At 40.3% G+C, this 144,179-nt stretch overlaps 2 protein-coding genes across 2 annotated transcripts in view; one reads left to right on the top strand and one right to left on the bottom strand.

The window, feature by feature from the left end:
• The window catches only part of FOXP2 (forkhead box P2), a 608,458-nt gene extending 585,219 nt beyond the window's left edge, over positions 1-23,239 (bottom strand). Inside the window, exon 1 of the mRNA XM_067564236.1 lies at positions 22,808-23,239. The gene's annotated coding sequence lies outside the window, so the exon portion shown is untranslated. The remainder of the gene's footprint in view (positions 1-22,807) is intronic.
• Positions 23,240-93,767: 70,528 nt separating this feature from the next.
• PPP1R3A (protein phosphatase 1 regulatory subunit 3A) lies at positions 93,768-133,629 on the top strand. The gene is made up of 4 exons (XM_067563965.1): positions 93,768-94,561; positions 127,257-127,312; positions 127,418-127,554; positions 129,771-133,629. The coding sequence occupies exons 1-4, from the start codon at positions 93,768-93,770 to the stop codon at positions 132,741-132,743; spliced, it is 3,960 nt and encodes a 1,319-aa protein (XP_067420066.1). The 3' UTR covers positions 132,744-133,629.
• The last annotated feature ends 10,550 nt before the right edge of the window (positions 133,630-144,179 follow it).

Here is a 144,179-nt window from a genome sequence, read left to right as displayed (position 1 = left end):
AATCCAAAAACTGTGGTTGGATACAATACATATGTTTTGGGAAGCATCCAATGCTAATCTAAATATTTCCAGTGATGGAGAACCCACCACAACCCTTGCTAAATTGTTCCAAAGGTTAGTTATCCTATTAAGAATGTACACCTTATTTCTAGTATAATCCTGTCCAGCTTCAACTGCCAGCCATTGGATCTTGTTATATTTTTGTTTGATAGATTGAAAAGAATGACTATCAAATTTCTGTTCTATATGTAGGAACGTATAAACAGTGATCAAACCACCCCCCAATCTCATCTTTGAAAAGTTAAATAGATTGAGCTCCTTGAATCAAATGACTATAGGACATGTTTTCCAATCTTTCAATCATTCTTATGGCTCTTCTTTTTTTCCCCAACAGCCTTCTTGAAGCGTGGATACCAGAATTGGACATAGTATTCCAGTGGCAGCCAAATATTTACCTTTTTATACATCCAAGGATCACACTTGCCCTTTTTGCCATGGTGTTTCATGGGAGCTCATGTTCAGCTGACTGTCTTCCATGACTCCCAAGGTTTTTTCAGAGCCACAGCTTGTCATGATAGGGTATCATATCCCATAAGTATGGTTTACGTTCTTTGTTTCTAGATGGATGACCCTATATTTGGCCATATCAAAATGCATATTGTTTGATTGCATGCTGCTTACCAAGTTATCAAAACAGCTCTATATTAGTGAATTACCCTCTTCCTTATTTATAACTCACCCAATTTTTGTGTTATTTAAAAAAATTATCAATAATGGTTTTATGTTCTCTTCCAGGTCATTGACAAATACATTAAGTAGCACAGAGCCAAGAACTGATCCACACAGAACTCCATTAAAAACACATCCCCTTCATGACTATCCCCTCCCCCACACAGATTTAGAATTACATTTTGAAACCTATCAGTTAGCTGGTTTTTAATCCATTTAACATGTACCATGTTGATTTTGCATCATTCTAGTATCAATCTAAATATTGGGTGGTGCCAAGTCAAATGAATTACACAGAAGTCTAGAAATATTGCATCAACACAATTAGCTTTATCAACCAACTTGTAATCTCATCAAAAATAGTATCAAGCAAGTGTGACAAGATCTATTTTCCATAAACCTTTGTTGATTCATATTAATTATATTACCCCCCTTAACTCTTTTTTAATCAAGCTATTATATTATTTTTCCTGACATCAATGTCAGAGTGATGTATTTACTCTGCATTTTATTTTTAAAAGATTCATATTAACACTGTACTTTCTACATAAGAACTGCCATACTGGGTCTGATCAATGGTCCATCTAGCCCGGTATCCTGTCTTCCAACAGTGGCCAAGGCAAGGTGCTTCAGACGGAATGAACAGAACAAGTAATCATCAAGTGACCCATCCTGTTGCCCATTTCCAGCTTCTGGCAAAGAGCAATCCCTGCCCATCCTGGCTAATAGCTATTGATGGACCTATCCTCCATGAACTCTAGTTCTTTTTTGAACTCTGTTATAGTCTTGGCCTTCACAATACCCTTTGTCAAGGAGTTCCACAGGTTGACTGTGTGTTGTGTGAAGAAATATTTCATTTTGTTTTAAACAAAACTAAGATTCTCAAATTGGAGCAAATATGAATGCAACATCCAAGATACTGAGAGATTAAAAGGTAACCCTTCTCCAAGAAAAACTTCAAATATGTCTGACTGTCCTTTCCCTCGTTACTTTTTCTTATCTTTTTCCAATTTAAAAAAAATCAAAAACTTTGAGTAGTCAAAAGGAACCAGCTGTGACGATCCCCCCCCCCCCCCCAAAAAAAAAAAAAAAAGCACCCCAAGAAAATCTTTTATCATCATATGATATGCTATTGCCAGGGATGAGCTATTTGGGCTGGATGAAATAGGAATTGGTGTAAACTCTCATCCATCTCTTAAAGCAAACCTTTAAGGCAGAGGTAGTCAACAGGCAGATCGCAAGCCAAATCCAGACAGCCAGATGCTTTTGAACGGACCACAAAATCTTTTTATTTACTTATTATTACCATTATTGTTTTTGCAGTGTGGAAAATGTTTCTCTGGAGTCTGGACCTTGACTATACCTTGACCAAGAAATTTGAACCTTGACAAAAGGTCCCTTTTTACTGGGGTTTGGCATTTTTTAAAATTCTAAAAATTCAATACACTCCGCTATGTCATTCTCATCCCTGAACTTTAATCACCATGTAGGAAGGTGCAGTGGCCTTCCTCAGAGCCTGGGCCCGAGGAAGGGCCGCAACGCCCAAAGCAGACACTGAAAGGGCCGGCAGCCCAGTCTGCCCAGCAACTGCGGAGCCAGCTAGTGATAGGCCCCACCGACCGACCAATCTGGCAACAGAGGGGCGGAGCCTCAGCCAGGGCTGGGAGTATAAAGAGCAGGCCCCACAGCTCAGTGAGGGACAGGCTGCTGCTGGAGGCAGACGTGTTGTTTTGCCAGTTGCAGCCAAAGCCTGAACCCAGCCAGGCCGCTGTTCCAAGCGAGCGCCTCCCAAAGCATAGGACCCAGGAACAGCCCAAGCGACAAAGCCTTAAGGGTTGGATAGGGCCTCTAGGCCCCCTAGAGTGGCCTAGGCCTACTGGCGACAAGGACTGGTCCTGGGCCCCAGTGACTGTACCGAGTCCCCTGAGCCTGAGGACTGGGAGATCCCCCCCCCCCGAGGCCAGACCCGACCTGGAAAAGCTGCCTCACGCTGAGCCTCCAAAGACGGGACAGGATCTGGAGGAGCTGCCTGAGGCTGAACCATCCCTCGAGCTCTGTGACCTGGAGGAGCTGCCTCTCACAGAGGAGCTCCCCGCCTTGCCGCCTGTGGACGAGGAGGGACTGATGGGTCTACCCCTGGCCGTGTACCCCAGCGACCCTGAGGACCCGGCGGACACAGGTACCTGGGGATACGGGGAGGAAGTGGCCCAGGGACAGCCATAGCCGTGGCTGAGAAAGGGGCAAGCCCCGTCGGTGTATTGCGGCAGGAGCCCCACCGACTGAGTGGCAACACCTTTGCCACTGCTAGGGACCTGGGCTGGGATGCAGTTGAGTCGGGTGGGCCTGCATTCTCCCCCCTTGTCCTCGCCATCCAGGGAGTGATTACGATACCCCGCTCTCCTGACCAGAGGACACTGCTTGCTCGCCCACCCTGCCTGAGGGCCGGGGCAATAGACTACCTGGCAGTCCACCCTGCCTGAGGGCTTGGACTGTGACTTATCCGGACGCTAACATCCCCCTTTTTTGGATGGTGCAGTGGCCTTCCTCAGGGCCTGGGCCCGAGGAAGGGCCACAACGACCAGGCTGGGCAAGAGCCCGTACTACATACCAAAATAAAAGTAAACTGGAAGCACGATCCCAACAACAGAGCCAGATGGATCCTCTGTAGACTATTCCTCTGCAAGAAAAAGGGTATTTCAAGATATGCCCCCATGCCCATACTATTAAAAATGTGTATATTTGTGGCATCTTCTCTGATTAGCTCACTCCCTGGTGAATTAAAATCTTGCATGCTACAGGATGGATGGAACACAAACTTAAAACTCAGAGCATTTTCCCCTAGCTAAAGGATACTTGAGTGGAGAATTGTGTGCGGTCTCTCCTCCAAAATCACAGGATGGCAAGAGTTTATCATATTTTCACAAGAGCTCCTGCAGCAGAGGCAAAAATTGTGCTGCTCACAATAAAATTTCCACGAGCTGGCACACTGTGTTCCTAGAGATTTGTTACTGTTTTGGTTTTTATTTAAGAAAATACTTTAACCATTATCAAGAGTCAACTTTAACTTTCTACACAAACATATACATACTGCCTACAGAAGAATTTAAATAAAAATTACAGTAGTTTGTATGAGATTACACTGAACTGCAAACAAAAATGGGAAAGCAATTAATCCACCTTGAGATAATAAAGGCGTTCGATCAATAATAATGCTTAAAACACATGATAATTTTGAAAGTTGTCACTAAAATGTTTTTTGATTCTCAGAACACAGAACTTTTGAGAAAGACTTGACAATTTGCTTAAACTGAAGTCCAAAGATAGAAACACAGCATTTGTGATTACTCTGTACACACATTTATGGCACCAGAATATTTTTTAGCCTGTGCAGATTGAGTAGAACTGCAATATCTACGTGAAGCCTCTCATACTTGTGAAAGGAGCAAGGCCTCTAATGAGGAAGGAAGGACTGCAATAATCAAATTAGACAGGTCAAAGGTGGGTCTCTCTAGAACAGTCTGATTTGCATTATAACTAGAGCGAACATCAGAGTTAAAACTCACCCTTCCAAAGCCTGCTAAATTTTTATTCAGTAAGTACAAAATACTTAGGAGATTCTCCAACAGGAAAGGCAAAATACAGAATTTTACTTATGTACAGAATATCTTTTTATGAGGTGGGTGGAAGAAATTTGGTCACAGCCATATTATTTGCTCTTTTACATAGGACCACACAATAAGATTTAGTCATTTGGAATAGGGAAATTTAACTCATGGAATTTTTAAAAAGCAGTCAAGAATTTCCCACTATAGATTAGAGATACTGACCTACCAGTTAGTTTTGTTTCTCCAAGTCCCTCCATGACAAGAAGGAACTTCTACAACAGTACTCAATGACAGAGAATGCATGGGCACCTAAAATATTTAATTAATCTAACAACAGAACCTACTTTCCCAAAGTGACATCTACATCAAGTCTGTAGATACATTAAAAGATAAAGGACTCCCAGGGGGCAGCTCACTTTTACTGGTCTAGAAGAGAACAGACGAACAGGAAGACACAGGGCTTACAAAATAAGACTTGATAAAAGGCAGAGCCTCTTTACCCTGGCAGCACAAGATTCCTAAATATATTTTACAGCTCAACAAAGCACAGAAAACTTAGAGGCTATTCAACCTTCATTGTGGCCCCAAAAACAAACTGGTCATTTGATTTTCTATCTTCTGGAACTTTCTTTAGCTAGCTAAGCAAAACACTCTTCACCCTGAATGTATAAAAGTGCTTCTTGGTCTGGGCAGAAAAAGAAATATACCAAATCCAAGCAGAAAAGGTAAAAGAATGCACCAGAAGGGAAATGAGGAAAAGGCTTAAATCAGTACCTCGTGCTGATACTACATCACGCAGAGATGAAACTTTGCATTAAAGAATTTAATTATCCTCCAGCACAGAACAGACAGATGAAAAGACTACTAGAAAGAATCCTTAAAGAGTGAGGAACCACAGTGAGAAACCTAAGAACTTCCTCAAAGATCAAAAGGGAGTAATTTAGATTTCAGCTATTTTTCAAACAAACAAACAAACAAACAAACATTCACATCACAGAGAAGCATTCCATGTTAGCCCATAAGACCCATATGTAGCAGCTTCTTGGTTCTTCAAGCAGTTGGTGTCCAGGTCTTTATTCAACACATCATGAAAGAATGTTAGGAATATCCCCTCTAAAATGATTTAATTGTATATCCTTTTATCAAGGCCTGAAGGAAGCCTAGATTCTAATATACAAATAACATAATAATCTTACATGTATGAAGCCATATGTGTTCAAGAACTGATGGCATACTGGGTCCTCCTTAAGGTGGTCCTGCCTGAGGGAAAGACGAAAAATTTGATCTAGGAGAAAAGCAGCAGTTGAAGAAACAAAAGTCCCTGTCAATCAACACTGGCTGTAAGGTTGCCCTGCCAGTAAGACAGTGTCTAGAACCAGGACCAAGAGACCCAGAAATTAAAGGAGAATACTTTATGCTTGAGTTGGAGACCATCAAGTCCAGCTACAGAGTTCCGATTTTTGGTCAAATCCAGAGGAACGCTGACCGATGCCTTTCCCATTCTATTGTCTCAATATGGCTCCAACTCAGTCAGAATGGTGGGGTTCTAAATTTCAGTTCCAAGTAGTTGGCCAAAACGAAATTTCTTTCCATCCAGACGATGATTCTCTGCCTTGATGACTCTCCACTGGGTTGTCACCAGGCCCCTACTACTTATGTCCCCTAACTGCTGATAATACTGCAGTAGTGGAGTTGTCCCAGTTGAAATGACGAACTGCATGCCAAATATCATGGCCTTTATTATGTTAATCACTGAGTCATAAACAGCCCTGTCCAAACTTGTGGTCCCATCCCAAAAGACATTTACCTATTGCAACTACTATCTGATCAGGAACTAAGAGAATAGTTTAAGGATGACTCTTGTCTAATTTTCTCATCCTGCAACTGCAAAGATAGCAGAGATAAATACAGGTTAGAGTATGGTAACCAATGGACGAAAAAAAGTTGGAGGACATTTATGGAACATGTTTACCTTGAAATAGCCACAAATTCCATCATCAATCCTGGTGCCTACACATATATCAGGATGTAAGAGAAGGTGGTTGGTTCAACGAGGTTATTTGTGCCCTCCATTTCATAAGCCAAGAGAAGTACTATGGCAGACCAAGTATCATAGCTCCAAGATAAACTAATTCATGAAACAGTGACAGATTTCTTGGCTCAGTTTATCCTGCAACCATGAAATTCTAGAAAGGACTATAACCTGCTGAACAGGCTCTCTTTAATTTCCTGCCTCAAAAAAATCATCTACATATGAGTAGATTGTGGGTAACCTTTCTGGACAGCTATGGCCATAACCACTATCACCACCAAATCCTTCAGGTGTGTTATCCAGCCAACTGACATAGCGCTTTTCTTGTTCCTCTCTATTATATTTGAAGTTCACCTTGGTAGCTACAAGAATGACAGTTGTCCTTCAACATGATGTAAAGCCACCTGTCAGGTCTTGGAAATAGTTTCTTGTCCAAAGTATAGTTATCTTTAACTAAAATGTCCTGGACACAGAAGTGAATCAGGAAAATTGCAGCCTGTCTGCCACAACTGGCCAGAATAGATTCCACATCCCTTTAGAGCTTTGGAAAATTGTCTCAGACTAAAAGTGTAGACTACTTGCTTAACTGATATGCTTAGACTATCCTTTTTGCAAAGGATAATTTTAGATGTACCCAACTCCATATCAGAAGTTAATTCAAATCAATAATGGTCACTTCAGGGTGAAGAGTTATCTTGAGAGGAAAGCACTTTGTCTACCTGAGGGAGATTGAAAAATTAGCCTCAATGGACAAGAGACCCTGATTTGAGCACTGCAGTAAGACTTGGATTGAGACCACTAATGTTTGGAAACATTTACCAGGTGAGAAGAACTACCTTTCAGTGAGTTGTCACCTTCTTAGTTTGACTAGGTTATTTTGAGAGAAAATGGCTGAGTCACCACAGGCCAGCAGGATATCCAAACCATTTAGAGCCATAATTTTCTCTGCATATTACAGACAAAAATCACCAGCAAAGGCAGGGATCATGAGAAAGACCTCTAAATGAAAAACATTATTGTAAGTGGTTTGCTCTGTCCTTTGTCCAATAAAGCCATGCCCCCTTCTATGACTGAGGGAATGCATCCAAAACAGTTCCCTTCTGAGGGCCTGTGACACTCTGCACCCCCATGTAACTTATGGTGTGATTGTGTATCATTCATGTTCACCCTTATAGTTAAATTATGTATTGTTTAATGCAAAGTATGTCATGTGAGATGTTTTTGGAATGCTCATGGTACTGAACATTATTGTCATAATGATATGTTTGTTGCAATGTCATTTGTATGGTTATGAGACTCTGATATGTTATATTCCCAAACATGTGTCTCATGGCTTGAGATGGAGACTTTTGCCTGGATCTAAGAGCAAAGAGGCAGTTCATGGCTCATTAAGGCATGCATGAAACAAACCAGCTCTTCCAGGAACAATGGACTAACCTAAGCGTTGATAAGGGAATGCTCACTGACTCAAGTGTAGGAAGCTATACAGGACATTGTCAGTCACCTGACCCTGAAAGACGGAGGCCGAGGCCCCAGAGGGGGGCAAAGGAACATGTTAAAAAGGAAAGATATTTTGCAATCTCTCTCTTCCATCTCCAACTATGAACAAGCAACTAAAGCATTGACCACAGGAGGAAAGTCTGGTTGGAGGCCAACCAACCAGCCTGCGGTGAGAATCATCTAAGACTAAGGTTGCTGAAAATGTTAAGCTTAGTTTAGAATGCAATTTGCCTTTTATTTATTTTTGATCAAATCTGACCTGCTTTCTTCTAACTTATAATTACTTAAAATCTTTCTGTAATTAATACATTTGTTTTATCTAAAGCAGTGTATGTGATTTGGGTTTGTGTAGAGACTTCATTTAGAATGACAAAGCTGGTGCATATCCATTTCTTTGATAAATTAACGAACTAATTATGAGCTTGCAGGGTTCAGGGGGCAGTAGTGAACATTGTAAAATGGTAGTTCCTAGGGTTGCATCTGGGACTGGGGATATTAGCTGGGGGTCATACCATTTCATAATCCCATGAGTGGCTGGCTAGAGGAACTCACTCACTGAATTAGGAGCAGCTTGCTTGCAGGATGCTGTGAGTGGGCTGACCCAGGAGTGGGGGTTCACACCGCAGAGCAAGTGCAAGATGGGCTCCAGGAGTAAGGGATTGGGTTGACAGCGATTCACTAGTCTAGATTGCAGAGGGGAATGTCACAGGGCCTAACTTAATTTAGTAGCTACTGGGCTTATACTAGGACTAATGTCGCAGACTAATGAGCTTAAAGTGCTTTCACCTAGTAAGCAGTAAATGCTGAACTGATGAGATCAAAGGAAGAGAGTTTGGGTCTATTTTTACTGTCCTCGAGAAAGCAATTTAATTTTATCAGTTTTCTTATGGCTCACCCTACTATAGTATCTGAGCACCTCATAATCGTTAAATGAATTTATCCTTACAACACTGAGACTGGGTGACTTAGCCAAAGGTACATAAGGAGTCTGCATCTGAGCCAGGAACTCTACCTAAACCTCCCAAGTTCCAGTCTAGCACCTTAACTAAAATACCATCCTTTCTCACAATGAGGGGAAAGGGCATAGTTTACCCCAGAAACCAAAATGCCTTTCACATAGCTGTTTGAAATAAAACTGGGACACATACTGAAACTGGAAGTTACTTTCAGGACTATCCTTGCCCACTGCAGAACAGAAACCCATCTTCTGAGCTTTTCCCAAATACAGCCTTCATGTGAGCATGAGCAGACAAATAAAACTAAACACTCCTCAGATCAAAGCACTTTATGCTAAAACTAGCTAAATTTGATTACCTACTCTACACCCTCCCCCACAAAAAAGGGTGTGAGGGGAGGAGGGAAAATTAACAAAGCAAAAAAAGCTAAACATAAAAGAACACCCTAGCCAGCAAGAAAAGCTTTTTCCATTGACTGACAAGAGAAAAACAGCTGTACAGTCAGGCTCCTAGATGATGAGTGAAAGTCCTTAGAGCTTAAGTTTTTTCTCTGAGCTCTCTAGGCTGGTAAGAACGTTTCGTCAATGAAGTCCCATATGGGCTGGTATTAAAGAGTAATAAAAAGTTCTTCAAATATACAGAGACTCTTTCACTCATGACAAACACTATGCATCATTCTAAATATCTGATAAACAAAATACGTAAATTCAATCTTAATGTAGACCTCAACAAATCCCACATTTTAGCAGGACAATGGAAGGAAGACAAACCTTTCCTCCACAGTGTGAACTAGGAATAACAAAATGTGCAATTTAGAATGGTCTATCTTTAAATCCGTTATACTGCTTTATCTAGAGATCTTCAAAAGTCACTATTGGTTCATACCCATCTTGTCAAGAACAGAACAAAAAAGATTTCTGGCAGTTTTTCAAAATTCTGCTTAAAATTTAAATTTTAGATTACTGTGTTTGAGTCCTATTGAAACGCAAAAAGAATTGTGGTTGCTCAGATAGTCATATCTGATGCCTCAGTTTTTAAATATATAAAAAATAGCAAAACTTTCTGGAAACAATGATTTCCATCCGGCACTGGCCTATTCATAAAAGTAATTGGAGAGAAAACCAGATCTTCTCAATATACAGTATTGCCTTAACAGACAAACACACAAAGCAGAGTGAGAACAAATTACATTCAGACACTACTACAAATAACTGTGGGATTTTAACATTACTCTGCTTGCTACGAGTACATAAAACTCGCTGCACAAAGGTTGCTTCTAACACATCTTCTAACTCCTATACACATTGAAAACACTTAATATAATGCACATTTTACTGCAGCACAAGAGAAGGTTAGCTCCCACGAATAACCTTACAAAGAAAGTATAGTATCAGTTAAATGGATTTTTAAGCAAGGTTCCAAGATCATATTAGGGAGCAATTTTAATCTACAATTTATCATTCAAGTCTTCATGAGGGAGTTAACACAAAGCCTTGCTGAGTCAAATCTATTATAAACCATAACAGGTTGGGGTCGTCCCTCGGCGTGGGCCCTGAGGGAGGCCACACTTCTTTGTAGTCTGTGGTAGGGGCAGTCCCTAGAGAGAAAGGCAGGGGTTCACATCAGTGTAGGTGTCCAGCCCTTCAGGCAAGGCAGGGCAGCCCGCACACTTAGAGACAGCAAACAGCTAGGGGCTGGCCTGCAATCAGGCAGCCCCTCAGGAGTAGGGTGACTGGATGTCCCGATTTCATAGGGACAATCCCGATATTTGGGGCTGTGTCTTATATAGGTGCCTATTACCTCCCACTCCTGTCCCGGTTTTTCACATTTGCTATCTAGTCACCGTACTCAGGAATCTAAGCCCAGGCCCTTTGATAGGGCGGGGCAGCAAGCACAGTTTTGGAGCTCAGGCCAGGGCAACCACCAACACAGTCTTGGTGCTCAGACAGCTGCCACCCCAGGGGTTGGCATCAGCAGCAGGGGAAAGAGTAGGGGGTCCCAGCCCAGGGCCCTCACAATGGCAGAGTGTTCTGCCACTGGGTCAGTGAGGCTCCAGCCAAAACGCGCTGACCGGAATTTGTGGGGGGAGGGAGGGAACATAGCCGAATTGCAGTCGGCCACCCCAGGGTTACTTCCTACTTTCCTTTCACAGCGTATTTGCAGTGAAGGGTTGTCCTCCATCTCCCCTGGGTACTCTGTGAGTGGCAGTGCCAGCAGCTCCTCAGTGTTCATCTAGTTGGGCAGCTCTGATGGGTCTAACCAGTCTGCGGGGCAGTTGGCATCTATTCTGTCTCTCCACTCCTGCAGTGGGCAAGGGACATCGTCCTCCTCCTCCAGCAGCTATCCCACAACTGAGCCACAGGGCCTGGCTTTTATACCTCCCCTTCCTGTCCCATTCCTGTGCTTCCGGCAGGCAGGTCCACCTGCCCACCAGGTGTTGTGGGTTGGCCCCTCAGCATTAGCCTCTGAGGTAGGCCCTGCCTCTTCATTGCACACCAAAACCCCTAAAGTACTTAAAATGCCACAAACAACAGAATCTTGTAGGGTTAAAGCTATTGCAGGGCTTGAAAAGTTGACCAGATACCTACTAGCCACAGAACTAGACCTGCCAGTCACAGGCAAATATGAAACATTCTGGGCACAAGAAAGGTCTATGGACAACAGCTCTAGTTCATCAGCTGCTGCATAGCTTCCCAGAGTAGCAGCAGAGCAAAACTTTAGTTTCACTGCTGCATACAGAGTACTGAACAGTAAAGGTGAAACTGGCCAGAGGCTCATTAATCTCATTCTGCTGCTGCAAATAAATATTACTTGCAGAGTGCTTTGTCTGAAAAATAAATCCTGAGGAAAACACCTTGCTGTGTAGTACTGGATTTTATTTTTTGGTCTGCTGCCGAAACATTTCAGAGCTGCATCAGTTTGAACTGCAACAAAAATATTGTGCAACTGCAGAATAGTTAGTTAGTTCTAATTATGGTAATGTTAGAGGTGATAGATGAAAGATCTTATATTTGAATAGTTTGTCCCAAATTCACACTGAAATTGGTTTAAATTCAAAGTAATTCTGCAACAAAAAATTCTGTATGCATAAAATGGTGCCCTATATAATGCTATTTTTCCCCTTCTGGTAATAATTTCCTCAATTACAAAGAAGCCATGAAGAGGTTAAGTCAATGGATATTGGAATATATTCATACAAACCACACTATAGTCATACAAACCACACTAAACAGTGCCATTAAATGAATCTGAGGTTTTGATTTCAGTTATTTTGACTCAGATAAAAACTTACGGGCACCAATGTAAGAACTCTGATAGAAATCTGAGTTACTGGATGCCTAACAAGATAGTCAAATGATGTTAAAGTAATATTCTAATATATATGTCTAGTTATTGGAGGTTTATTTTTAACTATGACTAACTTTGCTTTTCTTGCACTGAGTCACAACATATCTTTATTTAAAATGAGTATGTATAAGTACATTTTTAAAGAACTATCTGTACCGTATACCCTTGAATCTACACCACTGCAACTGATGTATCAAAATGCCCTGCTTGTTAATATTCACTGAGTGTGTACATGGAAGTAAAACCCTACAAGTATTAAAATACTATGAAAAAATACTTCTGAGTCCTCTGCAGGAGCTACATTTTGGAACCTGTGGTTTTCATTCCAACAATCACTAGCTAGAACTCCCAAAACATAAGTCTAAGATCCTATGTTTTAAGCAACAGTGAGAACACTTCTCACTTGACAAACCTTCCTTGCAGGTGTTTTAGGTTTATTATGTTTCAGGGGGAAGGGGGAAGTGTTTTTTTAAGAGGGCATCAAGAGCATGCTTGGTACAGGAAAATGTAAAGGGAGAAACAGACAGTCATCCAGAAACAACATTCTTTTGAATAAACATGGAACATTTTGAAAGGTCACCGTGATAGCGAATGACAAAGGACTTCAGCAAAAAGATAGTTTTTGAGTGTCAGCAGCATTCACTTATGACTTGATCCAAAACCCACTGAAGTAAATGGGAGTTTTTCCACCAACTTCAAAAGAGCTTTGGCTCAGGTTCTTATAGTCCTTTTAATATATGTGTGATAGAGCAAAATGAGGAGAGGGAACAAGTTAGATTTTGAAAGCTACCTTCCCTCTCATCCTAGGCATTTTTTTTTAAAGGGGGGGGGGGAAATCACAAAAACCATCTTTCAGTTTTTCAGGGTTGGAAGTTTCTGCTCAAGAGAATCCCACAGCTGAAACACTAGAAGCTTTTTAGGCTGTAACTGAACATTAACAGCACTTTCTTTACTACACTATGCACATCTCTAGGGAATGTTCGGCCCCACAGTCTGAAGTACACCAAACCCACATAAAAAAGTTGGAAGCCTCATCTACACCTGTCTTAGATCATGGAAAGGTGTAGGTCAGCATCCCCCAGCATGTGCACACACACACAAAATATTGGCAGAGTCCCAAATCCATGGTGGGGGCTCTAGACAGCAACCACAGACTCTCCTCTCTGGACAATTTCTCCCTACTAATTTTGTTATTTCTCCTAGCCCTCTGTATGTTTACTTTGAGGGCATGATCTGGGTCCCGATTATAAGAAATGCTAAACAAACATTTTAAAATAAACCACCTAGCAATTTTACAAAATGTATATTTGTACTCGTTTAAATTTATTTTATGTCCTTTCCTGGGCAGCATTAACAAAGAATTTTCAGGAGCAAGTCAGCTACCACTTTATCTGCTAAACAAATCTTTAACTGTTTCACAAGACATTAGCCACCTAAAACAGAGCTGAACAACAAATATTTCTCAGCTAATTTCTCTCTTAATAAAACTTCATTCCTTTTGCTAAGCAGGATTTGCAAGGATTTATGACACTTTCTGTAAAACTTCTTGTGTGTTCAGTATATCTTGCGAACTACTACAATGTACTTTAGCAGTTACTGTGTATTGAGCACATCATCACAATATTAAAAGTAATTTAAATTCATTCAGGATTGATAACAAATGAGTTTGAATGAATTTTCTGGGTGAAACATTTCATGATTTTTAGCTAAGTAACACCCTTCTATTTCTACACTGTTAGCACCCATGTACTCCGTTAATTGTTTTTCAGTTGACAGTTATCTTTACAATAAAGCTACCAGGACTCAATATCTTCTGTTCCATTTACTGTGTTATATACATGATAATCAGTATTTCTTTTCCTAATCGTATTCCCTCATTGAGTTTAAATATGTTGTTTTTACACAAAGATTATGAGAACTTATTGATACAAGAGAAGAACATAACACTTCATCAGCTATGCATATCTCTGCAGTCTCTGAATACCTGACTGCATTAGGTCTTTTGCACTTTCATTTTTAGGTCATGCGAATGCTGTAAGTACTGTAATGAAACCACAACCCTGTCTGTGCTTTCTCACACAGTAATGCCTTGAATCATAAATATTTCAATTACTTTTTTCTTAACTCTAAAAAGGTACTAGCTTGCATTTTCCATAAACTCTTTACTTTAATTTTACCTCTCTTTATCTTCAAAAGAACTCTGTATCTCTCAAGTCACCCCAGGAAATTGATATTTAGATGTGCAGTGAGAAAAAAAAAATCAATCCTCACTTCAGCTACTACTAAGTACCTTTCAAAAGGCACAAAGTCATTAATAAAATTTAAGTATTTAAGATATTAACTCAAAGGAGTCTAGCCACTAATTCATTGCTGTTATAAGTAGACAAGTCCAGTGAAGTCAACTGAGTTGTACCTGCTCATATCAATAGTGATTTTGGCACTCCCTTCATAAAATAAATATTTCATGCACATTATAGTTATACAAATAAATAATTATTTCCTCACTTAGAAGAAGTCATGGTCAGAATCTCTCTCATATGTAGTCACACATAAATTCTTAGATTAAAAAAAAGAAATCACACCACCTTTATTTCTTTTCTGTAGATCTGAAGTCTCTCTATTTTTTCATCAATATTTACCCACCTTCTTGCTTTGCTATCTTGTACCTTTGCTGGCTTTTAAACAATCCCATGTTTTTCTTGGTCCGTTTCCACACACTCCCCATCTCTTCCTTATTTTTGCCTTGTCACTTTCTCTTCCAAAGCCACATAGCTTCCCAAAAATAGTCATTTCCACTTTCCTCTGAATTATTCTTAAGTGTTAAAACTGAAGTTTCCAATTTAATTACCAAACAATGAAATATCTACTACATATTTTATTACAAATGTATTAAACACAACTTTTTTACTGTTTGAATCAAATTCCAGAAGAATGCAACAAGACTTCTAAACTTTAATGACAGTTGCAAAAAGAAAAAAATTGTTAGAAAACAAAACAAGACCAAAAAAATCATTGAAATTCAACTTTTTTTTAAAATAGCTAGAATGACTATTGACTGAATGACACAGATTAATGGGATATAGAGCATTTCACCTTTGAGGCACTGTTCTAATCACTCCTGATGTTGGATGGCTTCAAAATCATCATCTGACAGCTCCTTAGAAATTTACTGTTTATGAATTTTTTTGATAGCCCTTGGCCAGTTTTTCAGTAGTATCTCTCAGCCTCTGTACGCATACCTTGTTAGCAGTCTGTTAGTATGGAAACTGAACTATCTCCCTCACTCTTCCAGTTGATTCCACTTCAGAAGCACAGCAGTGTGGAAAGCTTGCACAGTCACTCACCTTCCTTCTATGGTTCGAGGCTGCTGCTATCATTCTGGTAAAATTCACATACACTATGTTGATTTTTAAAATAACAGTGATTAAGTACATATCTAGTAAGTGCATTTTTAAATATAGTAGACATTTTGTTTCAGATTACAATAAAGGATTCACTCTGCCTTAAAATGTTGTTTAAAGAATTGCCTATTTTGGGCCCAGTCCAGCAGAAAAATATCCACAACTTTTCACAGTATGCTAATCTTTTCAGAATGAATGCTAGCCCACTGAGTGCCCAGAAAAGATGGATAAACATTGCATACTGCAGTTCTGGAGCTGCCAGGGTTAGATAAGAGGAATTGGAGAAGAGAGGTGCTCACGGAAGCAAGTTCTTCATTTCCAACTCTTTGTTACTTCCTGTCCTGGGAATGTGAAATGCTAGCAGCCATGAAAAGTTACTCCAGAAATTACTGAATCCATTCAGCTCTGCCTCATCAAAAAGGCTAGACTATAGATTGGCTTTAAAAGTATAGTCTTAAATTAGAAGACTCTCCCAAACCCAACTGCAGGATCAGCATTGTCAGTCAAGAAGATCCCAGTATTTTCAGGCTATGCAACCCCAAAACTTCTTCAAATACTAAGGGGATGCACAAAGCATAAGTTGCTGAAGAACAGACTAATTTTCCCTAGTAATAGGGAACAGCCTCCAAAAATACTCAGTAGCTGTCTATCAGAAGTAGCACAAACTATATAGGGTCCTTGAAATTTAAATTACAGAATTGTCGAGAAAGCACACAGAAATAAAAATATCAACAATATATATATATATATACATATATATAAAAAATATACATAAAAAGATCAATCACAGTAAAAATGCTATAAAGTCATGTAAAATTTCAGTTAAAAATGTAAATATTTACTCAGGTAAATAGTCTTCCTTAAAAAATAAATAACCTTCATAGGGATCTGTGTCATTAATACTTATTACCGAAAGACTAGAAAAAGCCTCATTCACATCGTTCCACTCTTTCTAGTAAAATGATGCATATTATATAAAATCTGTGAAATTCTTATTTAAAAAAAATAAATCTTGAAATCAAAGATTTTCAGTGGTCTGAGGAAATCATTTTCATCACAACAAAATACAAGCAAAAATAATAAAAATTATCTCAAATTTACAATATAACATTTTAAAATATTTGTAAATAAGGTCCCAACATTATAACCAAAGTCATGATGCTGCAATGATTTATGCATGCACTTAATTTTATGCAATGTGAGTAGTCCCACTGATGTGAATAGGACTACCAATAGTGTATTAATTTAAGCAGGATCAGAGCCCAAACTACTTTTTATTTAAATATTATTGGCCTGATCTGCTGCAGTAACTCCACTGAAATCTATGGGCAGATTCACCCCATGGGCACAAAGGGGTGGGGGTAATGTCAATCTTCCTGTACTCAAGGGGACAGCAGTCCCAGAGAAAAGTAAAATTCATCTCTCCCTACCCGCAAGGAAGGGGTCTTTAAAAATCTGGTCAGAGCTGTAATTCAGGCCACTTTGGGGTCTATACCAGCTGGTCTCAGACTTTCAAGCAGTGAGGAATATGGGCAGTTTAAACTCCTGTGGCCCTGCTCCAGGTGGAGTTATTGCTGGTGACTCACCCAACTGGTTTTAGCCGATAATAAACTGAGCCCAACAGAGTTTGTAAAACCAATGTAAGAAAGAGTAAAATCAGATCCAAAATCTTAATAAGTTGTCTTCATGGAAAATTGCACTTCTTTATAAATCCCACTTTATAAACAAAACTGTATCCCTTTGGGATCATAAAATGTATTTTACTAAATGTAAGTGAAAATTAACAAAGTATACATATAATTTTAATTCTTCATCTTATTCTAGCTGGCTTCACATACAGAATCTGTTCCATTCAAGAGGGATCCATTGATATTATTGTTGATGCCTAAATGGCTTCTTGTGAAAAACCAATTATCCTGCACTAAAAGGAAATGCTATTTAACAACTTTAAAAAAATCTGTTGTCTCTCTTTTGCACGCACACACACACACAAAATCCACAATATTTAGAAGCACCACTCACATATTAAGTCACTATGTTCTAGAAACTCTGTCATGTCGGCTCACCTTCATTGCTCCTGAACTCTACAGGAAATTAATTAAAGGAGTTAGAAATGGTTAGCTATGCTGGTACAACTGCAGGTAAGCATTGTGCCATTAAATGGACTGAGTGTCCATACTCAAGGCACATTTAGAGTATGGTACACAGACTCCAAGGGAAACAGCTCTGGCTTCTACAGTAAGCTTTACCAACATATATACACGTTTGTGCACACATGCATACACATATGACACACTGTCTCTGTGTGTGAGTGAAGAGAAACCTCTCATGCTCTATCCTAATTATAGGAAAGGCACCATCACTGAAAATACCAGCATCAACAAAAAATATAAAAGTAATCGGTCTGTATGTACTTGTATACCCACTCCTGGAACCACTTTGCTATTTATTAAAAAAAGATTTCAAACAAAAATTGATACGATTTGTATGATATTTTAATTTAATCTGCTTTAGAACAGGAATTCAAAGCATTTTACTAAATGAATTCAAACATTGTCTAGTTTCACTACCACATCTGTACATAATTTGGTACCTACTGCTTAAATGTTATTTTGTAACATCAACCAAACTACATCTTGGTGAACCAAGAGATATCCTACCTATACCCTACAGAGTCAGGGACTGTTTTCACCTACTTCAGAGGTATGAGCACACAAGGGATTATCGCTGCCAATTTTACATCTGTTCTCTCCCCCTTCTGACTAAAAGAGTCCTGCACTTAAAATGCAGCCCTAACAAAAATGAAGAAAGGAGAGAAGCAAAAACTAATACAAATCTACATCAGTAAACATCTGTGTCTGATTGTAAAATCACATACAAAGTTTGTTCCATTCTAAGTGAAATATTACTAACCAAATGAGAATCTTTTTTTTTTAAGTGGCTATTATTAACTGATACCTTCTAATGCTACTGCTCTTTAACTTTTTTAGGTTGATGTAGCAGTTCTTAAAGTGTAAATTTAAAAAAAAAAATCTTAGAAATTCTAGTAAGAAAATAAGCACTTCCAACCTGCTAAGACTGAAAGACAAGGAAACCCCCCAAAATGAACCATCTTTTCATTAAGATATAGTTCTGGAATCTTTAAACTATACAAAATTAATAAAATTAGCATAAATAACTTTTTCTATAAATTCAGTCTCTCTCGTGTCAAGAGATAAACAAATAAATATTATTTAAAATAATAATATAGGAAAATATCAAGTCAAAATGGGACAGAGGAAATTTGGGTCAAATATTATGGGTGTCCCTTCTACGAAAGGATAGTTAAGAGGCATGCTGCAGTGATTAAGAAAAAATTAGATAATTGACATTATTTCTAGCACCATTGTCAAAGTTTAAAAAGAGTAATCAGTTTGAGTGTACCAAAAATTAGCAATCAATTTTTGCAATGGAGTTGATAGTATTTCTGAGTTTAACTGTGATTTATAATTTACTCCACTAACAATCATACCATGAATACGTCTTAGTACCCTGTCTCCTAAATCACTTTCAATTCACACAACTAAATGACCTCTTCATGATTTAACTCAGAGAGGAACAACATGAAGATTCGCATCACTCTTTCTGTTTCCCACCTCTACTAAGATTAAACTGCTCCGACATAAACCTGGTAAAAACTCTGAGGGGAAGGGACAAATTAATGCTTTGCATTTAACAAACATTAATTAATAATCCTCAGGCCTGTGATATAGATGGGTGCCATTATCCTAACTTTGCAGATGAGCAACAAAGAGAGGCTAAGTAACAGTCCCAAAGCCACACAGCAAGTCATTGACAGCACTGGGATGAGAACGCAGGAGTTCTTGGCTCTTGTCAGTCCGCTATACCAGAATGCCACTTGCCCATGGAATGTTGAATCAGATATATACTTCCTCAAAACGTGAACAGCTGTTTTTAGTTCCATTAAAATCAGTCCTGAAAACAAAACTGGCATACAGTAAATGTTGTGATTATAGTTTTATCAATTAACACCATACCATTTTTATAACCAATAAATCCATAATATAATTTATTTCAATGCATTTCAACTGTAGAAGTTCATTTAAACTGTGAGCAACAAATTATTATTTTATGTTCTAAAATTTTCAATCATATTTGAAGCATACGAAATCCGGAAGATGGATATATTTGTGCACCTTAACTCTAGCACAGTTAGACATAATATCATCCATTTATTAAATTAAAATACCTAGCACTTATGTAGCACTTTTAATCTTCCAAGCACTCTATAAACATTAACTTGGTTGGTGTTTAAAGGATCTCTGGTAATTTTATACAACTCTTCAAATAGAAGTGAGGCACAAAACTAAACTTTCTTCCTTAAATGATGCACACACCTTACCAAAACAAATCAAGATTTCTGGGACAAAATAAAGAACCACTGATGTTAAATGAAAAAAAACCCAAGTCTGTATCAAATGTGTCATTGGCCTGCAAGAGTTCAAGCTTCTTTTCCAGGTTAAAGCCTAACGTAATGTCAGGCCTCATTTCAAGCAACTATTTGGGCTGCTGAATATTACCATAATAGATTACAGCAGCAGTTTAGGCATCACTTTAGATGTTAATAAAGCACATATTGATTTGCATTCAGATTATTATACATATTTTGAAAGACACTTTATTTGAAGCCCTCTTCCCTTCCCACAAGTATTTACTGATTTGGGTAGTTAGCCAAATAATTTAAATGTAAAAAAATATCACACCATATTGTCATTTTGCATAACTGTTAAAAACAACAATATGCTACAAATAGTTTATGTTGCAATCTATGTAACTAATGTGATCAATTAAATGTAGACATCTAGTAGAGGCACATTTTTAAAAAATTCTCTTTAGACCACTGATTTGTAGCTTACTGGTATGGACTGAGTGCAGCATCAAAGAAGCCAGTTTAATTATTAACACTTATTTTCTTCATAGCAACATTACTGCCAACAATATCATTTCCTTGACAGATTTCATTTACTTGGTACAGAAAAACAAACAAACAAAAAAACCAGCAGCTAAATCTCTTAAAGTTTATTTTAATTTCATTTTTTTCACAAGCTAAGGTATGCAGTACACAACTTCCCAGCTTCAAAATTTTAATCAAGTTACAAAGGGCCTGATCCAAAGCCTATTAGTCAATCAAAAGACTCCCACTTACTTCAGTAAGCTTCAGATCAGGCCCCTAAGGAGAAAGGCAATGCAAGAAAACTTGCTTGGAAAGTGAGCCTCTCTGTTTAAACATATTTTTAAAAAGGCTCTTAAAGATGGACGTGCTTCCCAACTCTACATTATTGCATGTTCTGGCTTCTGTGGCTCAATTTGCAACCTCTTCTTCTAGACAGAATTGATACTGTAACTTTAAAGTAGTCAGTTTAGGCATGTTTTTAGAAAGAACACTTCACTGGTGTTCTTTCTCCTGTAGCTACTGCCATCTGTTATATATTTACCTCCCCATATACAACTATAACTCTCTCACACCCTGATCCAATTGTTATCTCTGACTTTTTCTCCTCAACAAAGTTCAATGGTGAAAGCTCAGCAATGATCATCAATGATGTAATCAAGGGCTACCCTTTTTAACTGGCTCAGAATTTCTGAAAGTGTGTCTGTTGAATCAGTTACTAGGAGCCTCACGCAAACTTAACAGATAAGCAGAGGAACAGAATAAAAATGTCTTGATTGTCTTTACCTTGACCGTTCAAGTTCAAATCTGTGGCAAAGGGACTGCTGCAGGTTTTAAACTAACGTAGATACTGAGCTATATTTTGCATTCTGTTTTTTCAGAAAGATCTCATCTCATCCATATCCTAGAAAGAATTTTTACTTGTGGTAAATCCCCAAAAAACTTGAGCAAAGGGAGTTAGCATTTGGTCTTTTCTTCCCCTTCCTGTCCTTACACTCAGAACTTTAAAAACAAAAGCCCAACATGCCTTAGAGCCATTTACCTACTAGATCTCACAGATCTCAGAATTAAACTTTCACAAGTTACTAGGTCTCTGACTACTTCTGAATTTCAAGGGTGAGTTTCAGGAGAATGCTCCCACAACAAACTATGAACTGTGCCTCAGGAATTTCAAAGCTCTAACATTATTATTTATTTATCTATTGTTTTAGGCTAACATGTTTTATTGTTGTTCAAGGTTAACGCTATCCGCCAAGCACGTTCAAAAGGCATTGGGAAGGTGGAGGAGGAAGACACCCAAGAGCGGCAGCGGTAACTGCTTGTGCAGGGAAGATCAGTGAGCTGCAATAATTCGCCCTGGCCAGAGAGGGTGGATGGCGAACACCTTCCTCAAAGCACTGCACGTGCAGATAATGGGAAGAGGGCTCAGTTCATAGTGCTGGATCTGGCTGAATGCAGGATCAATGTCAGAGCTGGTCCCTCCTCCCCCCTCTGCACGCTGCACCTATGGACAGAGACTGAAAGGAGTTTCTCTATCACACACACACAAACGTGACAAGTTTCTTTACTAGGATAGATACGCTTCCATAATTTCCCAAAAAACAAAAAGGAAAGGGAAGACCAACAAGTCCCCTTACTTTGAAATGTCACCACCCCAAAGCCTTCGCAGGATGAAAGGAGGATATTTCATTGTCTAAAGCATTTTCTTTATTGCCCATGCAAACTAAAAGTTGTGGGGTTTGTGCAAAGAAAACTCCAGCTTGCAACCAGCGCTTCTAAAATAAAGCTGAAGTTTGCTAGTCTGCAGCAGTATTTCCGAAGTACGAAACTAACTGAGGAGCACCAACTTGATCATTCAAACTTTTGTGTGCTTCAAACGATAAGTGCGATAGCCGGGAGGGCTACGGGGAACGGAGTAAACAGCTGAGGTGTCTGCATCGCACTTTTGAAACGCGTTCTCTGTATCATGAAGGCAAGATTTAAAAAACACGTTTCAAACTCAGAGTGCATGGAAACATACGCGCATACCAGGGAGTCCCGTCCCCCCATCTCACAATCTGCCCCCCACCACCATCCTTCGTTACAATTCTGAGAGGGACAAGTGGTGCCACAATGTTGCCACACGCCAAGAAGAAATCTGACACATGTCACATTTGTAGCTAGAGCTGCTGGAGCTAAACTTTCTTGCAGCAGCCAGAAAAGGAGGAGGGGGGAGGGAAGGAGAGAATGAAAGTAACAAGGAGACTTGGGGCAGCCGGGCTGGGGGGTGGGGGGACGAAACTTACCAAGAGAAGACACTGGGTAGAGCGTCCCGAGGAGCTGCCACGGAGAGAGGAGCTGCGCTAGCCCCCCTGCAAACACACACACGCACGAAGTCTTTTCAGGAGGAGCAGCGGCGGCGGCGGCTGCTGCCGAGACGCGCGAGCGGAGACACAGGAGGTGAGGGGAGGATTAGACTGCAACAACAAGCAGCAGCATCAATAAATGGGCTGGATATTCCTCCGCAGGCGGCGGCGCTGGGGCTCTAAGCCCCCGGGGGCAGGGGCAGCTGCGGCAGCCCCAGCGCAGTGTCTCGGGCTTTCTCGGAGGCTCGCGCTGTCTCTCGCGCGCGTCCTCCCCCCGTGTGTGTGTGCGCGTGGGTCTGGGTCTGTGCGGAGCGTGTGTGTGTTTTGCTGGGAATGCAAAAAAAAAAAAAAAAGTGCACCCACCGACTCCTCTTTGTGGAAAAGGGAGTGAGGAGGGAGCGTTCACATGATCGCGAAGTGGCCTGCACAGGAGTGGTAAGGGGGCGGGGGGAGGGGGTTTACAACAACACAAAAGTGCAGAGGGACCAGCTTGGCAGCGTCCCTGCTGCTGCTCTCCCTCCTTTCCTGCGCCTCCCTCCAGGGCAGGGAGACTCCCCGGCGCAGCAGGATCTTGTCCTGTAAAGAGTCCCGCTTGACGTCAAGTCCACCTGCTATGTCAACAAACCAGGGGAGAAGTTGTTTGCTCTCGTTTCTCCCAATCTCCTCCCACCCCCCGCTCCTCTCTGTTAGAGACAACGAGTTTAGCAGACTGGGAGGGAACAAAGCCCCGTGTTGTACGGACAGTGTCGGCAGCCCGCGTGCAAAGGGAGCAGGGGACTCCGGATGGGAAGGGCAAAGCGCCTCGAAGCGCTCCCGGGAAAGCGGGGCGGCTGGGTCACGAGTGTGTGTGGGGGGGCGGGAGGTTACACTAAACAGGATTTTGGCGGGATTAACCGCGCAGAGTTTAGGGACTTTGGGTGCAGCAGAGAACACTTGGCTTTGTCATGGCCGTGTAAACTCCGCGCTGCGGAACCCAGACTGGCTGCGAAGAAACGCACAGGCCCACCTCCAGCCTCATTTACGCGCATGCCCCTGCAAGTCCATAGGGTGCAACTGGGGAAGGTGACAGCCGAGCAGAGGGCTGCTCGCATGGCAGTGCCTCCCTTTCCTCTCCCTCTCCCCCAAAGCGGTGCAGCTCCATGCACCGCACGGAGTGCTGCGGCGGCGGGCTGCATGCTGCCGGCAGGTTGCTTGGGTGCCCCCTGGTTTTCCCCGCCCCCCAGCGCGGAGAGGGGGTGGAGGCAGCGGCAGCAGAAGTACCAGGGGAAAGCTCGCGGCGGCGCCTGAGACGGAGAGGCTGTAGCTCTCTGCCCTGAACTCTCCCAGCAAAGAGCAGCCCCGCTTCTCTCCTCACGCACAACGCCCTTTGCACTAGCAGCACGGCCGCAGTCGCTTTAATTTCCTCTCGCTCAGCAGCAGCAGCAGCAACCCCTCGCCCTCTAGCACCATTGCTGCTCCCCAGCCTGCGGGCTGATGTCCTAGGGCCACACTTTGGGATGTGGGGGGAAGTACCAACCATTTCATGGCCAGGTGCTGGGAAGCCCCCCGGGAGTATTCAATGGAAACCAGCTGCTAACTGTAACATTGCGGCTGGCAAGCTGCCGGTGTGCGTTGGATTCTGTATGAGCGCCGCAAAGCGTGTGTCCAGACCTTTCCCTGAGTCGGGACAGGCAGCAGCCGTTGCTATTTACACACCCTTTCCCTTTAAAATCAGCACCAGGCTCAGCCGAACTTCAAGCTTTTCCCGCTCTCTGTAAACACACAGCCCGGCTCCCACTGAAATCCTTTTAATTAATGAGCAACGAACAGGAGAGCACCAGAAAGTCTTCTAATCAGAAACAGGAGAAAATGATCCTACCCTGGGCCTCTAATGCTTAGACTTTTCTTCTGTTCTGTATCATTTGATCACGCACATTTAATGTTATGGAAGGGGTCCTGGAGAAACACCGACAATACATCCGAAATGGTGTGTGGCTTTTATTGAAACCCACCTAATCAAAGCGCCACAACCTCGACCTTCCACTTTTCATGTCATTTTGAATTAAAAAGGCTCTTCTGTATTCACTGAAGACCTGAATCAAAAGTGATTGTCACTCAGAATTAACATACACTGAATTAAAAAAAAAAAATTCGCTCGTTGGTGTACTGAACAAATTGAAAGATTAGCTGGTTGCCTAGCCGTGCACTGGGCTCATGAATTAATGTTGCACAGTACTCAGAAACTGACAGGTTTTTTTTAAGGGGAGATTTCTCGCCCACACTTCTGCTTGCCTTTCTCTTTCCCGCTTGCTTTTCAGTGAAACGGGGAGGAATGTGGCTATCGCAGGGGTGGAGTTAGGATAAACTTTTACATCTAGCTGAGGTTCCCGGAAAGAGGCTGGCTGAGGAGAGGGGGGGGGGGTAAGGGAATAAGCTCGCGAAAGAATCGCTCGCACTTCGACAAAGGCTGCAGTTCCGCGAGGTGTGATCGCTCCTGTCAGTGAAAGCTGCGAGTGCCAATAGTAAAACTTGCGTGCGCGGGTAACGTTGTGTGAGTGTGTGCAGAGCCGCAGGCAGCTCTTTCACTGCACTTTCTGCAAGTGCAGTTGGGGTAATTTGCAGCGTGTAGGTGAAGAAGCGGGATCAGATCTCTGCCGACCACCCCCTCCCCCTCCCCCTTCCGCTGCGCGTGTCTGAGAGAAAGGGAAAGGTGTAGACTACAGGTTCGGCTGGGAGCGGAGCCCCCTACGCCTCCGGTTCCTAACTCTCAGCCAATGGGGTTTGATCGGGTTCGAGAGGTGAAAGTTCAGCCCAAGGGCACACACGCGGCTCGCTCACTGCTATTGCCTGCCACTGCCAAAGGGAGAGGGTGCTTGTTGATGGGTGGCCATAAAACATATTTATTTGCTCCTTGCAACTCTTTGTCTTCTCCCCCCGCCCCTTAAGTGCGCGAGTTACCAGTGAACCCTGCGTGTTTTAGTTCACGCTAGTTTGTCAGTGGCAGCGTTGCGAGTAGCTTTACTTGCACGCGTTGTGATGCTAAGAGAGCCCACAACAAAGTTTCTATGAACAGCCGACTTCTGCAGCCCAGACAACAACACTCTCCGCACAAGGTGCAGCCAGACAGCTCTCGAGAGCCTTCCAACGAAATAATGCACAGGGCAGGAGAGCAGCAAACGTGCTCCTAGGATGCAGCCTGTGCGGGCTGAAAGGGCACAGGTCCAGCACCCTCCCCACGCCTCGGCCCCCCTACCCGGCCAAAGCCACCCAGGAGAAACACGGGCTTAGCAAAAGTTGATTTTGCCCGGGAAAGTCGGCCACCGAGCGTGTCCAAACACAGTGGCCGCGGAAAATGCCTCGCCCCAGGAACGTTTGAAAGAGGATCCACAAGGCAAACAAAAACAGGGGGAACGGCTCTGGCTGGCGCCTGGCCAGCGGTCAAGTTCGTTTCACGTGTTCCCTGCCAGCGCTTCTCGCGTGGAAGTCAACATCCCAAGTGAGAAAGCTGAGCGGATTGATCCCACGAAAAGGAAAGGGGGGAACAATCCGTGCGAGATACTGAGTGTCTCCTTCTACCCAGACCTGTCCCAAACCTCACTCCTTTGGAATGAGACCCCTCGTTTTGTATTAGTTCTAGGCGGCATTTACATTCTCTTCCCTAGGATGGATTGCGCTGTTCCAAGGTTTTAAATCTCACTCCTTCCAATTGTCACCGTCTGACAGCCTCTTTCTAGTGGGCAATAATACACGGGGGTACAATACAAGAACGCTCAGCTGCTTAAATTGTTTAGCATTATTAGTGTCTGAATGGCGTGCAAGTCTTTATAAAAAAAAACAGCGCTAAATATTGTGCAGTTTTTAAGCGGTGCGATTATGAAGGCTTTACAATTATAACTTGGTTTTCTAATGAAAAAGGCTAATACGTTTTATTTGTTCCTGTTTACGGTTTGAGATTTCATCTGCACAATTGCAGTGGATTTCTCGCTTCAAATAAACCACTTTCAAACGTCTTTCTTTCATTAATTTAATGTATTTTTCCTTGCAACTGGCAGATAATGGAAAATGACAATCTGATATTCACCTATGATTGTTTATAAAGGGAACACGAAAACAATAAACAGGCTGCTCTTCTAAATAGGTTTATTTTCTCCCCCACTCCGCCCATTGTTCCAGAAAGAGTTCGGGAAGAGGGAAAAAACAGTTTTTAACCGAAGTCAAATCAAGGAGAATCTATATTATCACATCAAAGCGAATGGAGAAGTTGCAAAATTGGTGGAGTTACACCACCATCTGTCGTTAAGCCTCGGGACTACAAAATTTAGAACCTATAATAAATCTTAATGAGAGCTGGCATTTTTTTTCCGCTTAGAAATTATGCACCATTTCAGGATCGGTTTTCCAGTATTGTTCATCTAACAGTTTGAATCTTAGATGCGAACATGTGTAGGTTCAAGATGCCTATTAAGAAGCATATGTTCATTGCCAGTTATCATTACTTCTTTCTGGAGGAAAAAAAAAAAAAAGAATATGTTCCACACGTGATGGCCTGCAAACAATGCCTTTCAAATCGGACAATTATCCAGATTTAGAGATATTTCATCTATCTAAGCCTATGGTAACTGCTTTTGTGAAAAAATGACAGCTCCAACTAGACTAGACATCAAGTGTGTGAATTAGTTCATCCCTCATGCAACCCCGATCCATGCTGTGCCTGGTTGAAGTATGTGTAAATCTGCTATATTCTAGGTGACTGTTCCAGTGTATGTATGTATGTAAAAACAAATATCTTGAAATAATACCTGAGAAGATACAGTAAGAGTAAAGGGTAGTAGAACCTGGACATAACACCAAGTGCTGAAAACCAGTGCTGTTAACACTGTATTGTAATATGAAACCAGTCAATGGTTTGATGCTGCCGAATATAGATGTCAACATACAGGTTCTCCATCAAGCTCCAGATCTTTTTAGGTCTGTCATTTAAGAACTTAATGACAGAGTTCCCATTTACCATAACTACTGGGGGAAAAAAAGTGTGTGTGGGGGGGGAGGCATAGTTCCTTTAGCATCCTATAGTGTATGGGGTATCTTGTAATTCAGAGGTATATTGCTACTCAAATGAGGGTAGAAGAGAACATTTGAGCAGAGGCCAAAGAAGTACTTAAAATGATTGTAAGTTTGATAATTTTCACTGGTTTTTTTTAATCACAGATCCTATTTTAAGGCAGATGAAAAATAGAAGTAGTGAGCCAAGAATGGTAATCTGTATCCAGAGCATGTTAATGGATAAAATAAAATCAACTGCAGAATTTAAGTTTGTGTTTCTCCAACTGTAGAAAGTCTCAGCTTAATACCATGTATTCAGGCTGACATTTTGCAGGTGTACATCATCCTTTTACTGTAATTAGTTTTAGCTACCTTCAGGGTGCTTTGGATATTTTTAAGTGAGTATGACAGTTTAATAGATTCATGTAAATGCTGTTTCCCAATCTAGTTACTTGACACACTGATAAAGTAAGTTTACCATATGTCTGGGATAAATGTTGATGCTAAGCATGATGGTTTCACTTTCAGCTTGACATCTCCAAAAGGAGTCAGCTTCATCTAAAGACTCCCACCTTTTGTGAAACATCTTGAGGGAGAGAAATGTTTTGAGCACCCCTTTGTCCACCACATTATTTCAGAACATTAGTAAATAATCATGATTTATACCTTCACCATAATCAATTGAGCTCTTTGGGGACGTATCAAAGGCAAAAGTTTCTGAATTGGCCAGAGAGATGCTTGACATTTCATTGACTGCAGGAGGTCCAGTGATATTTTCCTCTAGTTTGGCAGACAACTACAGGCCATGAGAAATGATAAATTATAGACCCTGTTGGTCTATGGCAAAAGTTGGATGTCTAACAATTAACTTTTTCAGTACTTGTAATTTTTTTAATTAAAGGTTTGTCTTAATATAATTTCATTTTGAGATAATAAAGGCAGCAGCAACCAAATTGCAAGTTAAATAATTAGGGTTGCTAGAAAACAAACAACAAGAAACCTGCACATGGATTCTTGATAGTTTGCTCAAAATTGTCATCAAGGATCAATGCTTTCACCTTTAGTCACCAAAATACAAAAAGGATGCTATCTGAAATAGTTCTACATTGGCAGAAGAATGGATTAATGTAAAACTTCTAATTCTAATTTCTGTGATTCTATTCCTAGATTTTATTGAGAGAGATAGCACAAGTCAGGTCCAAATTTTAAACTGCTGGATGAACAGGAAAAGCACAGAAATATGTACATGTGGAAATTAAATCTACAAAGGTTTCCAGATTTTTCCTCCTTTGTGTGGCCAAACTTTGACAAATAAGCCATTTTGGGATTTCAGGTAAGTGTCCTGGGCCACAAATGTTAGATAGACAAAGGCAGGAGAAGTTTGAAGGCTGCTAAACCTTTCAATGATTCCCACAATAAAGCCTAGGGCCATGCTACCACTAACATGTGCAAACTGAGTAGTTTTATGCACGAGTAGTCCATTGAATTCATGCCAAGTTAAGTGTTGACAGGATTGGGAACCTGGGGCACAACTACTTACAGGTATCACCAATGTATATGATGCACATGTAAATTTAGGGAGAAGGACTTCTGATGCCAAGGATGAGTTTTACATATTTTGAACTTCAGAGTTCGTTGGGTTTTTTTTTAAGAGGAGGGAGAAAAAAGGAAATGAACCCTGCACTTTCTTCCAGAATTATGGGGGTGGGATGGTAGTTGATAAAGAATATGCAATCTGAAATTATTTTAATGTTATTCTTCTTGTTCAGCCTCAATTTTTTTGGTCAGATATTTGCATTTTTTCACCTTGATTCAAGCTGCTTTTGTTGTTCTTCAAGCTTCATAACAGCAGAATTCACTTGTAGAAACTAGAAGAACTTCTCCACTGTGACTGATGGGAATCTCTGCTTCTGACAGAAAGAGTTCCCTCTCTCTTTTTCACCCACTGTTTTACTCTCTCTCCCCCACCTCTCCCAACACTTGTTTGCAGCTGCAATCTCTGCAGTAGTGACTTTACTATAGGCTGTGCTCCACCAGAAGGTGTTGCCTCCAGGAAAGCTGCTTCAGCACCATTCAAAGAGATGGGATAGGTGAGGGAGTAAATGAGCAGGCACCTGCAGGTTAAGGAAAGCTCATCAGACTATATTTTGGCCACCTGTAGAGCACAACTTCCTCTCATAGTGTGGAAATTCAGCTGCCAGAACTTTTTAAGGGTAGGGAGAGGAGTAGAAGGAAGCTTGACATTTAACTTTCATGAAAGATAATAGAGCTACTCCTTCACTTAATTGGGTTCAGCCCTAAACATGATTCCAACACTGATTTAAAATACTATCAAGGGAGTCTAAAAGTTATCTCCTTGTCCTTTTCTGTTAAAAAGGGAAGGCTTATATTTAGGGAAAATCATTTTGAAAGTGAACAGCAAGTGCAGAGATGTCAGAAAACTGCTTCACTTTAGGATATTGCACCATATACGTTGCCAGTACCTAGGCACAACATACCACATGAAGGATGAAAAATTAGATCCAGTATCATGGCCTCTGCCAGTTTTTTACAGCATTCCAGCCATTTTGGAGAAAAAAATTTTCCACCATCAGGACATAGTGGACTTAAGAAACAAACTACGCAGGGCACAGAAGTTAAACATACACCCACAAATACTTGTGTCAAGCTCATGAGTTTCAAAAGTAAACTGAAAAGAGACCATGAATGCAAATAACATGGTCAGACACACGAGTATTATACCAGTCAAACACTAAATAAACAAACCGTATTTTTGTAGAAGCTTTATGTAAGAGGGCTGCAGGGACTCAGTCACAGAATTTGTATCTTTAGAGAAATACCGGTTTTAGATTTGAATTACACACTTTTACACCCTCAGAGCAGAAATAACTTTTTTGGGAAATTCTAACATTGAAATACAGTCACACTCAGAGAAGTAACTGTTTGAATACTACCTTCTTACTCAACATATTGCTCACTGGATTTTTTGCAGTCAGTTTGTCTTTAAATATCAAAAACAGCTTTTTTTTTTTTTTTACTGTTATTACAGAGCCAAAACAGCTAAAAGGAGCCAGAGTGCAATTTTGCCTCACACATGATCAAGAAATTCAGAAGTTATAGCAAATTCTATATCATGTTAGTCATCACTCTATTGTTCAATGAGCAGTATATAGGAATAAGCAGCTTCAAAAAAATTCACACTTTCTAGGACAAATAGACAGACAATGCATAAAGAAAGCAGGTTCCATCTATAGTCTTAGAGTCCTACCAAAGCCAGGTGGCTGATGATTTTATATTTGATAATAAAAAGAAATGCTCCTTACTCACAGCAGCCTAGTTTTTGGGAATAGATTTCACTTATTTTCACACTGACAAACTACCCTTAGACACCAGCCACTTCTCCAAATCCTCTTTATAATACTCAGTTCCTACTTCCTCTCTTTGTCAATCACCACTCATTTGGCTACAGAGTACCATTTTCCCAAATGAGAATCTCCAGCTGAGGCTTGATCTATGATGTGCTAGAGTTTTAACTCTTTTCCTGCTCGAACAAAATGAACTGCTTTAACTCAGTCCAGGTATCTGATGCTTTCTTGCACAAGTTTTATACATCCTCTCACAATGCATTTATGAGAATTATTTATTCTTTCTTCCTAAAAATTTAGAAAACTATGGTAAAAATGTTAATGGTATAAGAGAATCAGCAGTTTTATAATCAAGAAAACAGTGCCTCTGTCCATGTTTGTCCCCTGGGCCAGCTTTTCAAAAGATGCCATCTCCTATTTAGGAACTAAAATAAGTGGCCAGATTTTCAAAAAATGCTCCGCATACCTTTTGAAAATTTGGCCTTTATTTAGGTGCCTAATAGGAACTGAACTGAAAGTCTGGTCCACAAAATGCATGCTGCATACTTAAAACTTTGCTTTTGAACTCTATTGAAAATCTAGCTCCACAGCTCCATTGCTGGGCAACAAGAATGCAAAAGAGCCTCTATTTTGTGCCTGTCCCAGCTGTTCACAGAATAAATGAAAAAGGAGTAAAGCTAGATCCTCAAAGGTACTTAGGTGCCTAAATTCCAGATTTAGATCTTCTCTACACTACAAAGATAAGTCAGTTGACTTACAGCCACTGCATTAATTACTGCGGTGGCTGAGGTCCACACTACCCTCCTTGGGTCAGCGTTGCACAGCCTCACCAGGCTCCTGGGCTTCCCGTGGGTTGCCCCCACTCCCACTCTCCATTCCCCACCGGGAGCTGGGGGAAGCCGTCCCAGGCTTGTCGTCCCCAGGGAGCAGGGTCCAGCCACCAGAGCTTCTCACTCACTCCCAGCTGGGAGCAGTCTCCAGCCACTCAGTTCCCCATTAGGGGGGGAGGTGGAAAGGGAGATGGCAGCTGGGGTCTTGCTGCCCAGCTTTCTTGTCAATTTCACAGCTTCAGCAGAGCTGTGAAATTGACATGAATGACAGCCAACAGCTGATGTAAGGAACACTGTGTCTACATTGACACAACAGCACCCGGACTACACCAACATCAGCTCTACTCCTCTCATTGAGGTGGTTTTATGATGTCGACATAGCAGGGGAGTTACGTCAGTGAGAGGAGCATTTCAGTGTGTATACCTGCACTGTTTTGTCTACAAAAGCCGAAACTCTGTAGTGTAGACCAGCCCTTAGGCACCTAAATTCCAGTTTTGGCTCCACTGTGATCCACAGAACTCTCACCAACACCTGTAGGTGCCTAACCTCGCTCAGCACCTACATTTTCAAAGTATAAATTCTCTCAGTTCCTATGTTTCTGCCTCTGGGTATATGCACAGCTGCCTTGTTCTAGTCATCTAGCTTGATTTACAAACCAGGGAAGATAGGTGTTCAGGCTCACTAAGTCATTTGCAGGGCTCAATCCAGTATGCATGCTCAGAGGCCCACTTACAGATTAGGTCCTATTCAAAATCTGTCTGGAGGACACGGGGTGCCCACCTTATAACTGTTAGTCCAGTGGTTTAAGCACTCAGCTGGATTGTGGGAGACCCACATTTTATTCCTCCCTTCAGCTTAAGCACGGGGCCCTCACCTCTCAGGGGAGTGCCTGAACCACTGAGCTATGGGATTTTCTGATATGGGGCTTCCTCTATCTCTCCTGTTGAAGCTGTTCCACTGTGGATAAATAATGAAAGTGTGTCTGGAGGAGGGGGATTAGACCCTGGGTCTCCCACCTCGGTGCCCTAGCCACCAGATAACAGAGTCATTGTCTCTCTCTCACTTTCTCTCTCTGACCCAATGACTGTTTAAGTATTTACACACAGTAAAACAGTTATCCCAGGCAAGTGCTCTAGCCACTGGGCTAAAAGTTATAAGGTGAACACCATCAATGCCTCCTTTTCTTCCAGCTGTTTTGTGTGTGAAGCGAGACAGCCATCTAACTCATTCCCTCAAGAAGTGGCTAGGTGCCTAAGCCACCTGACTCCAGGCAGTGGGTTCCCAGTCGTGGATTAATAAGCAGAGTTAGGCACCTCCCTGCAGCCTGGATTCAGGTGCCTATCTCTGAGGGGTCTTAGCATACACCCCTGTCATTGACATCTCCCATTGGCTATCTTAGGCAGCTCCCCACCTTGCATGCTGGCTTTTGCGGATCTCATTCTTAGATGCCTCTCTCTCCATTCATTGTGCAGGGAGCCTAAGTGCCTCACTCAGGCTTTGTGGATTGCAGAGTTATTCCTGTGATTTTCTAGGCATCTAAAAGCTAGGCGCCATGATGCTCCATGTTGCAACACTTTAGTCCCTTTGTGGATCCCATCCTATGTGTCCTTTGAAGAGAAAGGAAATACCCCACACTGCTCTCCTACTTCCCCACTGTCTGCAAACTTCTTATATACAGTCAGTTATTATATTTAATGTAACAGGGGAACTGGTGCCCCTTGTTGCAATGTTGTTTTAAGAGAGAGCATTCTCAGAGATGAACTGCCAGGTTATCCACTGACTTCAATGGGAGCAGGACTGGGCCTCAGAGGCAAGCTGTATCTGAAATCTGCAACAAGGCTTGGTTGGTTTCTGCAGTATGCTGAGTGGCATAGTTGAGATTCTAAGGTAGCTGCAGGTAAACTAAAAAATGGAAGACTTTAATGATTTCTTTAAAAAAAAAAGTAGAATATCCCTTATGTTTTTTATTATGATATTAACTTCAATTTATTTGCTGCTGATCTCAGTTTTTCTATGTGACAGAATTATTTTTATTGAAAATGCATAACTACAATGTAGAAATTGGGGGTGGTTTGAGTTTCGGACACTTATGAAAAGTGACGCTTTCTCAAAATGCCCAGAACTATGGGTGATCTCATTACCCTTCGGCCTTAGCAAAAAACGAGGCTTGCTGGAGCTAAACTAGGTGACATCTCCCTATCAACCCAACCAAACAACCTCCTCCAAAGCTCTACCAGGTTTTACTTTGCCTTGTACCCTCATCCCTGAAGCCCCTGCAAGAGCTTTCCTCTGCAGTATTCAGCACCTATCACTGAACACTCACAGAAATTACCAAATCCATTGTCTCCAAACAGACAGTATGCACACCAGCCTGCTACCTCAGTTGAGGAGTTGCACTTTAGTATTACAACACTGAGAAGAGCTTATAGTCAAGCCAAGAATAAGATTATTAATAGAGAACAGACATTTAAGAGATACTAGGCAAATATAATAGAAACAGACATGATTATAAAAAAACCCCATGCTTCTACAAAACTAAACTTCAGCAAATTAATCTTATCTAAAACAGTCCTTCATGTAAAACTTTTCTGTAGAGCTTGCTGGTATTCAGTCATACTAGGATCCAGATTTTCATGATTCCCCTATGCCCTACAGGGGGTTTTCTCAGTAAATGGATAAACACCATGGCTTTTCCCCATGTTCTTATAGTTGAGTACACCTTTGAAATGTATTCTTTGAAGTTCCTCTCCCACATTGTTGGTTCTTCAGGGTGTAGTTGCCATGCAGCCTATATTGATCTTCTGTTAATTTGCTTTTTCTGTTGCCTCAATATGCAAATATAACCTCCATTGTCTTTGGCTAACCCATCTTAATTTATATTAGAGACAGGAAGATAACTACTTCCCCTCCTGTCAGGAAGAAAACCTGTTTTCTCCTTTGTCTGGTTACAGACTTTAAAGTGTAACATCAGTAAGTAGTCATAATTCCTCCTATAAAGTTAATATGTACATTTCACAGTATTAATGACTAGTGTATTATGAATTTTAATTTGATACCTTACATAACATTCTCTATAGATATATGCCATAGCACAATGTGTTAGGTGCAGTGAGTTTGTTAGGCCTCATATGAGTTACTGTTACATGACAGTGAACCCTTTGCCAGGTGTCACTGTAGGGTTCCTTGGGCACATGAGGCCAGTGAAGTATTCTGCACAAAGAAAAGGATGAATCTTCTCTCCCTCTCCCTTGTGGTCAGACAGACATAGAATTGACTTTTACGTGTTGTGCAGGAGGCTTGAAGTTGTAGTTAACCACAACAGCAGCCCTAAAGAGCAACCAAATGCTGCCTCACTGTCCTACTCCAATATACCCACTACTGCATCTGACACTGATGGATAAGCAAATTGCTGTGGTAGGATTTTTCTCCTAAAATTATCAGCAATGAAACAGTTAACTCTAATAACAAAAGGGGTGTGTGTGAAAAGGAGGAACAAATGAGCACTCAATCAAGATGCTGAGAACAAGATTAATCAGGAAACCAAAGGATGTGAAGAGAAGAGAAGAAAATGTTTAATTGCCTATATAACAATTCTTGGAGCCAGGGTAACAAACAAGAGGAATTGGAATTGCTCATTTTTGAGCGTAGCTTCGACCTAGTTGGTATTACTGAAACCTGGTGGGAAGATTCACATAAAATCAATGGTTATAACCTATTTAGGAAGGCTTAAGCAGGTAAAAGGGGCGGGGGGCAGTGCCACTCTTTGTCAAAAATGGCATTACCTGTTTCTGAGTCGCTGACAATTCAGAAGTAAATGATCTTGAATTCTTATGGATCAATGTTTTAACAGATAAAGCACATGGTGGGGTTCATATGCCTGCTACAGATCACACTAGGGAACAGGAAGGGTAGTTTCTTAAGCACCTATATATATTCATGGGAAAAACGCTGCATTCTTATGGGGGACTTCAATCTAAGTGAAATATATTGGAGGTCTCATACTGCCAGTCCTCATAATTTCTAAATATTTTAAATGACAATTTCCTAACTCAAAAATTGTTGCATCCAACATGGGAGAATTCTATATTGGACTTCATCTTGACGGGTAAGGAGGATTGATCACAGAACTAAAAATAGTGGTATCTTAGGTACAAGTGATCATGACTTCATCACATTTGTTACGTGAAAACAGAATAAAGTCCAAACCAGTAACAGAAACCTTGGTTCTTTAACACGGAAAACAATTATGAGCCAAATCAAATGGGAGAAAGAATTTAATCTGAAAAATGTGAATGATAATTGGGAATTGTTCAAGAACATTTTACCAGATGCCCAAAAATCCCCAGTCCCACAACTGAGAAAGAAAGCACGCTGCTTAAAAAACAACAACTTGCCCTTGAGGGGAAATGAAAGCAGATATAAAAATATATAACAAAAGAAAGAAAGGGGAAGTTGATATTTATTAATATAAATTAGGAGCTCAGAATCATAGAAAAAGAGATAAGGAAAACAAAATGACACAAGAAGTCATCTATGGCCAGCAGAGTTAAGGACAATGAGAAGGAGCAGCAGTTAAGTATATTAGGAACAAAAGCAATCCCAACAATAATAATGGTCCGTTACTCAATGGAAGTGGTGGCATTCTCAATAATAATGCAGAAAAGGCAAAAATGTTCAATAAATATTTCTGTTTTATATTTGGGAAAAAGCCAGATAATGTTAACATGTTATATGATGAAAATGAAACACTTTCCATTTCAATAGTAACTCAGGATGATATTAAAGAGCAGGTGTTAAAGTTAGAATAAAAAAACAAACTCTTGCACCCAAGAGTTTCAAAAGAGCTGCCAGAAGAGCTCTCTGATCACCAATGTTACTTTACAAAAAATCTTGGTTCCAGAAAACTTGAAGAAAGCTAATGTAATGCCAATATTTAATAAGATTAAATGGGGAGACCTGAATTATAAACCTGCCAGCCTGGCATCGATCCCGGGCAAAATAATGAAAGGGCCAAGTATGGGAATGGGAATAGAAAGGCCAGTATGGGAACTGATTAATAAAGAATTTTGAGAGGGTAATATAATTAATGCCAATCAACATGGATGTATGGAAAATAGATTATTATTAATTATTTGTATGGTTGTATCACCTAGAAGCCCTAGTTATGGACCAGAACTCCATTTTGCTAGGTGCTGTACAAATACTGAACAAAAAAGACAGTCTATGCCCTAGAAAGCATACAATCTAGTATAAGAGAAGAGACAATAGATGGATACGGATGGGTGAGTAAAAGGAAACGATAAGACAATGTTGGACACCATGATAGACAGTGGTATCAGCACACCAGCAGCCTAAATGATGTTATGTTTTTGTAGCCATCACAGCAAAGGGGAGTTTTAAGGAGAAACTTCAAGGAAAATAATGAATGTTATTTCTGGGGAATACCTCCCAAGAGTGAGGGGCAGCATGTGAGAAAATATGAATGTGCTTGTTTGAAAATTTAACAAATGGACAATGAAGGCTGCATCATGGGCTAATCAGAAGCTTTTTGACCTTTTGACACTGAATGAGACATGACAAGTAGGGTGGGAATAGGCCATGAAAGGCCTTGAAATTGAAGACAAGTAGCTTATGTTTGATGTGATAGAGAAAAAGCAGCCAATAGAGGGATGCTAAGAGAGAGGTGACATGGACAAAGTGATGGGCTTGGAAACTGATCTTTGCAGTAGCATTCTGAATGGATACAAGTGGGGCAAGATTGCATTTATCAAGGCCAGTGAGAAGGGTGTTACAGTAATTGAGATGAGATTTAATGAGAGTCTGGGCAAGATTTTTAGCTGTGTGGATGGATAGGAAAGTCTGTATCTTAGAGATGTTATGCAGAAAGAATCTGCAAGACATAGACATAGACTGGATGTGAGGAGCTAGAGAGAAGCCCAAGCTGAAGATGGTGCTCTGGGTATAGGCCTGAGTAACAGGCTGGATGGTGGTGTTGTCCACAGTGATCAAGAAAGGAGGTAGCAGGGAAGGATCTAGGGCGTGGGGCATGGTGGATGAAAAGTTATGTTTTAGCCATGTTGTGCTTGAGCTGATGGCTATACATCCACAAGGAGATGTTAGAAAGGCGGGTCAAGATTTAGTTTGAACAGAAGGAGACAGGTCTGAAGTAGAGGTAGATTTGAAAGTCATCTGCATAGAGATGGAAGCTGAATTTGTGCTTATGGATGAGATTACCCAGAGATAAGGGGTGGAGGGAAAAGAGAATGGGACCAAGGACAGAGCCTTGTGAGCTGGAGATGGGATGAGGAGGATCCTCCAAGACATATTGAAGGAGCAATTAGAGAGGTAGGAGGAGAACCAGGAGAGAACAGAGTCAAGAAGCCAAGGGAGGACAAGGTTTCAGGAAGAAAGAGCATGGCCAACTGTGTCAAAGGCAGCTGACAGGTCAAGGAGGATGAGGCTAGAGGATGAGAATGGTTCTGAGATTTGGCTAAAAAAAGTCATTGGAGACTTTGGCAAGAGCATCTGTATTGGCGTGCAATGAGTGGAAGCCAGATTGGAGAGAGTGTACCATAGAATTGTAGGAGGAATTCCAGACAGCAACTGTAAACGGTGTGTTCATTAGCTTAGAGAGGAAAGGGAAATATGACAGTAGTTAGAGAGGCAGGCGGGGTTGAGGGTGTGTGCTTTTTTGTTATTTTTAAAAGGGATAGAAGAGATTAAAATATGTTTGTACCATGAGAGGAAAGACTCATAGGAGAGTGAGAGGTTAAGGAGAAGAGGAAGAGAAGAGATGTGAGCGAGCATGAAGGTGATCAAGAGTTGGGGCGGGATGAAGTCATTAGGATAAGTGAAGGGGTAAGAGGAGGAGAGCAGATGAGGAACTGCTGTGTCTGTGATTGGGAAGGTGGAGGAGAGAGGTATAGGAAGGGAAGGGAAAACAAGCAAAGGGGAGAGGGAAGTTCACTTTGTATTTCGTCAACTTTCTCTTGGAAGAAATCAGCAAGATCCTGTACAGAGAGAGACATGGAGGCACAAGGAAGGGAGGATTTCAGGAGTGGTGAAAAGGCAGCTGGGATTGCAGGCCTCATGTGCAATTAAGTTGGGGAAGCAGGTTAGTTTATATAGGAAGATGACATAACTGAATCGGGAGAGAACACATTTGTATTGGGAAATTCAGCCAGGTCACAGGATTTCTGTCTGAGTTGCTCTGCACCATGAGAGCAGGAATGGAGGAATTAGATATTGGGATGACCCAGCACTGGGCACTGGCAGGGCAGACCATGAGATGGGAAAGAAGGGCAAGACAGATAAGGATGGAGGAAAGTGAGGAACGGAGACACCCATATAGATTTTGTCAAATTTGCTTGATATCTTTTTTCCCAGGAAAAGGCAAGTTGGTTGATAAAGACAATAATGTTAATGCAATAACCCTAGACTTCTGTAAGGTGTTTGACTTGTTACCACACAGCATTTTGATTAAGAAACCAGAATGATAAAAAAATTAACATGGCACACATTTAATGGATTAAAACTTGACAGATCCCCTCTGCTTGATGTGAAGCAGGGATCTGAACATAAGTGGAAGACCTATTAGGTGAGTAATCTAACCACCAGACTGTAGAACAGGGGTAGCCAAATTTACTAACCCCTCCCGAGATCCTCCCCTCTGCTGGGCAGAATCCTTTAGCCTCACCACTCTACTGCAGGGCAGAAGCTCAGAGTTTTCCACTTCAGACTGGAAGAGTGCGAATGAGGGGTATAGGGGGCTCTGTGAGCTGCACTTTAACTATAAAAGAGCCTCATAAGGCTTACGAGCCATAATTTGGCCACCGCAGCTATAGAGTCCTGCTCATAATCTCTCTGGCTCAATGCATATTTAATTAAGTATTTCATACACAGGGGAACACCTTTCACATAGGAGATTGAGAGAGACCATCACCAGATTATGTGGCAAATTTAATGGAACAGACATAGGCCTACTTATAGAAAGTCCTCATCACATTCTTTGTAATGTTTTCCCTTTTTGACCCAAGCAGCTAGATAAATTTTGTGGCCCTGAGGTTATTCCATTTGGGAGTAGAAATTGATGATAGTTAGGTATTTCTTTTATGCAGCTTTGTTTATTTACAAATAATGTACAAAGTCCTGTGTCTCTGAATGCATCAGGAATAGTTCTTAGTTTATAGCCTCCAACCCTGTTTAGCCAACACCAGACCCAAAAACTCTCTCTTTAGCTTTTTTCCAGGGTTACATTGCTCACAGGCTGTATTGCTAGGCTTTCTTGATTTTGGCCTCTGCCTCTTTGTCTATTCTGTCTTGTCTGTCCTGAGTTTCCATGTGGTCTCTCTCTCTCTCACACACACACTCACTCCCCTACACTTGGTCACAATACCCAGCAGAAATTCTCCACCCACCTACATGGTGCTTTGGCCAGCCTCTATTAGGCTTTGTTTTAGGTGTGGCCCCTTAACTGTCCCTTATGACTGTTAAATTGAGGGCTCTTTCACACATCACTTTGAATTAGATTTTAACTCAACCTTTAGCAAGTTTTCACCCAGTCATTACATCCCCACCTGCTTTGCCCATCATCCTGATGAGGTCAGAAAAGGTGACATCCAATAAACCTTCCCAAACAGAAAGAAAAGAAATAATTTAACAAATTGCAAAAGGATTCAAACTTAACTATTTACAGCCGTCCAGTGTCTTTGCCAGGATAGTTTCATATCACCAACATAAAAGAATTTTATTCCCATTTATATGGCTTTGGGGATTTTCTTTCTATGGATTTTCTCCCAACCACAAGGGAGGGAGTCCTCTCAGTCAACCTCTGAGGAATACTACTGTTTCTATAGAATTTGCTGGCTGAGTAAGAATCGGCCCATTCTGTTCAAATTGGGGATTCATCTCTGTAACAACTTATCTAGCCTCAACTTCCACAGCCACATTTTCAGACTGAGGGGGCAGCCAGCCATGCTGAAGTCCTCTCCCCCTAACTGTAAGCATTAGCATCTGTGTGCAATATCAAAGAGGTTTTGAAACATAGGACAAGACAAGAACAGTCAGAAGAGCCTTTTTCAGCTCTGAAAATGCTAAATCACACCCTGCTATTTTTACTATTCACTGCCTGTCAAATACATTCAGCAGGCTAACTGGGATCCATTCCTGAGTCACATCCACAAGAAGTTAAGATTTCCCTAAGACCTTTGGTTTCAAAACTGATTTCAACCACTACTCAGCTCTTCTTGCTGGAAAGCGACCACAGTAGCTGTTACAATGGGTTCTGCCTCTAGGAGCAGAAAAGTTTGTTCACTGCAAACCAATTGCCTACAAACCATTTGTCTCACCTGGGCCATACCTTTAAAGGGAATTTCCAGAGACTCAATTTGGCATTGATTACACAGTTATTAGACATATTCCCATTATTGTTGCCTAAAGAGATCTAAACCAAAACTGTGGGCTGATCCTTGTACCTCCACCAAGCTGTGCTCCTTCAGCTTGGTGTTCTCCCATTTCCCAAACTGGGAGAGAAACTTACAGTTTATTGCTTGGCTTTCTTGATTTTTTCCTCTGACTCTCTCTCTCTCTCTGTTCTCCTCCGTCCTCAGCTTCCATGTGTTCCGTGTGTTCTGTCTCTCACACATAGACACCACATAGACACCACAATCACAATTCCACTAACTCATCTAGCATGATACTTAGATGTAGTATGAAAAAGATACTTGGTTTAAAGCTTAGGATGACTCAGTCTTGTAAGCATTTGTAACAGGGAACCCGCTCCACTCCTGCCTTTGTCTGCGCACACAAACCATTTGGACACTCTTTGCTTGTAAACAGCACATGTAGTTTATTGACAGTGTTCCCCATCACCTTTACGACATTCTGCAGCATCTTATTAACAACAGCATATAATCCTTAGCTCATAGGTCAAGGTCTAGATAATGCTTGGTCCTGCCATGAGTGCAGGGGACTGGACTAAATGACCTCGCAGGGTCCCTTCCAGTCCTACAATTTTATGATGCTATGATAGAAGAGGTGGACAATCTCTCTCTCGATACTAACTCGGGGAGTCTGGCTCTCTCCTCTTGGCACTTCCTTCCTGTGCCTTTCCTACTTTCTGGGCTAATGGGTTAAATTAGTCTTGCTGTTCTCCACAGCCCAGCCCCAAATCTATCTATTTGGCACAGCTATCACATCAGGTTTACCCCAGGCAACAAACTGGAATTGCAGTGACCAGGGTGCTAGTTCAGCTCTGTTGTCCAGCACTCTGTCACAGCATTCTTAATTTTTTTGTTGCAGCATAGCTGCTATTAACTAACCACTGGGCAGATGCAAGTAAGAAAGCTACTGAAGAGAACATGTTCCCAGCATATTACATTTACAAAAATGCTTATGTTAAATAACAGTCTCGATGTAAAATTCAGTGTTCAGCAGCCCACACAATATCTTACTTGAGGTGTGGTGGTGTTGATGGTTACATGTTTAACTTCGTTATCGCATAAATGTAGAATCATAGAAATGTAGAGCTGGAAGGGATCCCAAGAGGTCATTTAATCCATCTGCCGGTGCTGAGGCAGGATTAAGTCTGCCTAGACCATCTCAGATAGATGTTTATCTAACCGTCCTTAAAACCCTCCAATGACAGGGATTCCACAACCTCCCTAGGCAACCTGTTCCAGTGCTTAACTCTCCTTATAGTTAGAAAGCTTTTCCTAATATCTAACCTAAATCTCCCTTGCTGCAAAATGAGCTTATTACCTTCTTCCCTACCCTTAGTAGACATGGAGAGCAATTGATCACCATCCTATTCACATATTTGAAGACTGTTATCATTAGCCCCCTTAGCCTTCTCCTTTTTAGTCTAAGCAAGGACTATGAGAGGATGATGACATATTGGAGTAGAGGATAAAGAAGATGATTTTAGAAGCAGTGTCCTGGAGAAGGAGCAATGTAACAATCAGAGAGACTAGGGAGGAAGAGGTTGTAATAGTCAAGACGCGGTGAATTTGGAGGTCTTCTCTGGGTAAGAGGTAAGTAAGGATGGTCTTTTGTATAAAGCACACTGGAATTCAGGAAGCCTGTTTCTATTCTAGTTCTTTTCTGATCTAGCTTAATGTACCTAAAACAGGGAATAGTTTGAGAAGACAACTGAAATATTTAAGGTTCTGAAAGATATTTAAAAACTGTTCATCTTAGCTTTCTTATGTTTTCCCATGATACAACAACAAGGAGATACATGAAGAAATCAATGACAGGTTCATTTAAAACACAGAAAAGGCAATTCATCTTCACACTGCAAGTAGTCAAATCTGTGGAATTCACTACCAGAAGAGATTGTTGAATTAAATAGCTTGACTTTAAAAAGATTGAATAATTTTATGACCAATAATAACATTTAGAATTATGTTTGGCAAGGTAAGGGCAATCAAATATTTTGATTCTGGGTTTATGTTGTTCTCTGCAGGGGTAAGGAAGGATCTTTCCCTTCATATACAGAATTACATAATTTGCTATGTGAATTATGCTGTATTTCCCTTCTTCTTATAAAGCTTCAGCATTGGCCACTGCCAGGGGGAGAACACTGGACTTGATGGATCAAAGGTCCCATTTAGATCACAAATATTACGTTCCTTAGGTCTTGCCTGCACTTAAAACATTGCAGTGGCACAACTGGACTGTAGCACTTCAGTGTAGACACTACATTTGCCGATGGGAGCGGTTCTCCCATTGGCATACGTATCCACCTCCCTGAAAGATGGTAACTATGTCAATGGAAGAATGTTTCTATCTATCTAAGCATTGTGTACATGGAGACTTAGGTTGGCTTAACTACGCCGGTCAGAGGTGTGAATTTTTTATACTCCTGACCAACATAGTTAAACCAACCTAATTTTCTGAGGTAGACCAGCCCTAAGACTGATTGATACAAAGGCCTACAGAACACTATCTTACTACAATAAAAATGCTTGCAAAATTGATGGAATCAAATGAAATCCAATGTCAATATATATATATATCACTAAATAAGACTTTTAGAAGGTTGGGGATTTTTTAAATACAACCTCCAAAAAAATTCCAGGTATTCTACAGGAAGAGGTTTTTACAGTCATAATTAGTAATACTTGGTACTTCTATAGTGCCTTCCATCAAAGAATCTCAGTGTTTTACAAACATTCATGAGCTGTCTCTCAATGCTCCTGTGAAGCAGGTGAGCATTATTATTCCCATTATATAGTGGGGGAAATTAAGGAACAGAGAGATTAGCTAAAATCACAGAGGAATTGTGTGGTACAGCTGGGAATAAAACCTAAATCTCCTGACTCATAGTCCTGTTTTTTAACCACAAATCCATCCTTTCCAATTGGTGAGGCTATAAGTACCACCAACAGATGAAAATTTTCCTGCTCAGTCAGCCTTGAACCAATACAGGACATCATGTTTCTAAAAGTGCTGTCTTTCTAATGAAATGTAAAACCAAAATTCTGGCCATTCATCATCTGAAAACATTTTCATGATCCTTTTTGAAAAATAGAATGTTATTAATCCTTGTGTTGTGTCTAAATTTCAACTTGGGCAGTTACTTCCTGCCTACATAAAATCCCTGTATTTTAAAATTGATAATAATCTTCATATTCCTTCTAAAAACTGTTATGAAGGATTGCTATTACAGAATGGTTGTCAGATCATACACCTGGTAGTAAATAATCATTAGATGAATTTAGCGTTTTTGTGTGTTTATGTACTGAAAATGGCTCACACAGTTTTCTTATATTTTTTCCCCATGGAATAATGTTTGCAAATATTTTTTGATAGGCAGCATTGTCTAGTATATAGGGGAAGTCTTGAGACCTTGGTTCTATTCCTGGCTCTGTCACTGACAAGCTGTGTGAACTTGGACAAATCACTTCACCTCTCTAGATCTCTATTTCTCCTCACACCTTTTGTCTGACTAGCTAATTAGATTGTAATCTTTTTGGGGCAGGAACTGTCCCCATGTGTTTGTAATGTCTAGCATAATGGGATCCCACTTTTAATTTGGGCCTCTAGCCACTATTGTGATCCAAATATATAAATCTTGGTCTGCTCACGAGTAGTTCATTACATGTATCCAAAATTCAAAATCTGAGCTGTGTTGCTTAGTTTTGATTGTGCGACATAACAGGTGGTATGGTTTCTTTTCCCTGATTGGCAGAGTTAACTTTTAGGATCAGGTTTCTAGAACACTCACAATTTCCTTTCCAAGAATATTCTCTAACATTGCTTAAATTCCATTCACTATTTCCATGAACATTCAAGCAAGTATTCTTGGAAATATTTTAATGTATTTGACCTGCTCTGTTATTTTCCATTTCGGAGTTAGCAATATTTCAAATAGTGGACACTATATAACTGTACATTAAGGTCTAATTTTAAAAATGTCAATTAATAGGGAAACATTGCAAACAGTCACTAGGCTGTCTCTGTGCACTACTGCCTTAGGCCTGAATCCTGCAATCACTTATGCAAGTGTTTAAAATTAAGCGAGTATTATGAAAACCTATTAAATAGGACTAATCACATACTTAAAGTTAAGTGTTTGCAAGACTAGAGCCTTAGTCTGAACCTGGATTTCCTGCTTCTAGTAAAAACAGAAAGGTGTTATATGAAAGAGTGCTGTGCTTCTACAGCAAAAAGGTTTGCAATATTAAATGAACTAAATAGAAACCCAATAGCAATGTACCTGATATTTTAAGAAGGATTTGTTTGTTTTTAATTCTTTTGTAAAGATGACTTTACAGGAAAACACTATAGTCCTGGTGATGAACTACTGGTTTTAAAGGGGATATTAATAGAAGAGTGATCTTTCAGTGCAAGATTCCACTGTGCCAATATTGCTGTCCAACTCCAGGTAAACCAAATAATTGTTTTACCCTATTCTTAGATTATTTGGGGATTTCCTCCATTACAATCAATGTTCCTTGCAGTGCGTATGCTGCAGGTGGAGGATATGATACAGCTATAAGGATAATTTACACAGTTAAGCTTTAAAACTCAATTAAGATTATTAAACAACAAACAGATACAAATTGTGCTTACAGCAAGGGAATGTTACAGTTCGTTTCTTGACCAGGAGCCTCTTGCAGAAAAAATTAACATAAAGCAAGGTAGTTCAACAAGTCCCTGCATAATCCCAAGATTGTTTTGGTCATTGGCCCATTGGGCCTTCCATATGACCCAGGCCATAAGTCATATAATATTCTGCTTTTATAGCAAAAAAGTGTGAACTATCACCAGAGCAACCACTGACATCTCTTGGCCAATAAGACCCATCACCAGGCAGGCCAAAAATCCAGTGGGTTTTGGTAACATCCTCTGGTTTGGAATAAATACACTTATCTCCCAGCCTAGTCACCAGGGAGAGGCAGATTCCTTTCTTCCCATTTTCAGCCTACCATGGAAATCTAATAACTTTAGATTGTACTGAATGTGGCTGATCACTTACTGGTAGGGTTCTTGATATAGAGTATACTATGAAATACCCAACAGATTGCATTGGCTTCCAGTTCATTTTTGAATGGGATTCAAGATGGTGGTTTTGATCAATACACCTCTTTGTAGTTTGGGTCCTGGCTTCTTTTAACTGCAAACTGGCTTTTTCCTTGTACTGTTTTTGGTCAGCTGAGATCAGCTGAAGTGCTGAAGATGACTATATGCCTTGGTAATGGTGGGGAGGGTATTTTCAGTGATAGGCCCTTGGCTCTGGCATTCACTTCTCCCTTGATCCATGAGATTTCAAATTTGATGGCTTTCAGGACACATTGCAAAGTTTATCTATATAGTTAAGCTTTTTTTAATGGAGTGGATTAAGTGGGGTTTTCTTCTGTGGGCTGAGAGTTTTAGTATTGTTGATGTTTTGTAAATGTCATTGATTTTTGTATGTATTTTTATATATTTTTATTGTAAGCTGGCCTAGAGTTATGATAGACACACTATTATTATAATTCCTTATTAGTAGTATTACAATAACACCAGAGGCTCCAAGCTGGATGAGAGCTCAGCAGTGCTAGGCACTCTACTAAGTAAGAGACAAGAATATTTCACAAGCTAAGCAAGAGTTAGCACCTCCAAAGAGGCCTCTGATGTAGCAAGAAGTGGTGCTGGCTATTCAGTAAGTGTCACTTTTCCAGAGGGTCAAAACTGACCCAATGATTCAGGCCAGTGATGGAGCACTATGCTGCTGAACATGCAGTCTTTCAGATGAGATGTAAAACTGAGGTCCTATTGATCTGTGGTTACTAAAGACAGCAGTCCAGATTAATTTCAGAATCTATGCTGTCAGAAAGGGGTATAGACCTAATAAGACCCCTTCTAATGGAAAATTTTCCAGGATGGAGTAGAGTGGGGAGAAGAGGAGGAAGTTGTGGTAGCACAGCTACATTATGCTCACCTAAAATTTGCTCTATAGTTTCATTAGATATGGCATTTTCCTTACTTTCTTTTGTAAACGGTTGCATTCATTATGAAAGAGCTGTCATATTCCATCCTAGCAAAAGTTTCATTTCTGAGCACATTGTGGCATTTAGCTCCTAGCCCATGTTGGGGGCAGTATGGAACACTCTGCCGTAGAAGGTAGCATAGTCCCTCAGCATTTTCTCTGGGATGCAGGAGAATCATACACACTGCACCATAACTTTTGATGGAGCATCATGTTTGCCTCTCTGCATCTGACCAACTGTGCAGGCTATTTTATTTTTTATAATTTATTTTTAGGTTTAAAATAATAAAGACGTCTATCCAAGGCTCTAGGCACCTTAACGTAGTTGTACAAGAAATACAATTAAATTGCAGCAGCATTAAAACCAACGGTTCCTCAGAAACTCAGTCTGCCAGCCACCAAATCCTTTCATCCAGGAAGCATACACTCAAACCCTGCAAACAGATGTCTTTTTCAGCAAGTGCAGAAAATCACCAAATTCGGGCCATTATGGAGGAAGGGGAGTAGGAGCATGGCTCTGCCTTCTTCCAACTCTCTTCTCTTTCCCTTTGGGAGACTTCATGCCTCTAAGGGAGCGTGAAGGAAGCCATCTCTGCTCCCCCTGGATGCAAAGTCTGCTGCTGTCCTGGGTCATTGTATGAGTTGCACAAGTGTTGAGGAAGGTTCTTTGCACCCTGCTAACCCCAACACACATGCAAAAGCTAGGGACAATCTGGTCCATTGTTTGTAAACATAATATAGTATATTATTATAACTTGTCTGAGATTTGTGCAACTAAAATCCTTAGCAACTTAACAATTACAATTTAGGATTTAATAATAGAGGTAATAAGAGTTTGGGGGATTTGCATGATATCTGAAAGCTTAACTACATTGATTTAGTAAATGCAATCTTTGAATGAAATCTTGAAATCACTATCAATAGCTGACAACTCAGTTCCTCATAAGAGGGAAGTGAAAGTGAGTGTACAGCATGGCATAGGATCAAGCATCAAACTCTTACAGTGGTATTTTTGGATATAGTTATAAAAAAGTCAAACATACAAGTATATGGAATTATACCCGGTACCTGGATGGACTGGTGAAGAGACTAATGCCTATTAGCAATAATGAGAGAAAGGAAGAGATCCCTGAAAAATCCTACCAAGTACAGATAAGGTTTGATTCTCCTTTGACTTACACCACTATAAATCAGGATTAAATCCACTGAAGTCCATGGAGCTACCCCATTTAAATCTGCTGTAAAAGAGAGGAGAATTAGTCCCAAACTTTGGTGGATAGCTTATTAGACAAGATAGCAATGGCAGTTCTCTCTGTATTAGATATCAAAAGTCATGGACAGGATAACAGTTATCAGTATGACTTCTTACTGAGTTTCTGTCAAACTAAAAAAAAGGTGCAAAACCTTTCAAAGTCCTGAATCCTGTAGAATGTGCAACTGACAGAAAAATATATAGCAAATTTGTATGTATTGTGTCTAAATTTAGGTTTCTGAGATGGTGTATTTAATGTTATTTAGCTGGGATGAACTTACCTAGGAGCTGTAAAATATGTTTGTGCTGTTTAGGTCCAATGAAACAGATTCTTACAGCTTTTTTAAAAAGGCATTGGCAATCTTCAGGGAAAGTTCAGTGTAAAGTGTATACTGACAGATTATTTGAACTGATGTCAAAAATATTTAGTGTCCTGAGAATTTTAAAAAACCATTAATTATGGCAATTTTTCTTATGAAATGTAGTGCCTGTTAAGACTGCTAGATTGACAAAATTGCAGACTCAGTTTATCTGTTAATGCACACAACAGATGTAGCCCAAGAAGTGCCAGAGCAGGTTTTCTAACAGTGCTCACATATGTGCCTCAACCTTGATCCTGAGTGACCACTTTTCAGGGATTTCAGAGTCAGAGGGTAGTTCACTCTCCATGCTCATTATATTCCTTGGATTAAAGACACTACATAAAGTAAAGTAAGTGTAAAATGTTATCATCATTAAATCCTTTACTGAGTCTACCAACCAGGATGCCAATTAGTGCCAAGTGTGATAGTAGGTTGTGTGCTGAGGAACACCTGTCTTTCAGGAACGGGACTGACAACATCAAATTATTTCAGATAGGCTACTGAAGAGCTGTCAGAGGGCAAATAGTTTTGGTCACATCCAATCTGTTCCAGATTTGAACTGGTGACAGATGTAAAGTTCCATATCGCAATACCAATCCCCTGGGCCATATATTCCCCTCCCTAAATACAGCTGATATTGTTGTCTCCAGATGGCAACACTCTCATCTCTTGGCCTACTCTAGATTATAAAACTTTATCCTTAAAGTCTAATGAAAACAAACTGTGGAATGAGTGGGCAATTTGGTCCTATGTGTAAAATTGCACTTGGATTGTCATTTTTGAGACAGGTGGGTAGGATTTTCTTAAATGGTTTTTGTCTCCCTTATTTCTGCCTTAGGTGTCTTTCTTTCCTTCATGGATTCTAACTCACAAAAAGATAATTTAGTTTAAAAAAGTAACAAAAACTTGTATGACACACACTGATGAGAGCTTATATCTAGAGCTGATCGAAAATGTTTCAAAACTTTTTTTCCATTGAAAAATGCCATTTTACTGAAAGAGAAATGTTTTGCAAAAACTTACTAGTTTTGACAAACTTTATTGAGATGATTGTGACAGATATGGCACTTTCCTGGACAAACCTTACTGTTTTAACTTCAACAATCTTGAATTAAATGTAAGTATTTTAGATGCTCATTGTTTTAAAAATACAAATATGGGATTATGTTTATGTAGTATTGTGGGACTGTATGTAACTTGTCTAGGAGACATGACTAATATAAACCTTGGGAAGCATTATGAGCTTCAAAGGACTCCTTTAAACAATGGCCTAAGACAAGAATGAACTGTTGGTTGAGTAGTTTTCCTAGGAAATACTTGGGAGGAGGGGAATGCAAATACCCACCTTTGGACCTGATCTTTTGAAATTCCTCCTTGAGGAAGGGGCCTTTGTCTGGTGAATTGCTTGTTCCCAGGATCAAAAGGTCCAAATAGTCCATGTCATGACCCACATGGCTAGAATGTGGGCCTGCATGGCTCATGGGAGCAGCTTCATGCGAATCCTCCACATGGCAGCTTACTGACTACCAGCAGCCCATGAAGCCAACTTCAGTGTGATGCTTCAGTCCTGAGGGCCGATTGGCAGTCTCAGAGTGGCTGATTGGCCTGCTGGTCCTACTTAAGCCAGCAGCAAGAACAGGAGGCTGCCTGAACAACTGGGCTCCACTCTACTCCGGGTTGTGTACCTTGTGCTTCCTGCTTCCACTCACCCTTCCCCAGCTTGACTTCCTGGCATCTTGAATTGTCTTGATTCTTGGCATCTGACTTGTGGTTCCCAGCCTCCAGTTCTTCTCTTTCCAAAGTTGCCATTGATGCTCTGGTATCCTGACCTGGCCTGACTCTGGTTCCTGCCTTATGGTTCTGATCCCCAGTTTGTCTCCTGCTTCTTAATTTCCAAGTATCCTGGCCCAGCTGACTCTCGTGACTGTGGACTCTGGTTTGGACTATGAGATCTGGCCACCCACGATCCAGCCATGACAGCTTTTTCAGACCACAGTTACCCTGCAGCACTGAGGCCAGTGTGAGAAGGATGGATCCAGGAGCACCACCGTGACTGCCAGAAGCATGAGATTCATCTGAAGGATAAGATTCACGTTTCACTTCTAGCTGGATAATCAAGCACTGCAAGCCCAAATTGCATAGCTGACTTCAGTCAATGAGTGGCTACAGGAGCAAGCAAGACAGCTCAGTACTGAGAATACTGTGCTGCAAACACAGCCTGTAGCATCTTGTCCTGAATAAGGACTGGTGATATTCTTGTCCAAACAGCTGGTTCCAGGGCTTTATGAACCAATGCCACCTTGTGTTACTGATGCATCCCCAAATCTTTGCCTCAGATCAGGCCACAGTGGTCCTGGTAATTAGCCTGCTGACAGAAGACATGTAAGACTAGAACTATCCCCTGCTGGAAGGCCATAGCTTGGTGCTGTCTAAATGGAATGCCTTTCTCCAATCAATGTCAACCGTCTTTGATGATCTGCATTGAGCTCAAATGGTCACCCTAAGGGGAATCCAGCAGGGGCAACACAGAGTGGCCTTCTATGCAGTATGCTTCTACCGCCTCACAGTGGATAGAGTAGAACAAAGCAGCAGAGTTCTAACAGTTTTGATGAGACTTGCCTGAAGAAATCAAAGATGAACTGGCCTGTATATGGGCCTAGACACACTGGTGAACAGGACAATCTATCTTCATAGATAATTGGCTGCAAAATGAGGGGAGGAATAAAGAGGTTCCCTGCAGTTCTGCTACCCAAGTACTGTGACCTTAGCTTCTGTATTGCTCAACAAACACACACAAGCCTATCTGTCTTGTTAGCGACTCACACCGAAAGAAAATGAATGGTGCCATCAATACCATTGATGCTTGTACTGAGGTGTACCTGGCCTCATTATCTTGGCCTGCCCAGCACTAATGCTGATGAGTTCAAGGAAACAAGCCAGCCAAGACACGGTAGGGGGAACCAGCTTGGGCCTTCGGAGAAGAGAATTTCCCTATACCCTTGTCCTTACTGAGATACAAGGCTATGCCTGACATGATTGAAATTATTGATGGCTCTCTGCAGTCTTCAGGTCCAGTTGTGGAAGGGAGTGTCCCCTGGAGGCTGTTATTCATGGACTTAGAGAAATAATACAATTTGGCATGATCCACTCCCCTCATTTTCCCCTGATCCTTGGCATCTCCTGGCTGACTTTTCATGACCCCTTGTGAGGGGGTGTACAAACCCCATACTGGGCAACAAGGGGTTAAGGGATTATTTTGGGCCCAACCAGCCCCACAATCTGGTGGAGGAATTAAAAGACAGGGAAACAGCTCATTTGGTAGCAGACCTGGAAAAGAACAGACCTGCAGGCCACAGTTCCAGCAGCGCAGAGCAGAGGGAAGGCTGAAGAATCTAACATAACTGACCCAAAGGGCCCTCCTGTGGGACGGGAGTACCCACCCCAGAAACAATCAGAGAAGGAAGTATTCCCCTCTCCCCCACATGTGGGCCCTGGACATTGGTAATCTCTGTTTATATTCATAGTTTGGACTACCCCAGTAGGGGAAAGCCTTGGACTGAGCTGGCCCAGGGGCTAGGGAGGAAGATAGGAAGGGTCCAGCGAGGGCAGCCTTAAACAGCTTTGGTTGCCAGACCACTGGTAGGTCCAAAGGGCCCTGGATTGGAGGCTGGTAGAGTGGGAGGGCCTGGGATCCCCTACCAAAAACCACACTGTTGGTCATGGGTTGTGGCCCTGACCACTAGGCCATGCTTCCTGACCAACCCCCAAGTGAGGACCATTACACCTTTGATTCTCAGGCAAGAGCAGAAGATCACTTTCCCATCCAAATTCTGCTGTCAGCATGGCCAGGGACAGTGGACATTAAACTCAGTCCCAAGAAGGTTCAAGTAGGTGTAGTTACCCCCATTAAAACATCCACTGGGGGAGCTATGAAACTTCCCCCAAAGTACCACAACTACACTGATTTTTTGACAAGAAGAATGAATAAAACCTCCCCCCACATTGGGACTACAACTGCCCCCTAGAACTTCAGCCAGGGGTGAAGATACCATTTGGGCTGATATATGTAATGTCAGAGCCTGAGCTGGTGGTATTCCAAGGATATCTCCAAGGAACCTGGCCCAGGGGTTCATCTGCAAGTTGAGTTCTCCAGCCAGTGCCCGGGTCCTTTTCATAAAAAAGGACAGCAGTCTCCATGTCTGTGTCAATTTCCGAGCCCTAAATCAGATAACAATCTGGAACTGTTACCACCACCCTGATTCCTGAGTTGTTGGAGTGGGTGGTGGCTGCCTGCATATTCATTAAACTTTACGTTCATGCAGCTTACAATCTCATCTGTTTCTGAGAGGGAGAGGAAAGGAAGACCACCGTTCGGCCCTGCTATGGCCATTCTGAATATTTGTTATGCCATTTGGACTGATTAATGCCCCAGCAACATTCCAACATTTCATTAATAATGTGCTACAAGACCGGCTGGACCAGTTTGTGATGGTATACTTTAATATATTGATCTTCTCATATGATCTGGACCAACACATCACTCTCATCTGCACAGTCTTGGAGAGACCACGATAACACGGTCTCTATGTTAAACTTGAGAACTGCACATTCAATCAGACTTCAACCAAGTCTCTGTGTTTCATCCTCTCCATGGAAGGAATCAAAATGGATCTGTGCAAGGTCCAGGCTGTGTGCGACTGGACAATCTCCCACAATGTGCGTGACCTTCAACTTCCTTTATACTTCACAAACTTCTACTGCAGGTTTATTTAAAACTTTTCAAAAGAAGCTGATCCCTCACTGACTTACTCAAGAAAAACTCCCATTCCATTAGTCGCCCAAGTCCTAGCATGCATTTGAGCAGTTGAAGCTTGCCTTCACCACCCCTCCGATATTGGCCCACCCAGACATGACATAAGCTTTCATTGTGGAAGCTGACACCTCTAGTACAGTGATCAGGGCAGTCCTCTGAAGCAAATATTGCACCCTATCACCTACTGCTTGAGGAAACTCACCCCTGCTGAGCAAAAGTATGACCTCTTGGACAAAGAGCCTTTGAAGAATGGCATTATCTGGTCCACGTGTTTACCAGTCATAAGAACCTAGAGTAGCTGATAAGTTCCAAGGCCCTAAACAAACGACAGTTCTGGTGTGCCCCATTCTTCTCCCACTTCAACTTTACCTTGACCTATCACTCTGGAACCAGAAATGGCAAGACTGACATCTTGTCCCGAAAATATAGCTCCAGCCCATGAGAACCCAATCTGGACTCAGCCCACATTCTCAAGTCCTATAACTTCCTTAATGCAACTTGCTGTCAGGACCTGCTTGCACTTATGTGCTTTGCCTCTGTCTCCAGAATTCCATCCAATGGTTTTCACGGTTACCCTATGCAGAGTTCTCATACAATAATTGGACTACACATCCACAGACCACAGCCCCTTCTTTATCAACAATGGGAGCCACCCATGATTTTACTCAGAACTACTCACATCCTCCCCCACCCATCTGCCTCGGATCTAGTACAACATATCCCATCACATCCAAGAGCAGATGGAGGGACACCTTGAAACGACAAAGGAGGATTACAAGAGGCATGCAGACAAGCATAGAAAACCGGGCCCCGCCTACTCTGTAGGACAAAAATCATGGCTTTAAACAGAACACCTCTGTATGGACAGACCCTCTCAGAAACTAGATTATCAATTCCTTGCCTTGTTCTGGATTTGGTAACAAATCAACCTTCTAGCTCTGGTTCCCTCAATCCCTTAAGGTATTTCTACACTGCAGTGTAAACCCAGGGTTAGTGGGACTTCAGTCAGCTGACCCTGGATTGAGCCAAAGGGGCTTGTTTTCATTTTTATTGGAGTTGATTGGAGATTCTTGGGATAGAGAGGACAAAGGAAGTTTGACTGTGGGATTGTAGGATACTTTTGGTGGACTCCCAGGACCTGAGTCAGGGGGACTGCATCTACCCTGCAAAGCAATAGGGCTCAAACCCTGCATCCCAGCTTGATTTGAGCTCAGACCTTCCTCCCCTGCATGGTCCTAGGATCTTGGGTCTGAGCCTCAGTCTGACAGATTTTGTATACAGATGGAAGTAGAGTTTGGGCTTAAGCTTGAGTCTGAGTCCAGGTTTGCATTGCAGTGTAGACATTCCCATAGAGTCTACTCTTTTTTCCATGTCTCACTACTAAAACCATACATCAAGAACACATTTCCTCATAGAGTCCAATTACCGCACCCACCAGTGTAAGTACAGGGTCAAGAAGAATACATTATTCACAAAGTTCTTGACTCTAAGATCAAGAGGAGAAAATTATGGTAAATGATTGATTGGAAAGGTTACAACACAGAGGAATGCACTTGGGAGTCAGCTGAAAATGTTCACACTCCCACCCTGGTGCAGGCCTTCCACAAGAGCCACCCCAAGAAGCCTAAATCCACTTCACATAGAGGGCACCCCTAGGAAAGGGGGCGATGTCATGACCCAGGAGTCTCAAACCCAGGCTCATAAGGTTCAGCCATGCTCCAACTTTCCACCTGGCAGCCTACTACTGTTATCTTACCTGGAACCCACGGAGCCCAACCCTATTTTGAGGCTCCACCCTGAGGGCCAATTCGCAGAGTCCCAGAGTGGCTGATTGGCCTGCTGGCCCTAATGAAGCCAAAAGCAGGAACAGGAAGCTGTCTGAATAAATGGGCTTCACTGTGCTCTGGACTGTGTGCCTGGTGCTTCTCACTCTGCTTCCCTGGCTTGATCTCCTGGCATTCCAAACTAGCTTGATTCCTGTTATCTGACTTGTCGTTCTGACCTCCAGTTTGTCTCCTGCCTCTGACCCTCTGTTATCCTGACCCAGCCTGACTCTGGTTCCTGACTCACGGTTCTGATCTCCAATTTGTCTCCTGCTTCTGACCTCCCAGTATCCTGACCCAGTGCTCCTTGACTCCTGTCTCATGACTGTGGATTGTGGCTTCAACTACTAGATTGGCTGCCCATGACTTGTCTGTCAAAGAGTAACTCACAGGTTCATGTGTGTTCTTGTTCTGAGCAAAAAGAATTATGAATTTGTAATCACAGCAAAAGCCCTGTGTGGGGTTTGAATGACTGTTCATTTGCCAGAGCCCTCGTTAGAGTCAGGGTGATGTCTGGTAAGCTTATTATCATGTGTGTAGGCTCTTTATTGTTTTAGTATGTCTTCTCTGTAATGCTTTCAGTTTAAGAATAAATGTGCTTGCTTAGAACTGTGTGGTAATGTAATTGTGGCAATACACTGTTTACCATCTCTAAGTAAGAAAGGCAAAGAAAGCTGGCTGAGGCAGTCTGACTTTGCTGGGGAATTCGCAGTGTAGACAGGAAGCTGTGCAGCCTGGAAATACCCTGGTCAGGAAGGAGAGAGAGAGATATGTGTCTTTACCCAAGAGAGGTGATGGATGGGGAGTTGGAAGCCTGAGAGTGGGCAATCTTGGTAGACCAGAGAGGGGAAATCCAGGTGCATTTGCCCTGAACTGTGACAAAGGTTTCTGAGATCCAGGATGAGAGAGTGAGAGAGAGAGTGAGTGAGCACATAGTGGTTAGGACGCTCACTTTGGATGTGAGCAACCCAGCTTCAACTCACTGCTCTGTCTGATACAGGGACTTCTATCTATCTCCGACATCCCATGCAAATGTCCTAACTACCTGTCTATTTGCTATTTTGTGATGGGTCTCTTGCTTAGTTTTCACAAATAATTTCAAAAGGTCTCATTTTCACTTCACATTTTCATGAAGACAAATTTCAAACCTCAAATTTTGTTGTGAAACAGATTTGTTATTTTCTGGCCAAACCTATGTATACCTCTCTGAAAACTTGTATGAAATATATGTGCCACTGTAATTCATCTTTCCAGTACCTGCAGATCAAAAACTACTCTTATTAACAGAGACCCAGGGTGTCCATCTAGATCTCTGCTACAGACAGAAACCATTCTAATTGAGAAAGTAGCTTGTTTTATAGAAGGATTAAGAACTTGCTCAATAATAAGGAAGGTGCAGACCATATAACAGATTGAAGAAAGAGGTGGATCTAGGAGCTATGGAAAGAATGGGAAGAGAGTTGGAAGATGGAGAGAGAAAAGATTTCTGTTTGATATAAAAGAAACTTTAAGACTATTGTATCATCTTTTCTGGTGGTTTTCTGAGATTTGACCTGATGTACCCTGCAATTAGTTGGAATAGGGAGAGGGAGAGGGAAAGGGTGGAGTGAAGAATATTCTATCTCATATGGTGGGAGTGTCAGATTGTCAAACTATGCTTAGAACTATGCTTAGAACACACATTTTTCAGTGTGTCAGTTTTCACAATGGAGAGAGGTAAACAGCATGGTCCCTCAAGAATCTATACTGGTACCTCTACTGTTCAGTTTTTCACACAATGCACAATTAACCTGTGGAATTCATTTCCATGGGATGTTATAATGGCCAAAAGTATAATTGGGGTTAAAAAAAGAACTAGGTAAGTTCCTGGAGGATCAATGGCTACTACACAAGATGTCAGGGATGCAACATCATGCTCCAGGTGACCCTAAACCTCTGACTTCCAGAAGTCGGGAGTGGAAGAAAGAGGTGGATCACTCCAAAATTGCCCTTTTCTGTACATTCTCCCTGAAATTTTGGTATTGCCACTGTTGGAGACAGGATACTGGGCTAGATGGATAATTGGTCTGACCCAGCATGACAGCTCTTATGTTCTTAGGGTAAATAGAAATGGTCAAAAAATTTGGACAATTTTTCGTTGAAATTCAAAACTTCTGGTCACATAGAAGGCCAGTGAGAAACTGAGTTAATGTGTGTAGAAATGTTCTCTGGGTATTGTTTAGTGAAGGATTGTGTCTATAAGCAGAAGCACCTGGAGAAGAGGCAGAGAGAAAGCAATGGAAAAGCCAAGGAGTCAGCAAGAGAAGCACTTGTAGTGTGATCCTGAAAGTCAAGAGACATTTTTGAGCTGAGTGCTGGCTGGAAAAAGGCTTGGAACTGTGCGCCAAGAAATTGCCTCCTGTTTGTTTCCTACTGTGTTCAGGGAAACATGACTGTTTACATTCTTTGTAAATACACAGGATTGAATCAAAGGAATACCTGACACCATCATTACTTTCTCCCCCTAATGGAAATAATCTGCAATGCTCTGAATATTAGCTAACCACTGAGGTCAAAAGTATAACAATACCATGGCAAAATTTAAGTCCCATTACTATACTGAGGCTCTGTGCACACAGAAAGGTCCACATGGATCCAATTGGAGGTCCTGGGCCTTAGATACCAGGATGATGAGTGCAGTGTAAATGTTTACACACAGGTCACATGGCTTTTTGAAAACACTTTGCTCACTTTGTACATTGCCTTAGTTGCAAAGCCAAGGAAGAAGATAAGTAATGCTCACAGGGGATTTTCTCTTGAATCTCATTTTATATTCTTTATTTTTCTTTTTAGTAGGACCAGTTGATTCTTATTACTATATGCCAAGAACAACAACTTAAGTTGGCAGTGAGGAGTTGAAAAGGTACAAGACAAACAGAGAATCACAGAATCATAGAAATATAGGGCTAGAAGTGACCTTGAGATGCCAACAATTCCATGCCCTGTGCAGGGCCAATTCCTGCTAGATCATCCCTGACAAATGCTTGTTCAACTTGATCTTAAAAACTGCCAATGATGTGGATTCCACAATCTTCATTGGAAAACTATTCTGCAGCTTACCTACCTTCATAGTTAAAAAGTTGTTCTGAATAGCTGACCTAAATCTCCCTTGCTGCAGATTAAGACCATTAATTTTTCTCCTACCTTAGTGGACATGGAGAACAATTGATCACAGTCCTTTTTAAAATAGCCCTTAACATATTTGAAGACTTATCAGGTTTTCTCTCAGTCTTCTTTTCTCAAGACTAAACATGCACAGTTTTTTAATCTTTTTCTCATCAGTCAGGTTTTCTAAACCTTTTATCATTTCTGTTGCTCTCCTCTGGACTCGCTCCAATTTGTCCACATCTTTCCTGATGTGTCGTGTCCAGAATGGGAAACAGTACTCCAACTAAGGCCTCACCAGTGTACAGTGGGACAATTACCTCCCATGTCTTACATACAACACTCCTACTAATACACACCAGAACAATATTAGCCTTTTCGCAACTGCTTAGCATTGTTGACTCATTAAATTTGTGATCAACTGTTATTACCAGAGAAATCCAGTCTCCATTTTGCTTTCCTTAATCTTTATTCTGAATAAACAAAAGTCATTCCGCCCTGAGATGAATGAGGCAGACCCTGAGCATGCTCATTAAGAATTTAGGATTTCTAAAATGGTGTCCTGGTTAAGAGCCAAGTATGTGTGTGTGGATTAGCAGAACCACAGCTCTGAGATAAATGACAACAGTTATTGCATATGCAAGCTTGGTAGCTACTGAGCATGTGCAGTAAGGAGTGACAGAGAGGTCAGTTGGCGGAGCAACTAGCTGGTCAGAACCCACTCATACTGGTCACCACTTGTTTTAAAGGTCAGAGCTGTCAATCAAAATTTTGAGGTAAAGATTAGGACTGAGCATGTGGAGTGAGGTTATTGCTTCTAAGAATAGAAGGGTATATAAAGAGAGCAACAATGTAGTATAAAGGGCCAGCTGGCAGCAATAGTTTCAGAGTCTGGAGTCTGCATCTGAGAAAGAGGAGACATTCAGGAAGAGCTGGGAAGTCAGCAAGAGAAGACAAAGAAAAACTACTGCAGAGAGAGAGAAGAAAACTGGAGTGGAGCAGAGCTGATTGACCAGGAGCTGAACAGCTGCAGCAATGTTTTTTAAAAAGAAACATCAAGGGACTTACAGAGTAAGCTTAATATTCTTGGTGCTGTCTGCAAGTTTTATAACCATAACCACCACTCTAGTATCCTTGTCATTAATGAAAATATTGAATAGTACCGGACTCAAGACTGACTCCTGGGGGACGCCACTAGATATGCCTTCCCAGTTTGACAGCAATCCATAAATAACTACCCTTTGAGTATGGGTTTTCAACCATTTGTGCACCCACTTTATAGTAATTTCATCTAGACTACATATCCCTAGTTTGCTTATGAGAATGTCATGTGGTACTGTGTCAAATGCCTTACTAAAATCAAGATATATCATGTCTTCTCTTTCCCTCCTTCTGCTAGGCCAGTAACTCTGTCAAACACTGACAATCAGAACACTGAAATTTAAGAAATAGAACTGGATATGGAATACCCGCATTCTAGCATTGGTTACTGACTACACTCCACAATATGACAGGGTCTCCACTATTTTTTACTGTTAGATTTAAGACGCCACCTGATGTTTTCCCAAAATAAATTTGAAACGTATATTATTATTATTTTATTATTTTCATTTATAATTAAGCCTTAATCTATGATGTGTGGCAGAGTTTATGTATGTGTTTGTACTGATAGCTTGATTATTAGTATATATAACTTTGTGGCATGCGTCTATGTTTATATTCCAGCACTCCTTAAATACATATATTAGTGCTATATATTTCAAGTATATATTTTCAGTATATATTACTGTATATGGGAAATGATAGTAGGCTGAGTACAGAAGCTTTCCTTCCTTTAGTAAATGGAAGCCATTAATCTCACATAGCACTATCATTCCCAAGAAAAAATCATCAGAGCTTTACATTTAGATTAGCCAAAATTAATATATTTTAGAGCATTTTATACTCTTGTATGATTAAAATCATCCCTTGCTAGCTTAGATCTTTGCCTTTTTAGTTTTAAATAGGCCTATATTGCAGGTAAAATGTAAGTGAACCCTCTGTATTTGGCACTCTGTATATCTACTAAGCTTTTGAGCCACAGAAAGTTTATGACTAATGGCTATTTGGTGCCACCTAGTGGTTAATGGATTGTTAGAACTGGTTTAATTGTAGCCATGTCAGTTTTAAGGACATTTTCAACATTTAATTACTCCATTTCAAACTAACCACAGTTACATAAGACTATGTATTTTTTGGGAAGAAGGCTAAAAAAATAAAATGAAAACAAAGCCCTCTTTGGGATTCAACAACATTATTTAACAAGAGTTAGCTTGACCTACAAAATCCTTTGTTTTATATGCAACTTTGAAAGAGGAACTGTTTTTAACTGTTTGCCAGAAGAAAGGCTTTTTGGCTTGCTAGTGATTGGGTTTGGGATCTAAAGATAGGGCTGAACAGTGGTAGGGTCAAGTGCATCCCTAGGACTATGTACTGCTCAGTCTGCAGAAGGCACATTCATTAATATCAATGGGCTTTCCCTATGCAGACTGAGGACAATCTATGTTTCATAGGAAGCAGAGTCTTAGTGGTGGAGATTGTTTGTATTAAAGGATGTATTTTTAACAGTCCAACTCTCAGTATTAACAAGTTTTGGGTACATAATATACTGTGAATGTCACCAAAAACTTGTCTAAAAAATGTTAATAGGTCCAGAGCCAGGAAGAAATTCCAGGCTAAATTGTGACTCCCAGAGCTATAACTGCATTGTGGGAGGAAAGAAGTGCACCACTTGAGCAGCATTAGCTGGAAGCAATGGACCACATTCAGAGATGTTTAAGATGGTGTTAGTTAAACTATTTAACAGTCAGTTGCATTCCCTTATGACTACTTAGATCCACTCCAAGGGAGTGTGTTACTGCAAGAGGGGTTTACCTCACCTTAAACATCACCTCTGAATTACATCCACTATGTCTACAGAGATCGGAGGCAAGCATAATGACTTTAAGAGGCACTGGGGAAACATACTCACCACCAGTCCTTTTTAGTAATCATGTTTATTGTAGTAGTGCCTAAGGGCCAACCAAGAATGGTGCCCCACTGTGCTAGGTACTGTACAAACACAATAGTAGACAGTCCCTGCCCTGAGGATCTTAAAACTTAAATAGTCAAGATACAGGGACAGGGTGAGGGAAAGGGTGTAACATGCAAGGAGAGTGAACACTACGATGGTAGCAAACATAGTTTGTTTTCATGTTGTGGGGTATTTTTTTTTAGTAGGGTTAGTTAGTAAGGGATGAGCTAAATGGAAAGAAAAGTACAGGAGAGGGAACACTGAAGAGAAGTAGGGTGTGGGGGACAGAACAGGGGAAAAGAAGGTAAGTCCTTCCTATACTTGTACAGAAAGAATAGCTTGAAATTCATAGTTACATGAAGCCATCTATTTATTTTCAGGACAAGGCCATATCCCAGTTCCTCTCCTTCATCCCCTCTGTGGCAATGAGTGTCCCAGCAGCACGATTGAACTCTTTTTTGCATTTGAGTGTAGACAGTCCTCATTATGGCTTCTTTCTCTGTGCAGGATTGGTAAGGAAGCATGAAGCTCCTGCACCCTCTCTCTTTACTTGTGCATCTACTCATGGGCAGTTGTCATTTGGCCCTTAGAATTGCATGTTAGAGTTCAGATTTACGTTGCTGGAAATTGTTTTTTCAGTGCTGAACATTTGCAAGTGCTCTTCAGTGGTTAGCTATTTAGAATATAAAATGTTTCTCTGGACTGTTAAAGTTTTAAAGTTATTTTTGCAAGTGAATGTTTAGAATTTGTTCTTAAGCTGCAATTTCTCTTTCAGCTTACGATATTTTTAGAGATGTTCTAAACTTCAGAAAACTCTTCAGTGAAATATTTGAGGCTAAGTCCTGTAGTGCTTACTCAGCCAAAACTTCCACTTGTGCAAGGCCTATACCCTTCCGGTGAAATCTTTGCCCCACTGCAGTCAGTGACAAAATTCCATTTGATTTCAATAGGGTCAGGATTTCATCCTTTGTCTCTGGGTTGTATAGAACTGCTCTAGAAAAGAAGTAAAACATTTTTATTTACAATTACTTTGCTTCATGTTTGAAGGAAAAAAGTATTGTTTAAAATGTCATGACTAATTTTTAGAACACTGCAGCAATCTGGGCATAAAATCCACTGATTTTAAAATCTATTCTTATACATTATTCTGACATATAGATCTGTTTTGGGGTTGGAAAAAATATCATCTTTATGTATTACTCTGAAGCTGGGGGAAAAGGTTAATATACAGCAGCCCCAGGGCAATATACTGCCTCCGTCTATATGTAAATCTCCCACTCTTATGCACATAGTTCTACTTATTCACATTTAGCTCTCCTGTCTGGAAAAAGAACACTTCATAATTAAAAGACTTTAAATGCTGAAAACTTCATGAGATAAATTACATAAACAGTATAGTTCCTCCAAGTGAAAAATGCAGATCTATGGTAATTTGGAATCCAACAACTACCCATCCTGAATATCTGAACACCTCCACACTGCTTAGAGTTGACATTAGCAGAGTCCCTCACTGCTATTCAGTAAGAGCTCACTCACAGAGAAGGTATATTAAAAAAATCAATTGAGAAATCAATACATCTTACCCAAGTTATCAGAAGTGCTGCAGATGCTTAAGTTGCTAAATAGCATTTGATTCAAATAAAATATATCTCACATCCTTTGTATTAAAGGGAGAGTTGGTTTAGATTTTTCCCCCTCATATTGATTAGCATTTTGCACTCTGGCACCAATTTATACAGGGTTTCAATGTATTTTGAACCTAAATTGTTAGGTTTATTTTTTTTTAAGTTCAGCAAATCATCTCAACAATCATGGGAAATCAAGCCATATAAAATGCTTTTTAGTTTTATTTCCCAAATAGTGGTATAAAAACCTAATATAATGAAGGGCTATGGGAGAGATCTCTAGAAATACTTTGAAAAAGCAACAGTCAGTGAAGTAGAAAAATAAGGGAACAAAGACTGGATTTCATAATAAACTGTTTCTGATAGATTTAATCTCTAGATATTACATTGATATTTTATGTGCATAAAAATTACATTTCATGGGAACACTAAGGGGTAAATTAACAGTGCATTGTATAGAGATTAGAGATGCAAATGCCACAAATGGTAATAGGTGCATTGAAAATGAACCCCTAAATCATCATGTAGTTAACACTTTGGCAAAACAGGAGTGCCAATAAAGTATTTTAAGACCCAATTTTACTATGTAGGAAAATACGTATCTTTCAGTAAGTCTGTTGGGTAATGCTGTTGTCAAATTCTCTCATCAGAGCATTAGTCTTTGAACCCTTAATGCAAGACTAATAAGTACAAATTTTTTTTTTTATAAAAGAGTCAGTTTTTGAAGTAAATATGTAAAAACCAAGGGATAGTTTGCTTTACAGACTGCTCAGAGGATTCAGAACCGCGCTCCCTGTAGGTATAGAATTATAGAAGATTAAGTTTGAAAGTGACCTCAGGAGGTCATCTAGTCCAACCCCCTGCTCAAAGCAGGACCAACACCAACTAAATCATCCCAGCCAGGACTTTGTCAAGCAGCACCATAAAAACTTCTCAGGATGGAGATTCCATCACCTCCCTAGGTAACCCATTCCAGTGCTTCACCACCCTCCTAGTGAAAAAGTTCTTCCTAATATCTAACCTAGACCTCCCCCATTGGAACTTGAGACCATTGCTCCTTGTTCTGCAGTCTGCCACCACTGAAAACAGCCTAGCTCCATCCTCTTTGGAACCCTGCTTCAGGTAGTTGAAGGCTGCTATCAAATCCCCCGCTCACTCTTATCTTCTGTAGACTAAACAAGCCTAGTTCCCTCAGCCTTTCCTCATAAGTCATGTGCTCCAGACCCTTAATGATTTTACTGCCCTCCTCTGGACTCTCTCCAACTTGTCCACATCATTTCTGTTGTGGGGGTCCCAAAACTGGTCACAATACTCTAGATGTGTCTTCACCAGTGCCGAATAGAGGGGAATAATCACGATCTGCTGGCAATGCTCCTACTAATGCAGCCCAGTATGCCGTTAGCCTTCTTGGCAACAAAGACGCACTGTCAAGAGGAAAAGAGGAGCACGGCACCTAGTAGGTTCCTCCAGTACTTGCACCAGGAAGTTATCCCCAACACTCTCCAAAAACTTCCTGGATTGTCTGTGCAATGCTGTATTGCTCTCCCAGCAAGTGTCAGGCTGATTGAAGTCCCCCATGAGAATCAGGGCCTGTGATCTGGAAACTTCTATTAGTTGTCTGAAGAAAGCCTCATTTACCTCATCCTCCTGGTCTGGTGATCTATAGCAGACGCCCACCACGACATCACCCTTGTTGCTCTCTCCTCTAAACTTAACCCAGAGACTCTCACAGGCTTTTCTCTAGTTTCATACTGGAGCTCTGAGCAATCATACTGCTGTCTTATGTTCAGTGCAACTCCATCTTTTCTCCCCTGCCTGTACTTCCTGAACAGTTTATACCCATCCATGACAGTGCTCCAGTCATGTGAGTTACCCCACCAAGTCTCTGTTATTCCAATCACATCATAGTTCCTTTATTGTGCCAGGACTTCCAGTTCTTTGTGCTTGTTTCCCAGACTTCTTGTGTTTGTGTACAGGCACCTAAGATAACTAGTCAATTGCCCTACTTTCTCAGTATGAATCAGGAGGCCTCCCCTGTTGCACCCTCCTCCTTGTGCTTCCACCTGTTATCCCGCTTCCCCACTTACCTCTGGGCTTAGGTCTCCATCACCCAGCAAGCCTAGTTTAAAGCCCTCCTCACTAGGTTAGCAAGCCTGTCTGCAAAGATGCTCTTCCCTCTTTTCATTAGGTGGATCTCATCTCTTCCTAGCAATCCTTCTTCTTGGAACAACATCCCATGGTCAAAGAATCCAAAGCTCACTCTCTGATACCAATTCAATGGCTCCTATCTGGGCCTTTTTCTTCAACAGGGAGGATGGACGAGAACACCACTTTCGCCTCAAACTCCTTTATCCTTCTTCCCAGAGCCACATAGTCTGCAATGATCTGCTCAAGGTCACTACTGGCAGTATCATTGGTATCCATGTGGAGAATTAATCCTGTTTAGTCAATAGTAACTGAAAATTGTTGATAGCTTTCTGGAAGCCACCTTATATGAAGTGATAGAGGTTTCTGTTTAGTTCCTACTGGTCAATATCCGTAGTTGAAATCCCATCAACAAAATTTACATGAGTTATAACCCTTGTTGGCAGATCTAGCAGAGTGGCCAAGATATGAATGGGTGTGGAGACTGAAGTCATACAATTCTGTAGGTTTATTGGCAAGATATTATAGGAAAGCTTGCACTGCCACTGTCTTTTCTGTGGATATAAAGAGAACTTTTATTTACAGAGTTGCTAATTTAGTAGCTTTCAGAAGAACTAAAAGGCAACGTTTAAAGGCAAAGTTTTGTGCTGCTAGTCAAAAAAACTTGTAATTTCTCATTTCTTCCCTTTAATCTTTGCCACCTTAACCTACTATTTAGATCACAGTATGAACTCACCACAACATCCACTGGCCATTCTAGGCAATAGTTCTGTTTTCATCTTCCAAATAAGAGAATTCTATTGATGTACAATTAGCAAAATTAACTTTTCTAAGCTGATTTTTCCCCTATATACATCAAACTGCCATTCTAGGGACAATTTATTGGTCTGACATGTCAGTGCTTGTTAATGTATTGCCTGCTTTTGTTAGTAATGATAGCATAACCAATTGTGTTTATACAATCTAAAGACTAAGAGCAGGGACTTTGCTTTTTTCAGCACCCTCTGAATCAGACGATCACATCCTAAATGATAGATTTTGTGTGGTTGCTAGAGAGCAAGCATTGGTGGGCTTTTGTTTCTGTACTTGCAGCTTTGTTGTAGTTTTTACTTCCGCCCTGGTATTTTTCCCAGCTAATCTTTTTTGATGAGTTTCATGGCAATTTGCTTACAGAACATCTAAAAGTGTACAAACATCCAATGATTCCGGATGGAATTTGTCTCATTGCAGACTATGGATTTCTAAAATGGATATGAATTTTTTTGATCCTTTAAGAGAATAGCATATATTAAAATAAACAAGACCTGGTCTCCCCTGTCTTGCATAGTCATTTACTGCAGTGTAAAATGGCTATAAAACTACCAATCTGTTCCACTTTGCATTTTGCTGTGACGCTGGGAATTCCTTTCCCTGAGCTGACAAAGAGCTCTGTGTGGTTTGAAAGCTTGTCTCTCTGACCAACAGAGGTTGGTTCAACAAAAGGTATTACACTCACCTGCCTTGTCTCTCCAAGTCAGAATGATAGTGTTTTGCCCCCACTTTTTACTCACATCATATAAATGCAAGAGATTACTCAAGGAGCAAAACAGTGGAAAATCAGGCCCACAGAGTACAATGCACGTTATAGGCTATTTCTCCTAAAACAGGCAGCCTTCAGTAATTCGGTGCTTCAGCAAAGCACTTAAGCATATGCTTTATGGATGAAAGTAGTTTAATTGACTTTAATACACCTTTTCACATGCTTAAAGTTAAGCAGGTGCTAAAATGCTTTCCTCGAGTAGGGCCTTGGTGTGCTGAAGAAGGACTACCAAGATTTCACAGTCAAACTTAATAGAACCATCACAAATAGGTATGATCCAAAGTCCATTGACTTCCATGGGCTTTGGATCAGGCCCCTAGAGTAAACTATTCATAATGAAAGAATTGGCAGACAGAGCCCACTTTTTTAAATCATAGACTACTCATGACCAAACTGAATTTTTCCCTGAATTTGTTTATTATTTGTAACTTTTCAGAGAAGAGTAAACAATATTGCCAATTCCAAGCATTCAAAAATCATGAGTGAGGCCCAAAAAATTCATGATCTTGGCTTAAAAATAATACATTTTGTGTACTTTTTGTTTATCTGGTGTTTTTTGAGCCTGTAGACTGAACTTGAGTCACATTTTCAACATTTTTTCTGCAACCATAAAGGCTAGAAATTTATTTTTTTTTATAAAAATAAATGGTAAGATTCTTACAAAGGCACATTAATCCAGCAGCTGGGGCTTTAAGAAGGACCAAATATCATGTGACTTTCAATAAAAATAAATCAAAATAAGAATACACTGTCTATACAAATACATTTCATCTCCCAAATTGTTTGAGAATTTTGTTATTTTGTTATTTGTTATGGCCAACACAGAATTTATTAAAATGAAGTCATTTGCCAGCAAATGGCTTTTAAGAAAGCTTTTACAAAACCAGTTATGTTTTTTCCAAAGGTTTCAGTTTTCAGACATTTTGATAAAAACTAAACAAAAACTGACCTGTTTGTTTTTCATCTTCATTTCAATCTCTATTTTTGTTCTCGTTTTCTTAATTTCCAGTTACTACAGTGTTGCTAACGCCAAATCTTAAAAAATCATGAGTCAGTTCCCCCAAAAATGATAAGATTATAAAAAAATAATAATAAAAAAAATCTGTTGTCTTCTGATTGTCAAAACCTCTAATATGTGATCGAGGTCACTGTCACACATTGATTCTAATTTACTTTGCTTCTCCAAAATCCATACCTGCCTACCTCTTGGGACAAAAAGCCAGTGGATCTTTAATATGCATAAAATGGCAGACATTTACATCAAGTGCTGCCTGGTAATGCAGAGCTTCCAGCTTCTCCCTAAGCCCCAAAATGCTAATTAAGTTTGTACCACCTCCCCTCCCCCATGACCCACATCAATTATGCACCCTACATCCACTCCAGCATCACATGAACTCTGCCCACTCAGTCCTACATATGCCTCTTCCCCCGCCCCGCATCCAACATCTCTGTTCTTTCTTCACCTTCTAGGATTGGGCAGTGACCAGCACCAGAAGCTCTTTAGGTTTGGGCCAGGGGCCAGCTCCAGCAGGAGTCCTCTTTACTCCTTTCCAGACTGGTAGTAATGGAGGAGAAGGGAGCATAGAAGAGTTAAGTCTTTCATGAAAAGCGATGCTTCTCTTTTTCCAAGAAGGTGGAGGGGTGGGGAAGCCAGCCAATCAGAGGTGCTTTTCTCCTTGGCAGGCCTGGAAATGGCATGAAGGCTGTAGCTGTTTACATCATTTGGCCCTGCAGCAGGGCAGCATTGTGTTACTCAACAGAAAAATCACAAGAGTTGGCAGCACTGCTGTTATACGGTGGCTCAGAGTGACCCCTTTTTTTGTTTATTTGATTTTTGGCAGTTATTTTTTGTGGGTGTTTTTTTGTATGGCCAATCTTGATTTGTCAGCTCAGTCACTTGGTGGGATTTTTTCAGAATGGAAAATCCAGTACCTCTAAATATCAGGCTGCTTTTTTTAGGTGCCTAAGTTTAAGTTTGAAAATGTTAGTTTCAATTCACAGAACCAGCATGCAGGAGACCCTGACCATCACAGTTTTAGAGAGGCAGTCTGTTCTGGAACATTTTATGACATAATCACTCAAGTCATTAACCATGACAACATGCCTTCTTCCCAGTGTCTTTTCTTAAGCACAATATTTACTGTAGACAACATAAAAAATATCCCTCTCCATTTTCACGTAAATTGGCCTTTGTCATTCGTAAGATATCCTGTGGCAGGAAGGCAATGCAATATCTTGTTTCAAACTCATCTGTTTTGTGGATCTACACTAGATCTGCACTTGCCACACTAGTGCCAAACAGAATCATTTATCTTTAGTATCTAGTGTGCTATTTGTCTCTTGTATCATACCATACAGGTATGTTCTTCCTTTTAGGAAAGAAGGCAGTTTAAGTCATAAAGGAAGCCTAGATCGTGTAAGTCCAATGCTGAGTTAGTTATATCCCCAGATATTTTGCCTCCCACAACTCCTTTATAATCATCATCATCATCATCATCATCTGTTACTGCTGCCCTAGGTAGAATTGAGTGAAGTGTGCCCCAGTGGCCTGACCACAGGACTAGCAGCTAAGAATTCACTCCTGGATTCTAATCTGATTTCAGACACTAACTTCTCCTGTGACCAGCCTTGGGTAATTTACTCAACCTCTTCATATCTGTTTCACCATTTGTCAAAAGGGAATACTATTTACATGAATAAAGGGCCAGTTATGACCTAGCCCTTGTGTGGAGGGGCTTGGTGGAAGTGAGAGAACAAGAATTTCCCCTCCCTATAGATCCCCCCATGTGGTATTCAGTGATCACTCAAAGCCAAGGAGTCTGTTTCATTCTGTATCTGAGTTCCAGCTGATTAGTATAGCTTAACAATGGATTCTAATTGGCTCTTTCCAGAGCTCTTAAAGGTACAGTTCACTACACCGCTGGGCCAGGATCAGCTGCTGTCTCTGTGCATAATTCTAGCGCTACCAGGGGCACAAGCCACCTCAAATAACTTCCAAGGAAGGGCAGACAGAGCCAGTATCCCTACCACACTCTGCAATAGTCAATAGATCTGGCTGGGTATGGAGAAAGGAGCTGCAACGTGTTCTCCCCTGCATTTGTTACAGGCAAGTATTGTTATACATTGACAAAGGATAGAGAATCAGTCTGTTTCAATAAAAGAGAAATAGATGATGAAATAACACACCAGCATCTCCCTTAAAAAAGGGAACTAAATGCAAATAAAAACAAGGGATTAAATGGAGTCCAACAAAGCATTAAAAGCTTCTGAAATGTGAAAGTTAATAAGTCTGCTGGAAATATATAAATAGTGTCCTTTATAATTAAGATCTAGCCTAGTCAAAATGAAGCAAAAGGTGTATTAGAGATAGTGTAGAAAGCCTGCACTGAGAATCATCAGTACCTAGAACAGAAAAAGCTTCTAGTTTCGCTAAAACAAGGCAAGTGAGGCTGCATTATTTCTGCATTGTATCCTTCCAGCACACAGCCTTGGAAAGGGTAGTGAGGGGGTGTGTGAAAAGCCCCTGGAGCTGGCCTTCCAGCCTGGAAGGGACACTGCTGGAGCCATTCCAGCCCTGAGGAGGATGCGGGGGTGGAGGTGGAGAACTCCAGGAGGAATAAAAATGAGTGGTTGAACTGAGAGGTTGGGGGCTGAGGTGGCTGAACTGAATGGGGCGTGGTTAGTGGGCAGGGAACAAGCCGATGTGGGGATGAAAGGTACTTCAGCAGGGCCCAAAAATCACCTTACCCAGTAAATTTGGGAGAGTCACATACATATACGCAATGGGGATGGGCAGGGGGAATTCAAACATCAAAAGACAGACCAAAAACAACAGTATGGTCTATTTAAAAAAAAACACCTCATGATTTTTGGGCAAATTTCATTATTTTTGATCTCTTGTGATGGGCAATACTGAATGCTAGGGGCTCCCATATATGCCAGGTTCTGCTTTTCTGACTCTGTAATTGACAGGATCACAGCATGCCCCTTGGCCTTCTCCATACTAAGAATGATCAGTTTGGAAATGTTGCTGAAACTATGTAAATTCTGGGATACAGGAAGGGAAATTATTCTGCTGACCTCCGGGACATATATCCCACTCCCCGGTATGAAAATTACCCATAATGCAGCAGGCCTGAGCATAGTTCCAGAAACCCTGGGATACCTAAGCATATGGAAGTTGATGCAGCACAATGCAATGTGGGCACATGGCAGAAATGTGAGGTAGTTTATACAATCACAACAGTGTGAACACAGAGTAAGCTACACCAGTTTAATTACATCCATGTATGTAAAGCTAGTGGAACTCTGTAATGGAGACAATCCCTCAGTATTGCTGGACATAGCACAGAATGACTGGACTGTCCTCCCTCTCATGGGTTGTCCTCTTGCCCTTTCGCTGTAGGCTGGAAGTTAGGGAGACAGACGGAGGGATCCCTGTGGCTAAAAATTGGGATTGATATCCCACTGGTCTCCTTCCCAATAATTATGGCCATGACTACTGGCACAGAGAAAGAAACTTCCGCTGTGCTGACGGAATGCAAGTGCCCAGTATACTCTTCTAGAAAAAAAAAGCATTGTTAGCCTCTTTCTCAGGATAATTTGATTCTCTATAGACAGAATGAAAGGAACCAGGTGAGTGTCTTGAATAGAACCTCAGAATTTAGGACTCAGAACATGGCACGCCAAGGTGTGTGTTAAGATCAGCTCACATATCAAGTCTGTCTCTAGCCATGCTGAGTGAACTTGTCAGTGCTCGGCATCTTCTGATGTCAATCAGGCAGACGAAGCTAACTATCAGCCATGAGTGAGCTCAGAATAAAGATCTGGTGGCGATTTGGAGTGGCCAAGCCTTCTCCTATCCATTTGGGAGGACAGAAGAAGTAATCTTTGAAGATCTGGCAGATGTGGGGCACTTCAATTCTAATATGTCCACATCCTAGGAAAGTGATACTGACTCTCAGTACTAGGTTCAAGGTACTGCTGCATGTGTGCATTGTATTACCAGCAATAAGCATGAGAAATATGGTGCTTAGAAAGCCCTCATCTACTGGATTCGAATTTCGTGGTGAGGCAGACACCAGGAATCTCCACGGTATCAGGACAGCCAGGTACAAATACTAGCAGAAGGGGAGTTCAGTCCTTACCTGCTGTCACACATTTCTACTTTTAAAGTTGTTTTCAAGAACTAGACTGGCTCCTGCCCAATCAGTTGTTGCTGGTTTCCCAGGGTAGCATGTGCTGGTTTAGAATCCCTCGAACACCCTTCATACGTATGGTTGCTGATTAAAGGAAGGAATTGAACTGGAACTGGGGGAACTGGTTGGTTGAAATATGGGGGGCCGATAGGAAATGTTTCCTCCCCAAGAATCAAAGTTGGTTTACAGCATGAATTTCAAATTCAGGTGTGGTATTTGCACATTAATTCATGTTGATTAGTTACATAAATTGTGCAGTCAGGGTACAGAAACAACAACACAGGATTCAGGTAACTAACATACATGAACAGGAAATTTGACAGTCAGATATGAGTTCCAGATATGCTCTTAGTGAATTCTCAGCCATTTGAGTTAAACATTAGCTTTTGAAAGTATTTGTTTCAGTAAAACTTCAGCCTTTAAACACTTACAGAAGGTGAAAGAGCTGTGAACATGCTCGATCAGAATTTACTTTTGAATTCAAATGAATATTTGCAGAAAAAAATTGAGTTTTCGCTCAGTTTTGAAATAAATTAGACTTGTCTCAGATCTCTCTGTTTCTGTTATGCAGGGTACTTATCAAGTTGACTGCTGAATTATTTCATGATAAGATCATTTAACTTCAAATCTTGATACTATACAGGTCACATTGTTCTGGTGATATTCAGAGGGGAATTGTCACTTTCAGACAACTAATATCAGTCACTCTTCTAGCTATATTTGATTTGTAGGCTCAGGAAAGTGTGATGGCAGTTAACTGCTCTCAAGCAATCCACTTGCAAGATGGATTTATTTCTTGATTAATGATGGAGCTTATCCAAGTATTAATTCAAAATTTTTTATAATATCACAGACTTGATGTTAATATCATTCTTGTTCTATCCACCCTTAAAATTACTATGATTACTCTAATTGTCAAAAAGCTATTATTTGATTCTGCTTTCCAGAGAAATTATCAACCAGTAGCACATTTGCCATTTCTTACTCCATTTTGGAATATATTGTTGCATCTCAATTAACAAAAGATCTACCAACTGAAGCATTGCTACATGAATTCTAGTAAGGCTTTCAGGCACAACATAAATTCCATCCTGATTGATTATGATTCTTGCTATGTGCTGTATAATTTGTTGAAATGCATTGCACTGCAGAATTGTTCTCTGAACCCAGTACTTGATACTTGGATTATTTATGCAATAATCTGAGTATGCAGCAGTGGGACATCCATGTAGAGTTTTTCAGTGTCTGCATATTCTTCATGACACCATTTTAATTCCTTCTGATTTGCATGCTGTGTTCTTGTTAACTCTTACTCTTTTGTTGTGTCACAGGCTACAAGGATTAAACAGAATTATATCTTTTAATCTCATCTTCAAAATGATGCTACTCAGTTACTACTTACATACTGGGATAATTATCTCTGCACTTCTAGGTTCTCTGTTACGGTCAAGTGAAGAAATGAAGATAGCAAATATCTCAGACATTAATTCTGGGAGCATAATTGATTTCCCCTTTATAACTGCTACTTTTCTGATACGTAGTTACTGAATTTGATGCAGAATGATCAACCACTCAAGCATATATTGAGCTTTTGAGTGTCCTTATATATGAACCTTAAAGGTCTGTAGGTATTTCCATATTAAATCACCCATGTGAATTGCTTATTACTAAACTGCTAAAATTCATTTTGTATCAAAATGACAACGATAGTTTAATCAATGAATAATTTTGTTTTCTTAACATAGTCATTTTGTTTTCTTTACGCATTGTGAAGTTTGATGTGTGCATGCTTTCTAGGAGATACTGTTCTGGTCTTCTTTGAGGGCTATTTTCAGAAAAATGTCTGCTCCAAAGCACCTGTATGCTTTTCTTGAATTCCTTCCCCACCTTCAGGTTTAGGGACTATCCAAGTAGTTGAAAGGATCCAGCTACAGGATTGTATATAAATAACAAACCCTACAGCTATAACACATGGAAGCAAATTAATGTGGTTATAACTGTGTGATTAACTGAGAGGTGAGTACTTCATTTACCACTTCCCTAGTTGTCCATTGAGTAATACTTGAGCATTTTTTCTTGTTGTTTTTTACACTTAATTATGTCTGTAGATGGGTTCTTAAAGAGTTTATTGAGCCATATAGGCCAGTCCCCACCTGAGTTGAAGCAGTGGCAAAGATGAATTATGAGTGCAAATGATTTCCTACTGGCTATCAAAAGTTGGGAAGACTAGAATACTGCAGTGCAGCTGGATTGTGCTTACTGGTTACTTCATTCTCTGAACTGGTGGCTTTTATTATTTATTAATATTACCACAGCACCTAGGAACCCTGGTGTGTTGATTAAATTTTAGGCTTTGTAATTAATTTTTGAAGTGTTAAGTGTACTGGGCTGTGATCAGAAACTTTTTGAGGTTTGAGAGGGGAGGCTTTTGGTCACAGCAAGATTCCCATAATTCTCCTATCACAACAGAATACTCTATCTAAGATGTTATGTTATGAATACTTCACTGAAATGGTGTCTAGACCCTTTATATTTTGCAGGGTGTTTGGCTCAGCACAATTTTTTTGTTTTATACTTTGATTTTTATTGTATATTCATGAGAATTTAATTCCATTATCATGTATTGTTCTTATTAATCCTGCTGTGAATGTATACACAACATTACAATCTTTTTATAGTACAGAAATATAAACTATATTAAATGTCTCTAAAACCTCAACGTTTCAAGGATTGGCAAATTTGGGTTAGCATGGAGTGGAATGCTTGTTTTGTACAGCTATCTACTTTTTTTTGTAATGGAGACTTCCCTGAGGAATTGGAGTTGGTGATGGCACAGCCCTCAAATCTCTTGTTAATTCAGTTCATTTAGGGTGAAATTCACTTAGCAGCACACTGGGGTTTTCATGTGTTAATAAAATAGCTACAGGACACTTGCACAGGGGAGCTGTGCACCCCCCTATGTGCAGAATTGGAGTCCCTGCCAACTCCATCAAAATCAGCATTGAGGACAGGTGCAGGGCAAAGCAGGGAAAGAGAGAAGTCTGACCAATATATCTCCAATCTCATAGTCCTGCAGGATGCACCGGGGCTGTGTTCTCTAATATAGTCGAGATGGCCACTATTCCATGCTTTACCCATAGGCTGAAAAGCTCTCCCTACCTCTATATAGTTTAAATCCCTCCCTACCTCTATATGGTTGTTCCCAAGCAAAGTTGGCTTTACTCTGGATTTGTGCGGGGGGATGTGCTCATTATTAATGCTTTAATTACTTGTTAAAGTTCTCTATATACCTTTTTTTTTTTTTTTTTTTTTTTAAACTTTATGGCTATTTGGATACTGAGAAGTTATGGATGTACGTCTGTATCCAGCTTCATTCCTTAGTTTCCCTATCAATAGTAGCCTTCCAGCAGTTGGTCTGCTGCACTGTGGCATTTCACCCTGCTGTCAAAGGACAAGTCCTCATGTTCAAGAGATAAACAAAGACTTTTAAATAAAATAAGTACTTTCACTCACTGGCTGTTGGAGTTCCAAATGGTCCCTTCATCTCCCAGCTACAGGAGACTCCACTCACCACTTCCAAGTGGCACAGCTGACGTGTAGGGAAACCCAGTCCTTATCTTTGTCTCAGACCCTAGCCCCACATCTTGTTCACAGGAGTAGCCATCTGTTCTAGCCTCAATCTACTGTTCCTTTCTTTGCTTCAGTGCTATTGTCCTACCCTAGCTCTGACACCGGCCCAGACTCCAAGACAATTTTGCTCACCTCCTGATTGCCTTCATACCCAGGAACCAAACACTGACCAGTTACTCCCTCACCTTGAAGAAAGGCTGCCTTTTCTATATCCCAGCAGGCCTGGCTTTCAATCACATGCTTTCACTCAGCCAGATGTTCCCCCTCAGGATTATAAATACTTTGAATGCCAAGCCTTAAGGAGGCCAATACCTCATAATAGTAGCATGGGCCAGGCCATCAACTTAAAGGGCTCAGACAGCTAAGCAATATGTGCTGAAAATCCATCACTAAAAATTATCTTAAAACATCAAAACAAAAATTCTACAGAAATTGCTGAACGCTCCAAAGCTTTTTTGTAGAGTTTGCATCTCTGTCTAGAGACCAGACTTGAAGCTTCCAGGAACAACTATATTTTGACCAAAGGTATACATTTGCTGAATATCAAATTGACTTAGGCTAACCACAGTACTGCCCTACAAAGGGACAAGTACTTCATGTCTCTTTATAAGAATAAACTTCATGGTCCTGATCCTGATCCAATGGCACCAATTAGTAGGGGTTTGGAGAGAGCAGTGAATATTCCCTCCCTTCCCCTGGCTTTTGCACTTGCTCAAAGTTTCATAGGCCACAGAGTGGCTGCGGGAGCGGGGGAGGCATGGCTTGCCCACCTTTAAGCAGTGGTCCTGTACTAAATCAGTACGGCTGCTGCCAAAGCAGTCTGAAGTGTCATTCCAGCTGTGTGGTTGCAACACCACCAAAATTTGACAAAGCCAACCCTCCATACAGACAGGGAGTAGCCAGGCCAAATATCAGCGAGTGGTATTGTGACATGGTGCACAAGAAAATCTGTTCCTGTACGTTGGCATGCAGGGCAGTCTCCCAAGAATTTGACTCCACGTGGCACTGGCTCATGTGTTATACAGGGTTTTCAGAACGCAAAGCAGTGGTAACTGTTTCACTCCAGGCGATGTCAGGAATAAATCAATGGGAACACAGCACTTCCCGCTGGTGAAAGGTTGATGCAAATAAGCGTGCTCTTACCTAAAACTTCTATTTATTATATTTCAGCACACACAGACATAAGCAATAGGTTTAGAACACCGCAAATAATTACCTAAATCTGAGATGGAATCGAGTAGTTAGCAGCAGGTCAGCAATGGCTGGTTGCTTTCCCACCAGGAAGTAGGGTATCAGGAAAAAGTCTCTCAGGATTGCTTCAGAGAACTGTGTCCAAGTACACTCTAGTCTTTTTATAACTAGCTTTTACAAAACACTTAGATCATAATGACCCTTTCTCCTCTCATCACTCTCCTAACTTCAATAAACTACTTATCAATAAAACATTCCTAACTATCTTAGCCATAGTAAGCTTCTATATCCAAGATGCCCAAGCTCAAGATCTCCATCCACCTATTTTTTTCAGTCGTATAATTTATTGACTCTTTTCTCCCTCCTCCCATTCTTATTAGCAGAAACTGCAAGCCTGCAGCTGGAAATTGACCTTGCCTTCAAACACCCTTCTTGTCCAAATTATCTGTTAACTATGTGGTGTCCAAATTAATGTGGTGTTCTATGTTATTAATTAATGGTGACTGAATGCACACAAAGTGGCTGCAATTACCCTGATCAAATTCTGGGGTAACACACCCCTCAATTTAGGATAACACATGCACTGTGTGGGTAAGAAAGAGGGGTGACTTCCCACCAGAGGGAGACTTGGGATCCCTGCAAGAATAGGGCGGGTGGGCGAACAGGGACTGAGATGAGGATGAATGAGACCAGAATTTTCTCCCCTTCACTCCCCATCCCCCCCAATAAATAGCTGAATTGGTATCACATAGGCCTGATCTCAGTCATTCCATTCTTATGCTGGTGTAATTCAATTGGTTTTGTTGGAATCAATCCTTGTTTATACAGTTGAAATTGTGCACAGAATTGGGCCCCATATCTTCTTTTTGCATTGTTCTTGTGTCCAGCACTATTAAAAATATGATTACAAGGGTTTGTGAATTTTGTCTTAATCCTAATGCACTCAGACATCCTGATTTCTGAAAATAGTTGAATCTTTATGGTTTTTGGTTCCTCATCAAGGCACTTCTGAAAAAAGGAACAGTGTGGGGCCAAGGGAAAATCTTTCAGTGGGAAAAAAGGGTGTAATTGGAGCAGAGAGCTGGCAAAGTAAAAAACAAGTAGATACTGTGTAATGGAAATTGAGATGGGGAGGAGGAAGAGGAAAAAGTGTAATGAAATAATGAACAGTGAGCCACATTTTGGTTGCATCCAATAAGCACTGGGCACAGCTGAGATGTAGGAGACACAAAGGGCCATTTATGGGTCTGGGAGCCGGTTGTCTGCCAAACCAGTCTAGAACATAGTCTAGAGCAGCCTCAGGGATCACTAGAGAACAGCAATGCTCTGGCCACATCCTATTTCTCCTAGCCACACTACCGATTCTGAAGTCGTGGTGAGATAGAATAGCATAGGAGGTGTTTTACTGTGGAGGATGCCATATTCCAGGGAAATCCTCAGATGGTCTGGTTAGCAGCCTCTTGTGCTGGAAGAGTGGCTTAAAGAGGTCATAGAACGGTGGAAAATCTTGATCTATTTGTCTCTCTGTCTGTTTACACAGAGACATACACTCACACAAACTATATCAAAATGTAAAATGGAACTAAGTTTGAGAGTAAATTATAAAATAGACTAAAATAAATCACAGGGATATTGCAGCTAGCTCCAAACCAACATTATAAACCCAGACAATTCTGAGTTAAAGTCACACTTAAAAGAAATTCAAACAAGTTGAATTATAGGAAAGCACAATTAGGGCACCCAAACAACCTTAAATCTGCCCTCTAGTTATGCCATGCAATAACCATGTGGTTATGATTAAAACATTTGAGTGTTTGTAGTTCTATATACTGAGTTTTAAAGATACATTAGATTTTATTTTCTAGCATGGTGTCACTACAAGCCAACTTGGCAGATCCTCAGGAATCCATGTGGAGAAGCCTTAGCTGAGCCTGAAGAGATGTCTGAGCTTTGCTTCTTTGCAGAAGGGGAGAGATTTCCTGCATGCACTAACGCAGTTGGCACAATCTGAATGCTTGCCTTGTGAAGAGACAAATATATATAAAAGTTAGGGGCTTCTTTTTCCTAGGAAAATATTCATTCATGTTCTTGGAAAGATTATAGTAATTTTTATCCCTGTAATTGTATCATTGTAAACTAAACTATTAATGTATTTATCAGCTAAACAACTTTGCATTAGTTAGATATTTTATTGAACTTCAGAAATCAATGTTTTCATAAACTGGGGAAATTGAAAAAATGAATCTTATTTACATGTCTTAAAAATGACAATGTAAATGGTGCCAATAACAGGTTCTCACTTTCAGGTCTAATTCTTTTAATATACAATTAAATTATAACTATTGAAAGAAATAGAACTTATAGAATGTCAGGTTGATGTCCAATATATGATTATTGGACACAACATTTTATTATGCATGAGTAGTTTTACTTGGTCCAAGAAAAAAGAACAATTGACGGTGTTTATTTATAAGTGTATATGACCTCAGCTTTAGCTATTTATGTCAGACACTGGCATTTCATCTGTGTACTCCAGAAGTAGATCTGCTGTAAAAAGATGACCTCTGTCTTATTTGTGGGTAGAACAGAAGAGACTCAGTCAAAATGGCTCACTTCCTCTCATTTTTACCCACCTCATTAATGCATTTCAGCTGGAAAATATTCAGGTTGTCAATATGCAAGTTTTGAATATTATATTACTGTCACATCTTGTGTAATTTAGAGTTTGTACCTGTGATAGTTGTCACTACCAAGAGAGCCTCTTATATCACATGCACTGCCTCAGACATTCGATACAAGAATACATGTCAGCAGATGCCTAATTTTCAGGAACATTGCCTGCTTCACATCAAATGAAAATAGTCTATATCATGAATCTGGTGTCCTCTCTAATTATAGGAGGGAATTTCAAAATCAGAAAATTATATGTTTTCATATACAGGATGGATTTGATTTTTGAAATTCAGTTAAAATGTATAACTTGATGGTCTTTTCTTAGATCTTTAAAAATTTGATTTCAGCTGTGAACGTCATTGCCCGTGGTCTCAATACAATATCACACACATGCATGTGCACACACACACAATGTTAAAAGAACATGATTAATTTTGAAAGTCAAGCACTCAAAAGTAGGGAAATGCCAGAATTAAGACTGCCCATGCGATCTTAATTCACCCCCTTGTACATTTGCATTATGACACAGTCTTTAATTACAGGAACACATATCTTTTTTTTTCCCTCAGGACCCCTGCCTTATTGAGTGCACAGAGCTGATCTGCTCTGAAGATGAAACAGGGTTGTGTAGTGAAAGAGGCTATTGCCCATAGGACCTTCTGCCTCTTCATTATAGAAGTTGGAAGTGTGTAGTGAAAGAGGCAGGGGACTGTAGGAAGAGAAAAGATGGTCTCATGATTAAGGCAGCTGAATGCTGCCCTGGAGAACTGGTTTCTATCCAAGCCCATGCCACAGTGTTCTATATTATTCTAGGGAAGTAACTCAAACCAACTTTGGACATGTAGTCACTAATTGTGTGTTCTTCACTTTCCGGGTGCCTGACATGAGATCCTGAGCTCTGTTTTGCAGAATTACTAAGCTTTCACAGTTGCATCTGAAATCAATGGGGCCTATGCTTTGAACATTTAATGTGCTATGTAACACTAAGTACTCTGAAAAATCAGGTCCTCAATGCTGTAAATTGGGCCCCCCAAACTAGTGGATACTAGAGTATACAGATTTTCTATGCTTCAGTTCTCCATCTGTAAAATGGGGATAATATCATAGTATTGTGAAAATAAATTAACTGATGTTTGTGAAGCTCTCAGCTACTATAGTGGTTAGTACTATAGAAAAGGCCACGAGGAAATTAATAATTCTGACTTCAGTGCAGGGTTCAAAAAGTATGCAGTAAAAACAGCCTGGGGAGAAAGCAAAATATCAAATAGCTATTCATTAAGCAAGCACATCCATTCTGTGCTCTGAATGAGGCATGGGTCATATACAAAAAAAGTAATATATGATGATATAATTAACAGCTATGATTATGCATATGCAAAAGGATGCCAAATTAAGATGCATAGGCAACCTTAATTTTGGCATTTCCTAACTTTTGAGTGCAACGTTAATAGTGTTCTTCTAACTTAGTTACTTGGGTTTTTTGTGTATAATTTCCTCGGTTTTTAAAAAAGGAAATTGAAAAAAGCCAGAGATTCCATTATGACCCATCCAATTTACACCCACCAAGATCATGTTACCTGGCAGCTCTGTGTTCTTGGGGAACCAGGGTGCAAAACCCCGAATCTCTCTGGCCCACCTGAATACCCTGCCCCCAACCCCTGCTTGAACCAGAAACCAAAGGCTGCTTGAAGCAGAAACCAAAGGCATCTCAATATGAAAAGGCAGTGGACACAACTAAAACCCTCCCATTAAGGGTGATACAACTCCCCATGCCTCATCTACATCAAAGATGTAAAAAGGAGGCATCTCAATTAGCACATCGAATGGAGAACAGAAGCCTCATCTACATCGAAGATGGAACACTCACTGAACTCTGGGATTCGTAAAGCAGGGACACACTGCATGATGGGAGATCTCTGCTCTTGATGTAAATGAACTCACACCTGTGCAAATCCAGCTCCGCAGTTATCAGACCATTCTAGTTATTGATATGCAAAACACTGAATCCTGGTTGCATTGTGAGCTCTCTCAAGGAACATTGTCCATAGCCAGGAATGATCAGCTACTTTTGTCCAGCATAAAGAAAACCACTCTTTGAGAAAGAAAACCACTTCCTTGAGACATTGTTTACCCATAAACAAACCTGGTACCTACAAAAACCCCTGCCCAAGTTCAAACTTTTGTTCTGATGCTTGGATCCAAAATGCTGCATCAGTCCCACTGGAACTTCCCCTCTCCCTGACTGATCATGTTGGGGGCTCTGCCTGTCTCAAAGCGCTCCAGACCCTAAGCTGACCAGACTGTCTCCTGGGAACCTCTGAGCTGCATGGAGTCGTGAGATCCCCCTCCCCCAATTTCCCCTTCCCACAACACTCTCTCTCTCTCTTAGACCAGGTATAACTTTCTACTTTTGTAATCAAACCTGGGATAGCTTTCTCCAATACCCCAACTGTAATTGTGTAGTATTATAAGCATTTGATTGTTTTTCTCTCCTTGTATGGTATTACTATTAGTATCATACGTTTTATATACCTATCAATAAAATAACTGTTATAATCAAGCTGGTTGCCACTCTCTATCTCTCCAAACTTTATTTTACTCCTTTGTGTTCTTGGCTTCCCTATATTGCTCTGCAGCCATGCCTTTTTACCTAAGCCAAAGATCCCTGGAGTGCCCAAAAATCCTATGGGGTTTGCTCATCAAGGAGGTTACTACTAGAACAACTGTGGTGTAAAGGGGCATATGAAGGGGACAGCTGAGAAGTGCTGCTCTGCCTAGCCTACGGAGTCCAGGGGCAAATAAGGGTGGTGGCTGAAAGTGCTGTTTGACCCAGCCTGATTGAGTCCAGGGGCAAATAAGGGGGGCAGCCAAAAAGTGCTGTTTGGACCCAGCTTGCTCAAGAAGTGTGCTCTATTCTGGTGCATTGCAAAGGGGCATGAAAGTGCTGTGTCACCCAGCCTGCTGAGTTCAGGGACACATAAGGGATCAGCTGAGAATGTGGATAGCCCAGCCCGCTCAGATGCACTCGGTTAATCTGGAATGTGTGTGTGTATCTATGCGGGGTTTATTTGAATCTGGTGCTGGAGGAACCCAGCCCTGAAAACCTTAGGTCCTGCAGGATAGCTCCATTGGGAGGGGACTTTTAGCCATATGAACACACAAGTAACACAAGCAGTACATTAACGAATCACACCCCTAGAATCACACCCCCTTCCAGGAAGGTAACCCTAATAAATGAGCATACCCCATGGTGATGGGCAAATCTGGTAACAATCATCAGCAGGGTTAGAACTTTTAGATTCACCACACAGACATCTGTCATTTGAGCTAATGGAGTAACTCATAGCAGTAGTAGATTGTCATCCTTTATGTGGACCAGCAGAAGCGGGGGATAGGACACTTTGCCAGTGGGTTTCACTGATGTTTGCTGATAGCACAGGAATGGTGAGACTCAGAAATCTGGGGTCTATTCCAGGCTCTGGAAGGCAGTGTGCTCTTACTGTGCACAGACTCTTCTGTCAATTTCCATCCCCAAGTGTAATTTGTTCTGCCCCATCCCCTCCAATCTGCCCTCATCCCACTCCTGTCTCTTTCTTGCCCGTTGGCTCCTCATTCTTCTCACCTACCCAGTCCCAATCTGCACATCTCGGCCTTCTCATTACATTCTCAGTCTTTTTACCTAGCACATTTTCGGATCACTGCTCCGGACTTCCCATCCCGGTATGTCCCCCACCTAGTCCTAGTTTCCTTGCCCAGCTATTCCCAGTCCTTGCCCATGGTGCCCAGTCCCAATCTCTGTCCCCCCTCCTGCACTCAACCCAAATCTCTGCTCCAGGGGACGAGCCCCAGGCTACTTGTCCAGCCAGTTACAGTCTCCCCTTCCAACCCAATTCCCAGTTTCAGTTTTCCTCTCCCCAACCTGGCAAGCCGCCAGTCCCAGTGTCCACCCTTCACACCAGGTCCCTTGTTCCAATCTACACCGAATTCTCCCCTCCTGCCCCACCAGTTTGTCTTTTGTTTCCTCTGCAATTGATTCAGACTCCATTCTCCACTCTACCTGGGCTCAGTAGGAGGGCTATTGAGAGTGCAGGAGAGACAGCCTCCCTACTTTCAATTCAATTGCCTAGACCCAACTCACCATGTCCTGCAGCAGCCCAGAGGTACAACTGTAGGGAAACCATTGATCATCCCTGCCTGGAGCATGCTCAGTTCACATGGAATCTTTGGGAAGATTAGGGGCTAAAATCTAAGTCTTTACTGAATATGTGCAAACTGATTTTTCAAAGGTTTATAACTTCATCAAATTTGGGCAGATATTCACAGGGATGGCAAAAGGCACATACTTGACAAAAAGGCATCTCTCTGCCAAATTTCAAGCCCTGCTCCAAAGCATGGGAATGCTAGAGATTTTCAAAAATAAAATAAAATAAAGTTTGCCAAAATTCCTTAACATGGGCAAAAGCATGCATTTTTCCTAGGCCTGTTCACGGAAATAGCTGATACCAGCTTCGCTGAAATTTTCTATATAAATTCAGCCTGAGACAGACACCAACTTGGAAAGTTTCTGCTTGAACAAGGAAGGTATAGCAAAGTTATAAGCAAGGAAAACAGGCTCTTATCATTGGAAATGTTGAGCAACCTTGATAACAGGTCGTGCTGCTAACTCCATCTATAATGTAGATTGATTAATTTCAATTTTTATACTTAGAAACTTTTTAAGATTCATTAAATACATTGTGGTTTAAGTTATATTGCTGGAATATGTTGTAACTATTTTACAATATACATTGCTAGGTAAATGTAAGTAGTTTATCAGGTAAAAGTAAATGAGTGGTTTAGATGGACATTAAAATATTTCAGGTATAAACAGAATATTATTCACACAATCCTATGCAAAATTGCTTCCTATTTTGGTAAACAATATTATTATTCAGGTGACGTTATAAAAAAGTGTAAATTTTGTAATTTAAACAGGTTATACACAATTAATGCTAAGCTTTTAATTACTTAAATAGGTTAAACAAGTATGGTTGTGGGTCTGAGAACTGAAATCAAAATGTAAAAGCATTTTCAAATAAAAATTAAATTAAAATAATGTTTTGATAGTGAAAAAGTTTATTCATCTGGATATTTATAAAAACAGAAGTAAGTAGAAATTTCAGTAATAAAGATCTATATAAATGTATGGTGCCTTTCAAATAAACATAAACTGCCAGACCATAATTAATATAAAGTGAGTCTTGCCTAACTATATCAAATACAATTATCAGAAATGTAATTCATGCAATATTTTAAAAAATATGCGATAATTATAACATTTCAAAAGTATCAGCAATGGAGAAGGGGATATATTTTGATATTTATTACTATACATGATTTTTAGTAAAAATGTAAACATATGACATACACACACATTTATTGTCATCAATTTAAAAAAGAATGGCATTATATAACAGTATAACTGATATAGGGCAATTCTAGTTTAGTCCTATTGGGTGATTAGTCATATTTGATTTACTCTTATGCTTTATAGGCTATACAACACCAATGATGTACAAGTAGTAATTTTAAAAAAGAGCATTAGTTGTAATTGCAAAAGTTAATACTTTAGTTCATAATCATTGGCTTAGGTAACTAGGTAAGATTCTCTCTCCCCCCCCCCATCCTCCCCCACACAAACACACATTATATATTACTGTTATTATATCTATATAAATGTTCCTGAATACAGCTGCCTCTGAAATTACTGCACTGCAAGTGCAAGTGACGTTCTTTCTGGTACTCACAAGTGAGGTGAAATACTTAACTTTTCTGCTGACTGTGAGGATAAATAAATGGAATTAGGGAATATCTGTTTAACATTCAGAAAAATATTCTGCTGTGTAGTTGATGAAGTATGTGATCCATAGAACCAGTCCACATAATTACCCTTTGATGTATCAAATTGTATCAGAGGTGAAAACTTCTCTATATTGAAACCATAATTAACATTCCACTTTTGATATTCACGTGCAAAATACAGACTGTCAACATAAAACATTTTCCAAACAGGGTCCAGAAAATAGGAATGTGTTTGGCAAAGTGAACTTGGTGCTAAACAAGAACAATTTTCCCATGGCATGAAGTAACTCATAGAGAGATAAGGCTCCAAATCCTTTTGATGCACCCGCTTTCTTGTTCTTCGGTGTTGCCTAAAGTCCCCATGAACAAAATCATTTAAGTTTGCTGGGTGGATACTCCAGTAATTTCCTTTCCCATCCTCACATCTTCCCACTTTGATAAAACAATCATTTAGTGAAAGGTTATGTCTCACACTGTTTCTCCAGCCTTGACCTTTGTTCTTGTAGTAAGGAAAATTATCCTCAATATATTTGTAAATTGCAGCTAAATTCAGCTTATTTGTAGAGGAGGAGAGAATTGCCTTTGCAATTAAGGCTATGTAAGATAAGGGTGGTTTTTCCAGAAAGCCTTCATTCCTGTTCGTGGAAAGACAATTGTCGGTCCACAATTCTGATTTGGAAGGGTCGGATGGAAACCCAGGAGGCAGTTGTAATTCTTCTTCACCTCCTATTTTACAGGTGTCTTTAATTCCTTCATCGTTTTCAGGACTACCATCAATCATTATAACAGTGTTCAGTGTTTCACTTCAAGTATTTTACCATAAAAACGTAATGAGATAATTTGTTGATTGAAGCTCAACTGCAGCAGAAGCAAGCATTGGGCACTAAATGTGCTGCTGTAACTTGTTCAGAGTCCTATTTTATACCACGTTAAGTCAACATTCTAAACAATGGAAACAGAACTGCCTAGATTTAAACAAATCAAGGTACAAATCCTAGCTGAATGAAAAAAAAATGTAAAATAATTATAATACGGAAGTATGAAGATAAAGAGACCATGGTGTTAGCCTTTCACTTCATTACAATCTGGGAAAACACCCTTCAGTGTTCCCCATTGAAACCTAATGATTAATGAAAAATGATTGTGGTTAGATAGCATTGTGAAAAGATTGAACCCTTCACTGATATGCAGAACAAATTGATATCAACACATTGGTTTCAGTGTTCCATACTAGTCAAACATGTTATATTTAGTACAATAAATGTTTGTTTTATACACTAAAAGGAAGTACTATATGAAATGAAACCTGCTGTCAGATTCTGTAGCTGCATGTTACCTTCTGTATGTGAAATTGAATTAAAGCATGAGGAAGCAGCTGTTCAACTCTTTATTCTTAATTACCTGGGCCCGATTTTGTGCAACTGTTCCTCAAATTGAGTAGTACTTACTCATGTGACCAATCCCACTGATCCAAGGAACTACTTGTGTGAGTAAGTACCATTCAGAGTGAGTAGGCATTGCAGAATAGGGCCAGCAGAACATACAGTGCAGTTTGAATTGCATCATTACCTTAAGAACATCATTGTCGAGGAATTCAGGGCTGATACCACTAAGGTCAGGCTTATGAATGTCACTTAAACTAATATGAGCTACTGGGGAAGTTCACTACATATTCTTCAGTATGTTTTAAAGCAGGTGAAGGTTTAAAGCAGTTTGAAGAAACTTGTTCTCCTGAGTAACCCTGTGATTACTTTTAAACATTTAAAAGGTTTGTCCTCAGGACATTTCCTTTGCCCAGATATGTGTTTCCAATAGAAAAAAAAATGATTCTCTGGATACAGCTGTGAGGATCACTCCTGTGAGCCTGGACCGCATGGCATTTTGAGGGTTCCATGAGTCTGAAAAACTCTGCAGTTGCTTCCTCAGGTAATAACTCTGGCAACCAATGACAAAGAGAGTCCTCAAAATATTAAACAAGCTCATTAGCTGCTGGTGCAAAAGCTCAGACCTTGTGCAATCCCATTGGTTGCCCCAGGCTGTGACTCTGTTCCCAACCTCCAATAAATAAATCTCATTTGACATTTTCAGGTTTTCTGGGTTGTTAGCAGTAGCAGCTCAAAACTTTTTGGCAGCTGTAAAAACACCCAGAATAGGACTGTTGGGTTGTTTGGGATGTGGACAGGCACTGACTTTGAATGATTTGTGCATGAATTAACTCAACTTGTAAATATCACTGGATCACCGACCTATCCCCTTCCCCCCAATCACTTATTAACTAACTGAAGCCAAACAATCATTAGGGGAAAGGGAAGCAAGTACTCTCTGTGGGCAAGATCAAGCAATTTAGATGCAGCCAATTCGAAGCAGCTGTGCAGAGCCATACTGCCCCTCAAGAGCTCTTGCATGTCCCTTTCTTGGGGTGCAGCTTATTACCTGCTTTGCTAAAATGCTACTGATGTTATATACTAGAAGGACAGTTTAGGTGTTCTACAACTACCTGAAAGAGAGGTGGCCATGGGTACCTTTTGAGCATCCAATATAGTAAAGGGTCTGTATTGGCAAACACAACAAACGTAACCTAGAGATATCACTTCATCATTGTCAAGGAACTCAGGACATCATTGACAAAGCCAAAGTACCTAGACTGTACCACAAGGATTGACAACTTGACCTGACACATTTACTCTGCTGCTCATGCTACACTCATTCAGGGTGGCATGACACTGGAAGATTATGGGTCTTCTGAATGCACCAGCCTTTGTCTCAATTAGTCATTGGAACCCAGAGTTTTTAAATCATGGGTCCACGTGCAGGGCCAGAAAACAATGCTGCAGTGTATAGATCTCAGTACATCCAGCATTTTTGGTGCCAATGATGCAGTGTCAGCTTCTTTATTGTATTGCTCAATCATGTGTGTCTTCACAGATCATTGAAATGACCTGGGTCAGACTGGCATCGTCCTCATTGGCGAACTTTGTAATTTAATAGAAAAGCCTAAGGATGTTACACAGAGTCCCTGGTCGTGGTCAATCTGTGTCAAGTGCAGGCTGCTGTTTCTGGGCCAAGGTGGAGTTATGCAGGTAGAAATTTTGGATGTTCGTAATATCAGCTGATTATGTGGCATTGGAATTCCACTGTATCATCATCTCCTGCTTCATGCTGTGGCAGAGGAGTTGATGCCTCATTTGAGGCTCTCAGAGAAGTCAACGTGCAGCAGACAACTATCTGAAATGGCTGCAAAGCTTTCAGTCAGTGGCAAGAAGAGTCTTCACTTGCTCATTATCTTGGACAAACTTCTTCATCGCTAGGTTAAAGTAGTGCATAAAGCAGGGTAAGTGTGGGAAACTGCTGTCACAGCCTTCATTGTTCCCATTTGGCCCATTGTCTGAGGCCAAGGGAAAAGGAAAGAGAAAGGATGTTGTAAGCACTTTGGGACAGGGACCATCTTTTCATTCTGTGTTTCTACAGCACAGGGGGATTTTGGTCCATGATTATGGCTACTAGGTGCTATGGTAATACAAATAAATAAGGATCTTCTATGATAGTACAGATTTTTTCCAGTCTGTTGCTTACAGCAGGCTGCTCCTCAAGCACACCAAGGTGCATGGTGATGTGTTGATATATGTTATTGTATCAACACATTTACTAGTGTATTGCCTAAAGTGCTGCTAGAACATTGAAAGCTGCCGGCATTGCATCAACACATCCTGACTAAGAAGAGGAAAATCCCAAGCTAACTCAGCCAATGCTTTGGTCAAAGACTAATAGATATGGCCAGCCAGAAGAAAGTGATCAGTCAATTATGCAAGGCATGGGGTGGATGAACTGAATTGGGTTTTGTTATAATTTACTATAAACGGAATTTTCTTGAAAAGATAGCCTTGGTGAATACTGGGATAGTAATGGGCAATACTACTCTGAAAAGTGACTGTGTAAGAGTGGTGCTCTCTCATTCAGTTGATTTGCTCCTTGGGACAAAACCTGGTATCCCTGAAGTCAACGGGAGTGTTGTTATTGATTGCAATGTGTTGTGTGTATTCAGAATATCTCCTTCCTTTTGTGACAAAAATAAATATTTACTACTTTTATTATTAAAATATTTTTACTATTCCCGTTAGCACTGTAAAACCAGCACAGGTTTCAGAGAATGAGCTGGTTTCTATGCTGGCTTACAGAGATCAACAAAACTGATAATCATTTTCCCACTACAGGTCCAACTTCTCTGCAGCTCCATTAAGATACTCAGTCTGTAACTGAGGGCAGAATTTAAAGACAGTAGAGTTGCACAGACACAACTTTGCCCTTATAGCCTTTATTGCTTATGCTGCCCTTTAAATCAACATTTATGAGGCCAAAACAACGAGAGTTCTAAGGCACTTTAAAGACTAACAAATTTAATATTTGCAGACATAAGCTTTCGAGAGACTTCAGCTCTCTTCTTCAGATGCAGTAATACAGAAAATAGGTAACACAGAATATACCTTGGCAGAACACAGTTAGATGAACATGTGTGCTTTCTTTCTTCAGCCCAAAGACTTAAAAAAACCAACGATTTCAGGATATTCCTCACGGAATGCCAAGACCTTGTTTTCTAAACCTTTTTGGCCTTTTAACCATCTCTCAGTTTTATGACCATCCCGCAACTGTCTGAGGTAGTCTTTTCTTCATAGAGAAATCATTTCTATCTCACCCTACTCCAGCTATTACTTTGGCTTCATCCGCTGGGTTGAATGGACTGTGCTGAATGCAGTTGTGCTAGGGTAGTGGCGAACATACTGTCTGACCAGGGTTCCTGCGCTCATCATCAGTGCAGCCTGAAATCATCTCTTGTGGCTTTCATAAATGTACTTCCATAAGGCCTCTACTGGAATGCTCATTACTCCATTTCTTGTTTTGGAGAAGCTGGTCGCTGGACTGCTGTGAAAGCTTTGGAGGGGTTTACAGTGGTTTAAGTTTACAGGGGTTTAATTTTTACAATGATTCCGTTCTTGGCCCAATTGCTTTTAATGGTTAGAATATTGCTTAAATGGCATTTAAGAATACTCAGCAACTGGTTAAATCTTAATTCAGCATTTGAATTTAGTAACAGGCAAAGGTAGATAAAAAGGAAGCTGGAGCCCTAGAAAAGGAGGGGCCAGGGAAGTTGTGCAAGGAAAATGGTTTGAAAATACCTTTGGTGCAATCAAGAGGAGAAAAAAAAAACTGCTCCTCAGTTCAGAAGTCTTTTCTCTCTTCAAATCAAGACTAAAAGTAATCCCCAAACAGGGATCATTTAGGAACAACTAGGTATGAATTCCAGAAGTGTCAGGATAGAGTTTCAGAACCACAGACTAATCTCATTCAGTTAGAACACTGACATAACTGATGCTATTTGGGTTTGGAAAAGTTTTGCCCTCCAATGTCTATTTCTATTTTCCAAAAAGAACTGAAGAGAACAAATACTAATTGCAAATAGAAGTCTGACCTGTGCTGACAAGAGCATAGAAATTCAGACATAAGGGTGATGCTTTCTACTTTAAGCACCTTGTAATGCACAATTACTTGCCATGTGGTTTAATACTTTATGCTGGCAGAGCTGGCCAACACAGTCTAAGAGAGGACCTAACCCAGTGCCCAGTGAAGTCAATAGAAAGATTCCCATGTACTCCTTGGGCATTGGAGCAGGCCCAGACAGAGCTTTTTTCCCCCCTGAATTAATAGGCTTAACTCCCCCGCCCCCAACTCTTTACTCACACTTTAGCCTGGGTTCCCTAGAGTCTAGCAGTAGTTTCAGCTTTCACAGCTTTTATTAACCTTCTGCGTACTCACCTCAATCCTTCCCTTTTTGTCTAGCAGTGAACCAATTTTAAAATGGCTGCCTAGTACAAGATAAGTCTTTAACTCCTGATTGCCTTGACTCAGGAGCTCTGCCTTAATAGCCCAGCCCTTCCCACCTGTGTGGTCTGCCAGACCATTCATCAGGCAGTTAATTCCTGTCTGCAGGTGACAGGGTGCAATTAAAAGAGGACAACTGCAACAGAAATGGACCAAATCATTACAGCTGCTGTAAGTAAGCTCTAGTGGTTTGGAAAATTTTCTTAGGTTATCTAGGCAAAGAGGTTGCGTGACTATTAGAGAGACAGCCACAATTTCCTACAGGTCTCACATGACCCAAATTGCACATAGTCAAAATGGGCAAGTGCATGTAGCTGCCAGGACATAGGTTGTTGTAGTTATGCACTGCTTTTGCTCCTCATAAGCAAGGTTAGAAGAGAAGCTACTGCCACGTGAGAGCTTCCATAGGGAAAGAGGGGGGTGGTCTTTCCTGTGGGAGTCCCAAAAGGCTCCCACTAGAGATCTCCCTCCTCTCTATCTTCAACATGTGATCACTGGCAGCATAGGCCTGCAGAGATCTGCTGTCCTATGTGCAGAGGATCTCTAAGAAGCATCTCCTTCTTTGTTATAGAGCATGTTGGCCCCTTATTAAAAAGTATTCTACAGTAATGGCCCAAAGTTCTGCAGTTTACAACAGTGATACTCCAGTGGTATAGACATTTATGGTAGACTATTTTACTTTTTTTTTTTAAATAAGGGGAAACACTACTTATATGTCTCCAGGGGACAGTATCAAGGGGTAACAGGGATAACAGGAAAGTACGGAGGCATAACAGCAATGGGGAAGCAATGGCAAAGGTAAGAATAGTGGAGAAATAGCAAACAGGAATGGAGATGCACTGTGGGAGGCTGTATCATCAGAAAAGAGGGCTAGTGAGAAAGAGAGTGACATTGGGGGACTAGCGGAGGACAGTGAGTAGACATGGAGAGAGAAACAGTCGTGTTGCCAGGTCATGGCCTTTGCCTCCTGAGAAGTGTAACATTGTAAGTTTCTACGTACAGAGTGCCTTAAGAGCAGTATCCAATGCTAACTGATTAATGGATTTTTTCTGGCATTTAGCCACAGCTCCATGCTAAGGGTGATGCAGAGTCATTTAACTCCAATGGGAGTACTGGGAGGCATTCTGTAGAAAAGGTGGAGCGACCAATACACTTTTAAGAGGTGAAGCATACTTCCACCTGTCTGGCTGGCCAGCATGGGGGCTGTGATTCTGGATGGCCGCCCAAGGAGGCAGGGGTCCTCATTTCCATATCCATGCAGCTGCAGCTACACTCTTGCCCTAAAAGATCTTATAGCATAACCAGTAGTTAATAAACAGACATAATTACAGTGATTCCTCACAACTTGATCTCCAGGTTAGTCACTAAAACTTTGTATTGCATTTTGGGTTCATTTGAATGTATATTATTATTGGAATCAGCAAAGGTTTCTGATGACAAGAGCCTCAGCTGGTGTAAATGGGCATAACTCCAGAATCTGGCACAATTAATTTGCATGCTATAAAATTCGGGACAGAACTGCATATTTATATTTGGATGCATTGTAAATAATGTCCTAGCCAAGTAAAGTAGAAATTATGCACCGTAAAGAAATCATTGACAGAACATACATCCCAATGGGATATTTATATTTGTGCTATGTTATACATTTGCTTTACAATATAAATTGATTGGTTAAAGGGTATCTACATTTTCACATTTTGACAATGCAAAGAAATCAGATTTTTAATGTTACCTTTGTTCTCTGCATATAGACCCTACCTTAACAAAAAGTTAATGCATTATTTCAAACTTATGGCTTAGATTGTAACACTAATGCTATCAGATCTAAGGCCTTTGGAGAGCAGCCCAACATAGTTTACACGCCAGTGCACCTATTAATAGACCTGACTCCCTTTTTTTTCAATGTCAACTGTAACATTATTCCTTGTTTTAAATCATAGTGTCTCAAATATCAGCTGCCACTTGTTGCACAGTGCTCTTTCAGTTTACATCAGAGAGCCCAATGGATTCTTTTGAAGAACCCAGTCAGATTAGAACGGATAACTTATTAGAAGTTCCTGCTTTAAATGATTCCCTTTCAGAAGATGAAGATATTAAAGATACCCTTAAGCCTCGTTTCTCCCCCCTTCCCCGAAGACGGAATTCTGCCTCTTCAGAAGACATGGAGCCAGAAGCCCCATCTACCATTACAAGAAAAGTTTCATTTGCTGATGCATTTGGCTTTGATCTTGTGTCTGTTAAAGAGTTTGATACCTGGGAAGTTCCAACCACATCACAAAATGATGACTTAAAAGTTGAAATTTTAACCACAGAGGAATTTTTTCTCTCTCCACTGTTTATATTACCTGCCTCACAAGAAGACCTTTTGCAAAAAGTGCGTGTGCAGAAAGTACTGCTAGAGTCAATTGAGTTTCTACCTGGGATAACATGTATGAAGGGCATTATTCGAGTTCTAAATATATCTTTTCAAAAACTGATATATGTGAGAATGTCATTGGATGACTGGCTAACGTACTATGACATTTTAGCAGAATATGTGCCTAATTCTTGTGATGGTGAAACTGACCAGTTCTTCTTTAAGATTTCATTGGTTCCTCCTTATCAGAGAAATGGAGCTAAAGTTGAGTTCTGTATACGTTATGAGACATCTGTTGGTACATTCTGGGCAAACAATGATGACAAAAATTACATACTACTCTGTCATAAGAAAGAAACTGTGCCAGGGGTGGATGATACATCTCAAGAAGAGGCTACTGACAAATACATCAAAGGCTGCTTAAAGACAACTCCAAGCAGGTGAGGTGACATCTTACGGTTTGCTAGTTTTCAAATCCTAAAACACAGCATTAAAAGTCAGCATTTTGTCAACAGTAATCACACAGTTGTATCTGAGACACGAGTTTTTCCATATTTGAGAAAAGAAAATAATTGGTAACTTTGTGGCATCTGCTGGTTAATACTTACTTTTAAACTGCAACCATTGTAGTTAAGCTTTGCTTCTACTTGTTGTCCATGTTTAGTAAGACCATTCTGCTCAAGAATTTTTAGAAAAGCATATACTTATATAATACAAATGTGTTAAGCAGTGAGGTCAAGTGTTATTATTATTAAATATGGCACGTTTGCTGTTGATTGGGAAGGTAAAAGAAGGGCCTAGAGCTGCATGAAGTAATAAAAACTAAGGAGTATATACTGATTTTTTTCTCTACAGAACATAACTCCAATTAACATCAGTGGGAGTTTGGCTGCACAATGAGTGGGGCTTATAGTCCCAAAAGTTTTAAATTCAGTTTTTTTGGCTTATCATAAACCTTTCTAAAGCAAAAAAATGTCCCCAGACTTTTTTATGATGTATGTCACAATAGTTGTGTACTGTGAATTCATATGGGAATTTTCTAAATGTCATAGATAAAAACAAAAACAGTAATGGTGGTTCAGGAAGCTAATAACTCTGAGGGGTGCAGTGGGGCTGTTGCACTTAGAACAGCTGGAACAATCTTCTCTGTCATTGGTTGGGCTATGCCACAGGCAGCCTGTAATGAAATCTTCTTCCCGGCATTGATGGATGTTTCTATGGACACTGAAAAAAATCATGAACAGGGGAGAGATACAAAGGAAATTATCAGAGTCATAAGAAAAATAGACAAACAAAAATACATTAAAATAAGGCATATCATGCAAAGCTGTGGGTTTATTATAAAACAATGTCTGCAGTAATTACATGCAGATATGTACTATAGTAATTAGAAAGCAAAAAAAGTTAAATTATGACTTAAACCCACAAACTCAAGGAAATTCAGGAATGTATCTGAACTTCTGGATTCCTACTCTCTATTTAACTCACCCCATTGTACAGAAACAAAACAGCAAATGTATGGTCCCTGTTCCTGCTCCCGCTCCCATTGAAGTCAATGGCAAAACTCCCATTGGCTTCAAGGCTGCATGATCAAGCCATGGAGTCCAATCCTGCAGTTTTTGCTCAGGCACTGTCCCAGTGGAAAGCAATGGGAATGATATTTGACTGAGGACAGCAGGATCAGGACCATATTTTGTCTACAGATCTCTCTGCAATAAGGAGGCACAACACATGAATTAATGATGAATTTTCAGCCTCAGTTTTCTATGTAACTTCTAAGTCAGACAATGCTCTTTTATGTTTGTGGTTTTAAATGCATATGGCCTATACTTCCTCTTCTGAGCAAAAGTGAAGGGAAGGATACCCATGCCCCAACTGCAACAGAATCTGGAGGTACAGGGAGAAAGGAGTCAGCTGAGGACACTAACCCTGCAGGTTGCTGCCAGACTTGAAAGGTACTACCTCTTCTATCTCTGTGTTACCCAATAGCTGTGATGAGCATCTACCAGTTCCAATTGCTCTTGATGACTGAATGGAAGAACATGCAGTGGGACTTAATGGTGCTGCAGGCATTAATTCTCTGAGTTCTCCTGTGGCTTGTCTAGAATCAGGGTGTGGGAAAGAAACATGCCACTGTACAGATTCTCCCAACCATCACTGTGTATGCTAACTTCTTACATAGGGTCAGGAAGAAGAATGAAAAATAAGAAATGGGGTAGCATCTCATTTAACCACCTTCCCATCCAAAATACTCCATATGGCTTTCATCATGGATTTATTCCCTTCCATACCATGCATCAGGGAAATACCTGGGGCATATGTTTTTGAAGTAGTATAAATAAAAGTCGTGGTGCCTCAGTCATATTAAGGTGCCTTTACATGACACCAGCAAATGATAAATGCCCACTATGGCAGCATAAGGGGGCCTTAGTGTAAAGCACTCTCAAAGTATCTATATAATCTTATAATCTATAATCTGTCTTTAAAATGGCCCCTGAGAGACTATGTTGGCCTGATTCTAATATCACATCAGTGTGACTCCATGGACTTCAGTGGAATTACAATTTACACTGGTGTGAGATCAGATTCAGGCCTTATGGTTCCAAAAGGACTATTTCTGTGCATGTAGTATGTGCATAGCTAAGGATTATTGCTACCCAGTCATACAAACTGGGAGATTTAAATATTAAATCTCATCTAATGTGATTAGAGTGTTTTTTCTCAGACAGACACGTAGGCCAAATCAATAAGAACAGCTGGATGCTCAACGTTTTTGAAAATCAGGGCTTTTACTTAGGTACTTGACTATGGATTTAGAAGCCTAACTTTAGGGACAAATTTTAAAAGTCTTCATCTTAAAATATTAAATCTCTTCTCAAAACATGGATAATTTGCCTGACAGATCATGCATCTTTCAGGTAAATAAATATTTAAGGACTTTTTAAGAAAGGGATTTTAACCAGATAGGCTGATCAACTGTGGGCCAAAGCCTGCTTTGCCTAATGCAGTGCCTTCAAACTGGACTACTTGTGAGAATAAGAAGAAAAGGATAACATGCACTGTCAGAAATAAGTTACTGAGGATACACAATAGCAGCCTATCTTGTCACTTTCTGAGACTACTCACATGAGTCAGAGCTATTCGTCTGAGTCAGGGCTGGACTGGGCGCTGTAATTCATTATTTTTGAGAAAATGGAATCCTCAAAATGGGCTCACATACCAAATTTCATAATAAAAAGCTTGATTTTATATATATATAATGCTTGATATAACTCTTGACTGGGGCGCGGTTATCAGAAACACACAGGTGCTTTTGAAAATCCTGCCACAATACTGTTTCCCTCTCCAACTTGTATATTTAAACATGGCTAAACGGATCTATTCTAAACTTTAGAAAAAAGTGATTGCCTTCCTCTGCAGCCTTCCATGTTGAGATTCAATCCAACATGAATTTTAACATCTGATTTATAATACCTTTCAAAAACTGTATAGGAATTGACAGGTATAGTATGTAGAAAAATGTCTTGCTATAATAGGATGTTTTTGCAAGCCTCAAAAATCATTTATATTCAATGGAATTTTGAATAGTTCAGAAACTCATTCAAAGGTTTTTTTATAATGCACATTATTTGCTTTTTATTTGTTGGCCTGTTTGAGATTGTGCATTTGCCTTACAAAATCCCATAAGTATACAATTCACGGAGGGGGAAAAAGATATTAGACTCAAACTAATTATATTCTAACATTTAATAATTTGAAGGTCAGTGTTTAAAAAAAAAAGAGAACAGTTGGAAAATGCATATGATTTGAATCACGTGCATCCTGACAGATGAACAAATATAGCATTGTATAAGCAATAGTTGAAGTGAAAATTGGCAATTTATGCCACTTTCTCAGATATCTTAATTCCATTTCTCTTAAATAGAAGTTGATTTCATACTAGTTCCATCAGATTGTTCCTAAGAAAAAATGTCTGTAATATATAGTAGCAAGTATCTGATGAGCTGTCAAAACACTTTCAGTAAGACAAAATTTGTATTATGTTTCAAATCTACACTTTCCGCTTTGAGTCTTTTGCTCCCAAGGCACAGACAATGAATCTGAACTATGGCCCTTGGTCCTAGAGTTTCATATATGATTCTGTTGTGGAGTGAGGCTAATACTGTCTTTGGTCCTTATTTGCCTAAGCCATTGGAACAGTGGTAGCAAGCATATGAGAAATGTGGCTGATTGGCATAAAGACTATGCCAAGAAACAGGTATGGAACAGTCAGAGTACATGTAAGCATGAGTGCAGTGTAATTCATAACGGCCGTGTGTGCACATTTGGCTCCCTACCCTCTCTGAAATGGATGGTGGATGCTGTCATTTTTCTCATAACTGCTGGAGATATCACCCACTTACTTTTCTCTCTCTTTCCCTAAAGTGGTACTTCCTGAATTGAGGGTGCAGTTCAATAAGTTGATTGGCAGGTCCCACGCTTTCTTTCCTAGAAGTAGATTCTAATTGTTTTATTGTAGTATTCTTTAAATGTTAATTGACTTTTCTCTATGAGCTGTCTGAAGTGATGCTAGTTTGAAACAGAAACAAAAATAAGGACAAAGTCTAAGGTGAAGTCTATGTTGTGTGTAGTGAAGAGGTGAAAGCCTAAAGGGTCAGAATTGCTGGTCCATTTTGGCTGTTTTGAGTGGTATAAGTGCGGAGCGGCCATAAAGCTGCTGGAGATAGCTGGTGGAGATTCCTCCTGCACAACTGCCTGCTGGTAGAAAGCTAGCAAAGGCTGCTCTGCTGCCTTCTGCTCCAGCCATTCCCCACTCCTGGCAGAGGTGAAAGAAGAAATCATATTGGGGACAAAGCCCTGGCTGGGATGGTTTAGCTGGGGTTGATCCTGCTTTGAGCAGGGGGTTGGACTAGATGACCTCCTGAGGTCCCTGCCATCCCTAATCTTCTATGATTCTATGACATAGCGTGGTAAAGCTCTACAGTGCTCACTCCTCCACTGGCATAAGGGCCAGTGCCATTTCTTTGAAGCCCTAGTCTGAGTCAGGGTCAGGAAGTCCTGAATCAATGAGCTGCAACCAATTCCCCATGTCCTGGCCTCCCCATCTGAGTGCAGCTTGGATGAAGTGGAGAATCAAGGCTGGAGGAATCTGAGAACTACTCTAGAGCATGTTTGAAAACACATTTGCAGAAAGCAGATTCGCTACCTCTATACAATGACAAGATGGCAAATATAAAAGAAGGAATTTAAATTGTTTCCTTTTGAATCTTTGCTTTCTGATTATTATACAAAGAGGGAACAAGTGAGTGAAAAAGGTATTAAAACACGAGCTTCCTTCTTTGTGTACAGGTGTTCAATCTCAAGGCTGTTATTGAGAATCTTAAATTGTAAGTGTACACCTTGATCAGCATACAAACACGGGGGGATTTGATTAAAGCTTATTACTATTATTAGGAAGTGATTATATTCACATTGCTTATCATGAGAGCAGCTGTTCCCTACTGCTGTTTGGGCAGGCTGTCCATTCACAAGGAGCCAGCTGAAAGAGTGGCATTCCTCCTGTTATCAGGCCAGCCCTGGTATTCCCAGTTCGTTCTCTATATTCTTCTTACCACTTCTGGTAAAAATTTGTGGAGGGCAGTCCTCCCATCTAGAGTGGTCATGTCTCTAGTAAGAGTGATGATAACATGCTCATGGAGCTCAATCTTGTCCCCAATGATAGTCAGAGCCTGCGGTCACACCACTCCATGGCTGTGGAATTCACTCCTTGCCACATGATTGTGCTCCTGAATCCAAGGTGGTGGGGTTTTTTTGTTTTATTTTTTTAAAAGATGTTTCTAGTGCTCATGGTTTGGGAACAAACCTTGAAAATTTAAAACGAGCACAAAACACTGCAGTGCTGCCTTCCTGAGTCTGCAGACAGCCTGAAACACTATATCTGAGAGCTGTGAGCTGCCCCATGTATGTCCAATGGATTGTCAATTTGCTAAAGAAAGCAAAGTAAATGGCAACATTGTTAACTACTTCACTGATGTTCATTTTAGCAGAAAAATCTAGCTAATATGCCTACTCCATTGTCCCAAATAGGTCCGTAAGCCTTCTCAAGTACCAAAACCACCAACTGTCTTGCTATCTACCTGTCAAAACTTGCAGCTGCCACCCTGACACTTTTCTTTTGAAATTTTTTTGGTCTGCTTCTGTAATGACAACACCATTTCCATCAGGATAGACTATTTTTAAGTTTGGGTAATTGGTACTGTAAAGTATGAGAAATATTGGTCATGATGAAGCTTGCTTGTGTGAAACTTGATAAAAAAAGACTGGTATTTTGCAATTTGATTACCTTTTCTCAACCATACCGATTTTAATACTGAAGTGACTAAATCACCTAACTTAGTTCCTTGTATATTATTGATCTTTAATTTTACATTTAGACATGCTGAACTGTTTGAGTGTGTGAGACTCTTCTGCAGCCACAATAGTTTCATCAGACTCTTTAGATGATATCACTTCAATGACATTTATAATAACTATGGGCTTGATCCTGCAACATGCACATGAGTAACTTCATGCATATGGGTACTTCTTTTGAACTTCATGGGAATTCCCATGTGTGTAAGAGTTTGCAGGGCTAGGGTCTGTTTTTGCAAACTTTCATGCCACTGCTTGAGGATTTTAGTACAAATGGAAATATATTGCTGAAATGAATTGTTGTACTCCATTGTTCAGTGACTCTGTTGTTTTCTGTCAGTCTGTCTGCACACTGAACTAACCTGATAATGAACATTTCAGTATTCTCTCCCAGCCATATTCTTGTGCAGTTCATAAATGTTCTTTAAATTACAGTCTCAGGAAACTGGAAAGTTGTCATTATTTCAAATCCAGCCTAGTTCAGTACAGATCAAAAATTATTAGTAACCTGATGGCTGTTCAGTGAACTGTTTGATGGTCTCAGCCTAGTTGTCAGCTGGGAAGGATCCACATCACAAGTTATATTTTTCTGTATCTATGGGTAAACATTTAAAGTGTCTAAAAGTTGTTTACATGAAACACAGCCTGGCAGCATGAGAGACAGATTTATTTGTGCGTTTGTTACTAGAGTCACTCTAGCTGTTTATTCTGATGAAGAATTTTAAGTCATGATCCAGCTACAGCCCTTTGGCTCTGAAGCTGAAGACAATAGATTTCAATTGCTTTGAAATAATTACTGAAGGCTAACTACATATAATTTTTAAATATAAAACTTGGATTCTCTTGCCAAATAGCAGAAGGGAAAAATAAGTAAAATAGGGACTTTAACAGCTAACTACGGCTCATGTCCTGGGATGAGCGAAGGGGAAGACATCTGCAAAAATGAGAACAGGGAGCCATGTATGTGCTAGGAGTGGCTAGCTAGTCCACAATTCTTTAGTGGCACGCAAGAAAATGTTGGGTGATATGGCTGGCTAACATGTCAATGCCCAATAGGGGCATGGTTTTCTAGCTATCTCGCGCCATGCTGGTGTGTGTCCACAGCTGACTGTGACAAGAGCAGGGCAAGAAACGGTTTTCCTGTCCTGGGAAGTTTTTCCTTTTCTGAACTGGGAATTAGAATTAGACACAACAGTCAGTACTTCCACTCCTTTTTGCTATGCAGCCAGTTGGGTGCATAAGCAGGTATTTGGACTTAAAATATCAGAGTTTATAACAGTTGTCTTTATGGCAGAGTTCCTGAAAATAATAAATGTATTAAGCTCTGCTGTCCTTATTTTCTCTTGGTGTAAGAGAACAATTGACACAAATCTCCTTGGTCTCCTAGCTTTTTTTAATAGAAATATTGATAGATATCTTGTAGTTGCTTTTTATTCTAGTAATGCAAGAAAGAGATAAAAATCACTCTGTGGTATTGATCATATCTTGGTATTTTTGTGCACATTCAGAGCTCTATTCAACCCACAGCTGCTTCCAAGTTTCTACTGCATGAAAGCTTTCTAAGCCTCCCATGCTCCTTAGTCAGGGAGCTGTCCTGAGGTAGTCCCCACTCACACATGGCTGAGTAGGGCTTTATATAGTCATCCATTCTATCCCCTTCTCAAGGACACTATCTGTCTCACCTGACTGCCATATATCTATCTATGGTTTCTCTACGGCACCTGACACCATCTTACAGAAGCGCCTTGGTATACTGCAGAGACAAGGTGGGTGAGGTAATATCTTTTATTGGACCAACTTCTGTTGGTGAGAAAGATAAGCTTTCGAGCCACACACAGAGCTCTGGAAATTACTGGGAAAAGCAAGAAGCTTTCTCAATACCTCTCCTGATACGATAGCATAGGGCTGGTTATTTTCTAGGTAACAGTGCAGGAAATGCTTTAAAGGAGGTCACATAGCCTGAAACCTTCTCCCTGGCTGACTTCTCCAAAATAGATTTTAACTTGATAGAGTTGAAGGAGCCTAATGAGAATACAGATGAGAATAAGAGGATAAAAAACCTACAATGGCATTCAAGAGGGACAAGAGAACCACAACAACAATTTGAAGTTGGGCCTGTATTCCTTCCTTGTCCAATGGGAGTCAAAGGTCCATTACCTCATTCAGTGACCTGGGAAAGAGACACCTCTTCCACTCTCATACCAAACTTAAAAAACTAACAATGCCCCTGAAATTTGATCACTGACTCATCTTGTTCCCTCTCTCTGCAGCTATACAAGGGGATAGCACAGGGGTCCAGCAGGGTTGACTGAGGACAGGCACACTGGTAATAAGTAGTATTGCTAATTGACAAGGGTTCCTTAACACAACCCCCCAGCAGCTCTGTTATGCCTGTCTTTTTTTTTTTTAATTTTCCCCTTGCCCCTTCTCTGCAGACATTAGCCCAATGTATGAGTGACTTAAATTGGTTTCTGAGCTTTCTGTGTACCAAAGAGCTATGTAACATGTCTTCAGGATTAGAATCTTTATATTATTCTTGTGCAGCTATCTCAATAAGGTGCTATGCTTAGTCTGAAAGCTCTATGACTGTACTGTAGTGAGACCTGATAAAATATGCAGTTCATATGTCTGGTTATTCTAGCTTCATTCAATTTATGTGTGATACACTGTCTATGTCTTTTTACAAGCATCATGACTCTAAAATGAGCCATAAAAATTAGTGATGGACCAGATTAAGACTGAGGTTAAAAATGTAGGTGTGAGACCAATTCAAAGCTAAGATTCAGGTTTGGATTTGATGGTACCAAAATCTCCAACTTAGAAAGCTGCTGGACTTCATAGATATGCAGCTGAATTTTATAAATTGCACAGGATTTGCTACTTAAACGCAAGCTCTTTTATAATGAGCTAGAAAATAAAGCCTTATTTCCAGGGACTGTTTGCTTTGGGGCTATGATTATTTGTATTTCCAGACCTGGCCAAAGCACTTTCTTTTGTGCCAACTATGTTTCCATTTCAATCATAAACTAAGACTTAAAAAAAAGGAGAAAACATTAGCAATTGGAAACAATAACCCCTCAGAAAGCACCATCCCAAATAATCTTAATAAAAAATAGGTTTATTACAAACATTGCCTGAACCCTACTAGGTATTATCTATTCAGTAAAAACATTTAATTCCCTCACAGCTGCTCCCTGGTTCAATTGGCCCTGAAAATATAATTTATTGTTATTGTATATCCCTCTTATATATCGTATTTCCACCGAGTCATTTGCTTCCAAACTTTCTAATCACTTCTTCTGGAAACCACTAATAATTTTTGTTGCCTTTTTATGGACTTTCTCTGGTTTGACCTTCTAGTTTGAGATGAGGCAGCCAAAAGTGGAAAACACATTCAAAGTGCCCCTGGTTTATATAATCTTATAGTTTACTCATTCTATGTATGGGAACAGTCAGATGCAGACTCCCTATGACTGTGTATTTTGTTTGTTTGATTGATTTTTGTGCAGTTTTAATGCCTGTGAAAGAAACTGAATTGACTGTCCTGGATACTGAAGTCGTCTAGTCACAGAACTAGAAACAATCCTCCTCTCACTGCCTTACCAGTGTACCTCCACCCTGTCTTAGTCCTCTGATGATGAGAGGGTCATTCAGTTTCCATACTCATTCAATTCTTGTCCTCTATGCTGTGACTGTCAACAAAGAAGCCAATTAGTGCCATTTGTGTTGTTTGTTTGGTGGTACCTGTATACGAAGAATTTGACTGATGCCTCTCTAAGACTGTTGGTAGTTGAAGTCATGTAATAGGTTTCTGGACAAGCAATCTTGTGTAGATTTGCAATAAACTATCAGACTATACATATGACTTCAGCATCATAGAAACTCCACTAATGGCACAATATTTTAAATATTATTCAATATTCTCTTTTAATGCAGCCAAAACTACTAATTTCTGGCTGACGCTGTGCATTGAGCAAGTGGGTTCACTAATCTTTCTACTATAATTTCTAGATCTTTTCTTGAGCAGTTAGAACTGATGGAAGACCTATCAATGCACAATATGCCTTACCTTATTCTTGTCTATATTAAAGGTAATCTGCTGTTGTGTTTCCTAATTCTCCATTTTTCTTAGCATCTTCTGAAAAAGAATATTACAAGTATATAAACACCACCAAAGATACAAAGGAAACCTCTGTGTCAACTCCGGTGGATGGACTTCTCAACCCTCAATCAGCAATGAGATCCCTTTGTTCCCCAATACAGCCCAGTTTCTCCACAACCAGCTTCTGACTCGCTGGTGGCTCTTCTGGTTGAAATGCATTGTTAATAACTATTTCTCTTAACAGTTTGTAGCAATCTGAAAATGACTTGGGACACTTCTCTGGAAAAGGGCCTGAGTGCTTAAAAATTCCCTTTGCCTTTCACCAAGAGTCTTTTTCAAGTTTTGTGCCTTTGAATGGAGTTGGTGCTCTAGAACTCATATATGTTGTAGTGCTGACTGTCTTCTTACCTCCATCTCTTCCCTGCTGTGCACTTCTTCTCTCTCTACCCCCACACGCCTTCTAGTTTTGTTTACATGCCTAGCAACTTTTCCTCTTAGCCAGTCACAAGTCTTTATCCAGTTGCTTTGCACTCTCCAGTAGGATTTAGTAGCTGAATTTTATTTAATGTAACTTTATCCCTCTGTCAAAATTAAAAGGGCAATGGTAGTTTTGTTCTCCTTATTTTTTCAAATGGCAGCATTAATTTTTCTTATATTCTTTACATCCAGCATAGACCATCAAAAAGCATCTTCCTGGTTTTTTTTCTGTGTTTTTTTTTTTTTTTTTGTCTGCATCCCAATGGTTGTATATAGCAAATCTGGCTTTAAAGGCTCAGAATTCTTTCTGACAATCCAATAAAGCCTCATTCTGTGTCTGGATATGATTTCCAAAGTAAACATCCTCCCTTAATTTCTAGCAAATTTGCATCAATACTCTTATATACAGTCTCCTATAAAGAAAAGAGCCTCTTCTCTGCGGCCTTCTGTGAGTTTAAGACCATCTCAACAGGAGCTGCTGAAGAATGAAACTTTTCTAATGATGATGTTAAAGCAGTGAAGTGTGTAGACTGAAACTGAAATAATGATTGCTGTAATACTCTAAGTACTCACAAGCTTCTCAAGAGACAATATTTTGGTCAAATCAGACCCAGAACAACAAAACACTTAAAAAAAAGATAAAAAAAACTAGTAGCAGGCTAATAATTTGGGACAGTATTAGCATAATGGGAGCGTGTTCTCAACAGCTGTTCACAAATGCACCAGACATCACATTAACCTGTGCTGCTCCCTTCTCCCCCCAAAATATGGTCCTGTTTTGAAAATATAAAATATTCTATTCCACTTGATAAATCCTGAACACACTAAAAGCATCAGTATTATCCACAAACCTATATTTACATCATTAAGCTACATATTCTGCCTTTTCAATAACTGTCACCTCATCTCTGTTGTTTTCACCTCAAGACTCTAATTGCTTCTTTTATTGGCGCTCACCTACCAGTGTCCTTGGCAGTACGGTTTATGGCTCATGCATTTACAGAAATTGTTTGGGCAATTTGCCATATAGTATAACAATTGAAAAGCATTTTGCCAGCACAGGCCCAAGTCTTCACATCACAATCAGTTTTTATAATAGATAGTATTAGTCTTGAACAAAGAAGTGATGCATACTTCTTATGGCAGATAAAAAGCACTAAAGATGCCCTTTGCAAAAAGGAAGAAAAATGCTAAAGACCTGAACTGTATGGGAAAAATACCGTTGTCAGAATGGAGCTAATTAATTTGATGTTACAAACACAAAGAAAAGGGTCTTGCATTCATTAATGTCAACTCCAAATGGGAGCATACAGTTCATACAAGCAATATTCAGTTTTATTTTAGGCAAATTTAGAGATAAGCAAATCAGAAATATACCATTGCCTCCTGCAGTAACAATGATTTCACTATTTACCTTTATACTGAATGTCCACCTTTCCCCTTATTAGGGTGCAATGTTTGAAAAGAACAAATAGCTTGGATGCGGGGATTTTGTGTGTAGAACTGCAGATCCCACCCTGCAGTAGCCTCTATGCCTTTGCTGTGTGGCCAGTACTACATGGAATGGTCAAATGCAGAAACTGTAGATCACTGCTTCCATGGATCCATGTTTGTGATAAGTTCATGGGCCCACTAGTCACACCCCCTATCCCTCCATGTTCCTGAAGAGTAGAGTGCTGCAGAACTCAGCTACAAGGCACACAGACTTTCTCCATATGGATATCCCCTTTTAGAAGAACCATGGGGTTATGCTGCCTTACTGCTGTATCTGTGTCCCTCAGAAGGTGTTTTCAAGCGTCTATGCATAATGGGCCAAATGCGGCACTGCGGTGCAGTCACCTTGTGCTGACCATGTCAAGAAAGCTCCGGAATAGGGAGGAACAACTGGTAGCCTACTGTTTCCTGTGCTTCACCCTGGCTGCCAGTTGTGAAAATGATCTGTGCAGCTGTAGCACTTCAAGCGTAGACAATCCCCCAGAGTTCAATGGTGCTGCCAGACAGAGAACTGTGAGCTCCCCCCTACCGTAAGAACATGAGGGAATGCACACTGTGGCTCAAAAATGTGATCAACTCTGTGCAACACATTGAATTACATGTCTATATAGCCCACTATACAAACTATTAAATTGATCCCAGTCTCCTTGTTCAAGCAAAACCTCTATTTAAATCAATGGGAGCTTTGTCTGTGGAAGGAATATTGGATTGGGTTTTTCGAAGGCATAGAGCATGCAAGGGATTAATTTATTTTTAGTTGTTCAATGTTAAATCCACAGTATAAAACTGTACTATACGGATTACAGATAACAAAAAAATAATCTTACATATGGGGATCCCATTCCAGAAAGAGAATTAAAGTATCTATGTATTCTTCAAGAACATCCAAATACCTCCCTTACAGTCGGGATCCTCTTGTGCTAGGTGCTGTACAAAGAGAAGAAGACATGAGGCATGATTCTGATCTATATTACTTTGGTGTTAATTAGGTGTAATTGATAGTGTTACACCAAGGTAAATGAGATCACAATCAAACCTGGTTCCTGTATAGTGCCATTCATATAATACTGCTCCTTGACCTCTTCTTTCCTTCTTGCTTTAAGATTAGTTTTACCTAATATTTCTTGGATTTTTTCTTTTACTATATTAGGCCCAAGTTTACTAAAATGTTATACTCATTTAAAAATAGGAAAATTATTTAAAAAGTAATCAGAAGTTTTCAAATAAACTGGCTCTGTTTCAGGAAATGTTGATAAAACTGAATTTGACCTTTTTGTCTGAGAGATCATACTTCCCAGAGAGTAGTTATAAGTGGTTCAGTCAAGCCAAAAGGGCATATTGAGTAGGGTCCCACAGGGATCAGTTCTGGGTCTGGTTCTGTTAAATATCTTCATCAATTATTTAGATAATGGCATAGAGGGTATACTTACAAAGTTTGTGGACAGTATCTAGCTGGGAAGGGTTGCAAGTGCTTTGGAGGATAGGATTAAAATTCAAAATGATCTGGATAAACTGGAGAAGTGGTTTGAAGTAAATAGGATGAAATTCAATAAGGATAAATGCAAAGTACTCTACTTAGGAAGGAACAATCAGTTGCACATGTACAAAATGGAAAATGACTGCCTAGGAAAGAGTATTGCAGAAAGGGATCTGGGGGTTATAGTGGATCACAAGCTAAATATGAGTCAACAGTTTAACACTGTTACAACAAAAGAAAACATCATTCTGGGATGTATTAGCAAGAATGTTGTAAGCAAGACACGAGAAGTAATTCTTCTGCTCAACTCCACACTGATTAGGCCTCAACTGGAGTATTGTATCCAGTTCTAGGTGCCACATTTCAGGAAAGATGTGCACAAACTGGAGAAAGTCCAGGGAAGAGCAACAAAAATGATTAAAGGTCTAGAAAACGTGACCTGTGGGGGAAGACTGAAAAAACTGGGTTTATTTAGTCTGGAGAAGAGAAGACTGAGGAGGTACGTGATAATAGTTTTCAAAAAGGTTGTTACAAGGAGGAGAGAGAAAAATTGTTCTCGTTAACTTCTGAGGATAGGACAAGAGGCAAGGGGTTAAACTGCAGCAAGGGCGGTTTAGGTTGGATATTAGGAAAAACTTCTTGACTATTAGGGTAGTTAAGCACTGGAATACATTGCCTAGGTTGTGGAATCTCTGTCAGGGATGGTTTAGATAATACTTAGTCCTGTCTTGCGTGCACAGGACTGGTCTAGAAGACCTGTTGAGGTCCCTTCCCGTTCTACGATTCTATGTGCATACATACTGGGATTCTTTTTATAATTCTATGTATACTTTGCATCTTCCTCCTACTGTTATTGTATATTTTCATGGGAATTATTTTCCTATTTGTGGATTTTCAATTCCTTTAATACAACCTATTTGCTGGTACTGATGTGGGAGTTAAATGAAGTGATGTTTTGAAAATTGTAACAGCAGGATGGCTTAATGAATATTTTATATTTTTATTGATGCTTTAGTGCCATTGGTTCACTCACTATGCACCATACAGGTGCACCGTATAAGAATTCTATTGAAAAGTATGCACTTTAAAATTGTAATGTTTGTTAAATATATATACAGTTAGAGCTTCATTTATATTAATTAAAAGTTTAAACTTTACATATAGAGAGAAATTCCAGGATGGGGAAACTGATTGACTCCTCCTGTTTTGGGTGGTCAATGAGATTTGATCCCTCTTTCCCGCAGCCTCTATAGATCTTGATTTCTAGATCTGGAAAAGTTTTTATTTGTTCTAGTGTTGTTTCAATGACTTCTTCTAACTATGATGCGTCTTTCATTAGCTAATACCTCCCAGTTAATTCTAATGGTATGATCAATACAGGAAGTGCTAGGAGAAACATTTGGAGGGAGAGAGAGAGGATCTCCTAAGTCACTCCTAAAAGTGACCTGTAAGTCTCATAAACCTATTGTTTTAGCATTTTGTATTTTCCTCTACTATCATTTCTGGAGCAAGTATGTTGCAGACTATAAGCCTTATTCCAAGCCCACTTAAGTCAATGGAAAGAGTCTCACTAATTTCAGTGAGAGCAGGATAAGGTTCCACATCACCAAAATGCTCAGTGAAAATAAAGACTCTTCTGTTTAAGATGCTCTTCCTGATTTTTGTGATCAAGGCAGATATTAAGATTGCATTAGTTACCAGTAGTAGTTAACACAGCAATTCCTTATTAAAGGAAAACTGCCTCCGTTTCGTGCACTGCATGGACAGATCCCTGGTTGGAGCTCAACTGAACTCAACTGGGTTCTATGTAGGCACAGGTGTTTGCTTACATGGGGACACTTGAATGAATGAACTAAAATTTTGATAAGGAAAAATTAATGTGCCCCAATCGTTAGTGAAATCTACATTTAATTTAGTGCTTAATTACCATCAGCATATTGACAATTCTGAGTCTTGCCATTATACTGTCTTTGGCAGTGGCCAGCACCAGAAGATTCAGAGGAAGGTGCAAGAAACCCTGCAGTAGGCACATGTGCCCCTCAAAAATCCTTGATCTAGCCCTAACCGTTTATGAAAAAAAAAGCATGCTGGGGAGAGGTATCTCCCATGCGCCCTCTCTGGTGAAAACTGATGCAAAGAGATCATTTAGTTTCTCAGCAATGTCCTTAACATCCAGGCGCTGGAACGCCCAGCATTTCTTTGCAAGCTTCCTGCTTCTGATATACTGAAGTGATTTCTCTTTTGTTATAATACCTCTAGCTATTTGTGCTTCGAATTCCATTGTAACCTTCCGGATTTCCTTTTGACATATTGCCTGATGTAATTTATGCTGCTTTGATCAGTTTCACTAGGGTTAGATTTCCAAATTTTGAGGGATTTGTGTTTGGCTTGAATAACCTCTTGAATCTTGCCATTTAGCTATGCTGGCTTACTTCTTGCTTTCCTGGTGCCCATTTTTGTTTAGCAGTATACAAACCTTCTGAGACTGTTACTGTTTCCTTAAGCAGTGTACCAGCGAAATCTAAATGATTTTCTTCACTTCTTTCACTTTACGTAGTTATCAGACTTCTTTTTAGGGATATTAAACCTTTACTAAAGCAAGTTAACAGCTACTGTATACAATCTTTCAAAGGGTTCTCTTAATGCTTGTGTCAAAGCGTATGTCTACACTGCAATAAATGCCCACGGTTGGTCTGTAGCAGATGATTCAGCTTGTGGCACTCAGGCTGCAGGGCTGTAAAATTGCACTGTAGACATCTGGGCTCAAGCCAGAGCCTGGTCCCTGAATTCCATAAAATAAATCTCAATTTAGAAAGGGGTAAGATATAACATTTATTAATATCACTCCTATCAGAGTGAGGTGTGGGTGCATGGCATACACACATACAGAAATAACTTCTGCCAACTATTTGTATAAATTAAAACCACTACAACCTCTACCAACACCACCCATTGCAGAGATTAGCAGTCTCTGGCTGCAGGCCCAAATCAAAGAAGTCAGAGTCAACAAATGCAACTTGCACTGCTTTCTATAACGTTCAGGTGTTGGGCGATGGTGAACTGTGCACTGGAGAAAATTTACCCTGGCAGTGACTAGTAGCATATTCATAAAAAACACCCTGCCAGCTGCTCCCAGAATCAACTCTAGACCCTTGGTGTAGAGCATACTAGCAAAATAAAATTGCCATTAGAGGCCTAGAAAGGGAGGACTTCTGAAATATCCAGTTCCTAAGACATTCAGGATATTAACTAGTACCTTATATTGTACCTGGAAGCAGACATGTGACAGTGCCAAAATCAAAGCACAGGCATTATATGTTCACATCGGCCTGGGTCATTTAAGAAGTAGGTAGCCATATGCTGCACTAGCTGAATCTTCTGGGTGGTCTTCGAAGGTAGCTCTAATAGAATGCATTAAAGTAGTTATATTAGAACACACAGCAAGCATAACCATCCATTCAAATATGTACACAACTATATCAGGAAATGGCAGCAGAGATCAGAAATCAAATACTGGATTATTCTGTGATCCAGGGCTGGTCTACACCACAGAGTCTTGTTGTCAAAAGTCAGCTTTTGTCGACAAAACCATGGAGGTATGCACACTGAAATGCTCCTCCCACCGATGTAACTCCTCTGCGATGCTGGCATAATAAAACCACCTTAACAAGAGATGTAGGGCTTATGTCAGTGTAGTGAGGGCGACACAGTGTCAGTGGAGACACTGCGTTCCTTGCATGGGCTGTTGGCTGTCATTCTTGTCAATTTTCCTGCTCTGTTGGAGCCATGAAATTGACAAGAAAGCCGGACAGCTAGACCCCAGCTGCCCCCCACACCCTTGGAGAGCTGAGTGGCTGGATTCTGGTCCCAGCTGGGAGCGAGGCGAGAAGCCCAGGTGGCTGGACCCTGCTCCTGGCAGGGAATGGGGAGGGGAGAAACCCTGGGCCACTTCCCCCAGCTCCCGATGGGGAATGGGGAGTAGGAGGAGCAGCCTGCCGGGAGCCTGTGACCTTGAGGGGCAGCTGGGCTCCTGGCAGGGAGCTGCCAGTGGAGCTGAGAGATCAGATGCTCTGCTCCCCACACTACCCCTCTTAGGTTGCTGGAAGCGTTCCTGGTGAAGATGCACACTTCCAATCCAAGGAGGGTAGTGTGGACATCAGTCACCACAGTAATTAATGCAGTGGCTATAAGTGGTCCTAACATAGGTCGACTTACCTTTGTAGTGTAGATAAGGCCCCAGAAATCAAGATGAAAAACAAACAATACAGAATTTTGCACTGTAATTTCCCTGCAGGTATTACATGACATGTAAATCTACAGGTCTACTGAGGTGCCATCTCCCTTCAGGAACATTTGCATAGTCATATTTAGTTATTGTTAATCTTATTGTAAATTAAGTGAGTGTATATCCCTGAAAATCCTTTCAGCACAACTTTAGAAGAGCCAATTGATAGTTTCATCACAGGAATGAATCATATGCTCATAAGTGTCTTTTGTATATGCAGCGGTGTGCCTTAAGATCCCGATGTACTACATTAAGATGTACTTCATTCGTTTTAAGAAGGAAAAACGGCTGAACTCACAAAGGCAGAATTTGCTGTAACCCATACTCCTTGAGATGTTGAACTGTTTGTCATAGTGGCAGTAATACTGCCAAAGAATTCAGGGGTTTTCCCATGTGGGTAACGCTAAGTACTCACTGATAATTCACAAACCAAGCCTAGCCAGGTTGAAAACTTTTTGACAATCCTAGATTTGCATTCCAAATGTGTATCTCCATTGGAAAGTAAGTTGTGTTTTGCAGTTTAAGGGCTGGACTGTCCCCTCCCCTTCTATTAGCAGAGGGGACTGAGTTCTGGCTGATCTCTTCCCGTGCGGGAAGGTGGAAAAGGGGGTAGTGCTAGTTCTGCAGCATCCTACCCTTTCCTATGACTCCAAAACGGCTCATCTGCCAGAACTCCATGGAAGTTAGGATTACGCAAGGGGCAGGAGGAGAGGAACAGGGGTGGCAGCTGCTCTTTGTTGCATTACACCCTATAGCCAAATAGGATTTAAGCTATTTAGAGTTACAGCCATGGAAGGAGTTAGTCAGTCAATAGAAACATGTCTCTTGAAGTAGCTAAGCTGTTAAAGTGAAATGGGGGGGGGGGGATGGGAGGAGGGTGTCAGCTGAACATTATGCAGGGACCTCCATGTGGATATGTGAAGAATGGGGACTCACCACTAGAGTGCCTCCTGCTGGCCAGGAGTGGCATAGTGGCACTCTCCCCATCTGGTGCATCCTGCCGATAGCCACTCTGGTCCTTTAGTGGTCTTCCTCTTCCCACTACTCAGATGTCTAGGCAGGTCATGATTTAAGTCCACACCTTTTTGGATAACAAAGTTGAACAAACAAAAGCCCAAGACCTTGTATCAGGTCTTCAGCCCCAACTCTGGGACCCAGGACCTTCAGACCCTTTCCTCATGGCTCTCTGTCATCCTTGAACTCTCCTCTGGCCTCACTCCACTATACCAGTGGATGGTAGGGGACCCCTGGGCCCTTCCACTACACTAGGTTCCAGCCCAGTGAATATATAACCAGCAGCCAAGGACTGCTTCATCCAATACCTTGCTGCTGCTGCCTCTCTAGGATTCTTCCTACTCAGTCTTTCTCAGACCTTTTCCCCCACAACCTCTCTAGGTTCACCTTTCTCTCAGAGCTGGGACTCTCAGGGCCCTCCCCTGGATTCCCCTAAGAAAACAAAATGTACAAACTCAAGCCATCTTCCACCCTCCTTGGGCTTGGCCTTTCATGCTTCTTAAATTCCCCTTGCTGTTCCTCCACTGAACATTTTCCAGAGCTCTCTTCCTGGAAGTCTGGTCATGCCAGGGTGTGCCTGGTGTACCACTGGAGTCTGCTCTGCACCTACTGACTGTTTCATCACCCTCCTGACCTTCTGCCAGGCTGTTCTATTCAGGAGAGGATCCCAGGGTTTAGTCTTCTTCCTGGGCTTCCTCCTTGCCCCTCTTGAAGTCTGTCTGTCATCCCAGAAAATGACTGCCGACTCTGTCTCTGAAGCCCCCTTCTTTTTTTTTTTCCTCGGTGGTATAGCACAGCAGACTCAGTTCTTGAGTCTATGGCTGCCATTCACTGGACTTTATAGATAGACTTTAAGTCATAACCTGTCATCTTTCCCAGTATTCTTAAAGAATTTCAGAATAGTTTTTTAAATTGTGCCCCGTTTTTTTATATTCTGGATAGGTGTTGCAAAGAAAATGTTGTTATTCTAAGCCTCCTGAGTTTTCCATATAAATATCTCCTTTCACAAGTACAGTCTTTGCAATTCCGTAAGAGATGATCTGTCATTTCTTGGACCTTTCATGTTTTGCATAGCCCTTCCTATGTTTATTTATTAGAAATGGATTACTATTTAATCTTCAAAGACCTGTTAAAATTCTGAATAGAGGCACTTTGCTCTTCCCATCAGGGCCTTGGATTATATCAACAATTTCAACTCTTGGGCATTCTTCATGGAATTTTTTCCCCTTTGTTTCACGTGTCCACAGTTCGTGCCGTTCCTTCCTTAGCTCATTTTTTACTAAGTGTTTAAATTCCAGTTTGCTTAAGGGGATCTCCAGGTCAGCTGGTTCATGCTTAATAGCATTTTTTGCCTCTCTGTCTGCCAATTTGTTGCCAGCTATCCTTACAGGTGCACGGATCCATGATATTGCTATGGTCACATGCATTCATGCCAATTCAATTGTTAGCAGTAATATTTCATTAAGTATATCATTTCTGCTGTCAGACTTGCCATTGTAGAGTACTTGCAACACTGATAAAGAATCAGACAGGATGGCCACGGCAGCTGGCTGCACATCTAAGGCCCAAGTTAGTGCTAGCAATGTTCCTGTTAGCTCAGCCGTAAAGACAGAGATAAAGTTAGTTAGTCTTACAGCTTTGTTCAGCCCAAATGTGGGCATACAGAAAGCTATTCCCACTCTACCCATTCCTTCCTCTTTGGAGTTGTCAGTATACATTTGACAATAGTGTCACCACTTCTCACTGATATATTGATTTGCTATATCTTGTATATTTATCATTCTTCTGCTTTTGTTTATTATATAATTCCATGTCTGTCTCGAGGGGATGGTTTTGCAGTATTTTCCCATAACAATAGATTTTGGCCTCTTTTAAGCCTTTCTTTTCTTGAGATCCTTTATCTACTTCTTTACCCTACTTTGTGAGGAATGTTGAGTTTTTGTCCTATCTAATCTCCACTTAATTCCCAACAATAAGTATATATTAGCTTAGTGTTATCTTCACTATTACCTAGTAGTTTGGCCCAAAAGGTTAAGTCTGGGCACTTCATTCTAAGAGTGATAAGCATTTCTCTGGTGGCTAACTGCATCACACACAGAGGTATAATAATGAAGGCACCACTTACTATCTGCAACACCTGTGCTTGAATACACTCTAGTTTTCTCTGATTTGTTTTCTGTGCTGACCTAAAGGCCTGCCAGCCATACTCAATAATAGATCTGATTAACCCTCTGTATAGCATTATCACCATTTTCTTATCTGCTTCCCTGGAGGTACCAGATACACTTATAAGTAAGATGATTCTTTCTTTGCATTTATCTGCAATATTTTCAACATGGTCCCTCCAGGTGAGCTTGTTATCACACCTTAGAATTTGTTTCTTTTTCACTATACTTATCTGCTGTATTTATAATTTTACTTCTTTTTGAATCTCCCATGTTGTGAAGATCATTCCCCTAGTTTTGTCAATGGAGAACTTGAAGCCCTACTTGTTTCCTCATTCTGTACTACTCTGAAGTATATCACTTTCAAGATTTCTGCTTTTGGTCTATATAGCAAATAGTGACTGTCTATTCCTGCACTCATTTTCTTTGGAAGGTCATTTATGATGATGTTAAAAAGGGTTGGGCTAATGACCATCACCTGTGGAGTTCCAGCTCCCTTCTGCTCTCAACTTCTTCTGTTTGCAGTTCTGTTCCAGGCCCTCTGTAGCTTGGATTCATTGTCAGTTAAGCCTGGCTCTTAGTCCAGGTGCAGCCTGGTATGTTAATTGGCCTCTCATCCCCACATTAATCCTTTCGGAGCTTGAGTAGGGCAGCGCTTCCCAACCTTTTTGAGTGTGTGGACCCCTTTTCAACCTCCAGACATTTTACAGACCACCACATGCTACTAGTTGTAAAATAAATTACAGTAGTAGGTTTTTAGAAACTATTTGAAATTATTTTTTATTTGAAATTGTATATTTCATTGGTGAGGATGTTATTATTTTTCTTTTCCGCACACCTTCTGTAGTAGCCTCGCAGACACCAGTTGGGAGCTGCTGGAGTAGAATACACTCGTCAACAGAAGATGCATCTGCATTCACTTGACCAAGACAACCTGCCCATAGATCCTCAAGTTCTCCAGACTCTGGCTTGTGGGGCTCACACTATGGCTCTAAAAACAGCTGTGTAGATATTCAGGCTGGAGCTCAGGCTCCGAAGCCTGGGGAGGAAGGTGGGTTTCAAAGACCAAGCCTGAACAGCTACTGAGCTGCTTTTAACATTCTAGTGCAAGCCCCATTAGGCTCTGAGACTCACTGCTGCATGTTCTAAAATGCAGTGTAGTCATACTCGAAAACACCTACCCATCCATGCTGCCCCAAACTCTTCCCATCTGAGTGAAAACTCCACATGGGTATTCTCATGGCATTTTCTGGCCCCAAGGTCATTATCTAAAATACATGTGTTAATTTAAAGGAATGCCAAATAGTCACTGAACCCTCAAGAGGTGACATTTTTAGATTTGGCAATGATGAGTGGTGGGGACCTCATAGAAGAACTGGTTGTAGGGAATAACTTTGATTTTGGTGATCATGAGCTAATTTAGTTTAAACTAAATGGAAGGATAAACAAAAATAGATCTGCAGCTATGGTCTTTGATTTCAAAAGGTCAAACTTTATAAAATTAAGGGAATTAGTTAGGGAAGTGGACTGGACTGAAGAACTCAAGGATCTGAATGTGAAGGAGGCTTGGAATTACTTTAAGTCTAAAGCCTGCCTCCCATTCAAGGGGAAAAATTCATAGGGAAGGGTTGCACACCAACCTGGATGAGCATGCATCTCAAACAGATTGTTAAGAGAAAGCAGAAAGCCTATAAGGAACGGAAGATGGGATGGATCAGCAAGGAAAGCTACCTTTTGGAGTTCAGAAACTTTTGGCAGTTCTCACTTTTCCCCTACAGACATGCAGAACTGGATCTTGCAAAGGAAATTAAAACCAATAATAAAAGATTCTATAGCCATATAAATAAAAAGAAAACAAGGGAAGAAGTGGAACCTCTAAGCACAGTGGATGGAGTGGAGGTTAAAGATAATTTAGGAATCTCCATTCAAGAATATTAAAGAAACTAGCACATGAGATTGCAAGCACAATAGCAAGGATTTTTAATGAATCTGTAAACTTGGGAGTCAGACCCAACGACAGGAGGATTGCTAATATAGTACCTATTTTAAGAAAAGGGAGAAAACGTGATATGAGAAACCACAGGCCTGTTAGTTTGACCTTAAAGGTATGCACAGTCTTAGAACAAATTTTGAAAGAGAAAGTAGATAAGGACAAAGAGGTGACCAATAAGTGGGATAAAATACATCATGGTTTTACAGAAGATCATGCCAGAACAACCTGATCTCTTTCTTTGAGAAGATAACTGAGAAGATAATTATTTAGACAAAGGAAATGCAGTAGATCTAATCTACCTGGATTTCAGCAGAGCATTTCCCACATGGGAAATTACTAATTAAATTGGAGAAGATGGAGATTAATATGATAATTGAAAGGTGGATAAGGAACTGGTTAAAGAGGACACTACAATGGGCCATACTGAAAGATGAACTCTCAGGCTGGAGGGAGGTTACTAGTGGCGTTCCTCAGGGAACAGTCGTGGGCCCAGTTTTAGTTAACATTTTTATTAGTGATCTTGGCACAAAAAGTGTGCTAATAAAGTTTGCAGATGACACAAATTTGGGAGGTATTGCTCATATGGAGGAGGGACAAGAATATCATAGAAGAAGATCTGGATGATCTTGAAAACTGGAGTAATAGAAATGGGATGAAATGGGACTAACAAGAAGAATTTTTACTATAAACTGTGGATTTATCAGTTGGATAAGAGGAAAAGGAGTAGAAGAAAGAGAGGAAAAGAAAGACCCGGGTGTATTGGTTGACCACAAGATGACTATGACCTGCCAATGTGATGTGGCCGTGAAAATGGCTAATGAAATCTTAGGATGCATCAAGCAAGGTATTTCCAGTAGAGATAGGAAGTGGTAATAACAATATAAAAAGATACTAGTGAGACCTCATCTGGAATACTGTGTGCAGTTCTGATCTCCCATGTTTAAGAAAGATGAATTCAAACTGGAACAGGTGTAGAGAAGGGCTACTAGGATGATCCAAGGAATGGAAAACCTGACCTATGAGAGGAGACTCAAAGAGCTTGGCCTGTTTAGCCTAACCAAAAGAAGGCTGAGGGGAGATCTGATTGCTCTCTATAAATACATCAAAGGGATAAATACCAGGAAGGGAGAGGAGTTATTTAAGTTCAGCACCAGTGTGGACACAAGAACAAATGGATATAAACTGGCCATCACCAAGTTTAGGCTTGAAATTAAATGAAAGTTTCTAACCATCAGAGGGAGTGAAGTTCTGGAACAACCTTCCAAGGGGAGCAGCGAGTGCAAAAAAACCTAACTGGTCTTAAGTCTGAGCTTTTTAAGTTTATAGAGGGAATGGTATGATGAAACTGCCTGCAGTGGCATGTAGCTGATCTGCGACTGTTAGTAGCAAATATCCCCAACGGCTGATGATGGGACACTAGATGAGGAAAACTCTGAGTTACAACAGAGAATTCTTTCCCAGGTGTCTAGTTGTTGGGTCTTGCTGAAATGCTCAGGATCCAACTTACTGCCATATTTAGGATCGGGAAGGAATTTTCCCCTGTGTCAGATTGGCAAAGACCTAGGGGTTTTTTTGCCTTCCGCTGCAGCATTGGGTAGGGTCACTTGCAGGTTTAAACTACTGTAAATGGAGGATTTTCTGTAACTTGAAGTCTTTAAATCATGATTTGAGGACTTCAGTAACTGAGCCAGAGGTTAGGAGTCTATTACAGGAGTGGGTGGAGGAGGTTCTGTGACCTAAAATGTACAGGTCAGATTAGATTATCATGATGGTGTCTTCTGGCCTTAGAGCCTATGAATTTATTCTGAAAGTGAACAGAGGCTTTGTGGATGCCAAGACATGGGGAAATGCATCTAGAGTCCTGTGATTTTCCTGCAATACATGATGAGATCATTAATACATAAAGCAGTAGCTGCATTATTTATTTATTATTTTATTATATATTTTATATTGTTTATAGAACCCAGTAGTGAGCTTGGCACTTTTCAGGTGAGTATGAAGTAAAGGTTGATAGCCCAATGGGCTTACAGTCTAGACACACAATGCACAAACTGCGGAAGAGGAAAGGGATGCAATGAAAAGGAGTGTGACTGAATGGTGACATTTAGTATGTCTTGATAGTAACAGACATTTTCTCCCATCTAATTACCATTTCTCACTGGAGAGGGCTAATGTTTATAGGCTTTTTAGAAGAAATATATTTTAAAGGATGAACTTGAAAGAAAGCTGGAGGCATAGCAGACTAAGTAATGATTTATAAGCTTTAGGTATTAACTGAAGTCCTTATATATATCACAGGAGAAACACGGAAGCCCAAATCTAGTTGTCACATGTAAGGGAAGGAAGACTAGAGTTTGTATTTTAAGCAGTTTAGTTTTCCATTGTATTTATCATTTAAGTTTGTATATGTTCAGTGAATAACTGAGAAGTTTAAAGTATTATTTGAATATATACTATTACCCAGGGGTCCTCAACCCAATAACTTTTAGTCTTTGCGAATCAGTATCAGGAAATAAACCAAAGGAAACTCAGTACCTCCGCCTGCTATATGGCTGGCAAAGACGAGTCAAAACTAAGTGCTCTTAACTTAAAGCTTTACTTTATTGGTCTCCAGCAATTCCCATTGGAACTACCTTTACTGGAAGTCTTCACTTATTAGTCTTAAGCACATACAAATGCAATAGGTGGTTTGCCTCAAAACTTGATAGTTATCTGCAAGTCTGAGGCAGTCTTCAGGTGAATCAGTCACAGATATCTGTATGGCCAGTCCTTCCATCTGTGACTGGAGATCTTTTCGATGTGTTCACGAAACAATATGCCGGACTTAGATTTGCTACCTCCCTCCAAAAGTTACAGAGACATGTCAATCAAAAGAATGTTACATAGCTGACCAAATAAATCAATTACTCGGCAAAAGCAGGAGTTACAGAGACTTGTCCCCCCCCCACAAAAAAAAATATTGTTAAACATTAAGTCTTAAGATGTTAGTCTGATAGCTAAATTTCCCCATACTGACAATTCTAAAATATATTCAAACTTTGTGTTTTTCATAGACATTCGCCCCAGCATATTCAGAGAGAGAATGCAAAGTCAAGTCCACTTCGTATATTCACTGTCTGACCCTTCCTCTCCTGGCTTGCTTTGGCATGCTAAGTTCCTGCAAGGCCTGAAAATGGCTAAAAGCCTCAAGCAGAATAACTGGCAGTGGCTTAGACTCCTGGCTGGTTGCTAAAATGCCCCTGTTCAATACTATATGTGGGGCTGGTAGCGATGCCTAGAGTTAATGTTGTCTAACACTTTCTATTATAAGCTCCTGTTTTCAGCTGCTTATAACTTCACTAATCTTTAACCATTTTTCCTGAAGATTTCCATGTTTGCTCTCTGCTTTAGGTTGAATTTTTAAAATAAATTTCAGCAAAAGGAGTTTATCCATTTCTGAGAAGAAAGTTAGGAAAAATAGATAGTTTTATCTTTGTTAACAATTTTTTACAATTGTGTATCAGAAGAGCTCTAGTGCCTACATTGTCTGGAGTGGGGACTTGAAATTTGCCAGAAGGATAGTCTTTAGAGAGGTGTCTTTTTTGTTATTCCCATGCAAATCCACTCAGATTTGGCCAAACTGTAAAATGCTAAAAATTGCCATTGGCACAAAATGAACAGAGCTTGTTAGAAACTTGCTGCTAAAATCTCAGCATCACCTGCACTGATCCCCACAGAACTCATTACATGGTAGGTACAAAGCTAGACTTCCAAATGAGAGACAGGTGAAACAAGCAATAGCAGATGACTCTTTGGCCTATAGAAAAGTATGCTAAACTGGGAGCCAGGAGGAGACTATGAGTAAAAGTCTTGGCTTTTTGGTTGACTAGAGTTAATAATTCTGTGCATCTCACAAACCTTATATGCCTTACCCTAGGAGTAAAGCCAGTATTATTCCCCCAGTTTTATGGATGGGGGAATTGTCTTTCTGAATGAATGAATAGTTATGTGCTTTAGCCACTAGACACCATGTCTCTCCAAAGCCAAAATTTCTGATTCTCAACATTTCACTACTGTCTAGCAAACAGTCATGTAACCAAAGTGTGTGTCATGTTCTCAAACTGTGTGTCCCTTATATCACATCGAGACTAACACCCTGTCACTACTATGGGTTGTTCTTTTAGCTGAAGTGGGGGAGGTCTGTGCTGTGAATCTTAGTGGCCTGAATTCAAACCCAGTTGATGACCCATGCAAGGTGTCATAATACTTCACACAATGGAATTTTTGTTTTTTCAAATTGTTATTAAACCTAGAAAATTACATACAAAACTTCTTCAAAACATTATTTCAACATTAAGGTTCCAAATTCAAGTACTCAAAAGTTAGGAAATGTCAGAATTCAGGTTGTCCCAGCTGTCTGACTTTGGAAAGCTGACATTTTAAAAACATAGATTTTGTATGGGTAAGGTACAGGAGAAGAAAGCAGATACTTTGGTTCTTTTCTCAGGTTTGTCACAGATATCAGCACATTTGTTGAAAAATACATTTTTTGCAGCACCAAAACTACTTGCAAATTTGGGTCAAATTCAGCATCTAGTTTTGGCCAAAAAAGAAAAAAAAAAAGAAAATGTATTTTGAAAAAATTGAAATGTTTTTTGTTTCTGCCATTTCAAAGTGAAATTTTTCAATTTCTTGTTTCAAAATGTTTTATTTCAACCATTTTGAAATGTTTCTTTTTATTTTGACCATTTTGAAATGACATGCTTTGACTTTTTTTTTTTCAAAATTGCATTTTATTTAAAATTTAGCTAATTCCAAAAACAGAACAAAAGGGTGAAACACATGTGAAAATGACCCAAAACAAAATCCTGAATTTTTTTGTTTTGGGGTCAGTGAACACATACAAGTATTAGACTTTGCCCCCACAAACACTATTTGTAAAAATGTAGTTTGTGGTTGTGCACTCTAACATTTGAATGCATAATATTAGAAATGTTAGAGTGTGTTTCTAGGTGTTTCATCCTGCAAAGTGTAGGAGTATACCACAGAATCATAGAATATTAGAGTTGGAAGGGACCTCAGGAGGTCATCTAGTCCAACCCTCTGCTCATAGGAGGACTAACCTCAGCTAAATCATCCCAGCCAGGGCTTTGTCAAGTCACAGCTTAAAAACCTCTAAAGATGGAGATTCCACCACCTCTCTAGGTAACCCATTCCAGTGCTTCACCACCCTCCTAGTGAAAAACGTTTTCCTAATATCCAACCTAGACCTCCCCCACTGCAACTTGAGATCATTGCTTCTTGTTCTGTCATCTACTACCACTGAGAACAGCCTAGCTTCATCCCCCCTGGACCCCCCTTTCAGGTAGTTAAAGGCTGCTATCAACTCCCCCTCATTCTTCTCGTTTGCAGACTAAACAAACCTAATTCCCTCAGTCTCTCCTCATAAGTCTTGTGCTTCAGCCCCTTAATCATTTTTGTTGCTCTCCGCTGTACTCTCTCCAATTTGTCCACATCCTTTTTGTAGTGGAGGGTCCAAAACTGGACACAATACTTCAAATGCGGCCTCACCAATGCTGAAAAGAGGGGAATAATCACTTCCCTCGATCTGCTGGCAATGCTCCTACTAATGCAGCCCAATATGCTATTAGCCTTCTTGGCAACCAGGGCACACTGCTGACTCATATCCAGCTTCTTATCCACTGTAACCTCCAGGTCCTTTTCTGCAGAACTGCTGCCTAGCCTGTGGGTCCCCAGTCTGTAGCTGTGCATTGGATTCTTCCGTCCTAAGTGCAGGACTCTGCACTTGTCCTTGTTGAACCTCATCAGATTTCTTTTGGCCCGATCCTCCAGTTTGTTTAGGTCCTTCTGTATCCTATCCCTACCTTCCAGGGTATCTACCACTTTCCCCATCTTAGTATCATCTGCAAACGTGCTGACAGTGCAATCTACCCCATCCTCCAGATCATTAATGAAGATATTGAACAAAACCAGCCCCAGAACCGACCCCTGGGGCACTCCGCTTGTGACCGGCTGCCAGCTAGACATGGAGCCATTGATCACTACTCATTGAGCCCGATGATCTAGCCAGCTCTCTATCCATTTTATAGCCCATTCATCCAACCCATACTTCTTTAACTTGCTGATAAGAATACTGTGGGAGATTGTATCAAAAGCTTTGCTAAAGTCAAGGTATATCACGTCCACTGCTTTTCCCACATCCACAGAGCCAGTCACCTCTTCATAGAAGTCAATCAGGTTCATCAGGCATGATTTTCCCTTGGTGAATCCATGTTGACTGTTCCTGATGACCTTCCTCTCTTCCAAGTGCCTTAAAATGGATTCCTTGAGGACCTGCTCCATGATTTTTCCAGGGATTGAGGTGAGGCTGACCAGTCTGTAGTTCTCTGGATCCTCTTTTTTCCCTTTTTTGAAGATGGGCACTATATTTGCCTTTTTCCAATCATCACGGACCTCCCCCAATTGCCATGAGCTTTCAAAGATAATAGCCAATGGCTCTGAAATCACATCAGCCAACTCCCTCAGCACCCTTGGAAGCATTGCATCTAGCCCCATGTACTTGTGTATGTCCAATCTTTCTAAATAGTCCTGAACCTGTTCCTTCAGCACTGAGGGATGCTCCCCATTCTGTGCTGCCCAGTGCAGTAGTTTGGGAGTTGACCTTGTCTGTGAAGACAGAGGCAAAAAAGGCAGTGAGTACCTCAGCTTTCTCCACATCCTTTGTCACTAGGTTGCTTCCCCCATTCTGTAAGGGACCCACACTTTTCCTAATCTTCCTCTTGTTGGTAACATACCTGTAGAAACCCTTTTTGTTCCCTTTCACATCCCTTGCTAGCTGCAACTCCAATTGCACTTTGGCCTTCCTGATTTCATTCCTGCATGTTAGAGCAGCATTTTTATAATCCTCCCTAGTCATCTGTCCAAGCTTCCACTTCTTGTAAGCTTCTTTTTTGTGTTTAAGCTCACCAAAGGCTTCTTTGTTAAGCCAAGCTGGGCACCTACCATATTTGCTATTCTTTCTGCACATCAGGATGGTTTGTTCCTGCACTCTCAATAAGGTTTCTTTAAAATACAATCAGCTCTCTTGGATTCCTTTCCCCTTGATATTTTCCTCTCAGGGGATCCTGACCATCAGCTCCCTGAGTCCGAATCTGCCCATCAGGTCCCTGAGTCAAAGTCTGCTTTTCTGAAGTCCATGGTCTGTATCCTGCTTTTCTCCTTTCTTCCTTTTGTCATGATTCTAAACTCTACCATCTCTTGGTCACTGCTGCCTATGTTGCCACTCACTTCTACTTCCCCTACCAAATCTTCCCAGTTTGTGAGCAGCAGGTCAAGAGGAGCACGGCCTCTAGTTGGTTGCTCCAGCACTTGCACCAGGAAGTTGTCCGCAACACTCTTAAAAAACTTCCAGGATTGTCTGTGCTCTGCTGTATTGCTCTTCCAGCAGATGTCAGGGTGATTGAAGTCCCCCAGCAGTACAGCGGTGCTGCTGTTAAGTCTGTAGTGTAGACATAGCCCTAGACAAATTAGATATCTTCAAGTAGACAGGGCCTGATGAAATATATCCTGAAATACTCAAGAAGCTGACGGAGGAGATACCTGAACCATTACTGATTATTTTGAGAACTCGTGGAGGACGAGAAAAATCCCAGAGGACTGGAAAAGGGCAAATACAGTATTTATCTATAAAATGGGGAATAAGGACAACCCACAGAATTATAGACCAGTCAACTTAACGTCAGTACCTGAAAAGACAATGGAACAAATAATCAATCAATTTGTAAGTACTTTGAAGAAAATAAAGTGATAAATAACAGTCAACATAGATTTGTCAAGAACAAATCATGTCAAACAATCTAATATCCTTCTTTCACAGAGTAACAAGCCCTGTGAATGGGGGGAAGCAGTAGATGTGATATATCATGACTTATCTCACATGACTTCATAAACAAAATGGGGAACTATAGCCTAGATAAACCTATTATAAGGTGGGTGTACAACTGGTTGGAAAATCATACTCAGAGTGTAGTTATCAAGGTTCACAGTCAAGCTGGAAGGGCGTATCGAATGGAGCCCTGTAGGAATCTGTTCTGGGCCTGGTATTATTCAATATCTTATAAATAATTTGGATAATGGCATAGAGAGTACACTTATAAAGTTTGCAGTAAATATCAAGCTGGGAAGGGTTGTGAGTGCTTTGGAGCACAGGATTAGAATTCAAAATGATATTGACGAACTGGGATAATGGTCTGAAATAAATAGGATGAAATTTAATAAGGACAAAATCAAAGTACTCTGCTTAGAAAGGAATAATTAATTGCACACGTATAAAATGGGAAATGACTGCTTAGGAAGGAGTACTGCCGAAAAAGATCTGGGGTTATAGTGTATCAAAGAATGAATATGAGTTATGATGTAATGCTGTTGCAAAAAAAGCAAACATCATTCTAGGATGCATTAACAGGAGTGTTGTAAGAAAGACATGAGAAGTAATTCTTCCACTCTACTCAGCACTGATTAAGCCTCAACTGCAGTATTATGTCCAATTCTTGGTGCCAAACTTCGCAAAAGATGTGGACAAATTGGAGAAAGTCCAGAGGAGGACAATAACAATGATTAAAGATTGAGAAACACAGCCTACGAGGAAAGATGGAAAAAATGGGTTTCTTTAGTCTGGAGAAAAGAAGACTGAGGAGGGACATGAAACAGTCTTCAAGTACGTAAAAGGTTGTTTTAAAGAAGAGAGTGATAAATTGTTCTTCTTAACCACTGAGGATAGGACAAGAAGTAATGGGCTTAAATTGCATCAAGGAAGATTCAGGTTAGACTTTACGAAAAACTTCCTAACAGTAAAGGAAGTTAAGCACTGGAACAAATTACTTAGGGAGGTATCTCCGTCACTGAAGGTTTTTAAGAACAGATTAGACAAACGTCTCTCAGGGATGGTCTAGATACTACTTAGTCCCCCCTCAGTACAGGGGACTAGATTAGATGATCTACCAAGGTCTCTTTAAGTCCTATATTTCTATGATTCTACGATTCTAATTCCTATGTTCCTAGAAGAATAAAGGCTGGATTTTTAAAAAGGTGGTTATGGTAGATGTCTAAATTCTTTTAACATAGTATAAATTTACCATCCTCCTTCTTAAGTTTGGTGACAGCGGTCATACTATCTCAGTTCAACTGAATGAAATTTGAGTAAAATGAAACAGAGCAAAAGTTAATTGAAAAATATTAGAAAGCCATTTCCAGAACCACAATTAGTCTTGAAATTAACAAAATGTATTCACTGAGACCAACACAAAAATGTTCTCTCTCATGGAGATGGAATCAACAACGGATATAATAATTTACATTTGTCCTTTCTATTTTTAATTTTATTTTATTTTACTTTGCTGAGGTTACACCCCTATAAAGAGATGAATCATGAGTACATCAACTACCTTTGAAGTTGAGGACATTCAGCATTTCTCTTTAGATGCGTAGCCTCATTCACTAGCATGTCTTGATCAATTCCTCCTCTCACCAAGGGTTAATGTCACATCGTTACAATTTTTTCCATAAAATTGTGATCTGGAAGGTAATATTTCTGCGGAATTTTGAATCACATAAAAGATTTTGCATTATTAATTAGCTGTCTTTTAAGTTTAGGTATAAAAGGATTTGGAGCAATAATTGTTGCAGAATAACACATTAAGTTTCTTTTGCATTTAACAGCAAAGAAGAAATATTGACAATGTCTGATGACATATGGAATAATTCAAGGACTTCAGGTACAACAGCTAGTTTAATTAGTTCTTCCTTACTGCACATGTTAATTAAAATAGATAATGTAACAAACAGCCCAATGTTAAAATCTATTTTTGTTAACTCTTCAGAGGCAAACATCCCCAAAATTGTTTATTCACATGAGGAGGACAAAGATGTTGAATCACGTAGTGAAAATGTAAAGGATATAAATGCTGAATGCAATGAAGATAATAATGAAGATAATGAAAAAGAATTAGAGTTGCTGGTAAGTGTTATACAATTATATCCACAGTGTTAGATGATATGACTCCATTTATACATCATAGGTGGTGAAATGCCCCTTTAAACAGAACTGACTGATGTACTAATTTACAAATAAAAGCCATGGTTTGTATTTTCATTGTCTCTCTCTTTGAATCAAGAATAGAGGGGGATTTCAGTAAACTTCATTAAGTTCTTGTGGTCTTAAATTAATAACTTCTCTCTCTCTTACTTCCTTACCAGAGGATCTAAATGACAGTTTAAAAGAATTAGAAGAGTGACCTTTCAAAGATATCTCTTCCTAGTCCCTGTGATGAGTATATACTTAACATAAACACTTAACATTTGGTAAAAGTCCTGTATTTATGGTACTACGAGACAATTCCAATTTCTATAATTTTAAGAGGAAAAATTATGTAACTGCTACAGTAGAATTTTCTAGACCAGTATTTAGTATTACATTTGTTATAATAAATTTCACATTCAGTGAACATTCAATCTATTTGGGGATTTTTATGGTTTGGTGTGCATTTTTTCCCATGAAGGAAGAAATGGCAGTAAATGAGACACACACATCCATCTATTATTCTCAGTGTCTGTTCTGAGCGTATATCTTTTGGGTACATAGATTCATAATCATAGATTAAAATGGTTATCGCCTGTGAAAGTGTGAATGCTGAATCAGATAAGTATAAGGAAAGCATTCTTCTTCTCCCTATCAAAAAGACTGAGTGGCACTCCTCTTCCTATCTTAAGTATGAAATTTTCTTAGCTCTAACTTTAAGAAAGTTCAAAGTTGTCACCTTCTGTGGGAGCTCTCACTGCCTGAAAATCAACATCTCCATATATTTTTATAAGACAAAACATAATTTTTTTAAAAAGGCCCTAAAATTCACATACTTTTTCTCAATTTACCCTGTTGCAGTGAGCAGGTGCAAATGTAACAGTTCGTTTATAAATTACGGAGATTGTCCATACAATAAATGAAGAGGGAAGCTGTAATTTAGATGTTAATTTGTACTATACACTCTTTAATGAATTAAACAATGAAGATCTATAATAGATGGAAATACAACCAAATCTTTGAAACCCAAAGGCATTGGCTCACAAGACAGCTGTGCAGTTGACAAGTAACATGAGCCTTATGTGAGAAGAAGGGGAAATCGTAAGATTTGCATATAATTATTGAGATCATGCAAATGTCAGTTATGAGAAGCAAAAAAAAAAAAAAAAAAAAAAACCCATAGGCTTATCACTGTTAAATCCTGACAGTTGGCATCACCGAAGAGCTCAAATACATTTGAGCACCAGTTGGCAGAGGGTCATTAAAACAGAATTTGCAGAGACATTAGCTCCCTCACTTTTCTTTGAGTGACGTTTTACTATTAATAGTTTGCAGTGGCTTTGCAGAAAACATATTAATAAGAGAAACTGTAATGGGGATATCTACAGCAAGTATATATGTAACAAGGAGTGCCCAAGAAGCTATTCCCTAATCAGTGTGAGTATCCTAAAGCAAGGAAAGAGTGCAATGACAAGCAGGCACAGTTGAATAATACAATATGATATTTGGGAGCTAGGGGAGGAGAGTGATTAGTTTCCGGTCTTTTACTTCACTAATCTCATTTCCAATTTATGCTTTACCAGATTGTCTAAAAACATTCTGGTTTGAAGCTTGTAAAATGGTTCCTAACAGAAATGAAGCAAAGATAATTCTAACAGTATTTGTCAGTGTGCAAGCATGTCTTTATTTTACTGGACAATACTGTATATTACCAGGCTTTGATGTACTGTATCAATGCTCAGACAAAACAAAACAAAACAAAACAACCAACCCAAACAATCAAACAAAAAACCCCCCAACAAAAACTCACAACCCGAGAATTGAATGTGCAGAGAATTAATTAGCCTTCCTTTTAAAGAATATTCTCTTCAGATTTCATTTGTATAAAATGCACTTGCAGCTTACTGAATTCATGAATAAAGAAACAGAGTTCTGAATATTATTTTATGTCTTGCTCCTTCCAGACTCACTATAAAGCTCATCACATATGTTAAAAAAATACATACAATGCAAATTTTGCAAATTGTTCAGAACATGTTTCCATAAAAGCTTTGAAACTGAAAACAAAACCTTCCATAATGAAATCCTGCCTCATTCATTTTGAATATTTTTTATAAAGCTCTTTTTGATCATTCTTTTCTATTCTATTGTTTCAGCTAAGTCAGCAGTTCACAAGAACTAGAGGTACTTCTTCCAGAGATGAAAGGAATTTATACACAACAGAGCCAGTTAATTTTCCAAATGAAGCCGAAGGACTGGAGAATAAGCTAATACTTATGGAAACAAGCACTGACTTGCTCAGGCAACCTTTGCCTATCAGTTTCCCTTCAGAAAATACGTTACGAGAGCTGGGAGAAGAAGTATGTGATAATAAAAAGTATTCCATAGGATATGATTATAGTCAGCCATTAGCAGAGGAAATTACTACAGGCTCTGTAAACAATAGTGAGCAGCCTTTGGAATGCATTGGTACCAATGAAATTCTTTTATCACAGGAATATTTGCCTGGAACAATGCAAAATGTGACTATCCATATTACAGATACTATCTCAAGCAGACAAGGAATGAGCCATGTAGATATTTCAAAAGGTGAAACAGATAGTGCCTCAGGAAGTGAAATGATGGAGAGGTTATTCATCAGTGAGGATGATGTTGATATCCACAAAGGGGCCTGTGAAATGAGACCAGAAACAATTTCTTCAGAGCATGATGAATCAATGCAATTAAATACATGCATAACCGAAGCATTAGATGACAATGCTAATCCAGCTCCAGAGAGACACATTCTGCAAACATCTTACCTAATGCTACCATCAATATTTCCAGATATTGACAAAAATGAAGAAAAAGCTGAGATGATTGTAAGCAAAGATCAGGTACATTTAAGAGGAGATATAGCGGCTGATGCTTTTCCACATTCTGATGTCTCAATAGATTCCCCGAAAAGCCAGGATACAGAAAAAGAAGTTGTGGTAGAAATATCAAAGAAAGACTATAACGTTGATATAGGAAAAGAGGAGAAAGAAATCAAGTTAGATGATTTAGGACTAATTGAAGAGCAGGAAAGCACCATAACTCTGAAACTTGCCCGTGTTCATGGAAAATCTATTACTGAAACACAAAACACAACATTGCCATCAGCTTCAGATAATAAACATGAAGCCAAGCCTTCACAAGGAGAAGACCAGACGATTTCCCATGTAAGCGATGAAAGAAGAGCTGAAGAAACTGATGAATTCATGGAGCTTACATGTCTAAAAGATAGGAGAACCTCCGACAACAGAAGTCGAGGAAAAGAAATCACAAACTCTGTTGAAGATGAACAAGGGAGAGACGGCTATAGTGTGTTAAGTGATGATTTGAGGAGAACAGACTGTAGATATCCTGATGCCACTCAGAGTTTAATGACTACTTTTTCCACTGGTTACCCAGACTTTGGAGTGACAACTGGCAAAGCAAGTGCTACAAGTACTATGTCACTGACCCCAGAGGATACGCTTGATACCAAGGAAAATGATCCTAAGCTTTTTGAGGAAAGAATGTACAACCAAGGTAATTTCCCAACAAACAAAAATATTTTGGAGACAGATCCTTGTCAACTTCAAATTGAGAAATCAGACAGCATGGTTATAGATGATCAGAACAGGGTAGTGTGTGAAAATCAAAGGTGGAGTGTTTCAGGAAGTCAACTGATAGAAGGAGAGAATGAGGCAAATAGAACAGAACAGATTAAAGAGCAAACAGATGGTGAAGTCATGTTGGGAATGAGAGATAAGACAAGGTATTTGAATGTTACTCCCACAGAAGAATTGTTTACCTGCCAAGAGACAATGAGATGTGAAAAGTCTTCTGTAGCTGAGCATGGTAACACAGAGGAAGCAGAAGCAGGTACAGCTTATATAATTAAAACAACATCAGAAAGTGCTTCAGAAAAAATGTCTGCTAGTGAAAAAGCAGTAATTGCTAAGCTACCTCAAGAGACTGCACTAAGTGACAGGCCCACAGAGGAAAAGGAAACAGCGTTTGATACACATGAAGGGAGAAATGATGGTTCACATTATACTCTTTGTCAACGCAATACAGTGGGTGTATTATATGACACCGAATTTGAAAAGGAATCAGTTTTAGATATTTATAATGCACATGTACATGAAACACTGCAAGGAGAAATGATGTCTGTATGCAATACCAAGGAAAAAGTTTTCAAAGCAGAACATGACATTGGAAGTAATCCACCTGTAAAGGAAACATTATGGGCTTCTGTTATAGAAGGAAAAGCAGGTTTTGAGCAGGATTTATATTTGGAAGAATCACCTAAAGCCTCCCCATATCCCAAGCAGTATCTATACAGTGACAAAGCTGAAGAACTCCATAAGGAGGAAAGTATTTTTGGAACACTTTCCCATTCAGGTGCTAAAGTTGAAACAAAAACGTCACCCTCTGATACAAACATTGTGCCCAGTTACCACTATAAAAATTCTTCAGCAACATCTTCTGAAGACTCTATTGAAGCAGTTACTGCTGAGGTAAAAAATACGGAGCAGCCATCTACAGATCCTGCATTCAAATCCACTGCCAATATTTCTGCTGAATCAGGATATTATTTCAACCTACCAAGTGAAATGATATGTATTAATAAAAACACCTCTGCTCAGGTTGAACACAAAGAAGTTCCTGAGAATTCAGACATGTTGACGATGAGTGATGGAAAAGAAAGGAATATAGGCCAGTGCTTCCATCAAGCAGAGTTCAGCCAAGAGGAGTCATTAGGGCCAATGATTTTAATTAGTGAGCCTACTGAAGAAACAGAAGAGACAAGCTTTGAAACCGAAGGTTTAATAACTGAGGTGAAAATATTAAACTGGCCTGATGACTCACAGCTTGAAAATCAGCACATTTCTGATTCTTCAGATATTTCTGACCAGAAAAGTGAAGCACGTAGTTTACCTAATGAGTCTCTAGTTTTAAAGCATATCAGTTACAGAATCTTTTATTTCCTCTTGTTTGTTGTATTTGTTGTAACAATCTACCACTATGATTTAATGGTTTGCTTTGCACTCTATCTATTTTCCTTGTACTGGCTATACTGGGAGGGAGGAAAAAGCAAAGAGACTGTCAAAAAGGAGTAACATTGAGTTTCATTGGCTACATACTGTACTTAAGGTTTGAAGTTGATTACTTCCCCCCAAAGCATTTTAATTGTTAAAAGGAAATATTCGCTGTTAGACCCAGTGCGAGTTTTCTCCTGAGCATCTTTCAAAAAGGAATACATATGACGTTTTCTCCTTCATATAAGTAATTATTCTATATAGGACCATTATGTTTGGATCATTAAATACCTATATGAATATGAGAGCTGAAGCACATCAAGATAAAATTAAGTACAGATGTTGCTCCTTAGCAGGCTGTGAGGATGCAATGCTCCATATCTCTTTAGTACTTAAAAACACCATTTCTTGCATTAATTTCTCTTGCAGCAAAGCTTCACTTTTTCCCTGAGTTTTTCTAAGGTTTTATACAGTAGATAACAACAAAGGGAATGGCATTATGACTAACTCAGTATTTTAAAATTGACCTTGCAATTGGTGATCTACTAGCATAATTAACCAATGCATTTTAGGAGATGAAATTGGTTGGTAGATTAAATAGTTCTTTCATTTTTCTTTCATTGTTTTGAGTTAATAATATTCATATCTGAGAAATGTCAAGCTTAGACTCCAGTAGCATTACGTAACATTGTATATGTTATACTTCAGCCGAATATATTAGCTGCTTTCACACCACAGAGCTGTGAGCCAGTTATCACTCACTTGCACAAACATTTATAGATGGGTTGCCTTCAACTAATATTTATATATTTTTTGTAAATGAAGACTGTGTAACACGACTGAAGAATTTAACTGAATTCAAAATTATTCCAGATAGACCTTTTGAATGATATTTTTCACCAGTGTTGTTTAAGAAAGGTATTCGTATCTACAAAGCATTAAATAAAAAAAAGAGTGAATGATTTGATTGTGTGTGACGTGTTTGGAATTGGCTTTGTGGCCTTTTTTATAAGCTAACTAGGTCTCGTTAGAGCACAATAAAAAACCAAACAAACTCAAAAGGAAACCATGGGACATGATCCTGGCCTCCAATAAGGCTGCTTTGTGCTGCTGTGATAGTGCACAAACAAGGCAGCTGGGGAAATCCCAACATAGGAGGCATGCTGGGCGGTTCACTGCTTCTGGGACACTCTTGTCCAGTGTAGAGGCATGCCAGGAGCATGTCAAGAGAGGAAAGGGAGTGGCCAGAGCATGCAGCACAACAGCAATTTCTAGCTGCAGAAAAGCCTTCAGGGAGTCATTGCAGCCAAGTGTAATGCGGAGTAGCCCTGAGGCTGCATAATGTTACTGGATCCCCAGAGAGTGAGGAATGGCAAAAGTGGCTTTGAACCACATAGATTCCCCTTCTCTCCGCTCTGCACACTGAAGACCTCTGGGCCATTGGGAAGGTATACAAAGGCTGCAAAATGTGGCTGAAGCTAGCTCAAGTTAATCACTTGTTTTAATCATTAGTTAACCACTAAAACAGATTTTTAAAAGTTGGCTGAAAGCTCATTTACTTGTAGCAGAATGTTAGGAGACCCTACAATAGGAGTGACCTGGATATTCTGGTTCTCTAGGAGGGTGAACCTTTGGAGCATCATGGAAGGAATCCATTCTGTGGGGTGTGGAACAATGTTCATGACCTGGTGCTGATGTATCTACCAGTGGTTGAATACATGGACTACCACTGACAGCAATCCTGAACTGGGTGATGTTAGTAAATGCCTAGAGACTTTGAGCAGTATGCAGAGGAACTAGTAGTAACACAGTCCTTACTGGAAGGACAGCCAGGGAGTCCAGTCATGAAAAGAAATGCAGCTAGCTCAGGTAAGGTGATTACTGAACCTTGAGGAACTGCAGGAGGCATGAGATCTGGAGGAATCTCTTGCTCTTTGTTGGATTGATCTAGCAGCAGGTCCTTCCTAGAACAATAGGGAAACTTTGGTGAGGGAAGCCCTCTGTATTTAATTCAGTGGTTGCAAGTGGCTTCTTTCATTTATTTGAATTCAAAACTTTGGTTAGGTGTTCTTCATTTGGTCTTGATTCATCTGACCTGTCACTGTGAGAAAGGAAGTGAGGGATAAATGGTGGGCCCAGGATTAAGAGTGAAAGAACATCAGGGCACTTCATCCAGATCAGTTTTTGAGCAATAGCCAGGCAAAACTAGGGAAAGCCCTTGGGAAAGTATAATTTTGTGCAAACAACAGATGAGCTGAATAAATATGTATGTATTTGAGCTACACCGGTATGATACATTTTTATGAATTTGCATTTAAAAGAAAAAGAATCAGTGTCCTTCTAATTTGTTATGTGTTATAATATAGCTGAAACAAATGCTGAAGATCATCTAAATCATACCTAGTTTTTTTTCTGTCCCTTCATCTAGTAAATATACACTGCAAGCTAGCTCCAAATAGCTGTATTCCATTCATATCTGTGTCCAATAGGTTAAGAACCTCAAACTTTGCCATTTTAACATGTACAAATATTCTGAGTTGAAATTTAGAGTAAATATTTGAATGTTAGAGTGAGCATAGTTTAATCTAAATACAAGTGGAATACTGTTAGCATTTCTCAGATTTGAAATGGGATTTCTGTATTCTATATTTACGATGTTTAGTCAGCATATCATATCTTATGATTGCAAAACATAGCTTTAGACTGATCTGTGAACACAGGTGCCTGAACTTTTACTTATGCGCTTAAACAACAAAGCTACTCATTTTATCTTTTTTTATTTAACATTTGATACGATATCTTTTAAAAATCCTCTTACCTTTCTTTGTAGTCTGAAAATACCACCCTTATAACATTAGGGAAATATTCAGCTTTGTGTTTTTACTTATTTCAGTGAAGAAATAGTTTATCGGATTAAGCATTTTAAAAAAATTACATTTAACCTGTCCAGTAGTTCTCACAGCATGAATCTGGTAATAGCCACTTCTGCACACTAAACAAAACAGATGGTATGGTTCTATACAGCTTGCAGGCCTGTCACTATAGGAGGCCAACCATTGATCTAACATAGAGACTAGATCAAATTTATTGTGAAAGAAAGCCTTTCTTTACTATATCAGAGGTACAAATGAGGGAATATCTCATGGCTGCTGTCTGAACAGATAAATGAGTTTTTGTATTTTAGCATTTCCACTTGTCTAAATGTAACATTAAAATAAATTCTGAAGAGAATCAAGAAAGGTTTGTATCTGGGGAGCCGGTTATTAGGAGAGAGTGAGGCTTAATGCCACCAATAATGTCACAACGTGTGTTGTGTGGCCGTTTGTTGCCACTGCTGGCCTTCTGGCTCTGCAGCATACAGACCACAGGCAGCAGAGAAAGGAAGGACAGAGCAGAGATGGCAGGCTTCTGAGGGGATCTTTTTGTTCATCATTAGAGTTAGAGATAGGGGTGAATGCAGATGCACCCATCTACTGCTACCTTTGCTTTTCCAAACCCAGCAACAAATGGGGAGCTTCTGTATTGGTGGGAGGGCAGCAGGGTTATGAGCAAGGTTGTGGTATATGTCACGGGGCGGGGGGTAGAGTGCTAAACTTAGCAATGGCTTGCTAAGTCTGGAGGATTGAGGCAAGAGACATGAAGGGTGGCAATGGGAGAGAAAGGGTTGTCAGGATGGTGTTCTGAGCTTGGGTATATTGCTTGGGTGAGGTTGAAGAGCAGAGGCAGTTAGTCCAGCGCAAAGGAGATGTTTAGATAGGAAGAGGGGGATTTTCCACCTAAGACACAGGCAAGCATGTGTTTGTCTGGGGAATGGGGTTGGTTCTGAGCTGGTTGGGTTGCAGACAATTGTGGGGATTGGAAAAGTTCTGAGCTGAGTGGGGGGTGGAATGGGCTGGGTGAAGAGGGACATGGACTCAATTGATGAATGAGGTTATGCATGAATTGGTGGTATGTGTTGTGTTGTGTCAGTGTGAAAGCTAGACTGAAGGGATTATAGAAGGAGCATATTGGTACCAAGAAAATGTTTCCCACAAAAATTGTCATTTGGAAGGTTTCTGAACACCCTTATCTAATTACATTACAGATTAATGCTTCAGACAAGATTGAGTCTACAGATTAAAACTGCACGAATTATGAGACACTAATGTACTTGAACACTTTTATCCGTTTCCAGATAGTGGAATTGTACAGAACTTCTTGATTGACATCCTGACCTTAATGTCCTAAAGGCAGAGAACCTGGCGAAAACGCTGTGGCCCAGCACAGAACACGACAAAATTCCTGAGGGGTCCCCCTCCTTCAGTGACCCTGGGTTTGCTTCGTGGTTGGCTATCCAAGCTCATCACTATGGGAAGCCAAAGATCACAATTCTCAGCGGTAACCAAAGAACACATCGTGCAGATCAGTGGGTGGGTTCTTTCTGAATTTGTTCTTGGTTATTTGGTTCCCCCAAATCACTTAGAGCAGTCTGAGGGCTGTTCGAATTTCTGCCAACTATCAATGGCTGCAGGAGGGCATTATGGCTCCCCGGGAATACTGAGGAAAACCTGCCACAGGGAGCCACTCTGGTGGCTCTATTCCACCTGAAGATTCCCTCTCCGCTGGGGGGCATCTTTTTGTGGTTATCCTTTTGTGTCAACTCTGCACTGCTAGAACTACCCTAATGCAGAGGAAGATCAGGATAAGGCACTCTGCCCCTCACTGCTGTATTTGGTAATTAGGGACCAAGAACTTCTCAGCTAAGGAACAACATGTTCCCACTCCCAGGGTAATCAGGAGTAAGGCAGAGAGGCACAGCCATTCTGAGTAACTCCTTTACCCAAAAACACTTCTTTTTTGGAGTGGGAGTTAATTAAGTCCTGATATCTAGGAACGTCTGTCTGCCCTTGCAGGCTGCTTCCCAAAGCCTCAGTGTCTGTATGTGAGAGAGAGACAGAGGAGGTCAGGATCTGTGGAGGAATGATGGAAAGGGTGGGGAGCTTATTTTCCTGAGTTTCACACCTTCTTTTGAGGCTCTACACTATTGCGTGGCAAAGGAACTGCTTGGCATCCGCTGCTATGCAACAATCACAGGGGCAAGTGGCATACACACGTCTAACTCTCATCTTACAAGGGTCAGGAACTGGTCCTTCGAGTTTAATGAGATGATCTAGTTAGGAGCCCATACAATCTGATTAATGAGTGTGAATTAATATGTCTGTCACTTTATATCTGTCTTGGTTAATAAAAGAATACCAATGAAGGCTCTAAAATATAAAATGCTCTTTTACACAGTTCTGTGATGTATTTTTAGTGCAGAATACTTTTTACATTGTGCAGAATTCTTTAACAAGTCCCTTAAAACAGAGAGAGAAAGAGAGGGAGGAAGAGAAAGAGCAAGCATAGGTGTGTATGTGTGTGTTGGAATTTAAATATTGGCTAAAAGAGAGTATCATGTGACCAACACATCACAGCTCTCTAAAACACACCCCATTCCAGAACAGGCACAAAGTCTTAGTTTGTCTCATTGGTGATATTAATAATGATGAAAGCAACATTAGCAGAAAGCAGATGATGAAAGACTGTAATGTCTGGGGGGGGGGGTAAAAGATATGCTTCACTTTGTCTTATGGCTCGTTTATATATTGTCTGCACTACCCGGGTGTAAATTCTAGTGCTCAGCAGTGTGGCTACTGGGCTGTGCGGGCCCTACTCTTGCACACTATGGGTACCTCTACACTGCATACCACTTGTGTCGGCATGTAGGGCATGTATAGCTACATGCCTCAGTGAAAACAGGCTCTGTCCATACTGAGGCGTGGTGCTACATGTGTCAAGGAAAGGCTCTGGTAGAAGGGAGCTGCTGGAGACTTGCCCTGTTGCTTTCCCGCTGTTAAAGCCTTTCCATGCTTCTGGAGCCTTTCCCTACATTGTTAAAAATAGGCGTGTAGACAGGGTAGGCTCTGCTTGGGTAAGTAAAGAGCTGTTTAGGGAATACACTCAAAAGGGTTTAGTCTTTTCTCTACTTGCCTACACAGTGCTTCACCATCTACATTGCTATTTATACCTTTGCTAAAGGCACATGTAATGTATGTACTCTACAGTATGCATTAATGCAGTTCTGCTTCAAACTCTACTACATGAAAATGCACTAAGGAATTTTTAGTGCTGCCAGCAGGGTCTACATGGGGCCAGCTAGTGCACAATATGCTAGTGTACACAATAATTTACACCCCTTTTAGTTTGGACTGTTTGAACATACTGTTTCATTCTTTCAATAGTGTGGAAATTCATGGTGCAAAGACTTGTTTAGATAAATCAACACATTAGCCTGAAATGATCAAACATTACAAGGCATAAAGTGCAAGAAACCTAACACTAGCAACTGCTGCCATGACCTTTTAGATTAGCTGATCTGGTCAAACTTACACCTGTAGCTGCACATCAACTTTGAATGCAGACATGCCCTGTAAGAAGCAACAAGAATGATTTTTTCAAATGTGTCTTGTCTGATACTGCCTGTGGTGATAGTGTGGCTTGTGAAGTAATGGCTGTAGCTTCCTTTTAATCCAAAATTCAAGACCCTAAAAATTCAGTATATGTTAATTATAAATTCAAAGAATGAAAATTGTACTGTCATTAATTCTAATTTTAATAAAACACAGTTTAATCAAGTTGCGTTGCCTGGATATATGGCTGTACTTTTGACTAATAGACCGGCTATCAAAATTTTGGCATTCATCTGATCCTTTGAGAATATTTTTTATTATAGCTTTCCAATGTGTAGAATGATCTTATTGTCATGGGAAAGTCCTTTCCACAATCCTTATCCATCAAACAATACGTTGTTTTTTAGGAATCAAAATTGAAAAATGCACACACAAAAAAGTGTTGGATGGGGGAAGGCTTGGTCTTCAGTTGGAGTAACTCAACTGAGCTTTGTTGACTTTAATGCAGCTATGCTGATTTACACTGGGGAAAGATCTGGCCCAAATTTTCTTACGTATTTTTAATGCAAATACCAAGAAAAAAACAGTCTTGTGTCATAACAGCAGTAAGGACTCACTTCAGGGCTAAAGACCTTCAAATTTATTATTATTGTTATTGTTATCAATTATTTGTATTACACTAACTGCTAGAGGTCCCAACAGATCAGGGCCCCATTTTGCTAAGTACTGTACAAATACTTAGTAAGAGATAGTTCCTGCCATTAAGAATTTATAATCTATATTAACAATACACATTAAGAAATGGAAAAAGGAAGTATTATCCCCATTAATGGGGAATTGAGGCACAGACGGATTAAGTGTCTTGCTGAAGGTTACACAGAAAGTCTGTGACAGAGCTGGAAAAGTGGAAAATGAACCAGATCTCCTAAGTATCAGACCAGTGCCTTAACCACAAGTCAGTCCTTGGTCTTCCAATTTACAAACAAGCCTATATTTTATCTATGGCATAGTTCATTAGCCTAGTTTAATTGATGACTTGTACTGCAAGAGAAAGAGAGTTAATGGACAACATTTTTAGAAGGGACTCAATCCTACCTCTAAAATTCTATCCACTACACCCAGGTTCTCGTATCCAAGTTTTGCATGATATAATCTCCAATTTGTGCACAGAAATGATATGTGTGAACACAAATAGGATAGTTGGACATCTTATTTTTTGCACACAAAACTTGAAGGTGAAAAACTGTATGTGAGAAAACTTGGGTGAACAATTTTGGACACTCAGAATTATAGGATACTTTTGAAAATTTGGCTCAGGCTTATTAAGGTGATCTTAATAAAATATTGCATACTAGGTAAGGTTTTCAAGGGGTGCTGGAACATTTTTTATAGTGGGGATTGAGAGTCATTGAACCAAATGGGAAACCTTGTATATAATGGAAACCACTTCAAGCCAGGTGATGCGGCAGCAACCCCAGCACCCATAGTTCCAGCACCTATGAACGCGCCTAAGTGATCGAAACATGTAAGTCCCAATGACTTACAATGGGACTTAGGCACTTTTCAAAATTTTAGCCACAATATTTAGAAGCACAATTACAGAACCATGTGTGAATGCTATGTTAATTGTGTGCAGACAATAATGTTATTTGAATCCTTAAGAAATACAAAAATATAAAACATTGCAAAAAAAAAAAAAAGGCTTACTGTCTTTATGGTAATTTGCTTAATATTAGCTATGATGCCATACATCAAGAGTTTACTTGCCAATAGCCTCGTTCTTCTACCCTTGCACACTTTGAGGAGTATCCTATTCCAGGAGTCACCCCTTTGATTTCATTAGCACTATTCAGGAAGCGAAGTACTACTCAAAATAAGGCTAACAGAAATAGGCCTTATAAGCTTTTGCTTAACACAAAAGCCTATTTAAACAAAGATTTAGCAGACAATTTGCATCCTATATACAAATATAACAAAATTATTTAATGCCTCACTATGGCCCAATTCCAAGTGCATTTATAAGCAAATCTCATTGCCAAGAGCAGCAGAACCACAGCATTTCTGTTGGGCTGGTGGTTCTGTTGCAGAAAGTTTGTTAAGGAAGTATTCCCCATATCTCTGCCTGCTATGAAGTGTGTGGTTGACCTCAGCACTGCATTGGGAAGAGAGTGGGCAAAATGACTGTGCTGGAACTTTGTCTGATGGGTTTGTGTACATCATGGAGCCCCAGGGCCAAACCCAGTACTGAAGAGGAGCAGCAGTACTGAACAATCCTGTACTGGCTGGGGAATGTACTTGAAGGCTTACTATATCACTTCCATCTTTAACCTATATAACTGTAGGACTATTTTGGAAATGTTGGCTATAATTTTCATGTTGTACTTATGATCTACTGTTTCATTACAGCAGGAAAGTATCAGTTGCACCAGACATTGTGGCTATTAGTGCTCCATAATTAAAGACGGATTATTTGGGGTTGAATATCGCTGTAGTAAGGTATTTAGAAATACGGGGCCACGTACTCCCCTTTGTTACTCAGAATAGAGACTAGCAAAATGAGCCAGGGTTACCATACCCAACACGATGGGAGAGCAGTCTGTCTTTGGAGGATTCCTTCCTGGCTCCCAGATTTCATACAGATTTTTTCTTGGGGCTGAGATTACATGTGTCTGAGACTTTGAACTGGAGGCAGAGAGGAGAAGATGTTGAATAGCAGCCTTTGGACATAGCACATTTGGTTTGGGTGGATTTCCAAGCAGACATCCCCATTTGAATTACTGCTGCTCAGACTAGCAGTAACTCCCCCTACTCCAAGTCATGCTGCTATTGAGAAGGGGAACTGAGGGAGCTGTATAAAGGTGCTGGGTCTTCATACAACTGATCTTGTCCTTTGGTGAGTGTGACAATATCCAGGTGGATCCTGGGCTGCTGAAGTGTTTAAAAAGTCCAAACTCCCTTTCTATGTGGAGGCTAGTTCTACACACTCCCAATCTAACAAGAAAATTGGGAAGAAACTGTAAGTGTTCCATAAAATGTCTTTCCCAGTATTCTTAGTTTGCAGTGGGACTATGACATATTGTGTCTGATCATATGCAGGGACGTGTCCAGTGCCCCGTCCAGCAAGTGGGTTAACTGGTGAAAGTGAAGGGGAAGGGAATGTATTAAAGGAGAAATTGGCAGTGTTGTTGAAGTCTAAGTACTAAATAATGTCCTTTCACTGATGTAGCCCATCATGTGTGATTCTGACCCTGACTGGGGCTGACAACTCTGGGAGAGCAACTGTCTATATGGGAGCTAACTAGCAGCCAAAAACTGTTACAGGGCAGACAAGAAATAAAATAGGATGGTTGTTCAAATTAGACGCTATAAAGAGCTGGACTAACCATGAGGCAATATTATAGCTTCACACTTCACTACATCTCTACTTATCATTTTAACCTTTCCCAGGTGAAAGTGTGTATTCTTCTTGGCGCACATTCATTAATACTAATGGGAGTGGTATTAAGTGTGTATCAAAAGTGACTTGATCACTGTGAATGTAACAAAACTTTCATTCTTGGACAAAGAACATTTCTGAACATATAAACAAAAATTCACAGGCTGGCTGAAGCACATCACTGTCAGGAACCGTTTCCATATTATCCGTGAGGAATAGACTATTGTCATTCACACAGCGCTATTTCATGAAAAATAATTCAGATTCTCTTTCTTTCCTTTTTGGAAACCTGGTACAAGCACAAGATGAAATCTGTAAGAATGTAAGAATGGCCATACTGGGTCAGGCCAATGGTCCACCTAGCCCAGTATCCTGTTGTCTGACAGTGGCCAATGCCAGATGCATCAGTCGTTCACTCCCCATTTCTGGCTGTCAGCAGTTTAGGGATACCTGGAGCATGGAAATGCATCCCTGACAATACTGGCTAATAGCCATTTATGAACCTATCTTTCATGAATTTATCTAATTCTTTTTTTAATTCAGTTATAGTTTTGGCCTTCACAATATCCCCTGACAACAAGTTCCACAAGTTAACTATGCATTGTTTGAAGAAGATCTTCCTCATGTGTGTTTTAAACTTGCTGCCTATTAATGTAATTGGATGGCTACTGGTTCTTGTGTTGTGTGAACAGTATAATCCATGGTTGAAATTGTAGTTTAGCATATTTACTCTTTGCAGATGAACTGCACTATTCTATTCTGTATTGTTTCTTATACACTCTTATCTCTGTAGTATCTGAGCACCTTCCAGTAGTGTATTAACTAATATGACTACCCATCTGTCAGTGCTTGTTCTGTCATCTCCTCCCCTGGGGGAGAAGCAGGGGGAGTACAGTATTTTACTTTGGTAGGTTTTACTTGTTTTTAATATATATTTATGTTAGAGAGGACAAGGTTAAAGAAATGTGCCTTGCACTGGCAGTGGAAGATGGTGAGGTTTGTGATGTTCCCTACTTCCAATGGTAGTCTTGGCCTGACCCCTGAGAAACCTCTGTCTCTCATACAAGTGAGCTTTATTGTTATTGATAAGAGTTTCATTGTGAAAGAGGAATGAAATTGTCATCCACAGTCTTCGTCCCAGAATTTTAGGGGATCTTTTAGGTACCCTGGACCCAGGCCTTGGACCATCTTGAAGATAAGGACCAAGATCTTCAACTTGATTTGAAATTAAATGAGAAACCAATATCGAGCACGAAGGACAAGTTTGATGTTCTTGTGGTAACCTGTGTTTCTGAGGAGATGTGCTGCAGTAAGGAACTGAAGGCTTCATGCCATGTAGTTGGTTTGGAGACTTGTCCCAAGCTGGTAGACGAAGACCAGAACTCATCGTTTCTCAGCTGGACTGCAGCAATGTAATTCATTGCAATATATTGCTGTAATCGATCTGAGAAGTGATGAAGGCATGAATAATTAAGGTCAGGTCATCATCTGTCATGATAGGACAGAGTATCCTAGCCATCCAGACACGACAGAAAACCTTTCTTATGGAAGCTGCTATATGAGAGTTTAGCATCAGCGAGAAATCCAAGAGTACTCTTAAACTTCAGGCCAAATTGTACCTTCAGCTAAAGGAGACTGATCTGTAAGTACAAA

This window comes from Emydura macquarii, unplaced genomic scaffold (assembly GCF_026122565.2).
Source record: "Emydura macquarii macquarii isolate MOO-44397 ecotype Brisbane River unplaced genomic scaffold, CSIRO-AGI_Emac_v2 contig_2636, whole genome shotgun sequence".
In the NCBI taxonomy this organism is placed as follows: domain Eukaryota; kingdom Metazoa; phylum Chordata; order Testudines; family Chelidae; genus Emydura; species Emydura macquarii.
Note: the sequence above shows the minus strand (reverse complement) of the source record. Positions and strands in the feature narration are given on the sequence as shown.

Excerpts from the sequence above, each read along its gene's own strand:
- PPP1R3A (XM_067563965.1), top strand. The coding sequence starts at position 93,768 with ATGGATTCTTTTGAAGAACCCAGTCAGATTAGAACGGATAACTTATTA. Across the intron at positions 127,313-127,417 it reads GAATAATTCAAGGACTTCAG|AGGCAAACATCCCCAAAATT; the intron begins GTACAACAGCTA and ends TTAACTCTTCAG. Across the intron at positions 127,555-129,770 it reads AAAAAGAATTAGAGTTGCTG|CTAAGTCAGCAGTTCACAAG; the intron begins GTAAGTGTTATA and ends CTATTGTTTCAG.